At 35.4% G+C, this 139,943-nt stretch overlaps 17 protein-coding genes and 1 long non-coding RNA gene across 31 annotated transcripts in view; 10 read left to right on the top strand and 8 right to left on the bottom strand.

Annotated features, from left to right (window-relative positions):
• Positions 1-8,220, bottom strand: part of LOC147560393 (homeobox-leucine zipper protein PROTODERMAL FACTOR 2-like) — an 8,463-nt gene extending 243 nt beyond the window's left edge. Inside the window, exons 1-11 of the mRNA XM_086658007.1 lie at positions 7,954-8,220; positions 7,727-7,839; positions 3,625-3,813; positions 3,128-3,538; positions 2,926-3,024; positions 2,189-2,389; positions 1,923-2,094; positions 1,434-1,705; positions 971-1,066; positions 467-851; positions 1-67 (exon numbers count right to left, since the gene is read on the bottom strand). The exon at positions 1-67 is cut by the window's left edge and continues 243 nt beyond it. Of these exons, the coding sequence (XP_086514133.1) occupies positions 489-851; positions 971-1,066; positions 1,434-1,705; positions 1,923-2,094; positions 2,189-2,389; positions 2,926-3,024; positions 3,128-3,538; positions 3,625-3,813; positions 7,727-7,789 (1,866 nt within the window). The 5' untranslated portion in view covers positions 7,790-7,839; positions 7,954-8,220 and the 3' untranslated portion in view covers positions 1-67; positions 467-488. The remainder of the gene's footprint in view (positions 68-466; positions 852-970; positions 1,067-1,433; positions 1,706-1,922; positions 2,095-2,188; positions 2,390-2,925; positions 3,025-3,127; positions 3,539-3,624; positions 3,814-7,726; positions 7,840-7,953) is intronic.
• A 6,025-nt stretch (positions 8,221-14,245) lies between these two features.
• Positions 14,246-15,749, bottom strand: LOC147560392 (uncharacterized). Its single transcript, XR_015233702.1, has 2 exons — positions 15,516-15,749; positions 14,246-14,753 (listed from the first exon to the last, which is right to left on the bottom strand). It is a non-coding gene; the product is annotated as an uncharacterized LOC147560392 (long non-coding RNA).
• Positions 15,750-16,513: 764 nt separating this feature from the next.
• On the top strand, positions 16,514-18,961 carry LOC147560391 (protein MEI2-like 2). Its single transcript, XM_086657996.1, has 4 exons — positions 16,514-16,576; positions 17,582-17,933; positions 18,320-18,478; positions 18,576-18,961. The coding sequence occupies exons 2-4, from the start codon at positions 17,667-17,669 to the stop codon at positions 18,651-18,653; spliced, it is 504 nt and encodes a 167-aa protein (XP_086514122.1). The 5' UTR covers positions 16,514-16,576; positions 17,582-17,666; the 3' UTR covers positions 18,654-18,961.
• A 15,519-nt stretch (positions 18,962-34,480) lies between these two features.
• LOC147560390 (uncharacterized) lies at positions 34,481-35,867 on the top strand. 2 transcript variants are annotated; one of them, XM_086657995.1, is made up of 3 exons: positions 34,481-34,966; positions 35,100-35,180; positions 35,453-35,867. In XM_086657995.1, exons 1-3 carry the CDS (start codon positions 34,595-34,597, stop codon positions 35,612-35,614), a joined length of 615 nt encoding a protein of 204 aa, XP_086514121.1. In that variant the 5' UTR covers positions 34,481-34,594; the 3' UTR covers positions 35,615-35,867. The 2 variants fall into 2 exon arrangements, with proteins under 2 accessions (XP_086514121.1, XP_086514120.1); XM_086657994.1 differs by having other exon boundaries at positions 35,450-35,867.
• Positions 35,868-42,951: 7,084 nt separating this feature from the next.
• LOC147560389 (protein disulfide isomerase-like 5-4) lies at positions 42,952-48,909 on the top strand. Of its 2 annotated transcripts, none has more exons than XM_086662570.1 (15): positions 42,952-43,327; positions 44,384-44,474; positions 44,715-44,809; positions 45,134-45,191; positions 45,446-45,633; positions 45,801-45,858; positions 46,378-46,418; positions 46,527-46,601; positions 46,886-46,942; positions 47,119-47,185; positions 47,326-47,463; positions 47,798-48,022; positions 48,161-48,319; positions 48,446-48,523; positions 48,609-48,909. In XM_086662570.1, exons 1-15 carry the CDS (start codon positions 43,287-43,289, stop codon positions 48,684-48,686), a joined length of 1,449 nt encoding a protein of 482 aa, XP_086518696.1. In that variant the 5' UTR covers positions 42,952-43,286; the 3' UTR covers positions 48,687-48,909. The 2 variants fall into 2 exon arrangements, with proteins under 2 accessions (XP_086518696.1, XP_086518697.1); XM_086662571.1 differs by having other exon boundaries at positions 43,059-43,966; positions 44,023-44,474.
• A 245-nt stretch (positions 48,910-49,154) lies between these two features.
• Positions 49,155-50,700, bottom strand: LOC147560388 (early nodulin-like protein 9). The gene is made up of 2 exons (XM_086662572.1): positions 50,402-50,700; positions 49,155-49,822 (listed from the first exon to the last, which is right to left on the bottom strand). The coding sequence occupies exons 1-2, from the start codon at positions 50,604-50,606 to the stop codon at positions 49,332-49,334; spliced, it is 696 nt and encodes a 231-aa protein (XP_086518698.1). The 5' UTR covers positions 50,607-50,700; the 3' UTR covers positions 49,155-49,331.
• A 2,454-nt stretch (positions 50,701-53,154) lies between these two features.
• On the top strand, positions 53,155-58,194 carry LOC147560387 (rab GTPase-activating protein 22-like). Of its 2 annotated transcripts, XM_086662567.1 has the most exons (11): positions 53,155-53,763; positions 54,290-54,385; positions 54,578-54,681; positions 55,139-55,428; positions 55,722-55,844; positions 55,985-56,073; positions 56,299-56,404; positions 56,531-56,628; positions 56,977-57,231; positions 57,380-57,463; positions 57,844-58,194. In XM_086662567.1, the coding sequence occupies exons 1-11, from the start codon at positions 53,671-53,673 to the stop codon at positions 57,862-57,864; spliced, it is 1,359 nt and encodes a 452-aa protein (XP_086518693.1). In that variant the 5' UTR covers positions 53,155-53,670; the 3' UTR covers positions 57,865-58,194. The 2 variants fall into 2 exon arrangements, with proteins under 2 accessions (XP_086518693.1, XP_086518694.1); XM_086662568.1 differs by lacking the exon at positions 57,844-58,194 and having other exon boundaries at positions 53,183-53,763; positions 57,380-57,475.
• A 940-nt stretch (positions 58,195-59,134) lies between these two features.
• Positions 59,135-60,579, top strand: LOC147560386 (putative dolichyl-diphosphooligosaccharide--protein glycosyltransferase subunit 3B). The gene has a single exon (XM_086662569.1). It carries the CDS (start codon positions 59,305-59,307, stop codon positions 60,340-60,342), a length of 1,038 nt encoding a protein of 345 aa, XP_086518695.1. The 5' UTR covers positions 59,135-59,304; the 3' UTR covers positions 60,343-60,579.
• Positions 60,580-64,145: 3,566 nt separating this feature from the next.
• On the bottom strand, positions 64,146-66,047 carry LOC147560385 (thiamine thiazole synthase 2, chloroplastic-like). Its single transcript, XM_086662566.1, has 3 exons — positions 65,180-66,047; positions 64,644-64,948; positions 64,146-64,508 (listed from the first exon to the last, which is right to left on the bottom strand). The coding sequence occupies exons 1-3, from the start codon at positions 65,781-65,783 to the stop codon at positions 64,341-64,343; spliced, it is 1,077 nt and encodes a 358-aa protein (XP_086518692.1). The 5' UTR covers positions 65,784-66,047; the 3' UTR covers positions 64,146-64,340.
• A 22,784-nt stretch (positions 66,048-88,831) lies between these two features.
• Positions 88,832-89,566, top strand: LOC147560384 (polyubiquitin-like). Its single transcript, XM_086659262.1, has one exon. It carries the CDS (start codon positions 88,832-88,834, stop codon positions 89,564-89,566), a length of 735 nt encoding a protein of 244 aa, XP_086515388.1.
• Positions 89,567-91,310: 1,744 nt separating this feature from the next.
• Positions 91,311-92,045, top strand: LOC147560383 (uncharacterized). Its single transcript, XM_086659261.1, has one exon. It carries the CDS (start codon positions 91,311-91,313, stop codon positions 92,043-92,045), a length of 735 nt encoding a protein of 244 aa, XP_086515387.1.
• A 356-nt stretch (positions 92,046-92,401) lies between these two features.
• On the bottom strand, positions 92,402-93,685 carry LOC147560382 (ubiquitin domain-containing protein 7SL RNA2-like). Its single transcript, XM_086662565.1, has one exon. It carries the CDS (start codon positions 93,491-93,493, stop codon positions 92,615-92,617), a length of 879 nt encoding a protein of 292 aa, XP_086518691.1. The 5' UTR covers positions 93,494-93,685; the 3' UTR covers positions 92,402-92,614.
• Positions 93,686-94,843: 1,158 nt separating this feature from the next.
• LOC147560381 (Ubiquitin-like superfamily protein) lies at positions 94,844-95,602 on the bottom strand. Its single transcript, XM_086659260.1, has one exon. The coding sequence runs from the start codon at positions 95,600-95,602 to the stop codon at positions 94,844-94,846; it is 759 nt and encodes a 252-aa protein (XP_086515386.1).
• A 333-nt stretch (positions 95,603-95,935) lies between these two features.
• LOC147560380 (uncharacterized) lies at positions 95,936-100,482 on the top strand. 3 transcript variants are annotated; one of them, XR_015234801.1, is made up of 7 exons: positions 95,943-96,668; positions 96,751-96,848; positions 96,921-97,018; positions 97,724-97,823; positions 99,190-99,372; positions 100,172-100,344; positions 100,391-100,482. XR_015234801.1 is itself a non-coding variant. In XM_086662563.1 (6 exons), exons 2-6 carry the CDS (start codon positions 96,792-96,794, stop codon positions 100,292-100,294), a joined length of 561 nt encoding a protein of 186 aa, XP_086518689.1. In that variant the 5' UTR covers positions 95,936-96,668; positions 96,751-96,791; the 3' UTR covers positions 100,295-100,482. The 3 variants fall into 3 exon arrangements, 2 of the variants coding, with proteins under 2 accessions (XP_086518689.1, XP_086518690.1); XM_086662563.1 differs by having other exon boundaries at positions 95,936-96,668; positions 100,172-100,482; XM_086662564.1 differs by having other exon boundaries at positions 95,938-96,668; positions 96,754-96,848; positions 100,172-100,482.
• A 6,229-nt stretch (positions 100,483-106,711) lies between these two features.
• On the top strand, positions 106,712-122,521 carry LOC147560379 (gibberellin 2-beta-dioxygenase 8-like). The gene is made up of 4 exons (XM_086662562.1): positions 106,712-108,821; positions 111,203-111,685; positions 120,992-121,325; positions 121,953-122,521. Exons 2-4 carry the CDS (start codon positions 111,216-111,218, stop codon positions 122,190-122,192), a joined length of 1,044 nt encoding a protein of 347 aa, XP_086518688.1. The 5' UTR covers positions 106,712-108,821; positions 111,203-111,215; the 3' UTR covers positions 122,193-122,521.
• A 5,494-nt stretch (positions 122,522-128,015) lies between these two features.
• Positions 128,016-133,285, top strand: LOC147560377 (pyruvate, phosphate dikinase regulatory protein 2-like). Of its 6 annotated transcripts, none has more exons than XM_086662555.1 (5): positions 128,016-128,588; positions 129,092-129,731; positions 130,012-130,119; positions 131,887-131,928; positions 132,914-133,285. In XM_086662555.1, the coding sequence occupies exons 1-3, from the start codon at positions 128,082-128,084 to the stop codon at positions 130,113-130,115; spliced, it is 1,251 nt and encodes a 416-aa protein (XP_086518681.1). In that variant the 5' UTR covers positions 128,016-128,081; the 3' UTR covers positions 130,116-130,119; positions 131,887-131,928; positions 132,914-133,285. The 6 variants fall into 6 exon arrangements, with proteins under 6 accessions (XP_086518681.1, XP_086518678.1, XP_086518679.1 ...); XM_086662552.1 differs by having other exon boundaries at positions 131,884-131,928; XM_086662553.1 differs by having other exon boundaries at positions 131,884-131,928; positions 132,694-133,285.
• On the bottom strand, positions 132,204-133,121 carry LOC147560378 (uncharacterized). The gene has a single exon (XM_086662561.1). It carries the CDS (start codon positions 133,076-133,078, stop codon positions 132,491-132,493), a length of 588 nt encoding a protein of 195 aa, XP_086518687.1. The 5' UTR covers positions 133,079-133,121; the 3' UTR covers positions 132,204-132,490.
• A 134-nt stretch (positions 133,286-133,419) lies between the features above and the next one.
• On the bottom strand, positions 133,420-136,874 carry LOC147560376 (uncharacterized). Of its 4 annotated transcripts, none has more exons than XM_086662559.1 (6): positions 136,562-136,839; positions 136,124-136,238; positions 135,978-136,027; positions 135,639-135,768; positions 134,758-135,025; positions 133,420-133,914 (listed from the first exon to the last, which is right to left on the bottom strand). In XM_086662559.1, the coding sequence occupies exons 2-6, from the start codon at positions 136,167-136,169 to the stop codon at positions 133,824-133,826; spliced, it is 585 nt and encodes a 194-aa protein (XP_086518685.1). In that variant the 5' UTR covers positions 136,170-136,238; positions 136,562-136,839; the 3' UTR covers positions 133,420-133,823. The 4 variants fall into 4 exon arrangements, with proteins under 4 accessions (XP_086518685.1, XP_086518686.1, XP_086518683.1 ...); XM_086662560.1 differs by lacking the exon at positions 136,562-136,839 and adding an exon at positions 136,334-136,455; XM_086662557.1 differs by having other exon boundaries at positions 135,978-136,238; positions 136,562-136,874.
• Positions 136,875-139,943: the final 3,069 nt, after the last annotated feature.

The following is a 139,943-nucleotide window of genomic DNA, read 5'->3' as shown; positions in this document are numbered from 1 at the left end:
TCTCTTTCGTTCCTTCTTCTTTAGTATTATTTTGACTCATCTGCTTTATTTTTCTCTGTGTTTCTTACTGCCAATAGAAACAAGAATACTCATTCAGTAAATCTCATTTTAAGCCTTAAGCACCTTTGGAAACCCTAAAACCAAGTTACGAAAACAATAGGGCAACTTTAAAATATTAGAGATTTTTTTTAATGACATATTTTGCGGTTGTCCAAAAAACTATGGCGTGGGAGGTGTTTATTTCTCGTTTTCTGAATTTGACGTGTTTGAATCTGAATCAAGTAGATCCAGAACCAACCCGAATCAGCCATTCAGACTTGTCCAGACAAAAGCAACATTCAAAAATCTGACTCGAATCAATTCAGACTTTAAGTCAGATTTCAGTTAGAGAAAAAGGAAACACTACAGCTTCCTAGAACATACCATAATAAGTACGAAAGATAAATTCTTAGAATTGCAGACTCACCTACTGGTTAGAATTTCCGCTCTCATGCATTGTTGCAAGCAACTGCAACTTTGATCCTTTCGAGTGTGCTAGAAATTAGGGTATTGATAGTTGCTACTGATTTAAAAGGGAATTCTTCTGCATCAATTGAATCAACTAAGACCTGCAAAGCAAAAGTGAGGATAGAGCTGCCACCCTGACCACCCTCAACAATTCCCCCTCTATGAGTTGGATTTCCATGGGGAAGTATAACAAAACCTGAAGGCACGATAGATGCATGATCGCCTTTCAGAATTGTAGTTTTGTCACTAAGATCGATAGGAGCATAAATTACGAACGATCCTGTCGCACTGGTACCACTTTCTTGCAGTATCAACACGTCACTATGGGTGGAATTTTCACCATGCTATATGACATTATAAATTAGTCAATATTATGCCTAGTTAGTACGTGGTATTTTTGTTCTGATATCGTTCTGTAAAAATTGGATAATTGATGTATAAACGAAGTAAAGATTAAACTTACGCAAGCACGCAGTAAAGAGACACAGTTTCCTGGATCTCGGCCGTTAGCAATATGTGTTAGTTCTTGGACAGCACCTCCACTTAAAATTGTATCCCACTATGACAAAAACACAAAAGTGTATTCATTAGATTTTGTGAGAATAGTCCCACATGGAAGATTGGGTATCTAGCAACCAGCAATATAATGTCTAGGTCCTCTTCACTTATTGCCAATTGGTTTTGAGTTGGATGACCACAAACTTAACAAATGCCCAAGATATAAATCAGAGGAAATATTCTCATATATATCTCCAAGATATGAATACACTAGAATTAGATTATTTCTATATTTACATTATTTATTTCCATCCATTGTATTTCTCTTCCAGTATAAATAAATATGGAGGTATATAGTTTTCCTCACCCAAAACCTAAATCTTTCAGTATATATTTTAACAAAAACAACTTCTTTATACTAATCTTACCTGTGTTCGAGAATTGTCATCTCTAAGGAAATCAAAGACCCTCTTTGGTGGAACTAGAAGGCAAATGGAAATGACTGCCTTAACCACAGTACGGATTGGCCTTCCTTGGTCTTTGACGTTCTTAAAGATCATTACTCTCAGATTCTGAGTGTCAGGCCCTTTTAATGTAGTCCAGGTATTGGTAGCTGAAGCGCTAACACCAGAGAAAAAACTCATCACCATTTGATCTGAGAGCTTCAACAATCCCTTTCTCTCTTCTAAACTAGCTATCGCTGCACATACAGTGAGAAATGGTATATGTTATATAGTCATTTCAAGTTATTCAGACAATGAACTCTTTACATAAACGGGCATGATATGTCTACAAAAAGTTTCGATTTAATTAAAATAAAGAGGATGAAAGTTTGACTACGATCTAGACCGTTCTCAGTTTGAAAGGGAATCAGCAAGTAACAAATTAAAATTTTTCGCACACAGAAAAAAATCTACCTGCATCTTGGAAGGAAAAGCTACTAGCCATAACACTGGCAAGGCGTTCGCTTTGTCGATCAAGAGTAGCAATCCAATGCTTGGCACCGAAGGCAAGAGTAGAGTTAACCAGTGGTTGATATAAATAGTGACAAGTAGTGTCAGCTACTTCTACATGTTCTACCCAAATCACCTGAATTGTTCATACAAAAATTCATCATTTGAGAAATTAACTATTATTTTGAGGGGAAATATAATAAGGGTTAAATAGACTTAAAAAGGTTCACCTTTGAGGACCCATTTGGCATTTCTTTAATCACACAACCAGATGGCCTTTTAAGACATTTCAAGGTCGAGCTTGGATGTAAATGGTCCAAGGTCACATCCACCACAGCCCAAGTTCCATCAAGATGCTTTCTGCTGTACCTAAGGAACATACTCTCTCTTGTTGGAACTAGTGGTGAAGGGACTTGGAATTCAGCTGTTATCTAAAAAATTATTAAAAGAAAAATAGAGTCAGTTGGTTGTTGCCAGCAAATCTTTTTTTCTCTCTGTGATATTCCAAGTCCATGGGTAGTTGGTTGTTGCCAGCAAATCTTTTTTTCTCTCTGTGATATTCCAAGTCCATGGGTACCGGATTTTGTTTCTAGTGAGTGCTCCACGAGCCCACCAAAAAACCTCGTCAGTTACTAAGTTTGAAGGAACACCTACAGTCCAGGTTTCAGACTTTCTCCTGACTAATGTGGGACTATCACACAAACACTCTCTCTCCCACGTCGCTTAGGGGAGCATCCATAGCTTAGACTATAGGCTAGATGCCATTACCTTAGGATGTTGAGGCCTTTTAGGTTAGGTGATGAGATCCCACACTAGGATCAAAACACGTCTCCCTTGGGACGGGGTCTTGGTTTGTGAAAAACGGGGACGTTAATATTGACAGTACGTCGTGGACTGGGTCGCGACACAAACACTCGCACTTTGTCTCTCTATGTTTGTTTCATTTGACTGTAACTAGTTTAAATACCATTTGCATTGCTCCATTCAAGTTTTCATCACCAGTTGACTGGACTTCCTCAGTCGTGGCATCTGAAACTATATCAGAAAATACACTACGCCACTTATCCTGTCAATCAAACATACAAATTTGTTAATGAATATATAAAGCTCTAAAAGTAAAATATATGGACAAGGAAAATAAATGAATGCCATTGAAAAGTTTACGATACCACATCTGTAAGAATCTCGATTAGGTTAACACTGCTCATGTTAATATCAACACTACATCGAGAAGCTTCGGTTTTGAACCCAAATGGTTTTGCTCCAATTCCCCTTGAGAATGTTCTCGTGTACTCATCCACATTTAGAATCTCATAAGAGCCATTACCGCTTAGAACCCACAATGGCTCTCCCGAATGAACCATATACATCAGCTCTTCCATTGATGCATCCCCTAGCTCAACGATTTTTTCTATGTCAGTCAACACACTTAAGGATCTAGGGAGATTAGACCCACCATAAATCTCGCCTGCAGGGCTTGTTTGAACAACTTCATCCCCTTGGTCAAGGCCGCCCGGAGCAATGGGAGAAGGAACTGGGTTGAGCACCGTGGATTGTCCAACTCCTACATGTTTTGCGAGCTGCAACCAAAAATAAAAGGATCAAATTTAGTTAGAATAAACATCAACTAAACATCTTAAAGAGACCTCTTGTTCATGTGCTATACCTCTTCTCTTAGTCGAGCAATTTCGACCCTCAATTTGTAATCTTCAAATAAGACTTCTTTGTTAGAAGTTTGGCATAAACAATTGAGAAGCAACGCATTGTTGAGTGCTTCTTCCAAACTCGTAATCTCGCTACGCAGCGTTTCATTCTCGAATCTCCAATGTGAGATCTCTGAACGCTCATTATGGCCCTGACAAAAAAAAAGTTGGTTAGAAGCAAGTGCAGGTTTTAAAACTACTAAGATGTAATAGTCCCACATTGCTCGCAAGAGTGTCCAGAGACTGGGCTATATGTGTAAGCTCGAGCTTAGTAAGTACCGAGGCCTTTTGGGTAGGCTTGTGATGCCTTCGCCAAGGGCAAAACCCCGTACCTGTGTGAGGTGGTTAAAGCGGGGACAATATCGATAACTGCTAAGGCTTGGGGCGTTACAAAGTGGTATCAGAGCCGAGGACGACTCTTCGCTGAGGGTGGGGATTGTAATAGTCCCACATTGCTCACAAGAGTGTCCAGAGACTGGGGTATATGTGTAAGCTCAAGCTTAGTAAGTACCAAGGCCTTTTGGGTAGGCTTGTGGTGCCTTCGCCAAGGACAAAACCCCGTACCTGTGTGAGGTGGTTAAAGCGGGGACAATATCGGCAACTGCTAAGGCTTGGGGCGTTACAACAAAGTGGTATCCGAGCAAGGTTAAAAAAAATTGAGTGAGAAAAAAAATTGAGAAGAAAAAAATTTGTGAGAAAAAGTTGTGTGAGAGATGGCAAGTAGTAGTAACAATATGGTTACACTAATTCCTCGTTTCAATGGAGAGGATTATAATTATTGGAGCAAAAATTTAAAAGTGTTGCTTAAATCGATGGATTTATGGAGTTTTGTTGAGGAAGGTTTCACCATTCCTGAAAATGAAGCGGCTCTAACGATGGTCCAAAAAACCGTGTTGAATGAAAACAAGAAAAAAGATAACAAAGCATTGTTTCATATTTATCAAGCAATTGAGAAGTCAGTCTATGAAAGAATTGCTAAAGCTGAAACTTCAAAGCAAGCATGGGAGATTATTCAAATTGCATACAAAGGTGAGGAAAAGGTAAAAAAGGTACGTCTCGAAGGATTGAGATCGGAATTTGAAAAATTGGAAATGAAGGAAAATGAAAATGTTTCTGATTATTTTACAAGAGTAAACTATGTTGTTAATCAAATGGCATCTAATGGAGAAATTTTGGAAAATGAAAGAATTGTTGAAAAAATTCATCGTAGTTTACCACAAAAATTTGATTTTGTAGTGGTGGCTATTGAAGAATCAAGAGACCTCTCTTCACTTTCTTTAGAAGATTTACAAGGAACTCTAAAAGCACATGAGTTTAGAATTAACCAAAGAAATCCTAGTCTTCCCGATCAAGCTCTAAAAACCCAAATTACAAATATGGGAGACCGTGGTTCTTACCGCGGTCGTGGTAAAAAATTTCGAGGAAGAGGTTTTCGTGGTAGAGGAAGAAGTAATTTTTACTCAAACAACTTTGATACTAAAGAGGTTACTGAAAATCAGTACTATAATGGAGATAGAGGTCGTGGTTATTAAAGAGGAAGAGGTAGAGGATATTTTGAATGTTATAATTGTCATACTGCTAAAGAATGTCGGTATAAACAAGATAACTATGATGAATCTAGTTTTATGCATGAAAATAATAATGATGCAAATGAAAAAGATCCAAATGAAACTTTGTTACTTGCATGTTATCATGATACTGATGTAACTGATAATGTTTGGTATTTAGACAGTGGAGCTAGCAAGCATATGACAGGTAATCGAAATTTGTTCTCAAAATTAATTGAGTCAGACAGTGGACAGGTGAAAATTGGAGATGCTAGAACCTATAAAATAAGAGGTATTGGTGAAATTTCTTTTCAGACAAAATCTGGCAATATTGAAAAAATGTCAGAAGTTTATTATGTACCTGGCTTGAAAAATAATTTGCTTAGTATTGGTCATTTGTTAAGGAAAGGATATGATATTCATTTTCATGACAATACTTGTTTGTTATCAAGAAAAGATCAACTTGTTGCAAAAATTAGAGTAACACCAAATAATATGTTTCCTCTTGAACTCCAAATTGCTAACAAGTCTTGTTTTTCAGTTGTTCATAACAATGGAATTTGTAAGTTGTGGCATGATAGGTATGGACACCTGAACTATGGAAGTTTGAAATTGCTAAAAGTGAAGCATATGGTTGACGGGTTGCCTTCCATTTATGAAACAAAAGAAGTTTGTGAAGAATGCCAACTCGGTAAGCAACATAGAGAACCATTTTCGAAAAAAAATACTTGGAGAGCAAAGAGGCCATTGGAATAGGTACATTCAGATTTATGTGGTCTATTTCCTGAGTCCAATGGAGGTAACAAATATTTTATCACTTTTGTCGATGAATTTTCAAGAAAAGTTTGGGTGTATTTGATGAAAGAAAAATCTGAATCATTTCAAGCTTTTAAAGAATTTAAAGCGAGGGTAGAAAAATTTTCTGGTTTACAACTTACAATTTTAAGAACTGATAGGGGACGTGAGTATCTTCCTATTGAAACATATTGCAAAGAATTTGGTATAAGGCATGAGTTGACTGTACGATACACACCACAACAAAATGGTGTGAGTGAAAGGAAAAATCGTACAATCGTTGAAATGGTAAGATATATGCTTAAGAAAAAACATTTGCAACAAGATTTATGGTCTGAAGCAGTTTCTTGTGCAGTTTATTTGATTAATAGGTCTCCTACTAAAAGCTTGAGAAATTGCACACCTCATGAAGCATGGTATGGGGTTAAGCCGAATGTGGGTCATTTGAGAACTTTTGGTTGTGTTGCTTATGCACACATTCCAGATGCACTAAGAAAAAAATTGGATGATAAATCAGAAAAATGTATTTTTGTAGGCTATAGTGAGAGGAGCAAAGCCTATAAATTGTACAATCCAGAAACAAATAAAATAGTGATTAGTCGAGATGTTCGATTTGATGAAAGTGGTACTTTTGAATCAAAAAGTGAGGGTCCTAATTGGTCTATAATTGAAGATGAGAATGGTAGTGAAATCCCTTCATCTTCTAATATTCAATCAAATGATTATTCGTCTCAAAGTAAACCACCAAAGAAGACAAGGAGCTTGAGGGAAATTTATGACTCAACTAACCCTATTGATCCAGATAATGCTATATTTTTTTGCTTTCTTTGCAGGTGAAGATCCAATTTCCTATGATGAAGCATCTAAAGAAGAAAAGTGGCAAATAGCCACGGACAAAGAAATAAAATCAATTGAAAAAAATGAAACATGGGAGCTTACTGATTTGCCTCCAAACAAGAATTTAATTGGTGCAAAACGGATCTATAAGACAAAGATGAATCTGGATGGCTCTATCCACAAATACAAGGCTAGGCTTGTAGCAAAAGGTTATAAACAAAAAAAAGGAGGAGATTGTACCAAGGAAGTATGGCATGACAAATTATCAATTGACAGATGTATTCGCAAAACCTATAAGTGGAGAAGCTTTCAAGAGAAAGGTTGCAAGTATGGGTGTTGGAAAAAAATTTGGTTTAGGGGAGGCACTGTTGGAAATTAAACCAAATTGAATAGGTATCAATTACTATTGGTTGAAGATAATGGTTGGAAGATGAATCAAAAAAGGTTTCATATATTATTATTATGCACTAAATTATAATATTTAAGTATTAGTATTATGGTAGTAGTAGTTACTTAGGTTATGGTATTTAGAAAGTCGAAAGTCTTTTGCATTTACTTAGAAGCAATTTAGAATTAACTTGGGCATTTATAAATACCCAAGCTTGTAATTTGTTTTAAGCAAGAAGTGAGAAAGAAAGTTAATAGAGTAAAGAGTTTTAGCCATCTCCTTCTTTTTCTTTTGTCTAAGTTTATTTCCAACATCTTTGTTGTTGGACTTTAAACCTCTTTCATTATCGGTTTGAAATAGGTGGTTATCGTGCTTACATCTTCTATGAGGTGTTGGTGTAAGGGGTCGGGTGGGTGGTACATGTCAAATTAGAGTCTTAGCTGTGGGGGAAATTCCATGTTTCAATTCTCAAAACAAAAAAAATCATGTTTCTTTTACCTTCATCTGGGTAGGCTTGTTTTGGAACCAAAATTTGTCCCAACACCTTCCTTTGCTTGTCATCTGGAATTATAAGATTCTCCTTGTGTTAATTTGATTCTCTCTCTAGACACCTGTGAGCAGACCAAATAGAATAATTACAAGTTATGAAAAAACAGAGATGACCAATACAATCAACAACAAAAGAACAATGCAAGTGGGTAGAGAGAGAAAACAGAGTTGACTACCAAACTTTTCTTCAGAAGATAACGCCCATAAGATCTTGGAGGAGTCCAAGTTTCAATCTTTCAGATTATCTTCAACTTGGTTGAAGAGAGAGAGAGAGAGAAAGAGTGGGGGTTGGAGAAGATGAGACAGAGGGGAGTGATAGTTGTCTGCTTAGAGCAAGAGAAGTGTAAGTGCCAAGAGGTGGAAGTAGAGAGATATATATATAGGAGAGAGAGAAGCTCCTAGAGTGGTTCTAATGGGGTTATTCTAAGAATGGACATTCGCCTGATTAATTTTTATCTACTTTTAACAAGTAAAAGTATGAAATCGAGCTCAGTGAGTGTCCCGAGTCATGAACGATTTAAGTTAAAATTAGAAGTATTGATATCTTTTGTCCCGATTCAAACGATTTAAGTTTAAATTAGAAAAATTGATTTATTATTATATTCGTTAATTAATGTTCTTTTGATTTCCTACATGATATCTTTTCGCCATATAAAATGAATGTTATCTAACATGAGACTATTGGATTAATGTTAAAACGTTAATTTTTTTTCTTATTGTAGCCTGATCATGAGAATCGACACAATCAATAAGAAAAGTCGATCTTTGACTTATTAAAAAGAATAAAATTATTTATGACTGAATCTTTTTCATCCAAGTAACTGATTAAATGCTTTTCCATCCACATAACTACCTCTTTTAGTTCATCGATGTCATTGTAATGTTTTTCCATCCAAGTGACTGATTGCAAACTGAATCTTTTGGTCTTGTGCAGTGTTACAGATTCAAAATATTGTTCAACTTGAAAAATCCATCCTTCCATATCTGATCCGTCAAACCGTGTAAAATATAATCTTTCATCTTTAAAACGATCACCTCTTTGAGATACAATCTCTCTATTTTCGACCAATCTATTAATATTCTCAATCGATCAATATTGTTCAGCTTGGTATGTAACAGGTAGACCCAAAATAAAAAATTTATTGGGTTTAAGGTCAAGCTTAATATAAAATAGGTAAAAAGTCTATTATTTGAATCTTTTTTTTCTCATGCAAATACACAAGAGAGCAAAAATCAAAGGCCCAAAATTCGGGTGAAAACACCAAACCAAGCCCGACCCGGAATAATAACTCAAAAAAACCCCAAAAGATGAAAATACCAAGCTCAGTGAGTGTCCCGAGTCAAGAACAATTTAAGTTAAAATTAGAAGTATTGATATCTTTTGTCCCGATTCAAACGATTTAAGTTGAAATTAGAAATATTGATTTATTCTTATATTCGTTGATTAATGTTCTTTTGATTTCCTACATGATATCTTTTCGCATATAAAATGAATGTTATCTAACATGAGACTATTGGATTAATGTTAAAACGTTAATTTTTTTTCTTATTGTAGCCTGATCATGAGAATCGACACAATCAATAAGAAAAGTCGATCTTTGACTTATTAAAAAGAATAAAATTATTTATGACTGAATCTTTTTCATCCAAGTAACTGATTAAATGCTTTTCCATCCACATAACTACCTCTTTTAGCTCATCGATACCATTGTAATGTTTTTCCATCCAAGTAACTGATTGCAAACTAAATCTTTTAGTCTTGTGCAGTGTTACAGATTCAATATATTGTTCAACTTGAAAAACCCATCCTTCCACTTCTGATTCGTCAAACCGTGTAAAATATAATCTTTCACCTTTAAAACGATCACCATTTTGAGATACAATCTCTCTATTTTCGACTAATCGATCAATATTCTCAATCAATAATGATTGATTTACCGTCATCTCAATCATCTTCTCCGCCAATTCACCTAATTGCTTCTCCATTCTTTCTTTTTTTTCTTTTCGAGTTTGTATCATAAACGAAGTTCTCTAACGAAGATAAAAGTAATGCGAAAGTGAATAATAAGAGCGTTTGCTCTGGATACCAATTGATAAGAACCTTAAAGTCCTTCTTTAGGCCAGCCAAAGATAAACATAGTACTAATAGAAAACTTTATTAAATAACTTCAAGATTAATATATCCTAACTAATATGAACTCAGCCATATATATATATAGGCTACAACTAGACAATTTAGACTCCAACTAGGACTCCTAATTAGACTTCAATTAGGACTCAGTATTTAGAAATGTAGAAATAGAGAAACTCATAAATCATTTAGAAACTCTAAAATATAGAAACTCCTAATATTAAATAACTATAGAATATCTTCCAAAATATAGAAACCCTGAATTTTAAATATAGAGAATATTTTTCTTTATCACATGATTAGCTCTCAATCAATGAAGAGTAACCTAGAGAACTATACGACTTCAGTTAGTAACTTCCCGTAACAACTTATATATACTAGCATTTTCTTAAGAAAATATCTTATTTTTAGGTTGGCAAGTCAATCTTCTAATAGAAAATATTTTATATCTCATCTTCAAAACATATTTTGTGGAAAGATATGTAGACTTCGGGCCTTAATGGAAGTCTAAGGAGAATAAGATAACGATGAAGAAGGTGAGAACAACAATTAATTTAATTGGGAGAGAAAAATAAAAATTAAATAAGGATGTTCTTCAAAGAATGGACTTTACAAAAACGATCATCTAGGTATCTCTCTAAACATAGAGGATCAGGCAGAAGAGAAAGGGTATGTGACCGGTAGACCCAAAATAAAAAATTTATTGGGTTTAAGGTCAAGCTTAATATAAAATAGGTAAAAAGTCTATTATTTGAATCTTTTTTTTTTCTCATGCAAATACACAAGAGAGCAAAAATCTAAGGCCCAAAATTCGGGTGAAAATACCAAACCAAGCCCGACCCGGAATAATAACTCAAAAAACCCCCCAAAAGATGAAAAATACCATGTTACGCACCCCCCCCCCCCCCCCCCCTTACATAAATGACATCCACTTATATCCCTCAAACAAATCCCCATCACTTTTTTCCCCTCTTTTCACAAAAAACGAGACAAGGCAACCACCCACCCATCAAATCATAAAAAGCCGACCCAGTTATTAACGCAAAAATAAGACTTTCTCTCTCTTATTGTTCACAAAAAGCTGACCCGGTTATTAAAGAAAAAACCATAGAAAATCAGACTTTTTCTGCCTTGATGAAAATTTGTTTGCATATTTTGAATTGCTCTTAATTGGGTTTTATATGTTGTGAATATTTTTCAAAATGTTTAGACTAACCTGGATGGATGCATTTTTGTGAATGGTATTAGTTCTTGTACAGATGTTGTCAACATATTTAAATATGTTTTAGTATTTCATGGTTACTCTTAATGTTGATAAATTTTTATGGATGCATTTAGTGTTTTCCTTTCCCTCTTATATCCCAAAGCACTTTCCCGACGATTTTCAATTTCTCTCTTTTTGCGGGAGAAACAAGATAAACTCAATCATTCAATCAATCATTAACCAGCGGACATTTAAAACCAAGTTTTTTATTTTCTTTCTCTTCATTTGTCTGAAAAGAAATGGTTGAACATAAAGTTATTTGTTGGGAACATTTTACAAAATATTCGGAGAAAATTTTACAAAGTTGGATGAGCATCTTGTAAAATGTTTTAATATAGTTGTTAGGTGTCTTAATTTTGTAAATAACTTTAATTCTGAGAAAATTTTGACAACACTTTTAAACATAAAGTTATTTGTTGGGAACATTTTTATCTTTTACATTTTTTAGGATTTTAAATGAATTTATGACTGCACTTATACCTATGTTGGTGACAACAGTAGTAGTTACATGAACATTTCGTAAAATGTTTTAGTATAGATGTTAGATGTCTTGATTTTGTAAATAATTTGGTACTGAGAAAATTTTTCGTAACACATTTAAACATAGAGTTATTTGTTGGAAATATTTAACAAAATGTTTTACTTTTATATTTTTAGATGTCTGCACTTATACCTATGTTAGGGGAAAAAGTAGTAGTTAGATAAACATGTTTTAAATATTTTAGTATAGAAGTTAAGTGTCTTGATTTTATAAATAACTTTAGTTCTGATAAATTTTTCACAACACTTTTAACATAAAGATATTTGTTGGAAACATTTTACAAAATATTTATTTTTTCATCTTGTACATTTTTAGATTTGAATAGAGTTTCAAATGAAGTTATGTGTACACTATGTTGGAGGCAAAAGTAGTAGTTAGATAAGTATTTTGTAAAATGTTTTAGTATAAAACTTATTTCCAGACCGAGAATAACAATAGCCAATTTGATTTTGCTTCGAACAAACTGAGATAGTTGCAAACTAAGTAGTTAGCTAAGCATTTTACAAAATGTTATAAACATTCTGATGTGAGACATGGACAAAGTTGAGAATGTTTACGAAGTACATGATAATGTGTGAAAAAACTTTTGAAATGTACTAACATAACTATTTGTGTCTTAATGAAGGTTCCTACTGCTGCAACCAAATCGAAAGAAAATATGGATGAGAGGGGGATAGTGGCTGCTGAGGGAGTAAAAAATGTGGATCAGAAGGAAATTGTCTTGAAATGGAGTCTAGTTTCATGAACATTAAGTCGAATGTTTGTGCTAAATTATATTTGTAATTGGGAACAGGTTACAAAATGTCGATATTTTATCTTTGTTCATTTTTAGATCTTGCTAGAGTTTCAAATGAAGGTTTGTCTGCACTTATACCTCTGATAGTGGCAAAAGTAATAGTTAGATAAAAATTTTGTAAAATGCTTTAGTATAAAATTAGGTTTCTTGATTTTGTAAATAACTTTAGTTCTGATAATATTTTTGCAACGCTTTTAGCATAACTTTACATTCAACCTCTGTAAACATTGTATTTACAACAAAAATCTCGCTCTAAAAAACCAAAACATTTTGAGTTTTGTTCACAAAAAAAAAATTTATTGAGGAAGGTTTATGAATTGTTAGGACGTCTTTTGGATACCCTAATTTTTGGTATTCTAGTTATTGTTTATTTTCATTTTTTCCTTAAATTAGTTATTTTATTGAGAGAGAGAGAAAGAAATTTCAATTTCTTTTTTTAACCCTTACAATATATTTTGTTTCCTTTTTCACGATTTTTTAAAATATGAATTTTAAGAAGGACTATAATTTAAATTTTGGAAATCACTTCTAGACAATATCTATTATATAAAACGCAAAGTTTTTTGCTGACTGGGACAAACCAAAAGACAAATCCAGTCGTGGTTTGTGATTTTTCTTTCATCCCAATGGTTTGATCTATTACCTACCCCAGAAAAAAACAATTTATTCACCCACTAAATGCAAGGAAGTAAAGAAACCCAATGAATCTGGACCGTCCGACCCATGTTGTTTAATGCTCCTAATCTGCTCAGTCGGTCTCGCTCCTAACGTTACCAAATACTAGGGTATATCCCGTGCCCTAGGGCACGGACACTTGTATCAATCAAATGTTACGAAATTTATTGTTAATTATATTTTATTGAGAGAGAGGGAGATTTTTATTAGTTATTATTATTTTTGTTTATTTTCTCTTAAATTAGTTATTATTTTATGGGTCGGTGGGTATATAGACCAAAATAATGTTCAAAAAAGGTTTATGATCCAATCTTCTCAAAATATGGATATTTAGTCCTTTTACATTATGGACATAAAAACCCTCACTTTCTAAACACATTGATGTCTATGTCCCACGCTCAAATTTGACGTGGAGATTTATTAGCAAAAATTGTGGAGATTTATTAGCAAAAAATATGGAGATTTATTAGGAAAAAAAATGGATAGAAACAAATCATAATTTCTCTCTCCTCTAAACAGATTTGGAAAATAAATTTTCTCTTTCCTATTATCCGAATCAATCAGAAACAAAAATCCTAACCAAAACGAAACGTCATCACCACGGATATTTCCAAATCAATTTTCTCTCTCTTCTTTACAGATTTAGAAACCAAATCAATTTTCTCTTTCCTATTATCCGAATCAATCAGAAACAAAAATCCTAACCAAAACTACTGTAAAGTATGTATAATTTCTTCACAAGTTTTTTTTGCATGGTTATTTTTCATCATAAAGAAGATTGTTTCAACGTTATGGTGAGATTTTGGGTTGATTTTTATGGTTTTTTCTGTTGTGACATAGTTGTTCAAAGCTTCGTCATAAATTAATTTTTAGAGATCTGTTTGATAAATTATGTCAATTTCTGTCTGGTATAACTTAAACTACCGTAAAGTATGTATAATTTATTCACAAGTATCCGTTATTTACCACAGGATTTGGTAATTTTTGATAAATAACCAATGATAACAGCAAAATTTAAAAGTTTTTAATTGATCAAACCTTGTAATTTCTGATAGTGGTCATTTATATGAAGGAATTTATATTGTATACTGATATACAATAAGTATGTTTTACAATGGGATTTAATGATGTACAACAAATTCTGATATACTAATGATAAAGTATAATTTTAAACGTTATATACCTAAACTGTAAATACGATATTATGTATAATTTACAATAAATTATGCAAACTTTATGAAAAATAATGAGACATTTATCACAAATAATGAAATCATGTTTCCTTTCCATGTCTTTCAATATGAACATGGAATCGCATTTCAATGGTGCCCATCCATGCACTATCCATTTGCAATCTTCAACAGGACACACAGCAGTAACACGCTTAGAATCATTCTTTATGAATTTGAAATCATGCCCGGTGTTGATGCTATATTGCCTAAGAGCATATCGAAAAGCTTTTGCACCCCCAGGAAATAACTGTCCTAGTTCTGTAAATATCTTATCCCAACCATCTGATTTCAGTTTGATTTTCTTATTTTGATTTGATGATTCTGCCTGGAACTCCATCTGTGATAACAAAGTGAGATAGATTAATTCAAATAAATTATATATACAAGTATATTATTTGCAGTAAATTATATGAACATTTGAATAAATTACATGTACTTTACAAAAAAGTACACAGGATTTACATATGTAAATCAAAGATGTTATAATAATGAAACGAGAACTGTTTTGATATTAAATCATACATAATGTTCCATAAATTACGTATGATTTACACAAAATAATATAATGTTAATGTTATTCGTGAAAAATTTGCAGAACCAGAACATATATCATGTTCTCAATTTGATATACATCGCAGGGAAAAGTTTATATAATTTACGTTACATTATGGTAATTTATTCTAAAGTATATATAATGTTAATTCTGTTACGAGTAACCGTGTGACAGAATCACGTTTCATCAATCTGTACGGAAAAAAATCAGATCTGGAGAAAATTTGAATATCATTCTTTGCATAAACTCCAAATCTATTGATAACTGATATGACGATTGATTGAAAACAATAAGTAAACTCGATTTGTAAGATTTAGAAATGAAGTATTAATCTCATGAAGATCGTGATCATTAATACAAACTTTAGAGAGAGAAAGACAATAATAACTTTCTTGATCTGAAACAAATCATCAAATAAGAAAATTGTTTACCTGATTAACAATTAAGATGATGATTTTGAATAGCTCTAATGATAATGAAACAAGTTAATGGAAGATTTTCAATCGAAACATAATCAGAAAACATAAAATTTGGTTTGAGTTTTACCTGAACTTAGAAACTCAGTTTTCTGTTTTAATGGAGGATAGTTTCAGAAGATGAAGATGTAGAGAGAGAGAGAAAGATAGGACGAGAAGGTTTCGGTTACAAAGTTTTTTGTTTTAATGGAGGATAGTTTCAGAAGATGAAGATGTAGAGAGAGAGAGAGAGAAAGATAGGAAGAGAAGGTTTCGGTTACAAATTTAAGGAAGATAAAGATTTCTTTCTTCCTTTAGAGTCGGTAATTGGAGAGAGAAACGGGGAGATAAAATAGGAAAGCGAATATTGGTTGATTTGAGCTTAAATTAGATTTTATATATATGGAAGGTTAGTTTAGGTATTATAAATTATTTGGTATTCTAGGGATTTGTGTTTTCTCTCTAGATGACACCAAATGGACTAGATATCCATTTGTATTATTTTTTTGGTTTTGAAACCCTTTATAGGATTAGAGAGGACTAAAAGTCCTATTAGGGCCCGTTTTTTGGATTATAAGCCCAAAAATTCTTATTTTATTGAGAAAGAGATTTAAATTTCTTTTTTTAACCCTTGAAATTTATTTTGTTTCTTTTTTTGTTAAATTAGAATTTTTATTTCTAAGAAAGAAACGATTATTGTTTTTTAAATAGGTAACTTTATTTCTACGAAGGATTATATTTTAAATTTGAGAAGGGCCTCTAGACAATATGCATAATTAAAAAAGGATGTTTGTCCCAGTCATCGTTTTCCCTTCTGTTTTATATAATAGATTATCATAACTCCAAATCATCTGCACGATTGAGCATTTCTCTTCCTCTACTATTTCCTCTGCGGTTATCATCAAATCATCTGTAAGATTGAGCATTTCTCTTCCTCCATTATTTCCTCTGCCGTTAGACCGTTACATTCTTCTCCTTCACAATCTTGCTCCATCTTATTCTTCAATCTCACATCGAGCCCTCCACTACTCCATCATCAATGAAGGAGTTATGGTTAACTCACCTTAAATGACAGGAAGTGGAAACGGCTATTTCTGAGAGAAAAAAAACACATAAAGATGGTCACAAGAAGACTGGTGAGACAATTTCAAGGTAAAACAGTTTCATTTTCATTGAATCTTCTCTGATAACCTTCATGACTAAATTAGATTTTTTTTTTGTAGTCCAGAAATTTTATATAGTGTGACCTCCAGCTGTTTGATGAAAGTCCTAAATCAGTCTAGAAGTAGAATCTTCCAGGTACTGAAACTATTTTACCTTTTGTTTGACTCTAAATATAATGTATTAATGTGGTGTTTATTTTAAGGAATGAATTTTTTGTTATTGAATTATCAATAGTTTATTAATATAAATGTTGGTTAGCAGAGATGATTGCAGTAGTAAAGGGCAGGAAGTGAAACTATCTACCTCTGTGGGAGTAAGTTCAAGGCATAATCACTCTAAGAGGTACTAGAAAACTGATTTAGTTATCCTTAAAATTTTGCTTATTGTCTTGAGTTTTATAATTTGTGCTACTTACAGTGAACTGATAAGAATTTGTTAAGAAAATCCTGAAGTGGTTGTATGAAATCATGGGTAATCTTCATGGGTAATCTTCATCTTGTGTTTTGTTTAACACTATGTTATTATCCTGGAATGAGTCTTGATAGAAATGAGAAAATAACATCATAATGATAGATTAAGAATTTAGGTGTTAAGTGTCTGGAATTGATAATCTAGAGAAAATAGTTTAGAAGTTGAAATGGGATAATTTAGTTGAAGATCAAGGATCTGATAGTGCGAGAGATCGTTTTCCCTCATTAAAAAGTTGATTAGAGAATCAATTTTTTAGTGTGAACATTAAAAGAATTATGCTCAGGAACTGGGTGTTGAGTTGCAAGAAACCAAACAGAGTTTAGAGGAACTGCCGGCAAAAGTTAAATTACTCTATGATTCACTTCGTAATAGTCTGCCTCATAGATATCTAAAATTGAAACCATGGTATGTATGTTTATTATTATGTGTTGTTTATGGTTTTTGAATCTAAGTCTTGGGTTGCAGTTCATTAATACATTTTTCGCCCTTGCAGTTCCTGACTGATGACTTTCGTCCACACAGAATCGGGAATCTGCTCCCTGATGGTGAAGAAGATCAGTTAGCTGGGGTATTGGATGATTTTGACCTAAGTAATTTGCCTACTCAAATGGAGGATTTGGAAGAAGCTGATTTTTTTGGTAGTGGTGGGGGTATGGAATTGGACTTTGATCCTCTGTATAGCTTGAGCATGGGTATATCAGAGGTAGGCATATCTAATGGTGTTGGTGGAAATGGGAGCTACCAGTATTCCTTTCCGAATGGCGTGGGAGCAGTTGTCGGGGAACATCCACTCGGGGAGCATCGTTCTAGAACATTATTTATGCGTAATATTAATAGTAATGTTGAGGACTCAGAATTGAGATCTCTCTTTGAGGTAATTTATATTGTCGATATCTATAACTCAGTGTGTCTTAGAGTATCTTTTACACATCATAAATGGGACTTAGCTTGGTAAACTGAAGTTTTCCAGATATTCACATTCCCAAGTATGAATTGGTGATACTTATTTAAGTGATATCATGAATTTCGCAAAATAAGGTTTGAGTATTTGCAGTTTAGACATTAGGAGAAATATTAACATTTAATTATGCTTACTGAATTCATGTATGGACTAATTACGAAAATAATTTTGTATATTTGCTCTCACCAAAGCATCGCAGTAGTCTTGGACTATGAATCGTGGAATACCAAGCCGACCCCGAATGTGGGAGTTCTATCAATTTCTTGATATTTTTTTATTGTTTTGCTTGTCTTGTGTAGCAATATGGTGACATCAGGACTCTTTACACTGCTTGCAAGCAATGGAGATTTGTGATTATATCTTACTATGATACTCGTGTTGCTCGGACAGCTATGCGTGCGTTAGAAAATAAGCCCCTAAGGCGGAGAAAACTTGACATTCATTTTTCAATTCCAAAAGTTTAGAAACAATCTTTACCTCTTCTTGGTTCATATTTTTTTGCCTTTTGCTAATTCAGCAGTCACTGATCAATGTCTTGTGTTGTGTCTCTACCAGGATATCCCATCAGATAAGGATGTTATTACAATAAAGATCATCAATGTCGCTAATATTGATCACTTGTGCTTTATGTAGGATCCGGTTTGATGGAACTCGACCTCTCCTTCTGCTCCTTATGTGCCTCGTGCCAGGACCACACTAAAAGGATCAAGTGACCATCTTGCTCTAAATATTGATGAGAAATCTGATTGTCTCATCAAGCACCCGGACAACAATGATGATAAGGTGGTTGTTTAGGGTATTCTTTAATTTGATATGTGCTTTACACTACTTTAGTCTCAGATGGAAACTATAGGATTTGGATTATGTCTTCACCTACATGTTGCATATGACCACTTTGTCCGTGCCCTATGGGCACGGGTTATACCTAGTCCTTTATTAAAAGAGGATATTTGTCCCAGTCGGCGTTTTTCCTTTATGTTTTGTTATATAGATTATACACCTATTGTATGATTTTCAGTATATGAAAAAACGAGAAATTGGATCAAGACCCAATCTCAAAGTTGTTTTGTCCAAATAACCTTAATAACTCATAAACTAATGAAATGACCTTCTTTAAATATTTCTACCAAAAATTTCCTTAACATAAAGAGATAATCTAGACATTCTAGACTCCGAAAATTTCAACACAAAATTGCTTATACTTCTTCCTTCTTCTCCATCCGAAAACTCACGATCTTCTTCCTTTCTTCTTATTGTATCCCTTCAAAAATCATAACCACAACATGAACTAAAGTCTATTACATTCGGTTGTGATTCTGTCTCAAAACTTTATGTTAATTAAGGAAGAAGTCATACAACTAGTTGTAACCTACTATGGAGTTTTACTTAGTACTAATGTAACAGTTTTGAAAACAATACTAAAAACAACTAGTTGGTGTATTGACTATATTACAGTATGCTACAACCACATTACGATAATTTAAAGTGAAACTCAATCATATAGAGTTACAACTCGACATAGTCCAAACAGAGTCTATACATAATCCAAACATTCTATACACAGTCCGTGCAGAGTCTATACAAAGTTCATACAGAGTCTATATAGACCTGCTGTCATTGTAACTTTCGCCAAAAAATTAGACATGAAATATTACTTATAAATTAACAATTTCATATGATCTTTCATTCTCAAAGGAGTACTACCACACCTAGAACTCAATGGCCGCTTTATAAGATTGTACTTTGAGTATGTAGAAGAAAATCTTACTATCAAGAATTTAGAGTTTGAAAAGAACCAACTTTACAAAGAATTGAGGATTATAAACAAAAACCTGAAGGGCAATACTTGAAGGGCATTGTAAGACTTCAACAAACAACACACAAGACTAAGGTGGATTACAACAATCACGATAAATAAACAACACATAAGATTCATAAACAAGTCTCACAAATAATATTTATATTTAAAAAATTAGAGTTTTTGTTCATCAAGTTAAGGTTATTTGACCCAATTTCCCTGAAAAAACATAAGCTACTGCACTAAGATGTCTACAATTCAAGATCTTGCATTGATCCTGCACCACATTCAGACTCATAACTAAGTATTTGCACACTAAAAATTGGTAGGGGAGTCAGACAAGTCACTGTCACAGATAACACTTGTAAGAGAGTCCAAAACAAAATGACGACAAGATATTTTTCAGATCGGAACGCAAGTACATAAGTATATGTTAATCTTGGACAAGCATAGAATAGCATACTTAGCTCTCCATCAGTGATTAACTTTAATCAACAGATAGTTACCTAGAGAACTCTAGGACTTTAACTAGTAACTTCCCATAACATCATTAGTCGATATATACTACGTAGTATTTTCTCGATAAAGTATCATACTTTTAGGTTGGTAAGTCTCTCTCCTGCAAAAAAACATCTTCTTACTCATTTTCAAAGCATATTTTATGGAAAGATAAACGGATTCGGGCCTTAATGGAAGTCTATGGAAAAAAGATGACGATGAAGAAGGAGATGAAAACGATAAGTTAATTGGGAGAGAAAAATAAAAATATAAACTAAATAACGGTATTTTCAAAGATATGGAAAACATTGGACGGTAATAGCTGAGGACTTTACGAAAACGATCATCTGAATACTTCTCTAAAGATGGAGGATCGGGCTGAAGAAAAAGGGTCGGTGAGCGTTACCAAAATAACTTAATCTTGCATGGGGAGCTTAAAGTGAAATATTTAACAGAGAGAACTATATATATCTAAAAATCACACTCGGTAACTTTATGTATCTTATTATCTAGTTCCATTTCATGAAGGAGACTGAAAGCTATGAGTTTTCTTGAAGTTTCTCTTGAATTAAACTTCTCAAAATCAATAGTTGTTATTCAATTATTACATCATCTCTTTATATAAGAACAGATTAGAAGAGAGTTAGTTATAGAGAGAGAAAGAGTGAAACAGTATTAACTAACAACTAATTAGAATATTAGTTTAATAAGGTAGATGCTAAACGCACCCTCATCTAGTACTTCTGTTCTCTAACTCTTGGGGCGCCTTTCTCTAAGTGATCAAGTGCCGATATCAACTGTTGGTAGTTAAGGTAGTTAACTTCATCTTCCATCTATCACCTTCTTCTTGGTTCAGCTCATTACCTCTTACATCCCCCCTCAAACTAATGTTTCAGAGGTGGAAGAAGCATTAGTTTGCTTCTTATAAAATCGAATTGAGAGAAGAGAAGACCTTTTGTAAAGATATCAGCAAGATTATGCTCAGAAGACACAAAGCAAATCCTCAAAGTGGAGCTTAGAACCAAATCTCGAATGAAGTGATAATCTATCTCTATATGTTTGGTCCTGGCATGGAAAACTGGATTTGAAGCAAGAAACCGGGCACCCATATTATCAAAGGACAGTGGAAATGGAGTATGAACTGAGACACCCAAATCTTCAAGCAAATATGAAAGCCACAGTAATTCAGAGGTAGCCAAAGATAGGGCACGATACTCAGCTTCAGTAGAGCTCCTAGAGACAGTAGCTTGCTTCTTAGACGACCAAGAGACCAATGTGGAACCCAAAAAGACACAATAGCCACTTGTTGACCTTCGAGTATCCGGACATCCTCCCCAATCTGAGTCTGAGAAGGCAGTCAAATTAGAACAATCTCCTGGTTGAATAGTGATGCCTGCTCCAAGTGTCCCTTTGAGATACCTTAGGACCTTCTTTAGAAGAATAAGATGGGATGTCCTTGGCTCTTGCATAAATTGAGATAAGTAATTGACACTAAAAGTCAAATCAGGTCGAGTCATAGTAGCATATTGGAGACCACCCACCATACTCCTATAGAAGACAGCATTCGTAATTAGCTCACCATCATGTTTAGAAAGTCTTTTACCCACAGGAACTGGCACAAGACTAGGTTTAGAATCAGATAAGCCTGCTTTCTCCAGTAATTCACAAATATATTTGGTCTGAGAAAGTACTAGAGAAGATGATACTCGATTCACTTCAATACCCAAAAAATAGTGTAGATCACCAAGTCTCTTCATAGCAAATTCTGCAGCTAAGTCAGTAAAGAGTTGATCTAGGAGAGAAAGTGATGTACCAGTGAGGATAATATCATCCACATAGAGAAGAAGTACCATCATATGATTATCTTGTTGAAAAATGAACATAGAAGTGTCTGAAGCACTTTTGAGAAATCCCCAATTTTGAAGATATGTGGCAATTCGATTGAACCAAGCTCTTGGAGCCTGCTTAAGGCCATAAAGAGCTTTGTGTAAGTGACACACAAAGTCAGGATGCTGAGAATCAGCAAATCCTTGAGGCTGCTTCATAAAGACTGTCTCAGTCAATAGCCCATGAAGGAAGGCATTTGAGACATCCAGCTGATGAATAGGCCAGTGTTGAGCAACTGCTAGAGCAAGAACAACTCTTACTGATTGAATCTTAACCACTGGACTAAAAGTTTCTAAATAATCAATGCCTTCTTGTTGGTTGAAACCTTGTGCTACTAACCTTGCCTTATATCTCTGTAAGGAGCCATCTGAATTGTATTTAACTCTAAAAACCCACTTGCAACCTAGGACATTCATATCAGATGTCTTAGGAACTAAAGACCATGTTTTGTTTTTCAATAGAGCATTAAACTCTTCCTGCATTGCTTGTTGCCACTGCTTGCTTTTACTAGCCTCTTTATAACTTGTAGGCTCTATAATGGAGGGTACTGAAGTATGTGATATAAATGAGAGAGCATGAGGGATAGAGAAGTGAGCAACATGATCAGGGATAGTTTTAGGTTTGACAATACCACTCTTAAGTCTAGTTTTCATGGGATGTGTGTTTACATCAGAAGGAGAAGGAGTGTCAATGGAAATAGAAGGCTCCTCAGTTCTAGGTTCCTCAAAATGTAAAGTACTAGAGGAAGTTGATGGTACAGCAGAACTTTCTAAGGTAGAGTGTATAGGAGATGGATAAGTCTGATCATCTAGATAATAGGTTGTATGATATGATGGAGTTGTAATGTCCAAATTTGGTGGTAATGGTGGTAGAGAAAGGACTTCATAAGTTGGATTAAGGTCTTGTGATCCAGATGTGCTCATTTGATTCAATGACTTATTTGAGGCAAAAGGAAAACTAAACTCATCAAATATGACATGTCTGGACACATACTCTTTTTGAGACTCAATGTGATGTAGATTGTTGCGGAAGCGTAAAAGTAATGGAATCCACCATTGTTAATAAACTAAACTAACGAAATAAAACTGATAAAATAACGATAAACAATAAACTTGATTAATAATAAACTTGGTTGATAATATTCTCTGATCTGGTTAACAAAGACAGACTAGACTTCTCTTATATAGAGATTGTACTTTCCTAAGTAGACTCAAATAAGGAAATAAGATAACTACTAATAATACTTTCCTTGATTGCTAAGACTCATAATTATGGAAACCCTAAATACTTAATTATAGAAACTACGCTAATGTAGCTTCTTGACCGTGAGGCCCACTATCACCATGGCCGTGAGGCCCAATAGGAAGATGGTCTCCATCATACTCCCCCGCTGCGGAACAACTTGCCCCCAAGTTGGTGTTGTCATAAAGCGGATCGTCCAAGTAATGAGGATATATATCAGCGATGTTGAAGGTAACTTCGGCGACGAGTTTGAAGGCAATCCTTAGTTCCCACTTTTCACGAAAATTGCCGAAAATCCGAAGAAGAAAAATATTGACAATATCACCAATTATAATGTGAAACATATTGCCAAGATACTCGCAAAAGCAATACCAACGTAGATACGTCTAGTAAATTGCGACATCGCCCGTCGTCTTTTAGTTTGACGAAAGAGGTCACATATACAACCTGTCTTGTTCTTGGAAAAACAATGGATGGCCATGAAGATTGGTTTGTATGATTCTTTGAAGTTGAAAGCCATGAAGAAATCAATGGAGGAGAAAGTATTTTATGATTCGACACAACTAATTCTTCTCCCGGGATTATATACGGAGCAAATAATTTGTGTGAGCTTGTGTTATTCATCTCATTGAACTTTTCTTTCTCCGTCATTGAAAAACTAGTATTTATTTTATCAAGAAAATCTCCTTCAACAGTGCCGACCATGGTAGTCGAAGGAATTTCGGATAATTCACTTTGTTCTTCTTTTTCCTCGGTCATTGAAAAATTTTTGTTCTTTTTGTCAAAAACTTCTTTTTCACTACTATCGAACACGGTGACCGAAGTAACATTGGAGAACTGTCTACTTGATTCAATATTTGTCTCCACATATGAAAAATATTCATCTAAAGGAAGAAAAACATACCTGAAGATGCTTTTCAATGTAGTCCAATCGTCTACGAATTTTTTCCCTTGATTAATGAGTCCCCATTGCATTGCATTGAATTGTTCATAGATTCTTTCGGACATATGTTGTTCGATGAGAAAAACCTTATCTTCATCGTGGATATCTTGGTTTATGAACCAATCTTCCATATGTTGAATCCAAAAATTTATATGATATTGACCGTCGAATAGAGGAATTTTAGAAACGGTATTAATTGTTTCTGGATATTTTCGATCAACATAAAATTGTTTAGAATCTCGAAAGGGATCCCAATCTAAACGTGGAAATATTTTCCAACACTCAAGGAGAGATGTATCCATGAAAAAAATTTCATCTTTTGTTCCCAGATTTTTAAAGCTCTGAATACCAGCTGATGTAGATTGTTGCGGAAGCGTAAAAGTAATGGAATCCACCATTGTTAATAAACTAAACTAACGAAATAAAACTGATAAAATAACGATAAACAATAAACTTGATTAATAATAAACTTGGTTGATAATATTCTCTGATCTGGTTAACAAAGACAAACTAGACTTCTCTTATATAGAGATTGTACTTTCCTAAGTAGACTCAAATAAGGAAATAAGATAACTACTAATAATACTTTCCTTGATTGCTAAGACTCATAATTATGGAAACCCTAAATACTTAATTATAGAAACTACGCTAATGTAGCTTCTTGACCGTGAGGCCCACTATCACCATGGCCGTGAGGCCCAATAGGAAGATGGTCTCCATCACAATGTCCAAACACTTATAACCCTTATGAGAAGGGCTATACCCAAGGAAAACACATTTAGAGGATTTTGGGCTCAGCTTATCATCCTTTATATTTCCCAAATAGGGATAGCAAAGAGACCCAAATACCTTAATCATACCAAAATCAGGAATTCTATGAAAAAGAATTTCATATGGAGTTTTATAGGCAAGAATCTTACTTGGTGTTCTGTTAATAATGTAGGTAGCTGCAGCATAAGCATAGAACCAAAACTCCTTTGGCATAGAAGCCTGAAACAATAATGTATTACCCACTGAAGTTATTTGCCTATTTTTTCTCTCAGCTCGACCATTCTGTTCTGGTGTATAAGGACAAGAGCTTTGAAACCCAATTCCATGTTTTGCCAAGTGAGATTGAAACTCTCCTTTGCTCAATTCAGGAGCACCATCACTTTGAAACCTCTTAATAGGTAAAGAAAATAATTTCTCATTATGTGTCTGAAAGTGTTGAAAGCACTTTAAGCTGTCAGACCTTAGCTTCATAGGATACACCCAAAAGAACCTGTTGTAATCATCAAGAAAGAGGATATAATATCGAATTCCAGACTTAGTAGTGACAGGTGCTGGACCCCAAATGTCACAGTGTACTAGCTCAAGAGGAGCAGTGGCTGAACTTTCTGATGTAGGAAAGGGTAATCTCTGGCTCTTTCCCATTTGACATGATGAGCAAACACTTTTAAAATTCTTACAAGTGATTTTGATCAAATTATCTTTCTCTAAACATGAAATGACTTCTTGAGAAGCATGTCCCAGCCTATTATGCCATATCTCAGCAGTTGCCTTGGCTATGCAAGCCATTTCTCCTTCTTCCTTAGGTGCTGTACTAGGGTCCAATTGAAAATCTATGCTATATAGATTGTTTATCATGGGTCCCTCTGCTAGAGTGTCTTTTGATCAAAGATCTCTTATAAGGAAACCCCATGGAAGGAATTCCACACTACAAAAGTTTTCTTTTGTAAATTTGGAAATTGATAACAGGTTCTTCTTAATAGAAGGGACATGGAGTACCTTTTTAAGCTGAAAGGTGTTTGGTCCAGTGACCAAAGTTGTCTCACCTGTATTTGCAATATTCAGACACTTACCATCTCCAATCATGACTCCACTTGAACCTTCATAAGGAGTCCTTGATTTTAGGTTTTCCTTTGTATGTGTCATATGGCTAGTAGCTCCTGTGTCTGCTATCCATCTTTTATCTTTCATGTCTTCAGCTAAATGGGCATGTTCATGAGTGATTTCCTCATCATCAAGTGCTAGACCAAAATGAGTCTGTTCCTCATCATTCTCTTGTGAATCCATTTCCTCCTCCTCTTCTTCTTCTTCTTCAATTTCTTGAAGATGTAAATTTGCAAAGTTCCTTGTTGAAGACCTTGAAGATTCTGAGGAGAAGTCTTTGAACCTCATCCTACATTGTCTAGCAGTATGTCCCCACTTATAACATATGCCACAAGGCACAGTGGAGAAGTCAAAAAATGTGTTTGGGTTTCTTGATTGAACAGTGGGTTGTCTCTGATTTGGTCTGAATTGAGACTTTGGGATATACTCTGAGTTTTGATTTTGGTTTGAAAACCTCATTGATGATGGTCTAGGAGTATTCTTGTTTTGAAATTTCTTGACAAAAAACATTTCACTTGAATCATCTGTTGAATCTTGTTCCTTTAACCATTGTTCATGGTGGGTTAACCTACTTCTAAGTTCTCCAAAACTTAGCAACCCATCTCTATTCTGTACTGTTATTACAAATTGGGAATATTCCTTCCCTAATCCTTGAAGAACAATCCTTGTTAGCTCAGGTTCAGATACTTTGTCATTCACAGCTACAAGAGAATCAGCAAGATTCTTGATTTTACTCAAGTACTCAGATATAGAAGATGATCCTTTCTTAATATTTTGAAGCTTATTTCTTAATGATGACTTCTGTGCTTCAAATTCTTGAAGGAAAACCATTTCTAAATAGCACCAAATCTCTCTAGATGTTTTTAAACCTAAAATATCCGAAGCTATAGAGTGTGTAATCGTTGCTTTTATGCAAGATTTCACAAAACTATCAGTTTTCCGCCATTGAAGATAAGCTGGGTTAGCTATATCTCTTCCTTCCTCTATAATTAGCTGAGGGGGTTCACTATAGGTGCCATCAATGTAGCACACTAGGTCATTTCCTATCAAGGCATTCTCGACTTGATCTTTCCACACAAGGAAATTTGATCCATCTAATCTAGCAGATATGAGATTTGTGAGATTTGGATTGTAATTTACCTGAACTTGATTGGTGTTCATCTTTCGATTGGTGAAGTTTAGTTGTGTTGATGAAGACTGTTATCTCTGATTCCTTGATGACAGAAGATCAGCTTCTTCTTTAGTTCTTGATTTCAATTTCTTCTTTGAAAATCGATTTCTAGGGTTTGGCTCTGATACCATGAAAGCTATGAGTTTTCTTGAAGTTTCTCTTGAATTAAACTTCTCAAAATCAATAGTTGTTATTCAATTATTACATCATCTCTTTATATAAGAAGAGATTAGAAGAGAGTTAGTTATAGAGAGAGAAAGAGTGAAACAGTATTAACTAACAACTAATTAGAATATTAGTTTAATAAGGTAGATGCTAAACGCACCCTCATCTAGTACTTCTGTTCTCTAACTCTTGGGGCGCCTTTCTCTAAGTGATCAAGTGCCGATATCAACTGTTGGTAGTTAAGGTAGTTAACTTCATCTTCCATCTATCACCTTCTTCTTGGTTCAGCTCATTACCTCTTACAGAGACCTTTGTCGGACTGTGGAAAAGACTAAAGGTTAAATTTAATACAATCTTTTTGGTTCGATCTACAAAATTCGTAATAAGATTCACTTCTACGCGATTATAAGATTTCATTGACATAAGAACTAATGCTATTACTAAAACTATGGCCGGTCAACAAAGTGATGGTCATTTTCATGGCTTGGAGACAAATTGTATGGCGTGTTCTTTTCGTTGTTGCTGAGATCATTTATACTAATAAAAATCATATAGGCCGATTGGCATGGATTATTACATCATATACAAGTGACTCAGGGGAACCCAACTAGTATAAGTTGTGCTTAGCACGTCTTTTTTGATTGTTTATTTTAAACTCTAAACCCTAATTAAATCTATCTCTCTATAATATACTTTATCTTATAAGTTCATGGATTCCCCTTTTTCGGTTTGTTCGTTGATGTTTCAGTAAATCGATAAGTCTCGAGCTTTGACTCAATATGTACCTATTCATGGTCTTGAGTATTCAACTTCTAAACTGTCATATTCAGAGGAGAATTTGTCTGAGTTCTCTTTTGACGGATTCTTAGGAAGAGAATTATTTTGGACATGAGATTTTAGTAGAGTGGTAATCCAAGGGTTATCTTATAAAATCCATATGTCAATTATTAAAGTATAAAATATCTAATCTAATAATAGAATTTGGCCTCATATAATTTATTAAGTGTTCTAAATAATGTTTAGTCGATCATCTTATGAGGACCTTCACCAAAGAACAATAAAATAAAAAAGAAATTAGTGTACGTCTCCCCCACCTCCTAGCTATCTCCGTTCACCACCACTATCTCTATTTCCCTTTACTCTTCTCTCTATTTCTTAATTTCTACTAGTGGATCTCTCTTCCACTATCATTTTTTTCTAATAACTATACAATTTCACTCTAGATATGAGACAAAATGTGATGTTCTTCTTAAGAGGATATGGATAAACACATTTCTCTAATGAGTACTGAGGTCTTTTGAAACTGTGAGACCCAAGTGTATTAAGGTAAATAATATAAGAAAACTAACATCCAAGAATATTGGTCTGCCTATAACAATCTGTTATTTATTTGTCACCCACAATTTAGCCCTAGATATTTGCGGGAGAGACAGATTTTTGTTTTGTTAATGGATGTTGGATTTGGGAAATCAATGCAACCAATCAGTAGGATGATGGTATTCAACGACCCCCAAAAAAATACAAAAGCTTAACTACGATTTGACGTCGTAACCGAAACATAAACAATAGTCAACACTATACGACAAAACTCTTTCGGTTTATCTCGTGAAATTACGCGCCAAGTTATGTTGATTCAGTGTAGTCGTTTGTTGTATAAGATACATAGCACTCAACGCATAAACCACTAAATGTTAAGGAGAACCACAGAATAGATTTTCTGAAGTCAATACATTTTGACTCCGTACAGTTATAGGCTCCCTTCTCGGACTGGCCTAGTTTGGAGATATCATATCATAGGTTTATTCAAGCTCTCTAACCTTAGGTCGAAAGAAAGCCCAGAAATTCCTTGAAAATTCTAACCCGAAGGTATCATACTTGTCAGTCTGAAAACATCATATCCTAGGTCGAAAGCAAGCACTCGTCAAACTCTAAAGCCACAAGTATTGAATCTTCATAAGCAAGGTAATATATTCAAGCTCTCTAACCTTAGGTCGAAAGAAAGCCCAGAAATTCCTTGAAAATTCTAACCCGAAGGTATCATACTTGTCAGTCTGAAAACATCATATCCTAGGTCGAAAGCAAGCACTCGTCAAACTCTAAAGCCACAAGTATTGAATCTTCATAAGCAAGGTAATATATTCGTAAGCAAGCAAATGGATCGAACCCTTTTGATGTTGTTCGGTGTATAGGAAGAAGAGTTGGGTTTTTCATATGTTATAGGATCCGACGATTCAGATTTGTTATTGATTTGCTCAATCCAAAATTTATTTAATTTAAGTATAAATAAAGCAAGCATAAGTAGACTAGATGGGTTTTAGGCTTCTTAGGATGGCCTTTAAGGGTAGATGTATATGGCTTTTAGAACTCATAACAGCCCGTTATAGTAATTATTCGATTCAAAAAATTTGATGTGTCTATGTATTATCTTTTCGTGGTGTATCAATGTCGTGTAATGATGACTCTCATAGCCATTTTCTGATAAAGAAAAAACAGACATTCCATCTTTATTGATGATCATCAAAGATGTTAAGCTCTTGTCAGGATCGGCCCAAACATTTGGGTTAAGCCTGTCAATGAATATCCGAATATTCGACATCCGATCCGCATCCGTATTCGAATTTCAAAAAAATATCTGAAATTTCGGATTCGGATACGGATACGGATTCGGATATTCCTTGTCGGATATCGGATACGGATAAACTCATATTTGATCCGATAAATATCCGTATCCGATAAGTAATATAAAAAATTTAAATTTATTCATAATAATATATAAAATATATGGTTGAGATTTATTGTTTAGATCTAATGGTTAAAAATTTAAAGAACAACTTTGAAATTTTGTTAAAGTTTCGGATATCGGATATTATCCGATATCCGTTAATATTATCGGATTCGGATATTCATTTTTAATATCCGTTGGATAATTATCGGATTCGGATATTCGGATAGCTTATCGGATACGGATTGCCTATATCCCATCCGATAAGCTACCGTTTACAGGCCTAACTTGGGTGGCCACAAGCGGAATTAAAATTTGAGATCCTATATATGATAGGTTAGAAAAAGTGAAAAGATTCCTCATAAAAGATTAGGAGATTTTATAGGACCCCTCATTTTTGTTAAAAGGACCCTTCAATGATTATTTTACCAAGTGAAATGGTTCATGGGAAGTCTTTTAACAAAATTGGGATGACCCTATAAAACTTCCTAAAAGATTTTGTCCCGTTAACCTCTTGTATGATATCCATACCCTTACCCACTAACTTACAAGTTAAAACATGTTATAAATCTGCTTAAACTGTAATTATTATTCTGAATGATACATAATTCCAAACGTTGAACCTTTAATCACATTGGGCCTTAAGTGTATGTTTAGGTGACTTTGGGCCCGTGCCGACCCTGACTCTTTGTAGGTTTGGGTGTCTATTTTTAGTGTAATCATAAGATTTGGGTTTTGATGAACGATGGGGCCATGGTGGAACATCCACATATTCAGATGATCGTATTTGGTGTCTGCTCTTTCTTCACTTTCTACTTGGGAGAGAGTTGCCCGTTGTGGAAGACAGAAAATAGAGAAAATGGGAAAACAACATACTATGTGTTATCGTTTCTTCCTTTCTTCGTGTTTCAAGTTTTATAAATAGTTATATTCATAAATAAAGTGAATCATTTTCTTTAAAAAAGAGTCTGACAAACAGGATTAAATCGGACTATTTGGAATATGTTCCCATTCAATTAGGCCCTGTTCATCATAACTCATGGTTTAGCCTCAAAGGTCAAAACCACCCTTTTCTTTAATTAAATGGTTTGTTCTGTTTCCACGGCGGCTTTCTTATTCTCTCAAGAGACTAGAAATATCAATTTCTCGTCTTTTCTTCCTCTCTCTAAAAGGTGGCTCGTACAGGGAAACCCTATTTGTATAAAGGGAGTTTCTTGGCGTATAGAGACATCATCCCTTATTTTACCATACACCATACTTAGGCTATTTTATGAAGTTTTATTTGAGAAATTATTTGCATATAAATCCTCCACTTCATCTTAAATACTTTCTCTCTCCTTTCTATGCTAGAGCAGGGTTGGGAATCGGACGTGTACGTTCAGGTTCCGACACTTATTTTCTCGGGCGGGCAATCATATGAGTGCACACTAACGCAGGCGTGCATAATCTAGTCGGGCTAATCACGAAAGGTTGACGCAAACTACCCGCCAATAAACACTAGTTTCTTCGGGATTTGCGGGTCGCGGCATGAACAAATCTAAATTCTCACACAAATCTTAGCACCAATGGAAATTTGATTTTCCGTTCTCCCTAAACTAATACTCTCATATTAACCCACAATGAACCAATACTCTTGTATTAAAAGACAATGATTAGACTAATCAACACCAGATCAGACTAATCAACACAAAACCATATCAAAATTTTATAACCTAGGGTTGAGAACGAAGGTATAAGTCTTTATAAGTCTTTATAACTAAGGTTAAAATGAATAACCTATTACAATTAGAAAAAAAGGTTGAAGAACACCCAAATCTTTGTAACCAAATCATAACTTTTAGAATAAACAAGATTAAACTTTATAAATAAGATCAAATCTCTCACATTAAATCTAACGTTAACTGTAACATATAGTTTTAAGAGAAATATATACTCCGTCCATCCCAATTTAGAGTTTTGTATTCTTTTTTCGTCTTTCCCAAATTAAAAGACTTATTCTTCTTTTATCATATTAAATTCTTGGTTTTCCAATTATACCCGTGTTTTACAATATATAATGTATTTATTACTTAATTTAAATAATTCTTATTTTGGAAACCTATTTAAAGAGAGATAAGAATAATTTGTATTTAAGGGCTATTTCTCAAATGGGCCCCTACTTTATGATCAGCATTCCGCATAGCTCCATACTTTATCAAAAATACTCAGATGGTCCCCTTTTTTCTGTTACCGTCACATGTCCGTTAAATATTTTTCTCTCTCTCCTCATCTCATCACATGTCTCTGCCACGTCATCTATCTCGCTACCTCATCATCTTCTCCGATAAAGTCGCCGGCCGGTCAAAATATTCGGCCACCGGCTGGCAACCTTCATACTTAAATTTTTTTTTCTCTCTCTCTGCATTAGGGTTTAGGGAAACCCAAACCCTAGATCTGTTGAACCTTCAATCCCGTGAAGCTTCAACAAATCTAGTTTGGATTATCCGCAAACCAGATCTAGGGTTTGGAGAAACCCAACCCCTAGTGGAAATAGAGAAGGGAGGAGAGAAATTTGTTTTTTTTAAGTATGAAGGTCGTCGTTCGGTGGCCGGAGATTTTGACCGGTCGGCGACCTTATCGGAGAAGATGATGAGGTGGTGAGAGACATGACGTGGCAGAGAGAGGTGATGAGATGGAGGAGAGAAAAAAGTTAACGGACATGTGACGGTAACAGAAAAAAGGGGTCATCTGGGTATTTTTGATAAAGTAGGTGGTCACGCAGGAAATTAGTCATAAAGTAGGGGGTCATTTGAGAAATAACCCTTATGGAAACTAATCTTATATTTGGTGCTACTAATTCTTTGAATTTCAAGAAACATGTTAAAAATTAATATGGGTAAAAATTGAAAAAAAAATACATTTTCAAAATGAGACTTTTAATTTGGGACGAAGGGAGTAATAAAGATCCAATCTTCAGTTGGACTGACAGAGGAAGAAAATGAGTGCATAATAAATAAAATCACGTCGGTTGAAGAGATATGTTGGTGAAGATTAGAGATCCATTGGTTAACAAAGAAGAGAAAGAGATGTATAGGAGTCGATTGTTGAGTTTAGAGAGAAAGAGGAGTATTGTTGAATGAAATGAAGTGGAACCCTAATTTTTCTTCTTTTATCTTAGATGGTTTTAATTGTCGGGTTTTAAACGAGCTCGCAACATACGGGTCTACCGGGTCGGTGAAGGAGCCTACCTGTCCTCCACCTATGAATGTCTGGTCTCACGGGTCGGACTTACCAGATCCGGTATCAAGCACCCATAAACGACATGTGGTGCGGGCTTGAACATGTGGGTTGCAGGTTCTCAGACCGTTTTTCTAACCTTGTGCTAGAGTTGTAAAGGAATCTTCTAGTCATCAACAACTCTTTACATGAAACAATTTGTCTGAAAAAATGGTTTCTTCTTCGTATGAGAAAATGAAGATGAAAGAAGTATATGAAAAAGAAAATGGTAATGGTGGAGAAGATGGAGTTGATGGGCGTGGAAAAGAAAATAAAAAAGATTAATTACAACTTGATCCATATGTGTGAGCGAATAGAAAATTTGTCTCTTTTATTTGTCTAAAATTTCAATTTCGTCCTCTGCAGGCAACTGCTCATCCAGCTGTCAGAGTGACCTTCATCTAGAAAAAAAAAACATTTTTGTCTCTTTTTCGTCTTTCTCTTCTACCATCTCCACAACCACCATCATCTCTACCGCAATGTACTATTATTTTTCTCTCCTATACGTAGCTCCAATATAACCTTCTTTTTGAAGTTTCAATTGATTGAAACCTCGGCCAGATCATAAGTTTGGAATCAAATTGGTACTTTCCGTAAATACGACAATCGAATTTTTATGATGGATAACAATGCCAACTAACACAAATAAAATTTAGGGGTGGTGGTGAAGATGTCAGTACAACCAAAAATAAAAAGGTTGAAGATGTCCTTGGTAAAGGGACATCAAAAGCAACAAAGCTAAAAAGAATTTGGATGCCCATTTACACCAAGTGGGATTCCCTATACATGAGACCCTAGAAAAAAAGATTTCTTCCTTAATGCCTTTGTTGCAACGGTTGAGTTTAACTTCTCAACTTCACCTGGCCCCCACACCAGATTCTTCAATTTCTCTCTCCCTTCCCTCTCTCTCTCTTTCTCACTTGTTTCTCTCCTCTGTTTATTTATATCAGACCCTTTTCTTCAACCCTATCTGCTCCCCAAACTACTTCTCTTCTTTAATTTCTACAATTCTTGAGTTTTAATGGAAGGTGGTTCAATTAATTCATGTATAAACCAGACTGATCATGAAGATGATGATATTCAAGAAGAACAAGAAGAAGAAGAAGAAAGTGGGTGGACTTACTATATTGATGATGATGTTTTATTCCCACAAAACAGAGAAAATATAAATCCTTCATCTTCAACTACTAATTTCTCTGATTATGAACATACCCCTTCTTTAATTTCTGATGCTGCTTCAATTTCTCCATGGAAATTGTTTGAATCTAATAATAAAGGTGAGCAAGGATTGATTCCTCAGAATGTTTCAAAATTACTAAATAATAAGAAGAAAACTATCAGAGAAGAAGGTCCTCTAGATGATACTGCTAGCTCTCCTGCTAATAGTCCCAAGGTTAGATATACTTTTAATCAATTTATTTATGAAACCCATATCTTATATTATGTTCTTGATTATAAGTAAATAAAAAAAAATTGTCAACAAAAAAAAAAGTAAATAACTTTTTCATGGTGATGGTGAATTACAGGTTAGTAGTATGAAGCAGTATCATCATATAATGAAACCTAAAAAGAATGATGATTCTAATACTGAGTACAGTTCTTCGCAGGTAAATTGAATAATTCTATTGATACAAAAAATATTAACAGTTCTTTTAATGGCGAAAACCATAAATTGACTAATCCTAATGATACAAAAAAAATTCAATAGTTTTGTAAGGAGAAAAGTCATGTCAACAAAAAAAAGAGTGTTATTGTACGGTTGTTGTAATTTTGTTGTTATGTCTCTACTGTCTTTGTACTTGCTCTCTTTCTATGACCTCTTTCCATATGTGTTCCTAACAAAGTTCATATCTTTTATTTGTATATATTTTTGTAGAAGAAAGGGAGTTTGGTGGTTGATAATCAGTATTTTTCACAACTACAAACAAATAATGAGACAAGTCAAATGGGTTTTATAGGGAGAGAAAATAATGAATGTTCAGACCTAAAGAAGAAGGGGCTTTGCTTGGTTCCTATGTCCACTTATGTCAACTATATTTGATAAGTTCTTCATTATTCTTGATCATCATCACCATTACCTAATACTTATTAGTTTTCTCTCTCTCTATATATAGTTTTGTATAAATCAAGATAAATCTTTGTATTTCTTTCAATCATCATGTACATGGGAGTTGGAACCTATGATGAATATTTGTAAAAACTAATTATGTGATATATAGTTTTTTTTAGATGTGTGATATTTAGATAAAAAATATCAAACCCTATCTTTTAGCAAATTTAGTATATTTGTTTTATAAGATAATCACTTTAGAGTTAGTTAAGGTGTCACACATTTAGTAACCGCCTAAATGAAAAAAAAGACAAATATAGAGAATAAAAAAATAAATAATAGTCGAGTAAATTAGTCAAAGCTGAATAGGCTACAAATATTATAAACTTAATAAAATGTAACGGAGTAATAATTTATTTTTAGTTCGTCTTTATAGCTAGGTAAACACGCTAATTGTTTATCCAAATGATCTTCTTAGTTGGTAAAACAAAATTATTAGAAAATTAGCTACTAAGATGAAACATCTCATCTATACATACTATCTCTATGGAGCTCAAATATATATAAGAATGTTCCAGCATAACATAAAAGAAAAACCTTATGTTAATCATTAAAAAAGAGGAATATAATCAAAAAGAGTAAATTAGAAGAAAAAAATAAGTGGGTTGGTGAAATCATCACTCTTAATTTATTGTTTCCACCATAAATAGAGAGTAATCATCATTGATTTAGTAATTATATGACCAAGTTCAGAGGAAAAGTTCTATGGTCTTAATATCAAAATTATGGACTTAGGAAAGCTTAACTACTAAGAGCATCTCCAATGCAACACTCAACAAAAACTCAATTAATCCAATGTGTCAAGTATGAGTTGAGTTTCTCTCTCCTAAGTTGCACTATTGAGATGCTCAATTCAAAATTCATCTCCAATGCAACACTTAAAAAAAACTCAACATTTACTTTAGATTTGCTTTTGGTTCTTATTTTAATATATAACATGTTGATGTTAACCAATTGAGATACAACAATAAATGTTGAGATACTCAAAAGAAAACTCAATTGTTGAGTTTTCTTTTGAGTATCTCAACATTTATTGTTGCCACATCATATTAAGATTCTAGTTGAGTGTTGCATTGGAGAGTGTTTTTTGTCAAAAACTCAAATAGTCCTATGTGTCAAATTGAGTTTTGTAACTTGAGTGTTGCATTGGAGATGCTCTAAATTGAAAATATTTTTCAATCTTTAAATTCTTAATTTATCTAAAGAAATCTAGATGGGGCTTATACTATCAAACTAGCTCTTTTCCGAATCATTTGCCTACATCAACAACTACCAATACACATGTCAACAACAAATTGGTGGTTAGAAAATGTCAGCATTACACTTCCTTGGTAAATTTAATCAAAAGAAAGAAAAAGAGAAGAAAAAAAGTTCTTGAATGATGAAAACAAAAGGTAGTTTTTCTTTTGTTGTTGAAAACAAAAGGTAGTTAATCTCTTTCAAAAAGTAAATAGGAAAAAAATAGTTAGCTTGTTGCTATTTTGATTTGATGGAGGTCAATTTCTTGATGAATGAAATAATTAAAGTAGTTAATCAGTAATTAACACGTAATTAATTGTGACAAACAAACTTTATTTCGCACGAGCCTTTTGTCTGCCTTGGACCCAATTAATAAACCAACCATGTCCCTACAAATCAATCGATAATGACATAATAATGAAAGGAGAGACGAATGACAAGAAGAAATCAATGAGAAATATAGGAGACTAACATCAACAAGAATTGAGAGTGATTAGTGAAAATAATGACGGGTTAGTCATCCCCTTCGACCCTTCTACTTGGTCATGGGACAACCAACCCCTAACTGCAGGGGTGACGCCCCGGCACCACCACATGGGCCGAGCACCATTGTTTGTATGTACAAATAGTGTTGGAATTGGTAATAGTCATGAACTTTCTAAGATTGGAGTGGTTCAAATTCATATTGGGCATGACTTAATTATCTGGAAATGTTTAGCATGTGAACTAGACAATATTTGAATTATATCATTAAACAAGTAAATTGTACTTTAATGAATTTTGAAAAGGATAGTGTACATAATTTACTCATACCACCTATCGTACGCGTGATTTACGCTCGATTGACCGACCAATTCAATAAAACCAATGAATAATTGGAAAGAATGGAAAGACCAGCATGAAACATTCATCCCTCTAAATTTCAAGTGTGATTTTGGATAATCCAAGTAATGTTAAAAAGAATAAATAATTAATCACAATTTGATTCATAGTCTTAACTATAAAATCAGTAAATTTGATAATTTGATTTCAGATCATTTAGATTTTCAATAAAAGTAAGATCTATCATTAATTTATGTTTTTTTGTAGAGTTTAAGGGCACCAGCAATGAATTGTTTTAGGTGTACAGAAAATAAGGGGAATTCTATATACACTCAAGGTAGGGTTGTAGATGACAATTTAAGTTCTTAGGTGTCGTTTGCCAACCAAAAGTAGAAGTACTTTTGCTTGTAGTAGAAGTTCTTTGCTTTAAAAAAGTAAAAAAGTTTCAAAAGTATATTTGGCAAAAATGTTACTTATAAGTGAAAAAGTCAAAAAGTTAGTTTGGTAACTCAATTTACTTTTGATAATTTTATTTTTCTTTCTCATAGAAATACTTGATTTTAGTTGAATTTATTTATGATTTCCACGATTACTCTCGTATACGATGTAGTGGTGATATTGGTGGTAGTGGTGGTGTCATGAAGGTATGCTTATGGGGTGTGGTGGTGGTTGAGGTTTGATGGTGGTAGTAGAGGTGGTGTAGGTATGAGGGTGGCGGCGGTGGTGGTTGTGGTGGAGGTATGATGGTGGTGGAAGTATGGTGGTGGTGGAAGTACGATGGTGGTGGAAATACGTGGTGGATAAGGTATAATGGTGGCGGCGGTGGTGCTTGTGGGGGAGGTATGGATGGTGGTGGAGGTGTGATGGTGGCGACGGTGGTGGAAGTACGGTGGTGGTGATGGTGGAAATACGGTGGTGGTTGGGATACAGTGGTGGTGGATAAGGTACGTGAGTGATAGTGACGGAGTTCTGGTGGTGGTGGTGGTATGGTGATGGTGGTAAAGGTGCTGGATAAGTTATGTAGGTGGTAATGATGGAGGCATGATGGTGGTAGTGAAGGTACCGTGTTGGTGGTGAAAGTACGGTGGTGGCGGTGAAGGTACGGTGGTGGTGGTGAAGGTACCGTGTTGTTGGTGAAAGTATGGTGGTGGCGGTGAAAGTACTGTGGTGGTGGTGGAAATACGAGGTGGTTGTTATCGAGGTGTGGTGGTGTATGGTGGTGGTGGTACGAAGGTGGTGGTTAAGGTGTGGCGGTGGTAGTTGAGGTAGGGTGGAGGGGGAGGTGCAATGCTTGTTGTGGTGGTGGTGGTGGGGGTAGAATGGTATGGTAGAAGTTTAGTTGTGGTAGTGGAGCGGACATACACACAAAAAAAAATTGTCAAGTAAAATTCATGCATGTCTCAAAAAAAGTTACTTTACTTTGAAGTCAAAAGCTAAAAATTTTAACTTTAAAAGAAAGTCAAGTTTTAACTTAAATGAAGTCGGTAATTTTTTCCTACCAAACTAACTTTTTCACTTTTCTACTTAAATAAGCAAAAAAGTAACTTATTTTAGTGTTGCCAAACGACACCTTAATGTCAAACTATAGTCGGGGTCTTTTTTATAAAAATACACTGAGAGGATAAGTTAGGCAGTGGTAAGGTTTTTGGAATGTAAATTTTTCATCTTTTCCATTAGATGTTATCCAAAAGTAGTGTTTCAATTGTGCGGGGACCCTTGTGGTGGGGGATCTTGTGCGGACACACACCCACACTCCCCATCACACCACACGGGTCTGACTCAACGTTCTTACCTGCCATCGTGAAGGAATTGATCAATGAGAACAACCATGAGTATAAGTTGTAAAAGAAGAAACTATATAATGTATAATTTCCAAAAGATATGAAAACATCTCCACCAAATTTGGGCAGAGAGAATCACTACAGTCTATAGGCACCCATATTAATACATCTCACCAAATTTCCTTGTAGAGAGGGCATCAATAGAATTTCCCTTTGCTTGGAATGCCAGACATGTCACATGTGAGGTGGAAAATCAACCACCCAAATCCACATGTGTTCTATCTTTCAATGAGGGGTGAAATCCATTCGAATTTGACTTTTTTTTTGACTTTTTTTTTTCATATAACCATAATTCCTTTCATAACAAGGATATCAATTCAGGACATTACATGGCTGAGAGATTAACTCCTCTCTTCAAACAACATAAGAGTTACAAAAGTGAAATACAAAACTTCCAATGTAAAGTACCTTATGAAGAGAAAGAAGTTGCAAGACATAAACTAAAAAAAAGGACGCTAAAGGTCATAAAATAAGAAGATCCTCAAGATCACGAATGAAAAGAACCTATAGATCACCAAATATAAACGAACTAAAACATAAGAAGAAAGTATAAACCAAACAGAGAAGTGGAAATCGTGTGAGTAGAGATTGATGATGGAATAAGATGTTGTTGTTCTCTTGAATTAATTGATGGTGTTATTCCTCTCTTGAGTCTCTTGAGCGAAGATAAACTTGTCTTTCTTTTCACATTCATTTAAAAATCAAATCGAACTTGTTGTATGATTTCCCTCTTTCTTTCCTTTCTGTAATACATCTTCGATTTGATGAAATTGAAGAAGAAACCCATGAAGAACGAAGAACCATCATCTTACCATTTGCCTCTTTTCCCCTTCCTCTAAAAGACGAAAAAAGATGAAGAAAAAACAAAAGAAAAACTATATTAATTAATACTAAAAAAGGGAACTCTCCTTTACTAGTGAAGGAAATTCTGGCCCTTCCGTCGAAAAACGATAGTACCGAGTGAACCTCTCTGGAAAACGGTATTAATATTTCATATTTAAACTCGTACTTATTATAATGGTCAAATTTTTTTATGTGCGCACGAGACCACCTAGTTAGAGACCGCTCTTTCAATCCAATTTTTCGGTTTAAACTCAATTTAAATTTTATTTAACTAAATATTAACCACCAAAATTTTATTTTGAGGCTAATATTGCGCGCACGAGATCAACATAATATAATCTAACAAGGACAACAATTTGTACTAATATTTCATTCACTCGATTGTGTATCGAAACAACAATGAGAACAAGAGCAATGTATTTCAACAAATAAAAAAAAGTAATGTCTAACTTAATAGATTACTCGAAAATAAAGAACAATAATATATTAATTATATATTCATTACTTCTTGATAGATAATTCCATTATAAGATATATTACTTAATTATCCATTAATATTTTATAATTAATTGTATGGATAATATATAGCTTTTAATGCGGGCCGATTAGGATTCACGGGTTTGTCAGAAAAATGACCGAACCGGACCTAAAGACCAATTCAATGGAAAAAAGACTGACCATTGTAAAACGGGTTTTTTTGGTTTGGTTCTATTTGCTTTTCACTAGTATTGCGATTTCTGCAGTCTTTAGTTTCACCCCTACTTCTAATCTTCATCAATTAGGTTGATTCAGGCTCGTGCCAGGTTCTTAACAAATTTTACTGTCCAAAACCCGACCTGTACCTAGTAACCTGCCAGGCATGACAGGCTACTGGAGTTTCTTTGGGTATAATATCCACGAAAGTTCCGGCGAAGGCGATCTCCGCAGTCTTTAGTTTCACCCCTACTTCTAATCTTCTTTCTCTTTTCTTTTCTCTATCTCTCTCATTATCTCACGAAAGTTCCGACGAAGGGGATCTCCCTTCGCTGGAAACTCGTCTGGTCTTCCAGATCCAGATGAGACGCCTTCGTTTGGGTCTGGAAGAACTGTAACAAAGAAGGGTTCCGGCGAAGGAAAAATCCCTTAGCCAGAACTATAACAAAGAAAGAAAGAAAAGAAAAGAAGGGAGAGGGAAAGAAGATAGAAAGAGAAAAAGAGAGAGAGGCAGATAGAGGAGAGATGAGAAGGGAGAGAGAGAGAGAGAGAGAGAGAGAGAGAGAGAGAGAGTGAGAGAAAAGAGAAGAGAGAAAGAAACATTCTGGCCGGCGCCTTTATTACGGCGACTTGAGGGGGAGTGTTTGGTTTGAGTTTTTTTTGGTTTTCCACCGTATTCCCCGAAAACTTTGTTACTTCCCCCAAAATTTCCTAAGAACATCTCTAATGTGACGCTCAATCTTAAAACCTTTGAGTCTCACATAAGATCTTTAGAGGTTAGGTCTTAAAAGTTCTCTCCAATGCAAAACTCAAATTGGATACCTGAGATGATGTGGAGGTAGTTAAATAGAGATATCTCCTCTTGAGATATCTCTATTTGTTCAAATCATCAATTTTCGAATTTGAACCAACAAAAATCAAGTCTTCATATATTTTCACAAAACTGAATATTTTTTTTACAAAAGTAATCATGTCAGATAAGTAAATAAAATAATTTAGAGTTTGCACCTGAGACACAGAAAAATTGAGGAATTCTAATTTCGCCTCTTAAGAATGAGAATCTCTATTAGAGTTTGACATATAAGATGGATGTAATTTTTTTTTGAGATTTGTATTGGAGATGCTCTCTAAATGTCACTATTCAGAGCAACTCCAACCAAAAACTCAAGAAAAAACTTTAATACAATTAGTTGAGATTCTCCGGAGATATCTAAAATATTGAGTTTCTTATTTAGACATCTTAGAATAAAATGATGTTAATCATCTTAACACCCAAAATGAACTCTGTATTGGAGATAGTTTTTTGTGAACGTCTCCAATGCAAAACTAAAAAAACAAACACAAATTTTCCTGTGTCTAAGTCTCAATTGAGATTTTCTTATCCTCAATTTCAGAAGTCATCTCGAATGCAACACTCTAAAAACTTCATTTAAGTGTCATTTCTTATAATAGGTAGTTTTGTATTTAATATTGAGGGGAGAATTGAGACTCTAAAAAGAAATCTCAAGTATTGAGTATCTTCTTTTAACAAAAAAAAAAAAGTATTGAGTATCTTCTTAAGACATTTCAATATCAAGTGCCGCAAATCATCTTAAAACCCAAAGTTTTCCAAGTTGAGTTTTGTATTGGTGATATTTTTTTTGACAATGACTACGAAAATCAATACAATGACATTGATACATCAACGAAATGTGATAAACACGATAACCGCCAAATTTTAACTCTAACAAAAACGGGTCTAAAATTTAACTAAAGAACGACCTAAAATCAACTGAAATTACAGGCTTATAGACCAACTAAATAACTTTCTTTATACTTTTAATAACCTAAGTTCAATAAATACAATTGATTTACCTCTTCTATAAATCGAACCTCGAGAGTTGCAGAGTTTATGTCAGCACTATCGACAACGTGGACAACAGGAGTTGACGATTCGTGATATTGTCAGTTGAAAAATTTCTTCGATTTTAGGACCGGAAGTAACGGAAAAAACGAGTCGGGACTCGGGACCAACCCGCTCCTTCCCCCATTCATTTTCAGTTCTTACCAGATCCTCAAAATCCCAATATACATTAACTCACCAGAAATCTCTCTCTCTCTTTAAAAGATCTTCTCTGCCCTAATTTTGTGGTTCAACTTGTTTCTATCACTCTACCACTGTAAAAATGTTATCCTCTGGGAAGATCAAATCGGTCGATTTTTACAGGTCAGATCTCTCTTTCTCTCTCTCTATCTTCCTAAATGATCTGTTTTTTTTCTTAGATCTGTTTTTCTCGTTAAATTTGTTAGTTTTGTCGTTAATTCTTTGTTATATGTGAATTCATTTGTGTAATTTTATAGATCTGGTATCTCAGTTATAGTAAGGGTTTGATTTTCTAACTTTAGTAATGTGATTTTTGATGTGGACTGGTAATTTCTTGACTAAGAGAGGATGAATTCTTTGTTCAATTTGAACTACTTTTTGAATGAATTAGTAGTTTCCCTCTCTCTATTTTACATTGATCCAAAGCTGTGTACAAGTTTTTCCTTTACCCATTTGACTTCACATTGTAAATTGACCCAAAAGATGAAAAGGAATAATTAGTTTGTGTATAGGGTGAATTAAGTAGGGTTTAATCTATTGGCTAATCAGTACTCACAACCTAAACATCTTGGACAAGCTATGGATTTTGTATGGATTATTGAAAACATTATGGGAACTGAGTTGTCGAAACGAGATGAAAGTCGGACATAGTGATCTGGAAGTCCCCATTGGAAGGTCCCTTGCTCTATGGATGAAAAAAAGTCGTTTGTCACCTCAATGTAGACATCCTGGGGTTGAAGAAGGTCCCAACTATCAAGGTTCGTTGTTCGCTCTGATTTAAGTGGTTCGTGAGTTGGGTTTAAAACATCGTGAGATAGTTTGGTTCCTATCTATTTTGGTGTTATTGTGTTGAAGGGAGAATTGCGAGGAGCCAACGATAGTATGAGAGGGCTGGGTTGGGCAGGTCATAATGGGACTCTATAACACCACATTTTCTCTCATCCCCGGGAGCGGATCAACTTTAATACCCACTCCTTTCATTTTTATTTCAGTAGGTATCAGTTAGCAGACACCTGGTCATGATCAAACATTATTTCGAGGCAGATTTGGTCCAAATGAACTCTTTTTGTTTTCCTCGCTATTGTGTAATTTGATTAGCTATGCTTCTTACTTGTTATGTGTATTTAGTTAAATATTAAATAGTATCTTACCCTTTTCTTTTTTCTTGTCTACCTGCAGGAAAATTCCTAGAGATTTAACCGAGGCGTCATTATCAGGTGCAGGATTATCCATTATAGCTGCCTTGGCCATGACATTTTTATTCGGAATGGTAAGCTTTCTTTTGTCCTTCGACACCCATTGAACAAAAAGTTACTTATTTGTTGAGAAAATGATTTTTAGTGTTGGAGAAGATCTGGTTAGGTGATTCACACTTCTTCTCCATTACACTGTGATGGCTATCACACGATATAAAGTGTTTTTGTTACTTGTTTCAAGACAAGTTGGCAATTTTTAAATGCTGCTCATGATTGTTCTCACAATTATATAAATAACAATTTTCATTTTCCAGGAACTGAATGATTATTTGACAATAAACACGACTACATCAGTTGTTGTTGATAATAGTTCAGATGGAGAATTTTTGCGAATTCAGTTAAATATCAGGTACTGTCGTTGTGAATCACTGCTGATGGTATTTTTTGCACTAGTTTCTCCATATTGGAATGACCTTTCCACCTTTAGTTTTTTTTTGTTAAGATGACCTTTCCACCTTTAGTTAGTATGTTGTTTTGAGATTTTACCCTTTACTAGTTGGATAATTCTATTTTAAAATTGTACCGTTGAGAATAACTTTCACTTAATCCAGCTTACTTAGAATTTTTTGGTACATACGTTCTTTCTGTGGCTTTTTTCTGCCTTTATCCTAGCATGGACTTTATTTCTCGTACTATTATTGGTATCTCACCTTCTTGTGATCTCTTGTTTTAGTTTTCCAGCACTCTCATGTGAATTTGCATCACTTGACGTGAGTGACGTGTTAGGCACAGTAAGTCTTCTTTTTCTCCTTCAGCCCATTCATTATTGTTTCTGAAAATTGCAATTCTGGTCAGTTTATATCACAGGTTTTGGTGAAACATATTGAATACCTGACGCGTTTGTAAAGATATTTGATATTTTTCTGTTCTAATTAGTAGATAAATTTATTAAAACTAAAACCTCAGTTTCTTTGTGTTGCATTTAGACTCGGTAATTTCTATTTTATATGAATCAAAACCTGAACCTTTGTCCTCATGTTCGCAGAACAGGTTGAATATAACAAAAACAATCCGTAAGTTCTCAATAGATCCAAACTTAAATCCAACCGGTTCTGAGTATCATCCAGGACCGATTCCAAAGGTTACAAAGCATGGAGATGAAGAAGCTGAGGGAGAATACGGTGAAGGCTCAGTTAAACTGAAAACTGAAAGTTTTGATAGATATACACATCAGTGAGTTCTTGGAAACTGTTTGTTCGCCCCTTTCACCTTACTATCTGATGACATTAGTTTTTGCATATTCTTAATAATCGTGATGGTAGGTTTTTATCTTTTAATTTTCTATATGATTCACTCATATTTCTCTTCTATTCACAACTTTTTTTTTCCTGTTTCTACAGATATCCAGTTTTGGTTGTTAATTTTTATGCTCCTTGGTGCTACTGGAGTAATCGCTTGGTAAGTCGTCCTAAATCATATTTTCCATCGTTCTAAGTTTTTTGTTAAAATTATTCCGATGATAATACTAGTACCTAGAAGAGGAATATTTCTCCTATAAGCAAGACCACTCACCTTTTCTGTATTTGCTTAATGATGAGTTCCGGATTAATATTTTACTTTCTCCTTGCATCATAATGAATAGTTAACGTTAAGTTGCTCGTTTAGTATTATCACTTCGCATGCATATTTCAAAATTCTTGCAGTATCTGTGAATATGTCCGATATGCTGTTTTTCTTTTAATTCCAGAAAATTAATGACACAAAATTGATCTTCTATAGTTCATCACTTCATTGATATGGGGCCACTCCAGAAGAAGAACAATAACTTCATTGTAGCTTTTGGAAGAATAGGATTTTCCAGTGACTGTACTTTATTATATAACTTGCATTGGATATAACAGTTGCAATTTGTTATTTCTTCACTTGTACAAGTTTTTGGATTTTTATTACGACCTCACTTTTGGATGTTTAACTCAGAAACCCTCGTGGGAGAAAACAGCTCAGATCATAAAAGAGAGGTCTGTTCAATTACACATTTTATTATCATTTCTTATATCAATTTTTCTTTTTTTTTTTAAGTTGTTGGAGTTATTTACTTAACGTATATTGTGACTATATTTTTTCAGATATGATCCTGACATGGATGGACGCATTCTCTTGGCCAGAGTTGATTGTACTGAAGAAGGCGATTTGTGCAGGAGGTATGCTCTAAATTGTGTCTCTTTTCCTAAAAAGGGTTACTTGTATTGAATAAGAACACCTAAGTCAGGTTCTCTTCGTAACTTGATTAAATCATGAATGACCCTAATTTTGTATTTCCAACTTTCCTTTGCTTTTTTTTGTTCATTCAGTGTATAACTCTTCCTACTCCATTCATTCTCTTTAGTATAAACATAATATCGTCTTGCATACATTGCTTTTGGTGTGTTAGACTGTCTATAGCCTTCTATAATATATTTAACATGAACTCTTGATTGATGTACAGAAATCATATCCAGGGATATCCTTCTATTCGTATTTTCCGCAAAGGAAGTGACCTTAGGTAAAATGGCTATCTTCATATCTTAAAATTTATTTCATCTTTTCTCTCCCTCTCTCTCTCTCCACTGAACCCTCCACACTGCTATACGTGTTTCTCTTTTATAGTTTCATTAAATTCTTGACAATATTTGGTGTCTTATGGGATTATGTCCTTCCATACATTTCTATCCTTTTCAGGGATGAACACGGACACCATGATCATGAATCCTACTACGGAGAGCGAGATACAGAGAGCCTAGTCCAGGTACGCATACTCTTTTAAGTTATAAGATACTCAGTAGTCTATTTGATGTTTTCCATGTTCATGTACATTTAAATGCCATGTCAAATAAGGAGCTTGCTAAATTTTGGCTATTTCTAAGAAAGACTCTTTTGCTATTGCAGGCCATGGAAGCTCTGGCTCTACCTGTACAGTTGGAGGGCCGTAGACTAGCCTTGGGAGACAAATCTGATAATAACACAAAGAGGCCTGCTCCGTCCACTGGAGGGTGCAGAATCGAAGGTTTCGTACGGGTAAAGAAGGTAAATTGTCTACCTTTCAGGTCCATATTTCTAAAGCAGCAATCTATGCCCTTTTGTGTACTAGTTGAAAAACCATTTTTAGTTTGGTTACTTCACGTTCGTCATTATTATTTGCCTCTATGTTCTAGTTGGTGCAATATATCTGATTCTGTCTCGTCTGAGTTTGAATGATCTGAATCTAAGTTGCTCGAGTCTGGCTGGTTTTAGTCTGGATCACATAGTTATTTTAGATAATTGACTTTTAATTCGAACTTAAATCTCGAGTCGGACTTCAGATCTGAAAATGAGAAAGAAAACAAACAACATTTAAACTCTATAACTTTGTACTTTGCAGGTCCCAGGTAATATCATGGTATCAGCTCGTTCAGGTTCTCACTCCTTCGATCCTTCTCAAATGAACATGTCACATGTCATCTACCATCTCTCGTTTGGCAAGATAATTACTCCAAGAGTGTTGGCTGAACTTAAACGATTGACGCCTTATCTTGGTCGAAACAATGACAGATTAAATGGTCAACGATATATTAGTAATCATGGAGAAGGAAATACCAATGTTACTGTAAGTTCTGTAACATATGAGAATTTCCTTTAGCATCATAATCTGCGTTTTCTCTCTTTACACTCACATGTCTGAATTGGGACAAAATTTGTCATTTAGAACACTACTAGATCTATTTTTATCTTCGTAAATTTGCAGATTGAACATTACCTTCAAGTGGTAAAAACAGAGGTCATATCCAGAACTTCCCGGGAGCATAAATTAGTCGAGGAGTACGAGTACACGGCCCACAGTAGTCTAGCTCAGAGTCATTATGTTCCTGTTGCTAAATTCCATTTCGAGCTATCTCCCATGCAGGTTAGATACTTGAGCAATAACAACTGAAATATATATATATATATATATATATATATATATATATATATATTTATTTGACTTATATTTCCTTCTTTCGACTTGACTTATATTTCCTTCTTTAATCAGGTTTTAGTAGTAGAAACATCGAAGTCATTCTCGCACTTCATTACAAACGTCTGTGCTATTATTGGGGGTGTTTTCACGGTTCGTCATAATCCATATCTTCTTTTCTAACTTTTCATTTTTAATAAATTCTGCAACTCTGAACACTATTCCTTTAATTTTTCAGGTTGCTGGGATATTGGATTCAATATTGCACAACACAATGAGATTCGTGAAGAAAGTTGAGCTAGGCAAAAATTTTTGATATAAAATTATAGATGACAAGCTGCAATAAAACTCTAATTGTTATTCTGATTCGACTTTAGAAATGATTCTGCATTTTCTCGTAACGCCCTCATCCGCAAATGTTCCTTGAGAGATGAACTATCATTTTTTTTCTTTTGTTACGAGATAGACCATTGAAACACAAGAATGTAACCTTAAGATATTCTTAGTTGATAATATAGAAGAATGACTTTATAGTTTAACATGCAGAGTCTCTTCGATTCAACCGTTGAAAGGGGTTTTCTTCCCCGTCAAATTCTGAGGAAATTCTTATATTTGAAAACCTGTAAGAAGATCGAAAATCCTGAAATTAAAAAACTCTCCAAACTCAACAGTTTCTATGCTATTAGAAGTAGGTGGTGTTATTTACTCATTATCTGAATCATTCTCTGAATCTAAATCGTCTGACTCAAACAAACAAACACTAACCTACTACAATATTCAATAATATGAAATTTCAAATTTTATAAGATTTTGAACAATTACAGTCAAATGCAACAAATCAAGTCAAATCAACCAAATCAAACCCCCATCTCTTAGACCCATTTCAATCCACACATTGAAGAAGAAGAAATATGAAGAGCAAAAAAAAAAATGACCTAAGTTATCAATCTCATAAACCTTGTTATAGGTCTAATAGAAGAGAGAAACCAAGACAAGCTCCTACTGAAGCAACTAAACTTGCCATTTTTATCGTAGACGACGAAGAAGATGAAGAAGGAGCCTGTTGTCCAAAAGGAGCTGAAGAAGGGATAGTATTACTTGGTGAGGCTGAAGGTGATTGTTCACCAGCTGGAGCTGGAACAATTTCGATTGAACCGGAAGGTTGGGGAGCTAAAGAACCAATATCAGGAGAAGGTGAAGGAGAAGAAGGGATTGTTTGGTTTGGATTTGATGAGTGATTGCTTCGATCTGACATCACTACAATAACTAGTTTCTCATTCTTGATGCAGTTTTCTTTAATCCCACTAATGAAGTAATATGTGCCCGAATTGGTAAAGGTAAACGAGCTGTTCCCGTCGCTGTAAGTTGCAAGTGGTGTTGCAGTGTTGCAGTTCGTATAGTCGTCCTGGTTTACGTGCATTACCAAGTCGTTATCGGGGTCGTAAACAAACACTACAATGAAAAAAAACAAAGAAACATAAAATCAGTATGCAACTTTGTTGAGAATCAATAAAACTATATCCACTCCCACCTTGACCCTCTATTTGATGACTCCCTATGTTTTATTTCTTTAATCCCACTACAATGATAAATAGAAGGGCGCCTCTAAAGGTGCCTCATCCTTTTGCTCTTAGCTCATTCCTCTCTTGGCACTCCTCGTGGGCCTCGGACAGGGCCTAATCCATGTTGTTCAAGCCCAACACAGAGTAGGCGCACTCCGAGTGCCCTAGGACCGCCCCCTTCTGTCGGGCGCGAAGATAGAAAGACGCCCAAGAGCATAATGAAGGGGTGCCTATAGACACACTCGGAAACGGTCATATGGTTATGTCAAATATGGGGCTAGAGTAGAAGCAGCATAATTGGAAGATGGGAAGTTTTATAAGGCCTCCCCAATTTTGTTAAAAGGCCTCCCCATGAACCATTTTACTTGGTAAATTATCATTGAGGAGGGAGGGCCTTTGTTTGCCCTGTAAAATCTCCCTTGGTAGATAGTAGCATGCAAGTTAATGACATTTGTGTTATAAAACTTACATAAAGAGTCACCAATTTGAAACCTATTCATCTCTGCCCATTGATTATAGGTAAATGCATTTGGTGAAGGTATAGTCCATCCCTTTGAGCCTCCAACCTTAAACTCCATTGCACTAACAATTGATGTTCTTTCCATCAACAACAATGCAACACTTAAGAATACCAAACCTTGCATTAATCCATTCTTGTTGTGATTTAACCTCATTGTGGGAAGAGAGAGAGAGAGAGAGAGAGAGAGAGAGAGTAGAGGAAAATGAAACTTGGGTTGTGTTTGTAGGAATTTTGAGATGAAGTTTATAAACTACAAGAGTGAGGCAAGCTTTTGCTTCTTTTCATTGTTCTTCTTTCCTTAACTTCTAGTCTAAAGCATATAGGCAGTGACTAGTTGTTTCAAAGTTCCCTTTTTTCCATTACCTTTTTGTTTAGTACCTTATTTATGGAGTAGTTTATATTTGAAGCTATTCTTTACTTCATCATTCTAAGGAAGAAAGAATTTGTTTTTTATGTTTTTAGATTAGATTAGTTAACTAAAACCCATAATGGTTGTCAAGCTCCAAATATAATCATTACAAACTTTAAAAATAAAAAAGGCGAATCCTCAATTTCTGATTCCAACGGCCATCTTTTAGAGTCTTCGTAATATAAAAACTCTTTGTGTAGGTCTAAATGATTTTTTTCACAGAATAAATTTTGCATAACGTACATGAATTAACACAAATTTGTACGAAGTTCTCACAGTATATTTCGCACTTGTACAGGGTCTGGAGCCCGAAATAGTTCTCGATGTCTTGATTTGTGACGAAGACCAACAGAAAAATTGGACCTTATTCTTAATTTGTTATTGTGAATAACCCAAACCCATTTTGAGAGACAAGCTGTACTAGCCAGTAGATAGCTTTAGGAACAAGTTTTGAGTAGAAGTGTTCTTGAAGAAATGATGCCTGTTGATATAAAATCTAGATACACAAATTTCTAATTGAGTACTATCTGGAATAAATTAATCAAAGAGACAGTAGCATGCAGGGAAAGTTGGGTGCATATGTGTTTGCTTGAGAAAATAGGTTTAATATAGGAAAATATTTCTTCTTTTGTAATTAGCAAAAATTGCCTAGATAATTCAAAAATCATATGGTGATTGGCAATTCATTTCAAAATATGTCAAATACTGCTTGGCCAGTTAGTCGTGCATCTACTTGAAACGCATGGTGGTCATGAGTTCAATTCAAGATGGTTGTGAAAACCATCTTTATTATTTTTTTGACTTTTAAAGGTCCAAAATGTCTATAACGATGGCAGTTATTAGGCTTATTCAATTTGTGTATTTGTTCACGGAGTATTCATGCAATATTGGATGCAATGACTCTTGGGTTCCTGGTAAAAAAAATCATATCAAAATTAAATCATTTTTTGTCCAACGCCACTTGGTGTAGTGGTTAGACACTTGGACACGTACTGATCAGCATACCAGATGTTCTATATTCGATTTCTATTGAAGTCGAAATTCATTATTTATTGAAGATGTAGGAATAAATGAGTTCTCATGCCCCATATGATGGCCCAAGATGTCTTTGAGATGATAGAATTGAGTTTGTTCAATTTACGATTTAATATGATCATGATGCATCCATGGCATATTGCCATGCAATGATGTAATGACATCTTGGGTCAATATTAATAAAAGCAACAACTTCTTTATATCTTTATTTGAGAAGACATACTATAACTATCACGATGTCTCACATCGGTCGCGAGAGTGTCCTAATAATGGTCTATAGGCGAACGCTCAAGCTTTAAAAGTGTTGGGGCCTTTCGGGTGGGTTCGTGAAGCCTTCATCAAGAACAAAATCCCGTAAAAATGGGGGCAAATCACAAGCGATATCAGAGCTGAGGATGGCTATTCGCTGAGGGTGGGGGATTGTGGCAGTCACCCCTGCTCGCTAGAGTGTCTAAAGTGTAGAGCTGATGTAGAGGAATTGGCCGAGAAATACATGGATGAAATAGAAGCGGCTAAATTCAAAGGTGACAGACTAAAACGGCCAAAACCGAAGCTACGGGTGTCGGAATTGGACGAAATTTTGAGGGATGGTGCGAAATAGCGTTCCGGTCATTCGTTGTAGCTTCGCCACAACGGACCCACTTTGAGGGGCAAATTCCATCGTTTAGGGCCTCAAAACGAACTTTTACTAGTTTTTTTTTCTATTTTTGGGATTGTTATCAGTTTAGGATTACTACTATTCTAGTATTTTATTTTATTAGGAGTTGCTATTGGAGTTTGACCAAGATTAGGAAACCCTAGGTCTATATAAAGAGGGCTTAGAAGTTGTTTCAGTCATTCATTCAATCAATAAAATTCAGTATTTTAGTATTCTTGTTATCAATTTCGGTTCTATAGTCTTTAGACGAAGATCTAAGACTCTTTTATTAGTTTTCCGCTGCGTCAAGAGCCTTCGCTGAGAACAAAATTCCATACCTGTGAGCTTGGGCCTGAAGTGTCTAAGCGTAGACAATACCGTTAACTGCTAAGCTTCTGGAGGCCGCAATTGCAGAAAAGTTTTATAACAGAAAGAAACTGTAATCACTAGTAAAAAAAAATAGAAATAACAAGAGAAGGGATTGGTTTTGAAAACATTTTAGGGTTAGGGTTTAGGATTAAAATTAGACAATATTATTGGTCAACAAAATGAGAAATCTAGAGAAGAATAAGGTCAAAGTGAAAACAAGTAAAAAAACTAAATTAAGATAATTTATCTTATATGGTTCGCGCGCAAAATTCTCCCACTCACTCACAAAATAACGACCCCAAAGAAAACGAAGAAGAAATCTTAAAAGACAGAAATAAACTTCAAATTTGAAGAAGAAGATGAAGTTAGAGAGAGAAAGGGTCTGTTTAATCTCAAACCCATTTTCATTATCATCTTTATTATTGAATGAAATGGAAGATCAAGAACAAAACCCACTTCATGATTCCTGATTTACCCACCACCCAAAAAACCCCCATTTTCACTCACCACCATTAGCACTTACCCTTTCTCTCTCTAAACCTTGTTTTTGATTAATTTTTGAGTCAATTCATCTTTATCTCACCAGCAGCCGATCTGGGTCCCCTTGGATTTTGCTCAAAAACGTAATTTTAATCATATAATTTTTATCTTCTTGGGGTACAGATCGAGCTTGCTGGTTGGGATTTTCACAATAAAATTAGGGGTTTGATTTTGTAACTTATTATTTGTTTGTTTGGAGACATTGTTGATTTGTAAGTGGTGGTCGGAATGTGGAGGGATCCAGGAGCTCCTACTGATTCTTTTTATGAAGTTAGACCTGAATGCATTGATGATGTTCCCAAAACTAGGTTTAAAATCAAGGTATTCTATTGATAATCTATGTGAATATTTCGTGTTTCGAAATAAATTTTTCATTTTTTAGGGGGTTTATAGTGTTATTATTGTGATTAGGGAAATTTTCCAAATGAATTCGAAATAATATAATAGGTTATATGAACCAATATTATACCCAACGTGTGACCCGAAAAAGCCATAATTGTGGGTCGGCATATTTTTGTTATATTCTCGTAGTCTCATAAGGGGGCGTTGTCAATGTAAAGGGGGTAGTTCCGTTTTTCGGTTTTCTGGAGAGTGCGCCGAGTGCTTACATATGAACGTGCCATTGTTCGTTGTGAAGAAGTTTTATGACCAAACTTTACATAAATCATTTGTGTTGCCGTGTGATGGCTAATTTTGGTTGTTTCTATTCTGGTTTATTGTTCTAATAGAGGTGTGTCAAAATATTACTATCTGGGAATTGGAAACTCTGTTTCATTACTTTAATTTTTTAAACTGAATTTGTAACGATTCTTTGTATTTTGTCCCCATTATCGATTTATTTATATAGGCGGGGAAAACTCTGAGTGAAAGGAGATGGCAGGCTGCATTTAGTCCAGAAGGTTATCTAGATATAGCCAGGACACTTAGCCGAATCCAACGAGGGGTAAGTCTATTACATTTTCTTTCTAAAATGACAAGACATTTCGAATTAGACGAAGTTATTTTGCTAGATGAATGAAATAAAACCTGTATTGGTTTGAGTTTTCGATTAGGACTAAAATGGTGGGAGTTCGTGGTTAGTCTTGATAGTTTATTTATACAATTATATAATGGTCGTGAAATTTGTAATGGATAGGGTATTCATCCATCAATTAGAGGAGAAGTTTGGGAATACCTACTTGGTTGCTATCATCCTAAGAGCACTTATGAAGATCGCCAAGAGATACGAGAACGTCGAAGGTAATTGCTTTCCTCAATTTATTTCAAGCTATACCTATGATACGGTATGTGCTTGTCACAAGGGTTTGGAAGAGCGAAAGAGTTTGATACGGGATAATAAAAAAATACCCATGATAGTAACTTTTGAATTGCAAATAATAGGAATTGAGACTCGACATTTTTGTGAGTTTGGTCTCATATACAATCCTATTCTTTGAGACAATTGCTTTATGTTCTTGGCCACTAAAGCCACTTGAGTTCAATACGGCATTTTCCCTCAATTTGGTTAACCTGCAAATATTTGGGAAGGTGAATAGTCCTCAATGACTGGCTTTTTTGCATGAACTTTTTGAAGTAGCATTTATCGATTACCTATCGGATGTCCATAAAGTTACTAGTTGATATTGCATTTCCTTTTTATCCTAAGTCAAGAAATCCCGGACATACTGATATTGAAAATTTGACATTGAGACTTCAGGGTGCAATATGCAACGTGGAAAGAGATTTGCCGGCAGATGGATCCTCATGTTGGAAGTGGCAAGATCATAACAGCACCCTTGATCACTGAAGATGGTCAGCCTATTCAAGATCCTTTGGTTCTTTTAGAAGCAAGTACAAGTAAAGTACCAGACGAGGACGACCGTGTTGACACTAGCTACGAGTCAGTTGAAAACACACCAACTTATGAATCAGATGTAAACAGCTCCCCAAATGATAATCTCTTAGATAAGAAAGAAATACAGTGGAAGTTAACACTTCATCAAATAGGTAAGCATTCTTTTACTTGTGCAGATTTAAGCCATGATGAATAACTTTTAACTTTCTAAGCTATGTAGTTGGACTCGGGGATCTGCTCGAGCTCTTAGAGAGTCCTAGCATATCCATGGCCGAACCCCCGAGTCAAGGGTTCAGCGAGTAACTCGGGGAGACTTGCCCACCCCGAGTCTGATCCAGCTGACTCGCTGAGTTGATTGGGGGTTATACTTGTATGAGGTCTTATGTTGATTCTGAGTTGTATTTAAGTTAGAGCATATGTTGATTGTGGATTATACGTATGCTAGGTCTCGATGTTCTAAGAACCGACAGAACATTAGCATTTTATGAGAAAAAGGAGAACTTGTCGAAGCTTTGGGATATTCTAGCAGTTTATGCCTGGATAGATACTGATGTGGGCTACTGCCAAGGTGAGTAACTAAAATAAGTTTTATGTTTTTTGCCATGAAATTCAATGAGTTTTTGGCGCCTCTCTTATTCGAACTTAGTGTTTGTTTTCTTGTTTATACTTTGTGATAAGGTCCTCAAGTTTATGATATTTTCTAATCAGGAATGAGTGATCTTTGCTCTCCTATGATAATCCTTCTTGATGATGAAGCAGATGCTTTTTGGTGCTTTGAGCGCTTAATGCGTAGACTGGTAATCTTTTGTTATCCGAAATCCTCTCTTTTTGCCCACATCTAACATTCATTTAACTATCGATCTATCTAAAAGAAAAATCAAATACAAGAAATTATGCATAGTTGTTTGTATGAGTAACCGAAGACCTATTTTCACTTCACTAGCTTCTGTTTATCGTTTTTCTTTTTCCGAACTATATTTCATGTGTCTTATTATTTGTGTTGTTATTTGAAAATTTTAAAGCGAGGAAATTTCAGATGCACAGAGAGCTCTGTCGGGGTGGAGACACAACTTAATAATTTGGCATCAGTTACTCAAGTTATTGATCCAAAGCTTCATCAACATTTGGGTATTTTTTTTCTATTTACATATCTTAAAATTTATTACTTCTAGTTCTTTTTCTTTCTTTTTTAAAATTGCCTAATTCTTTTTGTACAATTAGAAAGCAAACATATCTTATGTGCTTGAATCACAGATGCACTAGGTGGAGGTGATTATCTCTTCGCCTTCCGTATGCTTATGGTTTTGTTCCGTCGAGAGTTCTCATTTGGCGATTCATTGTACCTTTGGGAGGTAAGAGAGATAACTTCAATGTTGTAATATCCGATGTCAGTTCGGGGAGAGTTCTAAGTCTAGGCTACAGGTGCGAGCTTAAGCTTAGTAGTGTCGAGGCCTTTTGGGTGGGTTCTTTGAGCATGCACCGAACCCCTTTAACTGTTGAACTTGGGTCTGGGTGGAAAACAATATCATTAATTGCTAAGGCTTAGGTTGTTACAAATGTTGACTTTCTAAAGAAAATTAGGTAGACCGAAAAAACCCACAGAAGAACGAAAAAAACAAGAAAAAAAAATCCTAACTTGTTGTTTTTGCCCATCTTCATATTATCTGATATTCTGATACCATGTTTTGAACCTTGTACAGATGATGTGGGCTTTGGAGTACGATCCAGATATATTCTATATGTACGAAGATCCTGAGTTAGTCGGTGAAAAAGAGGAGGTGAAAGGAAAATCAAAGTCACGCCAATTAGGGAAGTTTGAAAGAGAGAATTTAAAGAGTGGAGCAAAGACTTCCGAAGCTCCGCTTCCTATTTCAGTTTTTCTTGTTGCTAGCGTCTTGAAAACAAAGAGTTCGACACTAATGACTGAAGCACGTGGTCTAGACGATGTTGTAAAGGTACATATACTGCACAAATTACTTCGCAAATTTGTGTATAATATCTTTAGTGATCTCGAATATATATATGAGAACCAAAATGAAATTCTGAGTTTAAGACGATATAATACCTCTTCTATATTAACTTGTGATTTTTCTTGTCTCTTAGATATTGAATGACATAACTGGGAATTTAGATGCAAAAAAGGCGTGTACTGGGGCAATGAAGCTTCATAAGAAGTATCTCAAAAAGGTAATCAATTGACCTATTATCGTGTTATGGTTCGTTCATAAAGTTCATCATATTTGCTTCATTTGTAGCACTAAACTTTTCGATATAATTTCTTGGATTCGAGTGACGAATCTGTGAGTTTATCCACTTGTGAGTTTGTTATTCATGATGTACTCTTGCTAAAGAGCTTGTTTCTCTAAGTAGTGCTTTTTTTTTTTTTTTTTTTTAAGTCAGAGTGCTCTTAGTTTCTCTGAGTTAGATTTCAGATTGTGTTAGTTTTTGTCCGACTCGTGATGTCTTAGTTGTCTGAATGGTTGAGTTTGGTTCAATTTGATTCAGACGAGTCAGACTTAGACGAGAATAAAAACCCCTCTCTGTCTAAACTGTCCATTCTACTGCAGGCCAAGAATAAAGAACTTTGAATCAGAGGAGACAATCTGAAGATATGAAGTAGAACCTTCCACCTACTCAATGGAATATCGGGAAGTTTCAACGCTAAACAAAATGAATTGGAATCAGTATAAATACTCATTTAGTACAAAATCAACTTAAGTGGATCCAAAAAGGCGAAAAAGAATGAGCTTGAAGTCATTGTGTGTATTTACGAGTTTCATGTTGTAAGTTTTATTGTCGAAAAGATTTATATTTTTTATACCATTTGTATTGGTTTATGTAATGAATGTTGAAATACAGAAAGCTTGATTCTTCCAAGTTTCTTCAGCTTCAATAAAATCTTGTTTTTTGTTTTTTTTTATCTACTGGATTTGTTACCGAATAATTATTCAATTCATTCACTACTTCGATTCGTTTTTGGCGGGATTTTGTGTGTTTCTTCATGGTAACACTATTATTTTTGGTCGAGAACCGAAGATGGATCAGGTTCATTTCTCCAAAACCCTAAACCCCGATCGAAGAAAGATGAGACTGTTTAGTTAAAGTTAGGGCTTAGGGTTTGGTAGAACGGTCGGGGAGTACTTCATTTGATCCATGAATTTTAAATTTCGGTTGTTTTCTATTTTCATTGACCACAATACTCATAACTAACTTAACTGTTGCCAAAACTATACTAATAGCAACATTTTCAAACCGCCACCTTTTTATTTGAAAAGCATCGCTGAAAGGCATTTAATTTTTTTTTTTTTTAGGATGAGATGTTCTATAGGCGCCTCTTGTAACCAAATCCCAAGGGGGTTGAATGATCATATGTCTGCTTCCAAAAGAAGGAAAACTCATATTCCTCGGCTCCTCGCCATCTTCATCTCCTATACCACCATCACCATATCTCATCTCCGGATCTCCCTGTCTACTCTTTTCATCACCTTCATTCCTCTCTGGCAGCTCTCGATCAAGGGTTTCGCCTAAATTCTTGTTGAGGACTCTAAAACTCTCCATGAAAGTTCATGCAAAGCCACAAAGGTCAAAGAGAGAATAAATAGAGGAAAGGGACACTGTTTATTCTTTGTCTACTAGTAATGTTTGTAGGCTTTAGCAAATGTGGGCTTGGTAAAAATCTTGTATGCCCATAACAATTTAATTCAAGAAAATGATTTGGAGTTCTTGCACGGTGGAACCATGCGGTACCAGACACGAGATAGATCCTCCACAGAACAAGGCTTTTTTCGATTAGAACTTACCTAGATTCACATGAGGCCCCCTTTAAGATGGGCTTGATCTAACTATGAAATCAAAGTGGGTTAGAAACAAGCCTTAAAATGGAAACGGGCCGATTGTAGGCCCATCTCAACAAGTCGTCTCCCCCAAAACGACTCTCAATTTCTCTCTCTACTTCCTCTCGTCTTCTCTTCTTCTTCTTCTCTCTCTTCGACTCCCCAACCAGACTCTCTCCCAAACCCCCCAAAAAAATGATGAACAAAGGAAAACCCTCTCTCCATCTTCTACTCATCTTCATCCTCTTCTCATCATTCAACATTTCCCTCGTTTCTTCTGATTCAGATTCAGACCGAGTCGCTGAACTTCTAGACTTACAATCCAGATCCAAATCAGGTGTTATCCATCTCAATGATCAAACCCTAACTCGTTTCGTAACTTCTGCTAAACAGAGATCTTACTCTGTCCTTATCTTCTTTGATGCTGTTCAGTTTCATGATAAACAAGAACTTCATCTTAAAGAACTCAAATCTGAATTCGATCTCGTTTCATCTGCCTTCATTAACAACAATAAAGAAACCCTAGATCAATCAAAACTCTTCTTTTTTCATATTGAGTTTAAAGAATCTCAAAATAGTTTCTCTCTCTTTGAAGTTAATACCCTTCCTCATATTCGTCTTGTTACTCCTCAAATCAAAAATTTCAGAGATTCTGATAAAATGGATCAAAATGATTTCTCTAGAATGGCTGAATCAATGGCTGAATTTGTTGAATCAAAGACAAAACTAACTGTTGGAACAATTGAACGTCCACCCATGATTTCAAAGAAACAAATAGGGTTTCTAATTGTGGCTTTACTGATTTCATCCCCATTTCTTATCAAGAGAATTCTTGCTGGAAATACCCTTCTTCATGAACCAGTATTATGGGCAATTTTATCAGTTTTTGTTTATTTCTTTAGTGTTTCAGGGGCAATGTTCAATATAATTAGGAAAATGCCAATGTTTTTGACTGATCGAAACGATCCTTCGAAGCTTGTTTTCTTTTATCAAGGTTCAGGAATGCAACTTGGAGCTGAAGGATTTACAGTTGGATTTCTATACACAATGGTGGGTTTGTTATTGGCATTTGCTACCCATTTGCTTGTTAGGGTTAGAAGCAAGAATTTACAGAGGGGATTCATGGTTTTTGCTCTAATTGTTTCATTTTGGGCTGTTAAGAAAGTTGTTTACTTGGATAATTGGAAGACTGGATATGGGATTCATGGATACTGGCCTTCAAGTTGGAATTGAGATTCAACAAGTATTGGTTTTTATCTTCTTTTGAGGTAATAATCTCGTCTTAGTACTACTTTTAACATGTTTTCGATTAAGAAAGTTATGAACTTTGGATTCTAAGTATTCGACTATAGAAACGAAACATCTTATGTTGTAGGTTAATTTGTTTTTAGTTCGAATTTGTATGATCAGAGAAATTTAGTACGATTAAGACATGATCTGAATGAGATTAATATTTGAATGTTATTAAAAGTCTCTAAGAATCTAGATTGTTATCCAATTTTAACTTAGTTTGTCTGTGGAGGCTCTGATACCACTTGTGAGGCACCAAGCCTTGGCAGTTAACGACATTGTCCCCACTTTTGGCGGCCGATGCCCACAGGTACGGGGTTTTGTTCTCGACGAAGGCTCCACGAGCCCACCCAAAAGTCGTCACTTGCTAAGCTTGAGTATGCACCTATAGCCTAGGCTCTGGACACTCTCGCGGCATGTGGGACAAACAATGCTCCACCCTCAGCGAATTGTTCTCAACCTGTTGTTACATTTCAATTCGGCCAACTTCTTTGTCAATGAATGTTCCTAAACTAGCTAATCAACCAATAGTTTGTAAGTACAATCTTAAATGCCCTAGATAACATTGAGATAGAACATCCAGTGAATGAACTATAAAACGTTCTCATACAGTTTCCCTTTATAGTTGGGACTTGGAAGACCCTTGCGGAAAGACTTCCTTTGTTTTCTTGTGTTCGGCAAGATGGCTCGAGGTGTGAGAATCCTCTTTTCTTGTTCTGATCTCTATTTTGAATGGTTTCTACTAATGTTATTCTTTATGTATCCTATTGTAGTTTCAAAAAGAAACTTGTTTTTTGAACTCTTAGAGAAGTAACTTTTGAGTTTTCTGAGTCCTTGTTCACATTTTTTATCACGACATGGACAAATCGCCTCTAAAAGGGTCGCTAGTGAGGTAATCTACTCTTTTGATCTCACTAACGTCTTGAACAGTAGTAGTAGATCAATGTTCAGTCTGTCTCCGACATCGGCATATTTGATATGGTCAAGGAGTGGCCTGTGGCCATAAGAGAATGGTGTTTGTACTTGGTCTGCAACTAGTAGGTGCCTAACTTTCACGTTTCATTATAAACTGAATTTACCTCAATTGAAGTTTCTCTAACAAATAGTAAGCCTTTGTTAGAGGTAGTCGATAGTCATATCCCTATATGCGTCAATGATAGCCTGTACCCATTGTCTATACTTCTAGCAGTAAGTATTTGTTTTGATTTCAAATTGCTTAGTTTGATTTGGTTGATGACTCGACTAAAACTTGAAATGCTGACTATCAGACAGAAGGTCGGCATATGGTTCACCGCTCACTTCAAGAAACAATTTCAGCAATTGCTTCTTGTGGTCTGCTACATGCATTGTCGTTATTACTTTACATAATGTCACTGCTGCATTATACTTCAATGCTTGGTGTTAGTTATTGAACATATCTGTTGAAGCTAGCATTGCGCCCCATTGTACCTCGGACCAGTTTTCTAATATAAGGTGTTCTTTTGTTCAGTTGCATCTCTCAAATTGGACTTTGAGATCGGAGTTAGATTTAAGAATGTTTATTGTCGTGTGCCAGACACAAACTGATTTTGGATCATTTCAAGTCAATCCATTGTCTAAAATAACCAAAAAATAATAATTATATTGTCCTTCGCCATTACAAATCACATCCAACTATTAATAGGGATGAATCAATTGAAACAACAATAAGGTGAATAAGATTAAACAACAATGGAGAGGAAAGACAAACACAGAAAAAACATATATTTTCAATTGATAAGACACCTTAAAACTTATCTCTAGGGTTGAAATTAAATCTCCCAAATTTATCTTCAAAGTTGAGATTATACATCCCAAATTTATTTTTAATAGTTAAGATTACAACCCTTTCAACAAAAAAAAGAATACAACCCCAGAATTTATTACTGACAGTTAAGATTATAAAACTACTGGTTGTGCCTAACACGAGTTATACACGTTTATTCAAATAAGAGGAAAAAAATTCAGAATGAATGTTTGAGTTCTTTGTAGTCTAAAGATTGTACCACTCTTAACCAAGAGGTTTTGGGTTCTAATTTTGCAGACTGTAATTTGTCCACAATGAATATAATTCATATGTATCAAATAAGGCACAGTAGTTCCAGTGTCATGGTTTGTCTAGGATTCTATATAATGTTATCTTCAAGTTTGCAACAAAAAAATAAAAATATATATCCTTCTAATGATGTAATAAATTCTAAGGGAAGAGTAAAAATTACTTTTACTTTTTTTTTTTGTTTTTTTTTGTTGAGCGAAAACTTACTTTTACTTACAATAACAAAAGGAATCAAATAAACAATATCATGAATTTGTATCCTCCCTATTTGTTTTTCACTTTTATTGTCTGATAAATCATGTTGATGCAACAAAATATCCTAACTTTATAAAGTTATTGACTTATATGGATGGACATAAGTGAATTGGAATTAAACAATAAGGATTATGTTTAGCCCACTTGACACTCATTTAAGGTCTTATCAATCTCAATTGAAATAAAGTTGATCTTTAGGTACTTTTGAGTGCACAAAAATACACACAAATTTACACCATCTAATGGGCCGAAGCAATGTGGTCCCAATAATAAAAACATACTATCTCGCTCGAAAAATATAGTCGATCGAATACTGATGTGGTCGGTTGTTCATTGAGCGAGTCGTATATAGAAAGAAATGACCTGACCAATGAGACTCAACCGGATCGGCATTGGGTTGTTGATGCTTCTGTCTTTCCTGCCAAATAGCTTTACCCCCTAATAATACTGGTCCAACCCCTTTCATTATTTTCTTGCAACTTGTACTAAAAAGTGTTCTCAAGTAAATAGAGATTATCTTTCAACTGAAAAAAAAAAGTAAATAGGTGATTGTGGCATATTCTTTATAAAGAGGAATAATGGGTAATACTATTGATGATGTTAGAATAGGTCCTCCACTTCTTTTTCATTATTTCGGGTCACTCATCTTGTCCTTATTGTTTTTTAGTATCAGAAGATGCGCATTTATTCGAAAGTTGATACGAACGATAGAAAAAGTTATAAAGCTGAAGCAGAAGTGATGTGAAAATGATTACACCAACATTATTGTGATATTATTTGTCTTTAACAGAAGGGATCATATATGTTCATGATCTCCATCTCTAGTGTTCGTCCAGATCAACATTTTTAATAGCCTTTTGTTCACGGAACTTGTAGTTTTAATAACCTACACTTCTAATGACGTATTTTGAAGAAAAAGTTACTTACGACTTGGATCTTACAACCATTTTTCCCATTTCCCCGTCTTCCCTTTTCTTCGAGACATCAGCCTTTGGACTGCCACCGACATAGTAGGGAAAATGGTGAAGAAGATGAAAGAGAGAGAGAGAGCTAGAGAGAGATAACGGCGAGGGTGGATATGTGTTGATGATGATGATTGTAATAGCGAAGATGAAGATAGAGGTTATTTTTTAGAAGAAAAGTCATGACCACTAAACCCACTAAAGGATGTTCACAATCTTTTGTGGGCCTTGGGGTGATACTAAGGAACCGCCCGAATATCTCGACTGACATCAGACTGAAATAGTCTACTAATCGTTAAGATTTTCATAATGTTTTATTCTCTACTATATAAGGGAAACATGAAGTATATCGGCCATTGATAAACCATTTTGGCTGAGAGCCCGAGATAGTTTGGTTGAGAACTCCCCTAAAAATTTCATGAACGACCGTGCTTGCCAAAAAAAAAAAAACAGGATAATAGCAGTACAACACCATTTGCATACTTTTTTAACATTCCAAGAGCAACAAAAAAGATGTCGAAAACCCAAACTGAAACATCACTTAAAACACTCACAAGCAAACCTTCCTTACTATTAATACTTATTCATGAACCATCAGATGATTTCATCTTCATCTTGTTCATCTACTTCTTAATCTAGATTTTCATCCTCTAAGCATCAACAATGTCAGATGCTTCAGCAGCAGCAAGGATAAGTTCTGGGTGAATATTTTCCAATTCCTTGTAGTTTCCATCAATCACATTTGGTTGACCTAATGCCTTCAATGCTAAATGTGCTGCCTTTTGTCCTGATATCATCATTGCCCCAAATGTTGGTCCCTTCAAAAAAAAAAACCCCAATTTCACAAACATCAAATCTCAATTACCCACATAATTTTAACATCAAATTTCAAATACCCACATGAAAAAAAATCAAAATTTGAATAGATTATAAGATAAGGTTTTTTTTTTTACCATTCTAGGAGCACCATCAATTTCTGCAACTTCCATGCCAGTAACAATCATACCAGGAACAATTTCTCTGGTTAGCCTAACAATGGCATCTTCAGCTGTGTTCATGTCAAGAGCTTTCATTCCAGGAACACTGTCAATTAATCCAATACTTTTCAATCTTTTGACTCCAGTGGCACCAAAAGGTCCATCATGTCCACAAGAACTAACAACAATTTTTGATTCCATAACATTTGGATCCATACAAGATTGTGTGTCATGGTTCATTGAAACCAAAGCCCAATTTGTAACAACACCAGCAACTTTACCTGTAAACAAGGTAAACAAAAAAATGTTAACTATATAATATTAAATGATACTCCATGCAGACAGTAGTAGGAATCCTATGTGCCTTGTCGTGATTTAAAATTTTGTAAATCAGAATAATCAGAAGTATGGATGAGGACATGCCACATAAGATTTATGTCAAAAGTCTGTTTAGGTTTTTTACAACACTCTTTTTCTACGTGGGACTATTTTTTATTGCTTTGATAGAGTACCTTCTTTGACGATCAAATCTTCGGCAGCTACAGCGTTGAAAAGCTTGACATTAGGTCTTGCCAAAAGCTTACTCATGATAGTTGAAGTAAATAAAGCTGCATGCTTTATAACAACATAGTGATCTTGTTCATCATATTCGATTTCCAATTCATCTAAGAACTTATGAGCTGGTTTTCGAACAACCATGGCGGAAAAAAGTTGACCACCAAGCCAAGCACCACCACCAGGACTAACAGATTGTTCGATGAGCGCAACACGAACATTAGGGTTCTTACTGATTTCATAAGCACATGAAAGTCCAGCTGAACCAGCACCAACAACAATAACATCAGTATCAGCATAAGTAATCATATCCATCATATAACGACGAGTCATTTCACGAGAAACGATTGATTCTTTAATGGGGTTAAATTTGAATGATTGAAGATCATATGGAGGTGGGTTGGATGCAGAAATTGAGATGGTGGTGGCTTTGTTGGTTGATCGGATTGGTTGAATTGATGATCTTGAAGATGGGATGGAAATTCCATGGAAAGATGATTCTTTTTCAAGGAATGGTGATTTGGGTTTTGATGAGAGAAGAGATGTTGTCATGGCTGCCATGGTTGGAATTCTAGAGAGTGATTGTGAGAATTTCTAGGGTTTTGGGTAGTGAGTGAGATGGAAATGGAGAAGGAGGTTGGTACTTATAAAGGAAGGAAGCAAAAATGAGGTGGTTGTGAGAGAGAGAAATATCTGTGAGTAGATGTTGATAAGAAATGAACGGTTAAATCGGGCCGTGTGTTTTGTTAGATCAGGTCTTCAGGACCATTAGGATTGTCTGATCAGGTATTGGCTGGTTATCTCCCTTAAAAAGACATGTACATTATATTTTAGATTTGGTTTCTATATTTTATAATATTTTAGATTTAGTTTCTATATTTTATAATATTTTGCTCTCATCAAAAAAAAAAATTTAGTATAATATTTTGGATTTGGTTTCTTCATAGCTCTAAAATACCAAATGGTTATAATTAGTCTTTTTTTTTAATATTACAATGGTTATAGTTTGTTTTATTTCCCATTTCGGTTTTTTTTAATGGTGAACTTGACATTTAATTGGTTATTTTAAATATATTTTATTTTGAAAAAGAAACTGTCATTTCATTAATGATGGATTGGAATCCAAACATCTTACATGCTTTGATACATCATGTGAATAGAAAATCAAATTACAACATGGCGATTGAGAGAGCACTTTACTGTCATACATACAGATACTTGGATCTTTAAAGGTCATAACAAAATCCTAGAATATTATATCGGACCCTTAAAGGCTATTACAAGATATGATCTTCCACATTGACTATATGTAACTTATTTAAGTACTAGGCATAACCCCCGCACTACGTGCGGGGGCAATGCCCCTTATGAAATTCAAATATTGGGGAAATGAAATTGAGATACGTAGAACTGGTTACAATTTTTATTTATCTAACACATTGTATGTAACTATGGATACAATACATTATATCATAAATGAGTTGAGAACTATTCGTTTTTGTGTTCCAACAATAAAAATATCATCTTGTCGAAACAAAGTTGTATATGTGATGTACATGATAAAACAAATACAAATTAGACAGTAAAGTAAGAATATCTATAGTTTATAATGAAATTCGAATCTCAAACGTAAACTCCAACCTCCGTATGCTTGAGAAATCCCCTAAATTTGTTTTTCTTCGATATATTTGAAACTACAAAGTTGAAAAAAGTAAATAATAAGAATAAAATACAAACATTTGCTTTACATTCACCTGTAGACATAATAAAATTGTGTTATAAGTTATGATCAGTCACAGTATTCTCCTTAGTTGTCTTCACACAAACAATTACTTGCAAGGAAAGTAAATAATTGTTAGGAGGTGCAGAAGGGTGGAAGAATGGAGAAGAAATTTAGCAGACTATACTTCAATGAAGAGGAAGGGCATACGTAACATGTTGTTAAGCAGCAATTAGTACAACCATGGGCGTTCCGAATTTGGAAAGATTACACGTTGCAGACTTAGGTACAACTTGAAACTCAAACACCACAATATTAACTTAAAGATATGCATCAATCTGCCATTAGCACGCCATAAATCGCCGAGGATGAGAGGCACACTTTCAAGTTATAGCAGCCATCCTGAAATTGTTCAACAAAGCTCATGATGATAGGTTTTAGAGTGAGAAACAATAAATCTGCGGAGATTTGTGCCACCAATAGACATGTACAGGTATTTTCAAGCAAACTTGTCAACATCACCTCGTTCACAATAAGAACTAAAGACAGAAAAACCATTGAAAATAATTGGATTCACATTGCGTAATCCTGTTTACTTGGCCAACACCATCCTCACAAACTCCTCATAGTTTACTTGGCCATCCCCATCCACATATATTTCTCTGATCATCTCGCCCACTTCTTCATCAGTCAATTTCTCCCAGATTTGTCATCACATGCCTTAGCTGCTCCATGTTGGTATAAAAAACAAATACAATTTATTATGATAGGATATCTTCCAATGGTCGGAAAATATTTTGATAACTTAGTGTCTTCTGTAATACATATTATAAATTTTGATGTAAGAGCTCTTTGCTCGATTGGTGCACTCTTTACACCATTGTCAATATATTATAGACCTTTAAGAAAAAAAATGCAAAACCACAATGTACACAAAGTATGAAGAACCCAATTTTGTATTGTTTTTGTAATAATAAAATGAACAAATAACGATCATACAAATATATAAATGAATCAATAGGGCCTATCTCTGCAGCTGAAATGACACCATTACGATCCTTGTCAAAAACCTTGAAAGCTTCCTTGAGTTCTTCTTCGGAATCAGTATCCTTCAAGAGTAGAAATAGAAATTTTAACCATGTCAACATAATTATTCTGAAATTTTTAAATTTAATTGAAGAAAGAAAACGTGTATTACTTCTTCCAAACATTCATGATCTTAAATTTCAAATACACAAATAAATCAAGTGAAACAAATATAACAAAACATTAAGATATAATATTTTCACGAAGAAAGAAAAAGAGGCGAAATTTAATGGGTAACAACTATACCTATATGGGTTTAGAATCACTATTATGGTGTTCCGTGACAAAATGTTATAGATGAAATTTTCTTTTGGATTTGAATGAAAGAAACACCATTCGGACGCTAACCGATTAATATGTAGGGTTTGTAAAGACTTTGCGACCTTAAAAGTGGAGTCAAACTCCATATGGTTGAGATATTAGTTGGAAATATATTTTCTCCAATAATCAAAATTCAAAACTACAGAATTGGTAAATTAAATAATAATAATGAAATACATATCTATCCCTAGAAAAAGTTACATAAAATAAACTTTCAAGTGGATTTTGGAAGAAATCTATTCTAGCGACATGTAGACTGTAATGAGAACAAACAATCCAAGTGACGTTTCCATATCTAATGTTCTAGAAGAAGGTATTTAAAAAAATCCATTACCAATTATAAAAGGCATGGAGTAGTTAACTTAGCGTTAAAGTGACCTGTAGATATAAAGAAATTGCGTTATAAGTTGTAGATTGCCCACAACACTCTGTTTAGTTGTGGTTCGTAACGTGAATAATTAGAGTATCAAGAAGGATAAATGTCAATGATTGTCAGATGATGCATAATTGTGGGAAAAGACGAAGAAATTTAGTAGACTACACTTTAACGGATTAGAAGGTTATATGTAGCATCCCAATAAGGCGTAGCACCGGACGTGACCAGTTTCGAAAGATAGACATTACAGTTGATCATGTGTTATGTCTTGACGGAAACAATAAAAAATTTAAATTACAGTAATAGAGACCAAAGTACTTAAATATACTAAAGATTCTATGTCTTGTGTAATAAAATACCTAATGACTTGTGTAGTTGAATAGTACTTTTGTTGTCCTATTGAGTTTGAAACGAAAACGCTTTAGTTATGTTCTTTACTTATGGTGATTGTAAACATCCATACAAATGCGTATGAAATTAAATTTAAGCGACAACCCAAAGAGACCAATGTGGCTATAAGACGACCTTGTTAACTATAGCTGAACTAAAATTAGGAGTTGCATTGATGGATTTATTGAGTAATTTGAAACTTAAACATAACAAGACTAAACTAAATATATGGAAAACTAAATATATGGATAAAAGAACCCTTTGCTGCACCAAATGTTTCAACTTGATTTTATGGCACCATGATAACCTACATTAAATTTAAGCGACAACTCAATCAGACCAATGTAGCTATAAGACGACCTTCTTAACTGTAACTGAACAAAAATAAGGAGTTGCATTGACGGAATTGTTGAATAATTTTAAACTTAAACATAACAAGACTAAACTAAATATATGGATAAAAGAACATTCACGATGTTCGTGGTAACCTACAATTTTTTTAAAATGAAAACAATTAAAGAGGTAAAAAAAATAATATAACAGATAAGTAAAGTTAGTGTGTCGTACAGAAAATTAATGATTCAACCTTTGTGTGAAGCCAAGCGACTACAATAAGAACATTCACGATGTTCGTTAGTACGTTCCGATCAGGAGGAAGATATACATATCTAAAATGGGAAGGATGTTAATGAGGACTGAGGAGAACATGAAACTAACTTTTATGACAAACCAAATAATTTATTTCACTATTAGATGACTGGATCAAGAAATGAGGATGTCTTCACAATTTTACAATGAAAACTCATTACCAAAGAAAGGAGAAGGAAGTAACATACTCAAGATGAGGAAGAAATGTGTATTCCACGACAATCTTGTAGCTATAGGTTCACTAACAGGAAGAGACCCCATATTGACTCCCCTACTTTGGTTTCCAGTAAAGCCGACATCTTTGGTCAACTATGCAGGTAGACAACTCGAGTCCTTCACAACTTGTGCTTCATTTTGTTGATCCTTATTATCTGTTGATATTGGCTTAGTTGCTGAATAAAATTTGACTAATTTGCTTAATGTCAGGTTGGTACGTAATTTAGGGGGAATACTTCTTTCCCTACTAAGTTACCAAAGAAATGGAAAACTAAAGAGAAATTTCTTCTCTTTTCCTAACCGTAAAAGTTAATCAAACAAAAATTAAAGGTAATAAGAGCAAAACATATATGTACTTGTTTAGTTGTCTTTTGCTTCATAAGTCAAGTTTTCATCTTTGAAATCCACAAATGCAATGTTCCTTAGCCTCAACATAACAATAAAGACCGGTCAAGCGGATGAATATTGAATGCAAAGTCCCACCTAAATAACCCAACCAGTAAATATATAATTTGCAGGCATGTATGGAAGGTTACCAATTTATAGTTCATGGATCTTATAGGAACAAAGGTAGGATTTCATTTTTTTATTTATTTTTCATGCTCCTCTTTGCATTAATATGCTGGCGGTTTACTACAATAATCAGGACATCGGTATTCAGAATGACCACCAATATCAATTAGAAGCAAAATCGAACATCCAAGTGAAAAATTAATATATTTGAACATGATTTACTCAAAACGGCTTACAAGAACAATCTAATTGATAAACAAAAATTTATAGACTAATTCGAACTATGAGGTTGTTATGGGAGGAGAGCGATACCTTCCTCCAGAGCAAAGACAGACAAAGGAAGCACCGTAGTGATCAGAAAAGAGTCGAGAGAGTTTCTCGTGATCAGGAGATACCGAAAAAAAGGGTCCCTCCTAATAGTGAATCTTCTTCTTGTCCTCATGTCTACATTAGTGTTGTCTGCATCTGATGATGAAATTAATTCATTTGCTACCGCTGCAATGGAAGAAATACATCCAGGAGAGAAATCAATAATAAGCAGTTGATTAAAGTTAACAAAAGAAAGTCATACCAAATGAGAACGTGAAGAGATTGTTGTCCATTGCCATATATTATCCGAAATGAAATTTGATTGAAAACGTCGAAATTTTGTTCAAGTAGTTGTCCTGTTACACCATCAATGACTTCACATAAGAATAAATAATCTCGTAAGCAATTGATATAACTGGAACATAAGAAATTTAGGCAACAACAATCTGCGAGTATCAAACCTACAACCTCTTTTAGTTAGAATCGGTTGCACGCCCATTAGAGTACAACCCATTTGCTATATAAAGAAGCTTTGAATCGGTAACAATCAATTTTCCAATGTAGATTTGAGAGGATGAAGGATAAACTGTGTAAATTATAGCCAAGATACAGTTATAGAATAGTTCTATATTCAAACAAAGTTGTTCCATGGAGGAATTTGACCAGGTAGGTAGTTTGCACCTTATTGGAAATGTTGATTACGGTACATATCAAATAAAACACGGAACACTGTAGGAGCAAAGGTAACCAGGAAGCAAAATTTATGAAAATAAAATTCAATTGGTTGAGTCATTTCCCCAAACAAGTTGTGTCATAAATAAAAAGAACTATGGACAAGTGGAGGATGAAAGTATTCACTCAATCTCGTCCAATACTCGGTACTTCTAAAAATGCAAAAAAAAAAACAATAATAATTTCAGCGTGGCAAGTAGATAAAGATGTCATAAAATCTAAGACAGTGAGAGAGTGAGAGAGTGAGAGGAAGGTGAGATATTGCGGAGAATTTAAGTATGAAATAATTACAAAAAAATTGAGAGTGGGGGATGAAGAGGTAAGGAAGGAGGATTAGATGAAAGGGATAAATGGGAAAGTGAAAAAAATAGAGGATTTGAGAGACAGGGATGGACATTGACAGAGAGGAATGAGAGATATGACAAAGAATTTGAGAGTGCATATTCAATGAAGCGCTTGCACGAGAGGGGAGGGATTTTGGTGTTTGAGATTCACTGGGCGCGGTTAGGAGTTGATAAGGCGAGGAAGACAAACAGGGAAGAATAGTTGTCTGTGTGGCTACCCAAGTTTTTGTTGTTGAGAGAGAAAAATGAATTTCTGAGAGGAAGAAGGAAAATGTCATGTTTGGTATGGGAATGAGGTAATTGAAGGGACAACGAAGAGGTAATTGAAGGGACAATCAAGTGTAGATGGACAACAACAAAATGAATGGATTGTTTTGAATGAATAGTGTTTGTCCTAGTCACATGTATGTGTGGTCACCAAGTTACCCGGAGGAGCTTTCATTTTGTCCTAGAACTGGGTAGAGTTAATTCAACTGAACAGAGAGAAGTTCAAAAGATGAATCGACCCATAGGAGAGGAACATACCGTGAAAGATGGGCGAAAGCTTTTGGTTATTAATGTGCGATTCAATTAAAAGGTCTGGACTAAACGATAAATAAATCATATCAAATTTGACATCTGTTTGAACCATGAAAGAGGAAAGTTGCCTTTTTTTTTAGGAAAGGAAAGTTGTCCTTTTAAAATGTCTATGTGGCTATCAAATTATGTCTTAAGCATGACCCCCCGTCCTACTGGCGGGGTAATGCCCTTTAAACAACGCGAAAAAGTAGACATGATATTCGATTATTTTTTTTATTAGTATCCTGATACCCTCAAAAGATAGGTGTAGTTGTCTAGAGGTATAAGATTTGTCGTTAGTTATTTAAAAGTTTTGAAATTACAAAACTTTTTTGATTTTGATGTTTAAATCTATTTACAATGGTTTATTTTCGGGGTAAGAGTTTTTTGAGGAGAGAGAAGCTCCCGGCTGACGTCAGCCCTTTCTCTCCTTTCCACTCCAGCCGATGATCTGATCCAGCCTCAAGAACCCTAATTTGCTCCTCTGCCGTAAGTCTAGTCTCCGTGAGAATCACTCAAGATCTCCCTTGGAACTCACCATACTTTTAGCTGGTCAAAGAATAATCTATTAGCAGTCGGTTTGATTATCTTCCCCACCAATCATCGCCGGCGCTACTCCCTCCTTCTTCATTAATGCTTGCATGCAAGGGGAGTTGATTTGAAGACGGTATCACGCTCGTTGGTGGAGTATCAACTCGAGGTCATTCAAGGCAGGTGAAGCATTAATCGCGAGTTATCATCACCCCACGCCACAGCCCAATACCCAAGGTTAGTAACTCCATTACCTCTTCGACTTCTAGTATTTACTGCTTCTTCTTCTCTCTTTAGCCGGTTTCTTTTCTTTTTTGTCGTTTCGGTTCTCGGTGGAGTCTCTGCGTCTTCTCTATCTTCTCTTCTTCCCTTAGTCTTTCTATCTCTCGAGATGTCACTCGTCCTGTCCGACGAGTAAGACGAGACAGGTGGTTGGTGCCGGCCAATCCATGAACATGCATGGTGATCATGCCTTCTTTTGGATTCTTCTCTTCAAGCTCCTATTTAAACCCTCCCCATCCTTCCCAACTCTCCTCAATCACGAACCCTCATACCCACGGTCATCTACCTTCTTCTATCAACAGTACCTCCCTCACACTCTCATCTCCATCCAAATGGCCACTCACTTCGCCATCTCCCCTAGGGGTCATTTATCCCTTAGATACCAAAAACCCTCCATTAACCACGACCTTCAAGAAACTCAGGAGGGGTGGGTAGCTCGATGGTGCTGCCCTGAAAGCATTTCCCTAGCCCAAATCAGGCGGTTGCTCTTCCCCCTCTCGGTTTTCTTCCGAGACTGCTTCTATTCGCCATTGGAGGGGCCAATCAATTCTTTCCTGATCAAACCGAAGAGTCAGTTCGTTCTCAATACTCTCAATGCTGGCCGACCGTGGATCATTCGAGGTCGTTTACTAGTGCTTAAACAAGTAGTCCTCCCTCTCGAGGAGGAGGTGGACGACCTCTTCTATGAACCCATGTGGTGCACTCTCTACAAACTCCCACTGGCAATCCAGAATAAGGAGGACTTGGATGTGATTTTTGAGCGTATGGGCAAAATCATCGAAATTAAACCCAGGAGTTTAGGATTCATCAACAATAAGGTCATCAAAGTTCATTTCCTATACGATGTGAGAACCCCATTGTTGGCAGTCATCAACTTCCTGTTTGCCGACAGGGAGTGTTCAATCAATATTAGCTATCAAAAATTTCCAGGAGCGATTTGCCAAACCTGTAGAATCATTGAACACCCCATCGGTCCCTGCCCTGAACTAGCTCCGGTCCCTCACTCCGATGAAGATGATGACTCAAGCTACGAACCCATGGAGGACGACGAAGTGGAACCACAGAATTTCGAGGAAGAAGAACCAATCTTAAGGGCACCCCCACCATCCCCTGTTCGAGGCACTCACTTGATCAGTTTGAGAATCACTGCTAGGGGCAAAAGAGTTAGACCAGGCCCATCCCATCTATCCATCAGCTCATCCGATGAATCCACCCAATCCCCCAGGCTTCGGGCCCGGTTGGTAGAAGATGCAGAATCCCGTAGCCTCCTTGAGGAATCCAACCAGCTTTACCAATCCCTTGATCTAACCATGGCTAATGAGGAGGACGGCACCTCGATACCACCTGTCTAGTTTCCTTCCGGTTGTTGCTTTTCGGTTTTTTTCGTTAGTTGTTTTGTCGGTTGTTTTCTTGTTCGTTTTAGTCAGTTTTTCGTTGCCTGGTGCACCTGCAAGAGTCGGTTAGACCACGTAGGTGGTAGTGTGGTGGCTCTGTCCCCACCTTTTGCTTCTCTTGCCCCGTGCACCAGGTTTGGCGGGTCCCCTGTTTGGGGTTTGTTCGGCGAGGGCGCCTTTAGTCTGTTTGAGGGCCCTCTCTTTTGTTTGCTGGGCTTTGGCCCGTTGCTTAGTCGTTTCTTTCTGTTTTTTAGTTTGTGGTGCCTTTTTTTGTTGTTCCTCTTATTTGGGCTGGGGCGTATAGTATGGCTTCCGCAAGCCTGTCGTTTGGCCAAGCCCCGGTTATAACCACCGAGACCATCCCGAACCCGAGCCCACTGGGCATTCTGGCCTGGAACGTCCGGGGGTGTGGTAGCTTTCTCAACAGGAAGCACCTCTGGACGCTACTAAAAGAACACAATCCAGATGTTATTTTCCTCTCAGAAACCAAATGCATGAACATGAACATCGACAAATTGCTCAACCTTCACAAAACCTACAAAAAGGTTACAGTGGATCCGATTAACAAAGCAGGCGGTCTTGCTCTATTTTGGAAATCAGATATTGATCTTACTGTGCTACAGACTAATCAACACATGATCCACGTCTCTATAAACCTGAACAACCAACATGAACACTTGAGGCTCACTGGTTTCTATGGAAGCCCTTATAACAAAGACAAACTTCAACCCTGGGAAGCCATTCGAAACATCTCTGAGGAGCACCAATCGCCTTGGTTAGTAATAGGGGATCTGAACACCATCATGCACCCATCCGATAAAAGCGGCCCCCCCAAACCCATCTCCTTCATGGCCAAAAAGATTGTCTCACTCATCCAAGAAATGGGCCTTCATGACTTAGGGTTCAATGGTCCTAAATACACATGGTCCAATCGACAATTCCACGGAACCCTGATTCAAGAGCGCCTTGACAGAGCGCTCGCAAATTTGGATTGGCTCTCCACCTACCCGTCCTCACGCATAACGCACCTCCCGGGGGTGGGTTCTGATCACCTTCCCATTTTCCTTTCCACCCACTCCCCCCCCACCCACCTAAATGTCAAACCCTTCAAATTTCTCAGAACCTGGATGTCCCATCCAGATTGCCAAAACTTCATCTCGGATAACTGGCTCCCAGCCCACCTGGTTATCCAACAAAAGCTCAATCATCTAGCCATTAAACTGTCTCAATGGAATAAGAATGTATTCGGACACATTGACCAGAAAATCAAACAACTGACTATACTCCTACAATCCTCCACCTCTTCTGAGCATATCCTTCAACTCACAGTCCAGCTGGAGGAGGCCTATAATTTCCAAGAAAGCATTTGGAAAGAAAAATCGAGAGTAGCTCACATCCAGCTAGGAGACAGAAACACAAAATTTTTTCACGCCAAAGCAATCACTCGAAACCGGAAAAACCACATATCCTCCATCCTTCGAGAAGACAACTCCTGGTGCTCGGATATTCCGGAAATTTCCAAGCTCTTTTCAACGACAATTCAAAACATATCCACCACCGCATCACCCCCAGCTAACGGCTGTATCCAATCTCTTTTCTCCTCACAAATCTCCGCCTTGCAGAATACGTTCCTCATTCAGGTCCCTAAAGAGGAGGAAATCAGAGCATCCATTTTCTCATTAAAGCCCGCAGCTGCCCCAGGTCCGGATGGGTTCCCCCCTTTCTTCTACCAATCAAACTGGGATACCGTCAAATCTGACGTCATCCAGATGATCAACACCTTTTTCCTCACAGCCACTCTCCCTCCCACAACCAATCATACTCATATTTGCCTCATCCCAAAAACCAAAGCCCCCCAATCCACTGCGGACTACAGACCCATCAGTCTACTAAATACAACATACAAAACAATTACCAAAATCCTGGCCAACCGACTAAAATCCACTCTTCCAGATATCATCTCACCATTTCAAGCTGCTTATGTCCCGGGTCGTCAAATAACGGACAACATCATCATTAGTCAGGAAATTATCCACTCGTTCAAAAATAAACGAGGTTCGAAAGGTTTCTTTGGACTAAAATTGGACATGTCTAAAGCCTTTGACCGGGTTGAATGGCACTATCTGGAGGACATAATGATTAATCTAGGATATGACACAATGTGGATTCGAATGATTCATGCGTGCATCTCTTCCTCCACGATGGCTGTTTTGATCAATGGCAGACCAGGGCCAGCTTTCAATGTGACAAGAGGTCTCAGGCAAGGCGACCCTCTCTCGCCCTTCCTGTTCGCTTTAGCCATGGAAGGTCTGAGTCGTCTGCTTGACTCCCCGGATTCACCACACAAATTTCTTGGTTTCTCCACCCCGAGATCCACATTTACCATCAACCACTTACTATTTGCTGATGACTGCATCATCTTTGGTCGAAACACTCTAGACAACATCACCAATCTTATTACCATCCTCTCAGTCTTTGGTTCGGAGTCAGGTCAAATCATAAACTACAACAAATCCACCATTTTCTTCTCCAAAAACACCCATCCAAAATTCAAACGTATTATCACCAAATCCCTCAAAGTCCACCAAGCATCCAATTTAGACAAGTACCTGGGCACAAAACTCTTCATAGGGGCAAAGAAACAGCAAACGTTTGAGCCGTTGTTGGCTCAAATACAGAATAAACTCTCGAAGTGGCAAACCAACCTCCTTTCTCAAGCAGGCCGCACAGTAGTCATCTCGACTATTACCGCGGCGGTTCCCCGATATCAGATGCAATGCTTTGCCATCCCCAAAGGCATCAGCAAGCGCATAGAGACCATCCAAAGGTCATTCTGGTGGGGAAAAGCAAAAACCATCCACACTATCAACTGGAACGCAATCTGTAACCCTCGCAAATGTGGAGGTCTAGGGCTCAGAATCCCAGCTCTAGACAATGAAGCGTTCTTATGCAAACTGGGATGGCGCCTCCTTAAAACCCCTCATGCGCCATGGGCTCAACTCCTCAAAGCCAAATACTTCCCAAGATCGGCACAACCACTACCACCAAAACAGCATCATTCCTGGGTCTGGAAATCATTAGCAGCACCCATCAGTAAACTATCGTCTCTTATCTTCTGGGACATCAATCAAGGTACCAACATAAATATCTGGAGGGATTTCTGGATACCGAATCATGAGCCGCCTCTGCAAAACCCTAATAATTGCCCGCTGAGCACGGTGGACCAATTAATTGATAACAATAATTGGAACAGGAATCTCCTTCAGAGATACTTTGATGACGAGACATGCAATGCCATCCTTAGCATCAACCTCCACCCAAATGCGGACGATGTACAGGTATGGACTCTGACAGAATCTGGTCAATTCACAATAAAATCAATGTACAGACACTTGAGAACGGGTACAAGCACTCCAGAGACAAAGAAATGGGCCTTTATCTGGAACATCAAGACGATCCCCAGAATCAAACTGTTCCTATGGAAATGCTGCACCAACAGTCTCCCCGTTAAAGACAAAATAGGATCTTTCATTGGCAACGAGTTTGGCTGCACCTTCTGCAACGACAGGGAAACCGCAACTCATGTACTGATCCGATGCAACCTAGCCAGGGCTATCTGGTTCCACTATAACATTAAAATTGACGAAATATTCTCGGTCACGGAGTGGATCATGAGTTGGTCCACGCTAGATAATGACACGATGGAGAAATTCGCCAAAATCATGTGGTTCATCTGGAAAGCTAGATGTGAATCATGCTTCGGGAGGAAACCAACCAAACCAATGCAACTCATTCACCAGATTCAAAGCTATGCCACAAACTTACCTATGCAGCAAACGCCGATAAGCAACGCCGTCAAGCCCCAATGGCTGCCACCTCCATCCCCTTTTCTCAAAATTAACGTTGACGCCTCTTTCAAGACCTTCTTGGTTCCGGCAGGCATTAGCAACATCATCCATGACGCAAAGGGCGAGTTCATAATGGCCAGAGCAGACAGTATCAGGGGACAGACAGCTGAAGAGTGTGAAAGTATGGCAATCCTGACTGCAGTCACATGGGCGGAGGATCTTGGCCTGACTCACATTATTATAGAAAGCGACAACAAAAACCTGATTACAAGTATACAGGAAGGCAGTAACACCATCTCCTGGCAGTCCAAGTACAACATAGATCAAATTAGGGCCCGCAGGAACCTCTTCGAGCATATTCAATTCCAGTTTAGTCCAAGGGACACAAATGTCCTAGCAGACACGCTAGCGAAATGGAGTAGGAAGCACAAACTCAGTAGGCTGTGGCACTTCTCGGACACCATGAGGGCAGATCTGACTTTGTAATGCTTTGGACCGTTTATTCTCAACAAAAAAAAACTGCCCCCATATTATAGGTTTAAGTCCAATTTAATACAATCAATCTAGACCCATTTAAAAAAAAAAAAAATCAAACTCCAACTTAGGTGTAGTAGACATATGTTTAAGTTTTTTTAAAGTATGTCTTACAAAAGACATGAAAATTAGAATTGTACGATTCTAGCCACATAATATTCAGCAAACAAAAATTCGCTATGACATAGAAGACATCTCCATCAATTCATAAAGGGGTGCTATTATAAAAATTGTAACTTCACTTTCCCTCTTTTCTTGTTTGTTGGATTATCAAACCAACTCCATATCACAACAATTCAAAGTGAGAACAAGAAAATATTAACAAAATTAAATTGTGAGATAAATTGATAAATACGTAACATGTTCTACCTTGTTATTAGAAACGGAACCAAAAATTTTGTTTGGAGTACAAACACGAAAAAATTTGTCAAAGTATAAATTCTAGTATGAAATATAATTTTCATATATATTTTTCATTTTGATTTAAGAGGAAATGACTCAATATTAAAAGCAGAATACAAGAGTGAACATGAAGGTACGAGTAGATACGAAAATGAGTCTCCACCAAGGCAATAAACCTAATCTTTCAATTATATAATCAGTAAAAGGAAGAAGGCAACTGTTGCACCAATCAGTTATACCCGCTTACTTCTTTTTTTTGTTGAGATTATATCCGCTTACTTGATTATCAATCTTGTATGAGCGTACCAGTATATGATACCACAAAATCAGTTATTGCTCTTACTGTTCATTTAGATATTTCATCATCCTAATAGAAAAAAAATCCAATAAGAATACTAAAGAACAAATACCCATCATCATTATTGATAGTTTGAAACTTTTCATCACTGAATGAAACATATGAGCATAACATTAATAAAATACTTGATCTGTATCAATTCTCCTTCCATGAATATATCAATTGTTGCTTCGACGTATGGGGAAATGGTTCTTTCTTATATATGGGAAAAATATTTTGGTTCATGAAAATGCTACGGAATTAGTAATTAGAATTGACTAATACTAAATTGATATTTTATGGACATAACATTTAACATAATTGTTCATCTTCCTAAATTTTTCTTTGAGAGGCTTAATAGGTTCAAGAAGCTACAATTAATTTAATAATCAACTATTAATCACTACTGAGATTTGTTCATCTTCCTAAATCGTTCTTTGAGAAGTTTAATAACTTCTGGAACATCAACTAATTTATTAGTTAGCTATTAAAATTTATTAAGATATATTTTGAATAAAATCAATACAATTGTTGATCTTCCTCAATGGCTCTTTGGGAAGCTTAATAGGTTCATGAATTTGAAACTAATTTAGTAATTAACTACTAATTATTAATGAGTGAAAGACTGATCTAAAGGTTAAGATTATAGATGAAAGAGAAGGGAGGACTATGATTTGTCATAATCTTTGTCCTAGTCAGCAAATCATATGTTTTGGTATGCCTAGTCACATTGTCCTAGTCACCATCTAAGAGCATTCATTTTGTCCTAGTCACAAGTATCTGTTTTGTATAATAGATTGAAAATCACTTTGTATTAGGCCCAATAAGTAGACAGATTTGCACCTTCATGTGAGAACATACATCAGAAAAATCTAAAAGATCTAACATCTGCCATAAAATGTAATAAATTTTGTATACTTTTCCAGTGTTAAAGTTGAAATTTCCTCGCTAATCACACTGATATATCTAAAAAGACGTTATGTCTTAACTCGTGTCTGGACCAACTGTAAAATAATCTTATTGAATTTGATATATTGGTTGTAATATCTATTAAGAGATTTAACACTATTGATACATGTTTTTCGGTATTTTTATGAAATTCCAATATTCATTATTAGAAGATATTGGGTATTTTAATTGTTTAGTTCTTGTATCAAGCATGGACTTTGGATGAGTATTTTCATTTTTAGTTTTATTTCATAAGTATATCTGATTGGGGTAGAAGACAATGTACTAGATGCTCTTCTCTGATGTGATCTGTCCTTACTAAGTATGGACCCAATAAAAACAAATTGGAACAAAATATCTTAAACACCATTATGTCTCTTCCCTTTCAAAGAACAAATTTGCACCTTATTTGATTTTGGAGAATTTACTTTCACTAAATTAAAAGATTACTACATAAATTCTTTTCCGTTCAAAAGGCCACTTCATAGATCATAGATGTTCACTTTTGAGAAGTCAGACGGTTACTACCTGACAGCTGTAGATAATAACTAATTGGTTTGATGTGCCAACAACTATTCAGCCAGTTGGTTGTCTATCTACTCTAGAAATTCAGGATGTATAGATTTTATTCGAAGTGGAAGTGAAATCCAACATTTGTTAACTTGTGTTAAAGGATGTAAATAAAGTAAAGGTAGGAACGGATTTCATGTTCTTAGGATGACAGTCTTTATATGGTCTTTAGAAGCTTGTATCCATATCATATTCAATGTAATGACTCATGAAATTCATATACAATAATAAATATTGTTTGGATGTAGTGGTGTGACTGAGAAAAATGGATTGGGGCTTTCAATATGTAAAACCATTTTCTATATGTAAATTAGTAACAAAAAATTTCTCTTTGGATCACATAATTTTTTTTTTTTTTTTTGTGATATATATTTTAGATAAATGTGAATGAATTCATAAAGCACTCAGGAATGGATGCTTGTAAAATGTTTGGGTCAATATTCATTGAACATAATCAAACTAATAAACTGTCTGCTTATAGTATAAAAGTCATGTGCTTTTGACAACACCTGTAAAATTAAGACAAAGATAGATCTTCTGAATGTTTGCTCTAGAATATGATCAAGAGAGATCTTCTATTAAATGTTTGTTCTACATTAATGAAACAGGATTGTATTTTTTTGTTAAAAAGACAACCCATCTTTTTAACTAGCTAGGCTCCAAGTAAGTTATAAAAATAGGCTTGAAGGACATTTTTAAAAGCACCAACTTTTTAAGAGTCAAAAATACCCTTCATTCAATTAGAAATACCTAGTAATAATCTAACTAATAAGTCAGGAACTTGAGTTTTTCTCATGAACGAACCGAGTTGAATTGTCGACGTCGATTAGAATTTCTGGGGTTTGAATCGATTTTGCTATAAGATAGGTTGATGTTTTTAGGTTTTGGTGATTTAATATATTTGTTTGTTGTTTGAAGAGCCTTTTAAGGGGTTTGATTTAGTTTTTGGTTCTAAATTCTAGAGAGAGAAAGTTTTATATACTTTCAATGGAAGGAGAATTTGATAGTGTTTCAAGGTATAATCTAACTTCTTCATTGCTTTATTTTCATTGAATTATGAATGATGGATGACAATTTGTTAGTTTTGATGTTTATGTTCAAACTTATTTGTTGGATTTATATGGAAGTTGTGAAAGTATAGTTGATGCAAGCAATGTGTTTGATAAAATGCTTGAAAGAGATATTGTTGCTTGGAATGTAACGTTAGTTGGTTATACAAGACTTAGGTTGGTTGAAATAGCTATAAAGTTGTTAGATGAAATGCCTGTGAGAAATATTTTTTCTTGGACAATCATGATTGGTATTTATGTTCAAATTGAGAATTTCATGAAAGCTTTGGAAATTTTTCGAAGAAATGTAAAATGATGGTGCTAAAGCTTATAAAATGACTATTGTGAACTCGTATGGGTTTTAGCTAGTTTTTCGATACAACATTCTATTAGACAATATATAATAATTTGTAACAAATTTCATGTTAAATCAATTCAAAAACTAATTTGCAAACCATTTGCATGGCATTGCAAGGTGTTTGCAAGGTGTTTGCAAGGCTCTGCAAGGTATTTGCAAAGCTTTGCAAGGCTCTGCAAGGTGTTCGCAAGGTTGTGGAAGGTATTTGCAAAAGTCATGTAAAGTGTTCGCAAGGCTCTGCAAAGTTTTTGCAAGGCTCTGCAAGGTGTTCGCAAGGCTCTGCAATTTGTTTGCAAGGCTATCCAAGGTGTTTGCAAAAACCATGCAAGGTGTTTGCAAGGCTCTGTAAGGTGTTTGCAAGGCAGTGCAAAGTGTTTGCAAGGCAGTGCAAGGTGTTTGCAAGGTATTTTCTTAGACTAGGGTTAGGTTGGTCTTTTTACTGAAATTGAAAATTACATAATTGCCATCGGGGAGGTGAAGCCTAAAAAACTTTAATGAATCCTTTTTAACCAAAGTCATAATTTCTTAGGAAGTTTTGGCCAAATTTCCGGAAACAGGAAGGAGAGATCTTTTGGATCTTTGTTCTAGTTTTCCTAAATCAACCTACCAATACCCGGCAGAACCCCTTTAAAAGTAAAAATCAATCACCAGTCCAAACACATTTATGCTATTCCTCTCCTTTGTTCTAACAATTATTGCTTTTTCATAAACTTCATCATTATCAGTTTCAATTACCATCAACTACCTTGTATCATTTTTTATAAAGATTAGGGTATTGTACACCGTTCTCGTGATCAATCTTCAGCAAGACCTAACTCAAAGTACACACCTAATGACTCTTTGGTATTGGCCTGAAGAAGTCAGATTATGAAACCTCGTTGATCTCTTACTGTCGGTAAACGATAACTTCCTGGTTACGACCATTGCTTAAGAAAGAGTTTGTTGTTTCAATTGTGTGATCCTCTTCACGGTCGATGGTTTTAAACCAGGAAATGGTTGTTTAATGATAGTAAGAAATCAACTAGGTTTTGGAATCTGATTCCTTCATGACAATACCATAGAGCAATCAGGTGCGTTCTTTCAGTTAGGTCTCCTTCAAGATTAATGACGAGAATGCTGCATAATGCCCTAATTTTCTGTGAAATTATGAGAAATCGTTGAAAGTAATTACAAATGATAATATGAAGAAGATTAAGAATCAACCGTTGCTAGAAGTAAGGAGATGAGTAGGAATAGTGTTGGAATTTATGATTGAGTTCGAGTCTTGAAGAGGTTATGCGTGAGATTGGTAGCTGGATTTAGAAAAGACAGAGCAAAAATTCATAAAATCTATTGTTGAATGTCTTGAATATAGGTCGATATATAACCCAGTTTGTGATGCGCTAACCCTCTTTCAGGGCTGATTTCAGAAGTAAGACTAATCTCAGAAGCAATGTTGGCTTAGGATCATGGCTGATTTGCAAGGGGGAGTTTCTATTAAGGCGGTTATTTTTGTAAGAGGTATCTATGTATATTTCGGAATTAGAAAGGGATAGGCAGTGAGGTCGTGGTATTAGAGTTTTCAGTGGGCTATGTAAACTGAAATGCTAGAGATCTTATTATTCTAACAAATCCTTTTGTAGCTTGTTCTTTTTTTATCATATATAGCAGAAATCATCACGCTGTTATTATCCATTGAGTAGGTTTCACCAACCAAACTAAGTAAATTCTTATATTCTGTGTGATTGTTTACTTTCTCTATTACTTTTCTTGGTTACTTGTTCTTCATCATAACATTTATCTATTATCGACAACGAAGTAATATATAGTAAAGTATATTATTTTGATACATTTAGTTCGTGAAACGAAATTTACATGAAAATAATTTTTGAACTCCAAAGAGGGAACTTAGTTAAAAAAAGATTTCTTGAATGAGACCATGGATAAAATAACAAATGAGCTTGTGGCCATTTTCTTTTATGCATAAATGACATAATGTCAGTTTTTCAAACGCTTTTATTTTTCCGATAGAGATAGATCCTATATTTTTTTGAATTGTTAAGCGTGTGCCTCGAACCCTTGACCTCTAAGGTGGAAAATTATACCTCTTACCACTCCAACCAAGGGTTGTTGCCAGATAGATCTTATATTAGGTCTTCAACTCTTACCGTTTATTCAGATGGAAAAGAAAAAGTAAAAAAAGAAAAAATATATTTTAAGATCTGATTTTACTAGCGAGATAGATTAATTGGTAAAATCTACATTATACAAGTAATTTCTAATTATGCATATACCATTAAATTCAGATTTCAGACTACTCATATCTATTAGAAAAACAAACACAACCATAAACTTTATCTAACTAATTGAAAACCAAACATTTCTAAGTTCTCAATTTCTTTGTTTTCTAAGCATATAAAAGAGAAAGGTAATCTCCAATTTCCCCTGTTCTCAAAATTTTCATAATTCCCACTAATCAAACCCCCAATCTGATTTCTCTCATTCACTTGATGAATATCTTGAAGTCCAGTACTTTTCAATTTCTTCAGCAGTTCTTCCAGGGATTCTTCCAGCAATTAGTGACCACCTAATCATAAAAATCAAACCCTAAATTAAGATTACAATTAAAAGAAAAACAGAGGATAGGAGAAGAGAGAAAGAAGGAAAATAATGGCAACCCATAATTAATCATCTCACCTTTCTCCAACTAAATTATACATCAATACCACAAGTGTTTCTTCATCTTCTGAAAAGTTTAACCTAGATTCCTCACTACTTTCTTCTGAAAGCAAAAAAAAAATGGGTTAAAGATCAAGAAAAACAGAGTAAAGAGATTTCAGAACAAATATAACATCAAATTAGTGACAACCTAGACATAAATTCATATTTGTAACTCAAAAAAGGCACTAATTTAAAATGGGTACCTTGAGAATCAATAGAATTTTCAATGGAACTTTGATCAGAGTCAGCCATTGTTGGTACTGAGAAGAATATGAAGAAGGATTTTGAGGTGAAGAAAAATCAAGAGGGTAGTATTAATAGGAGGGAGAAGAAAGAAAAAGATAAAAGACTGAGGGTTAGAAAGAGAAAGAAGACTGACGGTTGCAGATAGGAATACCAAAGAAAATGTCTAACTTTCAAGTTTGATTGGTTGTTGTGAAGTTGAAAGTTAGTTGGTTTATTTTATATTCTTTTATTTCATGATTTTTGTTTAGAATTAAGAGGTTTGGGTGGGCTCTACTCCCTTTGTCTAACACTATGATGCATTCGAACAATCGTACTGATAAATCGTACCTAATTAGCGGTTATTGATATTGTCTTTATTTTTAATGTAAAATACAACTCTTAAAATCAATAGGCATAAAGTTTCACAGCTAACTTTGAGTTCACATTTCTTGCTCAAGTTCCAGACACTTCAGAAAACGATGTGGCATGTAGGATATCAGATAAATAATATCACTTTGAATCGTTTTTGAAGAGTTTTTCAGTTTGGATCCAATAACTTCACGGTTGTGAAAAGTGTGTCGTATGACTATTACTCAGATAACGTAGATCTCTAGCGGTGATGGTTCTTAAACAAAAAAAAAAAGGAATGTCAATCCTTGATCCCTCAACATAAAAGTTTGTCTTTTTTTTTTTTTTTTTTTTTTGTTGAAGAACATAAAAGTTTGTCTTGATTATTACAAAATTTCACAAACTCGTATGTTGATCAACCAAAACTGTTGTTTTCCAAGCTTGTTTGTCCCCACCAGTCCATTATTTATCATAAGAGCACTAAATTGGTGTTTGGTGAAAGGATATTAATTGGTAAAAACCAAAACTTTCATTAAAGATTTAGATTTGTTATGTTATGATGGCCGGGGAGCAAGGCCGGCCTCGAGAGCAAACAAGCAAAGTCTCGTTTCGGACCCCAGGGTCAAAGGGTCACACAAGAAGAAAAAATAGAAAAGACGAAGGAATTTTGGCATTGATCATTTGTTTAAATAATTTACAAAAATTAACATGTAGTCTACTTTAGCTTAATTGGTAAAAAGCATGTCAAAGGAGCCAAATAACCCAAGTTCGATCTTCTAGCATAAGCATTTTTTCCTTCTTAAGCTATCCATTTTTTAATTACTTGACAATTCTACCACCACCACAATTATAAACTTCCACTATCACCACCACGATTACTAAATCTCTATCGTTGTATCTCCACTACAACCACCATCACCACCACCATTACTTAACTTCAAGACCACTACCACCACCATTACTAAACCTCAACACCATAACCACCACCATTACCAAACCTTCACCACCACAACTACCATCAAGCTGAGACCACACCGTTTCGTACCAAAAAAAAAAACTGAAATTTCTTTGGACTCTTTTTTTAAAGATCATTTTTTTTAAAAAAAAATTCGGTTAAAAAAAGGAAACTGAACAAGCTACTGATTGGCCGAATTTCGAACTTGCTAAACCACTTGATCGAGAGATCGACTAAGAACGTATGAAGTCATTCCCGAACTCGAACCGATTTTCGAGTAACTTAATCAAATCGTTCGATTCAGACTGCTAGTTATGAATACAAATTTCATCTTTAAATCTCACAATATGTGCAAGAAAAAATATTGAAAATTCTAATATACAAAATTTTCTTGTGAAACGCGTGTAGGCCACTTTTTCATAACTCGCTTCGGATCTCTAAAGTCTCCAGAACGGCCCTGCCGAGGAGAACTATTGATTTGTTCTTTATGTTTCGGACAAATAGCTCTCTCAACTCTCCTTCAAAGCTTATCAAGCTTGTCACAATATTAATCTTGTGAAGGGGCTGATTATTTAATGCTTAACTCTATCATAATGGATGTAACTCAAACTTTTTTTTAAAAAAAAAGACTTTACAAAAACAAAATTTAGATACAAAACTTATAAACTGATATAGAATAAAGGGAGGGTAAATACAAGCCATTGGTCAAGCTATTCAGCAAGTGATACAGCGTCTAGCGTAGGGGGTGAGACTCGGGTTGGGCTCTGTGGGACAGTCTGTACCTCTGATCCAGTCGGATCCTGAGATGTTTAATAGTGCTCATAATCCATGTAAGAGCAAACCCAACTTTTGGGGTGGGCCTTCCAGCCTCAATTGGGGACTGGGGCAGCATTCAAGTTATTTTTTTATTCTTATGAGAGTATAGGTGGCCGAAACAATTATTTTTTTTTGTTAAAAATCTAAAATTTGTAAAATTTGAAATTCAAAATTTTTATTTTAGAGTTAATAATTTCATAGTTGAAATTAGAATCCCACATACGTATATAGCAAATATATTTGGGTTGGGAGCCTGGTGATAGAATCGAAAAATTCAAGAGTTCCCAAAATTGAAAACCCAACCCCGTCACATTAAGTTTGCTCTAAGGCTAGACCATACTCCGAGTGAGCGCCAATTTGGCTGGACTCTAGGCATGGACAAAGGCACATGAGGTGCCCCACAAGCCCTTGTGAATATACAAACGTATATATGTGTGCATAAAACCTATATATATTCGTGAGCAATCCATATTTTATCATTTTATTCTATTTAATTAATGTAAGTAATTTACATTTTTCACTTTAGTGGGAATACTTTTAGTGGGAATACTTAGTAAAAGTAATTTTAACAACAAAGAAGAGTTAAATAGAACATTAATATTTCTATACAAATAATTTCCTTACTATATTATATTCACACCAAATGACGCAAGTAATCTAGAAAACTAATAGTTTCAAACGGTTTACTGTTTCAGTAGAAGATCAAAAGCCTTTATTCAGACCAAAAAAAATTGTCACTTGATAAAGTTGTAAAAAGAACAAATGACTTTTATGTTGAGTCGTGCCCCCAATAAAAATTTTGTTCTATGGCCATGCTAATCTATGGCCATGCTAAATGGGAGGGTAGAGTTGATGTCTCTCTCTCTTTTTCATAGGCATAAACCCTGACAATGTACAGCTTGAGAAAACTGATACTCACAAATAATGTGCAGTTGTTGTACCTTAAGGTAAAACAGAAATTGTATGCCAAGGCACAAGGTAGTCATCCAAGTTATATGCTAGCTAGACCAATCCCTCTCTCTTATATACTTGTATGTTGAGCCAATACTCTCTTGGACACAACTTTTCTTATACAAACTACCTCTTCCTTTCCCTAACAATGGCCTCTAGTTCTGATGATGATTCCATGGTGGAAGTGACTGTGAAAGTCATGAGCTCTGGTGAAAATTACACATTTAACCACAACTTAACAACCCTTGAATCTCTTAAACAACAAATTACCAAGCGTCTCGATATTCCAATTTGGGAGCAAATCTTAGTCCATCAAGGAAGACTAACTCTAGACAACGCTAAAGAGTTGAAAGAACTAGAAGATGACACAAATCCTGGTTCTATTGAAATGCAATTATATGCTAAGAAGAACAATGAATCTATTGATGTTATTGTTGTGACTAAAGATGAAGGTAACTTCAACTTTACACTTCAAAGTCAATATCTTGTTTCAACTCTGAAAAAAAGAATCGACGAGAAGAAAGGTGTTTCCCCACCTCGACAAAGCTTAACTATAATGGGAGTTGAAATGCTCGACGAAAATAGTCTCGAAGACTACATAATCTCCGATCCTATTCGAGTTTATTTAACAGAGTTTCTTCCATATATCACAGATATGGCTATTACAGTTAGATTATTTTGTCCAGTTACAGGTATGAGTGAAACCATGCAAATTGATTCGGATGAAACCGTTTTTACTCTCCACGGTATGGTTCGTCGTGCTGGTTTAGCTATGGGTCAAGACTTCCACCTTATGTGGAGTGGTTTTCCACTTATAGGTTCTTTAACTCTTGATCAAATTCATGTCTCAGATAATGCTGTTATATATGTGGTGTTGGATTAAGTACTAAGTGTGAGCTATTTGATAGTTTAGTAATGGTGGTTATAGTTTCGTAGTAATTTGAGTCTGTCTTCCTTTCTAAAATAGGGTTTGAATTAGTGTTTTCTTACGAGTCTTTAGGTGTGTTATGGGTCTATGTCTAAAAGTATTTCTATAATCCTCGAAATCTAATCCAATGCCCACATGTAATGTTTTAGAATTAGGGTTAATAACATAATGGTCTTCTCATAAGTGCAATTTGTATACTCTTTTGGAGCTTCCATTAACAAAAACGTAACGGCAACTTAGGATTCAGGACTTACAGAAAACGGAGGAACATCAAATTATGAAAATAGAAAAAGTAGTAAAAGAAATGATCAATTATATCAATCAAAGTCACAATATATTTTGGGCATTCCCAGCCAATGACTTGGCCTCTTTCAACGGTAAGCATAACCCCTAAAACCCGAACTTCTAAAACCCTAAACTCATTAATAAGTGTCGTGACGAAATCAAGTAAACCAAGAAAAGAACAAGAAAGTAAATAATCTAAACAATCAACAAAAAAACAGAAGATTTACGTGTTACGGTTGGTGAGACCAACTCCACGACGAACAACGGCACGATGATTTCCACTATGATAAGAAACAAGTTACATATGGGATTCATGAGAATGAATAAGTATCTACAGGGTTTTAGTTTATATAGCAGCTAAAACCTCTCAACCTCGGACCGACTCACAGCCTCACAACCTCTCCTTCTACTTCCCAAAATTGTGCCCTAGAAAGTGAGTTATCGGATTAGATATCGACCCCATATTCGAGACACTTTCAGCAATAAGTTCGAATGGGTTTCAAGAACAAGAAATGGGAAAAAAAAACAGAAAACTCCAAATCTAATCAAGAGCCCTAGTAACACTTCCCTTAAAGACTCAATAGTATCAAGCTATCCTGCAAGTGATACAGTGTGCCAGCGGGGTAATTAGTGTAGGGGTGAGACTCGGGTCGGGCCCTGTGGCTGTGGGACAGTTTATACATGATCAGTTTTAGTACCCATGATCCATCTAAGGGCAGATCATAGTAGTCTGAGTTGGGCATAGCTAGAGCCAATCGGCTGGACTCTAGGCATGGACGAAGCCGCAAAGGCACATAGCACGCCCCACAAAGCCCTTGTAAATATAAATATATAGCTCTGTAAATTTCTAGTGTCTTGTTGTTTAATGAGAGAACATTTTTAGTTGTAACATTTGTGTTTTAAACGATTAAAATGGTTTTAGCAGAAGACTCAAAATCCTAATTCTGAATTTCGATCAAAGCATTAAAGATGTATAGACAACTTTTACATATGACATTTTGACGGAAGTTTAATATGTTAAGAAAATTTGTCACTCGATGAATTTGTAACAAGAAAAGACTATTATGTTTGTAGACTTATTTCGATTATTGTGTTCGTGCCCCCAATAAAATTTCTGTTGTAAGACCATGGAATATGAGAGGGTAGATAGAGAATTGATTCTCTCTCCCTCTCTCTTCTGTGTTTCAGAGGCATAAACCCTGACAATGTACCAGCTAGAGAAAACTGATTCTCACACGGAATGTGCAGTTGTTGTACCTTAAGGTAAAACAGAAATTGTATGCCAATGCCCAAGGTATTAGTCATCCAACTTATATGCTAGCTAGACCAATCATTCTCACTTATATACATATCTTGAGCCAATACTCTTCACCACAACTTTTCTCTTAGAAACTACCCCCTTTTTCCCCTAACAATGGCCTCCAGTGATGATGATGATGATTCCATGGTGGAAGTGAATGTGAGAATCATGAGCTCTGGTGAAAATCAAACATTTAACCACAACTTGACAACCCTTGAATCTCTTAAACAACAAATTACCGAGCGTCTAGAGATTCCATTTTTAGAGCAAATCCTAGTTCATCAAGGAAGACTAATTCTAGACAACACTAAAGAGTTGAAAGAACTAGAAGATGAAACGAATCCCGGTTCTATTGAAATGCAATTATATGCTAAGAAGAACAATGAAACCGTTTATGTTATTATTGTGACTAAATATGGAGAAGACTTCCACTTTCCAGTTCACAGTAAAGATCTTGTTTTAACTCTGAAAAGAACAATCGACGACATAAAAGGTGTTTCTCCACATCGACAAGTGTTAAGCATAATGGGAGTTGAAATGATGGACGAAAATATGCTCGAAGACTATATAATCTCTAATCCTATTCGAATTACTTTAACAGAGTTTCTTCCATATCCACAAGGGGCATATACAGTTAGATTATTTTGTCCAACTACGGATATGACCGAGACCGTGGTTATTGACCCAAATGAAACCATTTTTACTCTCCAAGGTATGGCTCGTCGTGCTGATTTAGCTGTTGGTCACGACTTTTATCTTACGTGGAATGATTTTCCACTAGCAGGTTCTTACACTCTTAGAGACTATCATATCCCAAATGATGCTGATATATATGTGGTGATTGAGTAAGTAGTAAGTGTGAGTTATTTGATAGTTTAATAATGGTGGTTATAGTTTCGTAGTAATTTGAGTCCTTGTTTTCTAAAATAGAGTTTAAATTAGTGTTTTCTTAGTAGTCTCATGGTATGTTAGTCAATGAGTTCTTGATGTGTTATGGGTTAAGTCTATAAGTATTTCTATAATCCTTAAAATCTAATCCATTGCCCACAAGTAATGTTTTAGAATTAGGGTTAATAACATGATAATCTTCTATAAGTGCAATTTGTATACTCTTTGCGAGCTTCGATTAAGAAAAACCGTACGAAAACTTATGATTAAGGGCTTAAGGAAATCTTAGGAACATCGAATTATGAAAATATAAAAAGTAGTAAAAGAAACCATCAATTATATCAATCAAAGTAACAATATACTTTTGGGCATTCCCATTCAATGACTTGTCCTCTTTCAACTTTCAACCCTAAGCATAACCCCTTAAAACCCTAACTTCTAAAACCCTAAACTCATTGATAAGTTGTTTGACTACTATATTCCAAGAACAAGAAATAAGAAAAAAAGAACAAGAAAAACTCCAAATCTAATCAAGAACCACCAGTAACACTTCCATTAAAGATCTCAACAATGTCACCTTGACGAACTTCATGCCAACGAAACGATCGATTTTCTTCCATAACATTTTGTTTATGAATAAAAAAATACCCTTCATTTGGAAGATTAAGTTGAGCATTTTTTTCTAATTCCTTTCTGATATCTCCAACATTAGCCATTGGATTCACTTGAACTTGTATAGTTTTTGATCCGTATTTGATGTTTACCATCACTCTCATTCTCTTATTACTACCACTTGAATTACTACTAACTCCACCTCCTCCAGATGATAATGAAGGAGATGGAGAAGAAGATGGAAATGATTTCAAAATCACATTCACTTCAGAGAGATTCAAAATCCCATACTCATTCAATGTTCGATTAAGTTCGATTAATTCAGTACCAGAGAAGACTAATATGAAATGGGTATTAGAAATACTAGTTTCAATTTCATTAATCTTTTCTTTCAATTTACTAATTGAATCATTAATATCCATTTCAATTGAGAATCTTGATTTTGATATGGGTACCTTGATAATAACTTGAATCTTTGTTGTTGATGAAGATGAAGATGATTCTTCATGAATCTTTGCTGGTTTAATTGTTGATTGATTTTGACCTTCAGAAGAAGAAGATGGTGGTGGTGGTGGTGGAGATTGAACTTGTAATCGAATAAGAGATCCATCAAGAATACCGTAAAATTCTGTATCTCGATCGTCGATCATAGTTTTTCCATTAAAGATTAATGTCTGTTTAGGTATTGGAATTTGATGGTACTTTTGAATTTTCTCTTTCATTTCAAGAACTGTATCAAAGAATCCAATTTCAATGGTGAAGTAACTTTTCTCTGAGATTTCAAAAATCACATCCATTTTCTTTTTATGATGATGATGATGGTTCAAGTCTCATTTTCTCATCACTCTAATTTATAAGAAAACGTTTCAGGGTTTTTCTTGGAGAGACAGTTGGATTTCTAAATCCCACTCAAAATTTCAGTTAATAGAATCAAATATTCTCCAAATCATTTAGTGGGTATTTGTTAATAACAATCTCTCTCTCTCTCTCTCTCTATAACTATAATAGGTAAGTGTGGATCAATTTTATGGGGATTCTGTTTTTGACTCCTACTACCCAGGAAAGATGATTAGATTGACAGTTTTATTTGGGAAGCCCAAATGAGGAAGTGGGGGTATAATTGGCAATTTGGATGACAATTTTAGGTAAATTTGTGTTTGTCCTATTCACCTTTTGATGTGCCCAATTTGCACTATTAGATAATAGTGATAATTGGATAGCCGAATAAGTTAGTGAATTTGGCATGAATCACTATCCAACTATTCATATATTCATAATGATCTTGTTTCATCAAGAGAGAGAGAAAATAATGTGAATTCAAATTATCCATTATTAGTCGCTCCACGAATCGTACACATTGATTGAAATCAATCACACACTAGCTTGTTCTGTCGAAGGTAACAGATACTCGATGTTCTATGGAAATAAAAATTTACTATTTATTTACCTGTTTTGAAAAGTATAAATAAAGTAAGATACAAATTATTGAACTTTCAAATGTCATACGTTATCTTTAAAGGTATTAATACAACCTTTGCGACCCAATATATTTTTGATGATAGCAGTTCTAGAACTTATCCGGTTCTTAATGTAACTATGTCATGTTATAACTCCCGGAGTCTACGTGAAAAAAATGTTACACATTGATTTGAATACAAGAAGTTGGTTAATTTATGACATAAGTTGTTGTTTCACTAATTCCTTATATGATTATGATGTCTATAACCTTATAATATCCTATTTTATCAGCCACAACTATTTTTTCTTGGGTTTTTCTAAGGGCACATTTTAAGACATAGTCTACAACAACATCTTCCCCGTCGTTGTTGCAGTTTCAACAATACCATTTTTTTTAGAAAAATCAATTGAAACTACTTTTTTTTTCAGTATTATTGATAACAATCGTAAACTCTTAAGCAACTATTTCTCAAACACTTAAAACACTATTTAAAATAGACTTACTTCTTACACTCTTTTTTTGCAATAGAATCTCTTGCTATATCTATAGTTGATCTAAACTTAAAAAAACATGTAATATTCATAAATATGACTAAAAAAACTAAGCTATATATCCTAAGTTTTCTATAAAATAGATGTCAAAATTTTCAATTCGTTAAAGAATTTTAAAAAATAAAGCAGAATAAACTTCAACATTCCCGAGTTACAGTCCCTTGAAAAACATATAAAGAATCACCATCTCCAACTCCGTGCCAACGAAGAGTACAATTATCTTGCATAATTCTTTGTTTATGAATGAAAAAATAATCATCTAAAGGAAGAATATTTCCATCTAACAAAAGTTTCCTCATTTCACTTACAGTATTAGATTCCATCATTTGCAAAGGAATACTCGCCGAATTAAGCAGATTTGAAGAAGTCTTAATCACTATACTCAATCTTCTAGTTGAAATCTGATCAGACCTTCGGTAACTTACATTTCTGTAAAAAACATGAATTTCAGAACCTTGACATATACCATACTCACACAAAGATCGATAATTTTCATCCATTTCGATACCAGAGAAACTAAGTACTAATTTTTTAATTGGAGAACCATCGATTATATGGATTTTTTCTTTTAAGCTTCCTACTGTTTCTCTTTTATCAACTTCCAAATTTATTTGTCTTTTCGATATCTTGAGAGTAATTTGAATTGTATTAACATCAAAATTCGTACCAATCTCTTCTGTTTTAATGGTTAGAGCAATTTTTGTTCCTTCAACGATAAGTGGGTAATCTTCCAAGTCAAGTCCATCGAGTAATTCAAATCCGTAAACTGTGAGTATTTGAGTAGAAACTTGAACACCAAAGAGTTGTTCTATTCTTTGTTTTATTTCGAGAATGGGTTCTTTGACACCAACCTCCATTAAAAATTCGCCTGTGCTTGCGACAACAATGACCTTCATTGTCCTTGTGCAAACCCTAAACTCCAAAACAAAGTGGATCAGCTCAATTAGTTAGCTGAGTGCCTGAGTTTGAATGGGAATAGGTGAATTTAAATGTAAGAATCATGTTAAAAGAATGAGTTAACATGCATATTTATGTGGTTAAATGATCATGTAAAATTTATTCATTTTTATACCGAACTTAACTGTTTTATTCCCAAACACGAAACATTCGTTTCATACACAACCTTCTAACATTTTCTTTAGCTTGTAATGCTCATTACGATCTATCATTTTCTAGAGTAATACGGTAAAATGTATTCTAATTATATACGGAAATTGTATAGTTAGCTCATACACAATATCGTTTTCCTACTTGTCCTCGGACTGTCGGCCCGCCCAGCCCTAAATAGGCCCTCGATGAGATCTTGTGTCTAATCTGTTTGGCCTTTACATGATTGTGTTGTTTAACATGGGCTCTTATGAAGGCCTGAGGTTGGTGGGCTGGCTCTTAGACATGGAAGGTCTTGGATCAAGCCAAGTCGATGGAAGGATTATGTCAGGTTAATAACGTATTGCCCGACGTGATCCATCCGTAATGTGTACGAGGTTAGCTCATCTTTGGCCTGACTCCGGCCTACCAAGGCAAGTCAGTCGTTCTGGGTCGGTCCCCATGTCAGTCACATATCGCTCAAGGGTATTAGGAGCATGAGTTTTAGGTGAACCCTCAAGCTTAGTAAGTGTTGAGGTCTTTCAAGTGGACTCATGGAGCTTTCACAAAGAACAAAACTCCGTACATGTACGCTTTAGCCTGAGGCGTCTAAAGGAAAAAATATCGATCACGGCTAACGCCTGGGACGTCACAAATGCCCGGCCAGATTTACGCCACTACATCAAAAAAAAAAATTTATAGTAACAGGGTTAAGCATTTTATAACCCGCCAACCCTGTCGATCCTAGGTCAACCCTGACTCTTGCTTCCACAAAGGACTTCTCCCCTTTCTTCTGCTTCATCTTTCTCCCAATTTCTCTCTTTGATCGACAATCAGAAAACCCATTGTTTCATCACTTAATCCTTTCAATTGAAGGTAATATTGACTAATTCACCACAATAATCTATCAAAATCTTTTGAAATTGTGAAATTTAATGATTTATTTGGTTGATTGTAGAAGAAGGTGAGAAGGTAGTAAAAAAAAGATCATAAATTTCAATGCCTCCTCTTGTTCCAAGATCTGGGGATGCAGTTTTTGCAAATGTTGAACGTGTGGTAAGAAAACCCTAATTTTCAGTCTTACTTTGAGCTCATTATCTGAACTGAAATTGGAAATTTTGAGTGTAGAATGCGGAGTTGTTTACTCTAACATATGGGGCGATGGTACGACAATTGCTTACAGATCTTGAAGAAGTTGAGGAAGTCAATAAACAGCTCGATCAGATGTGACTACTCTTTGTTCTTATCCAATTTCAATTCTGTTCTGGAATTTATTTTTGGTTTATAGTTTTTATTGGTTTCAATCTATGGTGTAAAATTTGGGTTTGGTTTGAGAATCTGCTTCTGATTTTAATGGGAGGGTTGTTACCTAAACTCATTTCCTGTGATCTCGAGTCAGATTTGAAATCTGACTCGATGACTGAATTGGTTTAAGACAGATTTCATATGGTTCATTTTTTTAATCGGGATGTCTGACTCGTCTGGATGGTTGATTTTTGTTGATTTTGGGTCTATTTTGTTTCGACGAGTCAGATCAAGACATTGAGAAAAAAAAAATAAACATCACCTTAGTAGATTTCCTTTATCAGTGGCTTACTATCTCAAATCGACAGGAACTATTATCTTTATTGAACGAGACCGTACTCACTTGTCGATCCATTAGGCATTAGGGTCTGTTGGCCTGCTCATTCTGGTGCTTTTCATGTGTTTGGTGTATTTTCTACCATCACTTTATCGTCAATTTGCTGATTTTGCATAGATTTTTTTGCTCCATATTTTCTCATCCAGACCATTTGAAAAGTGTGTTGCTCTTTATAGGATATTGTTAGTCAACAAGTGGTAGTTCCCTAGTTGTCAATTTGATTATCATTCAGATGGATTTAATATCTTTTGGTTGAGCACTTAAGTTTGGAATTTTATGTTCTATGCAGGGGTTATAATATCGGAATTCGACTAATTGATGAGTTTTTAGCAAAGTCTAATGTCTCCAGATGTGTTGACTTCAGGGAGTCTGCTGATGTAATTGCAAAGGTAGGCCTTGCCTCTTTAATATTTTTTAACATTAAAGCTTCTAAGTTGTCCGTATATTTCTATCACGTCCTTAACATTTTGGCTGCTGATTTTATGAGCAAACCGTCAAGTGAACTGCATGATTGCTTTTCTTGTTCGCACGAATGGTGTAGGAGAGGCATATGTGTTTTGGCATGATTTTCGCTTGAACATGAGTTCAAGATTTAACTTGAAGGTAAACAAACTCAGTTAGGAGCCGCCATATGTATAATAAAGTGCTCAGCATCCGCTCAGGACCTTTTACTAGTGGTGCAGGGGACAACCCTGGTTATATTTAGGGACGCGAGGGCGTGATGCATATTTAGACTTGTCTATAGAAAGGGTACCTTATGTGGTAAAAACAACCATGGGAAAACCAAGTGAGATCTACTAAGTCCTAAGTGAGAGTGCCTTAAGACAAACCAGTACTCTCTTTGTCCTAGATGGTCTACAAGTCTTGTTGAGTGAGTTATTATAGCAACCTTATTTGCCCGTGGATGCAAGATTTCCGAACGAAGTAAATTGCTTTATCTTGTGGTGAGTTTGCCTTCATTTCAGATGTCCAAAGATATCTTTGTTAAGTAAATTCCTCAATACCAACTAGATTTGTTGCTCCAAGAATAACAATCCGTGCCTATACCATAACAAATAATGGCTATTGTTCAGCATATTGGAGTTCAAGAGTTCTCATGCAGTATAGACCCAAATAGTTCGAACTACTCTTTCTATGAGGAATTCATTTGCTCTTCGGTAGAACCCCTTCATCGATGATGGCTTATCCATTTATAAGTGACATTAGAAATAAAGTTCTTAAGTTTCGCGCTATAGATGTTCAGTCAATAGATTTATTCCCCCATATAAGATAAAACCAAATATAAATTAACAGACCCTTTATTAAGATCGAGTTTTAATAGAGTTTTGCATAGGAGATGACCTTAAACAGTAAATGTGAAGAGTGTGTTTAGATTATTAAGTTGTGGGCAGTCGTAATTATGGAAGTGATTTAGTCGGTACTTGTTTTCTTTGTTTATACACAATATGATCTGTAGAAAACAGTAGCGTCGAATGAATGTTGAAATTGTGTCTTTGCTAATCCTTACTGATTTATCTATTCCTATGTGCTTTGGCTGATCCCTGCCCCTTCTCCATTTCCATTTCCTTCTAATTCCTTCTGCATTCCTCTAGTTTGCTCCACAAGTTACTATTGGTGTGCTGCCTCAACTTGTTTGTTTGTTATAACTCGTACATTTATTGATCTAAATAGATTGTTATATGTCTGGGAATCTTAATAAGAGTTAGACTTTGTTTGACCAACTTAATCTTCAATTTTGGGGGTCCTTCCATGCAGGTTGGTTTTAAGATGTTCTTAGGGGTTACAGCAACTGTAACCAATTGGGATGCCGAGGGAACAAGTTGCAGTCTTGTATTGGACGAGAATCCCCTTGTAGACTTTGTTGAGCTTCCTGATACATGCCAAGGTCTTTATTATTGCAACGTTCTTAGCGGGGTTATCAGAGGAGCACTAGAGATGGTTAGTGAAACAACCTCTCTCTTGTTCTATTTTTCCTTTTATTTTCTTCTTCACGTTTTTATTGAATAAGAGTGCATGTTCGTTTTATGTGACATCATATGGATCTCTTTCCTTATAAGGGATATATCAATTTAACTTCCAACTCGCTGATCGAGCATCTTGTTTTGTCTGTGACGTTTGGTTCTGTTCAGCGATTTCAACAATCTTAAGAGCCTGTTTGGTTAGATACACTCAAAGTGCTTTCAAAACTCAAAAAGTAAAAAAAGAAAAAAAAAACTAGAATTCCTCTAGTCTCGTGCTATAGTTGGTTCTTCCTGTGATTCTAGAGTATCTAAAGAAAACTACATTCCCTAAACATGTATTTCTTGTCTCTTAAAGATATTAGAAATCTTGGTATTAAAGCTAGAAACAGTTTGGAATGCAATTCAGAATGTAGATTACTCAAGCTGTAAGTTAAGTTCTTAAATCTTTTCAGCGATTTTATATTGATTTGAGACGACATAGACGACAATTGTCTCGGTGGCTTTTATTGGATACTCAAAAGTCTCAAATTATTGGCTATTATTGGATGCACTCACGATCTCACACAATGGACCCATTGAGGCGAGAGCGAGTATCCGAGAAGTACATACATGAATTCGTTACAACTAACTACTGTCCGTCTCTCACACGACAATTTTTTTTTATCTTAAATAGTCAGTTTTAGATCATAAATTATGAATGAATTACTCTTATGATCTGTTTCATGTGAATTCTAGCACGACCTGTCATTTGATCGAACTAAATCTTGTGAGTTCAGGTATCAATGAAGACTGAAGTGACATGGGTTCGAGATATGTTACGTGGAGATGATGCATATGAGTTACGTGTGAAACTTCTGAAGCAGGTCCCCGAAGAGTACCCGTACAAAGATGATGAGTAACTTCTCCGTATAGATTGGTAAATCCTTCTAAGATGTAGTTTCCCATTTTTGTTTTCTTTATATTCAAATCTTACAACTTGAGCTATTCGATCTTAGAGGCATCTATACCAACTAGTTATCATGACTCTGTTCGATATTTTGGATCCACTTGTTTCACAAAAAATATCTACGCTTACAACTTCAGAAAATGCCAATTCTTCCTTATTACATATATCATTGAAGAGATATCTGGCCCTTTGTATGATGAATAGCCATAGACTAGAGATGATGGAGTTTTTAGGTGCATTTTATTGTTGGAATTTTCCTTCCATTAGACCATGTGATTCGAATGGAATCTTGTCGATACATTTACTCTCAATCATTACAAAAATCAAAACTTCCAACGATCCTAACCACCGAGGCAGCCACCGGCCAAACATCACATATATGATCATTTACGGTTATGTAGCAAAAGGTAGAAAATGACACTACAAACCTTGTTGCCATTCTATTTTTGTCTTCATTTTATTTCATGTTGATTATCTCTGTTTGAATTGTCACTTTTGCCGTAGTGAGTTGTTTAATTTTAGTCCTCTCTCTCCCTCCCTCCCTCCCCCTCCGACGTTTGTCTACTCAGACGAGCAAAAGCACCTCTCATTGCCATGTTTTCTCTGAAAGGATCATTACCTCGTAATTGCTTGACATGTACATTTAGCATTATGTTGTATAACGTGGATACATCAAGAAGAGCGTTCAAGTACTCCAATAAAATATGAAATAATATGACTGCCTCCCGACGAACCCTAAAAATCAATGATAAGAGACCATAAAGTTCGTTTAAGAAGGGTTCGTTGATTTCAACAAAAAAAAAAAGGTCCTTTGTATATATAAAGCACATGAGACATGTATAGGGTAAACTACAACCCAAGACTCGAAACTTAAACCTCTCACAAGGAAATCGCAACTACTAAGCTACAAACCAATGTAGATGTGATTTTCCTAATACTAAAATTGACTCTTGTCCTAGAGACTTGCTTTGGAACAAAGTCCCTTTCTTCCCAAAACCTTTGTATCATAAAATGTATAAATGGGAAAAAGATCTTTAGCCTGATAGTAATATGTTTTTTTTAAACGATAGAGAGACATAAACATTACAGTGTATCTTTATGTCGGGAGATAGTGATGTTAACGATCAATCCTAAGTATAATCATCCATCAAATATTAAAACTCACAACTTTAGATATTAAATGTGTTGTCCCTTTTTCATTTATAATACGTATGGTTGCCATATATGCTACGGTTACGGATTGCTAAACTAATATTGCTTTTTTTTATGTCACTTGAAGCTTTTTATGATATTTTCCTTTTGATATTTATTGTGTTCGAGAGGTCTATTATATGTCTCAACTAATCCATAGAATTAATTATATTCAACGTCTCTATTGTGATTCAAAATTTTGTTATCGAGTTGCAGTTCAATAATGATACAAGTACTCTTTTGGTGACCCTTTTAGTGACTCCCTCCTAATAAACAAGGGGTATTTTATCGAAGGAAAAAATCAAAATACTCATTGTCTTATTCACCACGAAAACAAAAAAATCATGCATGGAATCATCAAAGAGGTACTTTTATCATTTTGTGCCACCATTGAACTCTTGTCTCCATATAAAAGTTCTCTAGTTTTTTTTTTTTTTTTTTTGTTGAGAGTTCTCTAGTTTATACTACAAGATTAGGACTCTCCACATAAAAATTGTATGTGTCACCACAAAACTAAACAGCCATTCACAAGTTGCACGAATTTGTTCTCCATATGCTTTGTGCTTTTTGTATGAGCTCTAATTTTTGAAAGTCTTGTGAAAGAAAATAACTTTTAGTTGGTATTAGTTGGGAAGGCGCAGAATTTCAATCATATTACGGACAGTATTTGTGTTTGAAATTTCACATCGTATCATAATCACGAAACAATATCATAATGTGAATTAGGGACTTTTTACACATACTTTAAAGAAATGTCAACTTCATAGTTTTAAATTTTCGAGTACTTTTGGAATTGAAGATGATCTCCTCTTCTTGAATATATGAATTAACCTTACAAACATTAATGTGCAATAATTATGAAAATGCAAGTATTAAATTGGTGTGGGGAAATGAGGATATTAAGTACTAATAAACATCAATCAATCATAAGTAGTTAATCACCTATCATCCTATCAATCTCAAAAAGTACCACTTTAGATAAGGAATGTGTTGTTCCCCTTTCATTTGGTATATTGTATGGTGAGTACAATTGCTACGAGGCATATTCATTACTAAAGTTGTATTTGGTTTTGGAACTATTTCGTGTCTACTTGAAATAATTCACTATTTCACTTGCATTTTTTTTTTTGAAAAATAATCCATAGTTGGATCCTTAATTAAAAAGAACAAATACTATTTTCGCTTTTAGTTAAGTATCACGCTCATTACTCTTCTATTTTCATTAGTATGATACTTTGTTTTTTTCGATCACACTATTCAATCCAGTAACTAATTTTACTCAGAAGTACCCAACTTCATAATTATACCATGTTACTTGCATAAAACTGTACAAAAAGAAAGGTTGGGCTAAATGTTTGGGAACTCTCAAGTAGAAATTAATATTTGTGAACTTATATAATGCATGTTAGAAACAAAAAAAAAAGTAAATTCTAAGAGAGGATAAGGGAGGATTTAGACCTTTAGCCTCATGACATGATCTATATTATTGGCCACTTATAACTTTAATCATGTTCAAATTTTGTTTCGAATAGAATTATTGTTTTAAAGCGGTACAGTATATAAAAACTCAACACGAGACATTCGATTACACTTGGGCTCGAAGCAACCGTTGTAGTTGTTTGAGCTCCCTGACAAAAAGACAACAAAAAAGAAGATAGTCTCTCTTCTTTTTTTCGTTAGTATGGTTCAGTTTGTTTACTCATTTTTTTGCCACTATAAGTTCTAAGGTTGAGCATCTTGTTGGGGTCATTTTGGATATCTATTACCCAAAAATTAGTTCAAAATGTGAGATTTTCTACGTTAAAAAAAATAAAAAAATGTAGATAATAGTATTTTTTTTTTCCCTGGTACTTTTATAAGCACCGGGTCAACTTGATGTAAGTGGGCGGCTCAAATAACACTAGGTCCAACAACTATTTTTGCTATAAGTACCGGACCAATGTGTAAGCACCCGACCAATTTGATTTAACCCCAACCCAATAAGTAAGACGGGGTAGACACGTGTGTGTATATATACATATGGGGTGCAATTGGTTGATGGGGTTGGTTTTGAGACATGAGAAGGGGGCCCACAAGGGGAAAGAGTGTGGATGGTCGGCATCAAATTGATCATAGTCTGGACTTAGCACGTGATTTTGACAGAAGAAGAAGAGTCCCCATCTTTCTTTTACACATGGCAATCATCATTGGGTCCCATCCAACGGCCTAAACTAAACTTGTTTCATTCGATTTCCAATTGTTTGGAAGAGTAAGTTCATCTAATGGTTTTAATAAACTACATATCTTCTAGGGTATTAATGAAGAGAAAATAAAACTCAAACCTACTTACTTGTCTTACTCCATCATTAGTATTACTTAAGGGCATTCCAATGGAACACTCTATAACAAAAATTCTAAAAGTCTTTATTGTTAGGCGCCAATGAAGATTCTCTTTCCTAAATAGTAATGTAGAGACATTCCAAATTTTCTTTGTCTCCAATAAGGATCTCTAAAATACCTACACTTAATACACATGTCATTTTTATACTCAATAGGGAAAAATAGTTTAGAGTGACACTTAGAGAGTCTCAAGAGACACACTCCAAAATGCAGCCACTTCGTAATAGAGTGTCTAACAAAGTGTGCCACTGGAGAAGTCTTTTCGACAAAAACTCTAAAAACTCTAAAAATTCATATGTAGCACTCTAAGTGTTAGAGTTCGAGTATCCCATTATTGGAGATGCTCTAAGAGCATCTATAATGGAACGCTCTAAGAAAAACTCTGAAATTCTAGTTGTCAAGTATTACATAGAGTGTTCGTTAGAGTGGTCCAAATCTCTAACTCGGAAGTTGGTGTGAGGATGCAACTTGACATTCTAGCTCTAGACATAATGCTATATAACTAAGAAACCATGGTTGGAAGCAACCACTTACGAGAGTCAATCGAGGAATTAAAGGATGATGAAGCTTTAGTTATATACTCAAGGAGAGCCATAAGGAGATTAATCTCAGAGTTTTTAATTGGATGAGAAAAGTGAATATTCCATGAATCATCGACAAATGACATCACTCAAATTATCCTCTATAGATGCAAATTTCTATAAAGTTGGAAATCTCGACAAGGAAGACCATTTGCATGCTCGTCCAACCATCCAACCAAAAGTTGATTTGTCTGCCTCTGTTGATCTCTAGTTTGGTTTCCAAACACAAATAGGGGTAAGGGAAGGTATGTTTCTCTAAAGATTAGCTTGTTTGGTTGTTATTTTGTCACTTGGAAATCATGGAGCACCACGTCTTATCAATGATCATGCTCCAAAAGCTATGATGCTCTTGTCCGAACCTCCGCACTCATTTAACAAAGTGTATTGTTGAAGATAAAATATTCTTTCGTAGTGACTTGTTTTAAAGTAGTGAAACTTTGAAATCTCAGAGGCGGTCAATGTTGCTAGCCGCCCAGAAGAAGTGTTTGCATAACTCTGTATGGAACCTTCATTTTTTACATGTAGTAAACTTAAAACAAGAAATATTTTTTTTTGGAAAGTGATTGTGTTAGTCATTACAATGGCATTGGTACATCAATAAGATGTGATAAACACGATAACCTAAATTTCAACGGCCTAAAGCCAACTGGACTACGAACAAACTCAACTAAACTACTTTATTTATATTGTTAATAATCCAAGTTCAATAAAACATAGATCCCACCTCCTTTGAGAATTTGATCGGGAACCTCTATTGCTGATGTCAAAAAATGGCTTTCCGTTAGATCACCATGAAATCGGGAGTTGATGCATGACAGCCTCCGTTATGTTTGATAATTCTGTTATGTTGGGTGTTGCTCAGTTCAGAGCTCCTGAATCCTGCTCTGCTTTCTGCTCTGTCTCCTGCTCTGCCTCCTGCTCTGTCTCCTTCTCGCTGATCCTCGTTCCTTGCTTCCTGCTCCTGTTCCCGTTCGCCTGTTCTCAAGGGGGAAAAACCTGCAAAGGGTTCGAAAATCGCTCTGACGCTCAAGCCTGTTAGGGTGCTCTTTGTAGTAAAAGAATGAATGTTGATTGATCTTTTTGGGGGCGAGTTATGGGAACTCTGAGTTTTTAGTGATCTTTTTGGGGTAAAGAGATCATGTCCTGGGAAGGACGACGTGGGGGGTCTTTTATAGGCGATGTTAGGCCGACTATGATTAGAGGCAGTTGCCGTCGGACCCAAAAGAAAAGTTTCCTCTCTTGAGTATCTAGGGTTTCTCTTAGGGTCTATCTCCGATCTTTGATAAGTGGAAGTTTCTAAGTTCAAGGATCCTTCGTAGACATCTTGCCGGTGTGATTGATCCTAGAAGAGAAGTTTCCTCCTTTAGTTACGTGGAGTTCAAGCTGGCTTAAACACTTCGAGATGTGTAGCCGACTGAGATCTTTCTGGAAGATTCGGGATTAAGTCGGTAGGTCGCCTAGCGATGCTGCCTCCCCAGTTCTGGACGTAAGACATTGGCCGGATCTGTTTGGACCTTACTTCTCTGAAGACCCCAGTGCTGATCTGTCCATGCCAAGGGCGTTTTGCAGGGCTGGTTTCTTCTTGTCGACCTCTCAGTTAGGGGAATATTTGGCGGACCATCAAGGGCTCAGCGACCCTGCTACCTTAAGCCGGGTTGACCCAGTAGACTTCAGGTCTGATCTTGACTCTTCAGTCGTTAGTCAACGTCTGGACATTTTATGCATCATCATCTATGATTTTAACGTCTGGATATTTTATGCATCATCATCTATTATTTTGAAATTTATATCAACATTGTCGACCACTTGGACAACCAAGCGTTGAGAAAACAAAAAATTTATTGATGCTTACACAACAAGAGTAAATTACTACAAAATTGATAGGGGTCCCTTGGCATACTCCATAGCTGAGGTGGCTAATAAGACCAGAAGTATTGGATCTTTTTACAGTCTTGTAGAGATGTGAAAAGACCAAAATAATCCTTGTCCAATTAAGGGTAGTTCACCTTGGAGTGTATTAGGGAGTCCCCCTATCAGAGTTGAAATTATTATGCCAGGAAGGTGCCGACATGGACAATATTTTTCACATAGTTCACTGTTAGGCCCAAGTAGTTTGATCGGCAACATGTGCTTTGTTTCTTCTTCTCTCTATTTCTCTCTCTCTCTCTCTTGTTTATTAGAGAGAGAAACGGAGGAGACTTGGAGAAATGAGAGCCAACCCTAATCTCACTCCCTCTTTATCTATCCTAAAGTTCTTGTTTCTCTCTCTAAAATAAACAAATATGGAGGTGAACCCACGTACTATACACGCATCTTCATTACTAAATGGGAAGGGATGGATCAGAACAAAAATGGGAATCAAATGTTAGATCATTTGATGAGACGCGTGTTCTTCTATGGAACCAGAGATTCTCTCTTTCTCTCTCTCTTTCAGTCTAATTGGGTCATTCATTTTCATTGTTTTTTTCCTTTTTCCATCTATCAATTATGAATTTTGTACTTGTAATGTTGTTGTCAATGCAAAATGGAACCCTAACTAGCAAAATCTAGTCTTTTTTTTTAGGTTATAAATATCTATCAACTTCACTACTACCCTTTTCATCATCATCATCGTCATTACTTGATTTTCTCATTTATAATTCTCTTCTTCTTCCCATTCAGATGATCATGTAAGTTTACCCAAGTACCTTCCTCATCTACTAATTTCTTCTTAGGGTTGGTCTGTCTACTCTCTTTACTAGCTAGGGGTTTCTCATCTCTACTTTATATGGGATTAAATTTGCACATTTAGGTCAAAACCCCACTCTTCTTTTTTTCAGACTGTTCTAGCTATAAATCAGAAGAAACTAACCCCCCCATCTCTCTCTCTCCCTAGATATCACTAATGTTTTCAGCCGACAAAATGTCGAATTGGACTGTGGGTATCAGTTAATGCTAATATATATATATATATTCATATCCACTTAGAATTATATATAATACTATATATTTCTAGGATGTCTGTTTTAGGAAAAATAGATTCTTTAATGAATGAATGAATGTCATATACTAAAGAACTTTCTAGGCAACTTAGTTTTCTTTTGACCAACATGGGTAATAATATTATTCAAAAATAATGTGTGAGAGAGAGAATTGAATTTGGCAATTAATTTGCTTATATTTTAATTGAATTTATATTGATGATAAGCAAAAATAGCTTGATGTTTTTAGTCCACCTTGTCATATATCCAAATATTTGCTAGTGATACTCCCTATCATTAATAACTTGTGATAACTATATAGGTGGTGAAGGAGCTAGACAGAGAAGAAAGTACACATGAATGCACGTGTATGAGAAATAGGTAAAGATTGGTAGCTTACAATATTCAAATTGTGGAAGCCTAAGACGAAAATAGGTATGTGGTTTCTACCCTTTTCATTATTGAATTGGAATATTGTATAATTAGCCTTTATGGGGTTCATATAGAACAATTTAGTAGAAGGATTTGAGGAGATGATTTCTCGTGATTACTGAACGAGATGTCAATCGATCAAGATGGTAATGTGTTCTATTTGCCGGATAGGACAGATGATGAAGATCATTAATTCCGATCGTTTTAGAACCGTAATGCTTAGTTAGAAATCTAACTGCGACTTGCGATCGTTTTAGAGTGACTCCCAACTAACGACGACCAAGTCCTATAGTGGGTTACAGAAAAGAGTATCGACTCGATCAAAAGATTTGACTTGAGGGAATGAGATGAAAAGACATGGAGTAGATCCGACTAGAAGGATCCAAGAGGCTCGGCTGGGAGCCAAGCCCATATGTCTCAGGCTATGCCCTAGGACGACCACAATGTGTCGACCTAAGAGCATGGCCGCCCCTATCCTATTGGGAATGGAACCCCTGGCCGGAAAAGATTGAGGAATCCCATATGAAATATAATTTTCGTATGGGAATCCGATCAGAAAGGGTTTTTGGGTTTTTATATTCTACTCGTTTTAGGAATTCTATTTCGAATAGGACTCTGACTTCAGAACTCTCTATATCATGACCTCATTATAACATAAATAAAGGCGATAAAACCTAATAAGTTTTCTATCTTTGACTACGTCAAGCAGAAGATACAAAAGGAGAATAATTTCCAAATTACCTATTTAGTTTAAAAGAGGAGTTTTTCAACTTCGTCGCTAAAGAAAGATCAGAAGAGTCATGGATCCAGTTCTAGCTAACTTAAAAAACGAAAGATCAAGTCGGTTGCTCGGATGTCTCAAGTAGAGGAGTTGCAAAAGTGTAGCTCTTGATGTTTGGGAAAAGGCAATCTATTAGTCAGAGGGAAGTGAATTAAGGTAATTGTCTGACCTACTAGTTCATTATTAATGTTAGCACGAGTTGCAGACAACCTAATGTTAGGTAGAAGATACCTAAAATTCTGCTTAAAACATTAAGTGACACCAAAATCCTACATTAACTACTTGGACTTTAGTGAATTTTTAAAATTTCTAAGTTCTTCATTTCGTAGTTAGCAATAAGCACAATTACTTGTTGATAGAGTGAGAAGTTACAGACTGACTAATTTTCAGTACCAACATTTAGAGCCTATTGCATCAAATGACATTGTTAGAAGATTTATATCCTAGACCATTCTAACTTATCGTAGAGCCTAGACCATCTTCCTAAAACAGCCAAATCTTTTAAATTCTTGCTTATACACAAGTCAGTTAAGTTCTTGCTCATACACGAATCATTTAACACTTCGTCCTCAAATAACCTTTGTTTATTTTCTTTCCATCTTGAAATTTGAATATTGTTGAGTCATTTCCAAAAAAAAATCGATTATAATTAGACATCATGTTTTGTTTTCAAGTTTCATTCAGATGATTAGAATTTAGAGGTGTTAGAGCCAAATAATTTGAGGATGATTCACACAATAATTTATTTATTTTTTCAGAAAGAAACATATTTCATTAACAATCTGAATGAATACATTTTATCAGTTGTGATGGGATATTTTTCATTAGCCACTGCCCCAACCCTGTTCAGAGATAAAGCTAGGGCATTCATAGTGTGTGTAGTTCTATTACAATTTCGGGTGCTATATCCGATGTTAAAGACAACCAATTCATTGTTAGCTTTCCAACCATCAAGACAAAAGAAAACCCGCCTAACAACCTCCCTCGAGTATTACTCCTCCATATATTATACTCCTCCATGTTGGAAACCTTTACTTTGGGCATGGTGGACTTTAGATATTTTCAACTCTTCCATTTTGGGAAACTCAAACCACCCACCGAAAGCTGCCGACCTTTCCTTCCTTCCCAACTATATACTCTAATAAATAATTGGTCCCTTCCATGAGGAAAAGTCCATTATGATTATTATGTTGGGATGGGTAGTTGACAATACCTAGAGAGTTTTTCTAAATATTGTTTTTAAGGCAGATATACTCTTTCTACTTCCAACCAAAGGGGCACCGGTTCAACAAAAAAAAAAAAACCAAAGGGGCACCGGAAAAGAGAGCCTTAAACAAAAAAAGAAGAGAGCCTTAAAGAATGACAATTCTCTTTTTACTTTATAGAGATGTGAGTGTTTGTGTCTACCTCACTAGTATATCATATTCCTTGTTTAACAAGGTTTCTTTTGATGCAACAAAAAAAAAGGTTTCTTTCCTGTGATGTAGAATGCCAAACTTGAAGTGTCTGTTATAGTTGTCGAGATTTACTAATTTTCTAGAAGACTCAAGGGCCGAAAAAAAAAGTATGTGATTTGTTCAGATTGACTGTCTGGCTTAATCAAACTAATATACATTACGATCTATTTGAAATTTTACGATCTAAGACTGATGGATCAAGATCTAAGAAGCGCGACAAGGGGTGGACATTGGTTTGGTAACTGGCCTTTTGAGTCTATCCATAGTCCGATCCAAAGGGTTCGGTTATTGTAAATCTCAATACAAACCAATCCGTTCATGGTTTGGTCCGGTTAATTAACCAAATTATGTATAAACGATTTGGTTCGGTTGGAGAACCGAACCAAAAGTTAAAATTTTACCTGGAAGAAAATTTCGAGTTTCAACTTTAAAACTTCCTACAATTATACCTACAACCTACTGAAAATTAGTATTGTCTCACAAACCATTAATCTACGTGTATGTAATTAATCCGATATAGTTTATCAACGTTCGAGAAAGATAAAAAGACGAGAAACGATATGTCCAATCATATATATAAACAAATGATTTATTTGATTATTCGTCAAGTAAATTCATGGATCAAACCAAACTCCTCGTCTTGACCTTTTAGTATCTAAACCAGTCCGAATAACCAGTAGATCGGTCTTCATGCAAACTACCCTAATCTATTTAGATCGAATTGGTTTGATCGGTTCAGATATTAAATGCACACCCGAACGGTGATCCTTTACCACTTCTTTTTTCAATATCCAATGAAAGCTTCTCGAGAAACAAGGGGTGCACAAAATAACTCTATTGACCAATTAAAAATACATGATGTCCAATATAGATGAAAATCTTGGATTTGACGTGGCACCCATTAATGTTTGACTTTATTAGTAGAAACAAAAGTAAAACCTTTCTTTATTCCTAGGGGTTTCACTTGGTAGTATATATTCTCACTCAAAACCTAGTTTTGTTTCATTACTTTCATAACCTCTCTCTCTCTAACTCAACACTGTTTCATACATTTTTCTTCTTCTTGTTGTTATATTTCAGCTAGCTAGCCAGCATGGAAATGAATCCTCCAAAGTCATATCAAGCCCTTCTAGAAAACTTTATAAAGAAAGATTTTCATCAAATTGTTGTACTTGAAGAAGAAAAAGAAGACAAAATGATGATGAAAATGAAACCCAAAGATGAACAACTTCCTTTAATTGATCTAAGCCAATTGAGTCATGGTAATGTTTTTGAGAAAGAAAAATGTAAGAGAGATTTAATTCAAGCTTCAAAAGAATGGGGTTTTTTCCAAGTCATAAATCATGGAATTTCTAATGAAATATTATCAAAAATGGTTAATGAACAAGTGAAGTTATTTCGAAAACCATTTGATGATAAGAAAGGAAACGAAAAGCTATCGAAAAGTTATCGGTGGGGGACGCCATCTCCTATGAGTCTGTTCTCTTGGTCTGAGGCCTTTCATATTCCTTTGGCTGAACTTTCTAGGTCAACTCATGGAGATTTCACCAACAACAATCTCAGGTATGTAATTAAATGATTGAAAATTAATTTCGTATACACCCTTTTTCTTGGTAATATATTATTCGTGTCTTGCACCCAAGGCCCAGAGGGTAGAAACCAACTTTTTTTTTGTTGAAAGTAGAAACCAACTTACTAACGCTGCTGGATATCTCCCCTCTATTAGATACAATTAAATGATCAATACTTTATTTCACGTACACTTTAGTTGTGTTGGGAAGTAATCTAGATCAATTTGTACACATACTATAAAATGTTTGTTGCAAAACAACAAATTCTAGTAATTATGAGAAACATTTTTACAGAATGTTAGAAATATACGTATAACTAGAACGATTGACCTCCCTCTAAAAATTCAATTCACTGAAATGATATGTTAGCTTTTTATTTTTTGTAATAAAGTTTGAGATTCTAATTTTGTCAAGTCCTCTCAATATACTACTTCGAACTAACTCTTACCGAAAAATTATATTAAAATTTTAGAAAAAAAAATCATGTTTAGGTTAATTATGACAAAACTCATTTAACTAAGCATACAATATTTAGTTTTACCAAAAAGTGAATGAGCAAAACTTCAAAGAACTTAATTTAGAAAGAAAAGGAAACCCTTGCACTAAAACAATAATACTACTACTAATGTTTGATAAACCGACCTATGTAAGTTACCTAAAAATACTAAATGTTTTTTTGTTGAAAAGAAAAATAATAAATGTTTGATAAGCCGACCTATGTAAAATATATTCTATGTTGAGTGTTGACTCAAGACCCATAATTTTTTTTTTTTTGGTTGAAGACCCCATATTGTTTGCCTTACCACCAATGATTAACCAGGAAAACCTAAAATGAAAAGACATTACTAGGGCACCCACACCACACTTGATTGAGGAATAACTTTTACTATTTGTTTAACTGTAATGTGTATGTACTGTACCCAAATAGTTAATAGTCGGCACATTTATTTCTCTCATACAATATTCTTGATTTTCTCTCTCTTTATATATAGAATACTATAGTATATAACTTATCAATAATTAACCCATTCTTGCACTTTACACCAATATGATTTGTTTTTTGCAACTAACACCAATTTGATTTTTGTTTTTTTGCAACTAACACCAATATGATTTTGGTGTTTTTCCCTTTCATCAAAAAAAAAAACACCAATATGATTTTGGTGTTTTTCCCTTTCATCAAAAAAAAAAAACACCAATATGATTTTGGTGTTTTGTTATTACTCGTGGCGAAGATTATCACATTGATCTTTCTCTTAAACATAACAATAAATAGTCACAGAACATGAGAGAATAGTTTGCATGAGCTGCGAGTGACTAATTAAATATTTATCATTGATTGAATGGTATCTGGAGTGCTGGACCAACAAAATGATGTAATATAAGTACATTTCTCGAAAGAATTTCTTTACCACATAAAATGTCAATAGTACAGTCTAACTGACGGGTTTTGAGTGCAATATATATTTGTAACGTACACTTTGATAGTCTTGATTTAGGACATTGTATTTACTACTAGTTTTAAAAATATCCGAGTCGACCATTCATTACATTGGTTGAAACTAAGAATACAACATTGTGACACCATGTGAAGGTTGAATGAACACATACACCGTTACAAGTTACAATTTTGATTTTCGAAGCCCACAAAGGAAACTTTTAAAGATCATCCATAACTTCTATATATTACTTCACACGTAAATTACATATGATAATCGGAGAGAGTAAACTATAGTTTTCAAATATCGTATAGCATGTTTTAGAAGGGAAACAAACTGAGTGACCTATGAGTACGTATAATTAGTGATTAATTTGGAGACAAATGCTTGAAATCTTAACAAGATGGTATGTCCTGTCAGTCTCTCGGTTGAATCCCAGCCAAGTGAAGTGACCGGTCTAGATTTAGAGAGAGACACTTTCTCTCTCTAAATCTAATCTGACCACGTCACTCAGTCAGGATTCAGTCGGTAGACGATCCACGCATACCATCAATTTTGAAATCTTAATACTCCACGTTAATTTCTTATCCCATTCATAATTACTTGAGAAAGAAGGTTTCTTGCTTGACGACAAGTAGAGTAGTTACTTGAGAAAGAAGATTTTAGTAGAAAATAGGTAAACAAAGGGAGGAGTGACAGTGTAGCAGAACTTCTGTACGAATGCATTAAATTTTCCTTTTGTCAGCAACCTCCTGATAATAACATACCAAAATAAACACAGCTGGATCGATAGTCCTTTCATCTCTGCCGTCCGTATTTCCCTTGTCTTTATCTTCTACACCTCACGTGACTAATATTTATAACCGTTAGATCTGGTCAATAATTTGACTAAGAACCCAGATTTGGGCACGTGTCTAGGAGGGTTATTTCCACTCCTTTTCTATTTGCTTAAAAAGGAAAGTTTTTGTTTTTGGGTGATTTGAGGAAAATACAAAGATATTTCCATTTTTTGGGGAGACAAGTCTTTTTTTCTTGGACAGGTAGATCCTATGTATCTATCTAGGCAAGCTTCTCTCTCTACAGTCACATCCTTAGACATGTTTTGTTAGGTTTGGTGAATCTATTGTCTAGCTAAGATATTATTATATGTGTCCTTTCAACAAGAAAAAGAAAGAAAAATCTTTCAAAAAAATAAAATAAAAATAAAAAATCTTTCAACAAAAAACCATGTAGGTTATCAAAAAAAAAAAAAAAAAAAACAATTTAACTCAAAAATAATTGGCAATGAGTAAAGATAACTTATACATTATATTTCTGGTTTTTAGAATATCCATTTTCAATGTGAGACTACTTTCACACGTCCCCTCACGTGTGACATTCTTTGAGTCGCACACGAAGTATTTTTTTCGGGTGACGTGGAGTATGTGAGGGTTTTGAACTATCACATGTGCCTAATTCCGATACCATGTTAAGTTTGTGGTCATCCAACTCAAAATCTATTGACAATGAGTAGAGATGGCCTAGACATTGTAGTTCCAAGGGGTTGAAATCGCAGTCAAGAAGTCAAAGGGGTCTAGCCGTTGACCTAAAGATCTCTGGGCACATTGGGGTGGTGTCGGCCAAAGGGACTCGGACGGTCAAGTCAATAAACTTATACGAAAAATAACAAATACTTGAGTGATGCATCTGGCATATTACCGTCGAGAGGGTTGGTCGGATTTTGACGCGACTCGTAAAGTGATCGGAGCTCGATCTCTATCGTTTAGTTTAACTTTTAGAATTACCAAGAGTAACTAGAATGTCTACTTAGTTGTATGTTTGCGTTGTTCCGGGAGAGAGGTTATGGCTTACTTACAAGAGATTATAACTTGTATATCACTTCTACGTGAGTACGTATGAAGAGAAAGATAGTTGTCGTTTTTTGGTATGCAAAGTAGAACATCCCTTGAGTATGTAGCAAAAAGAGATGATGGAATGCCAGTCGTTAAAGGTATGTATGAGAGAAAAAAAGGAAACCTCTTCCTTTGGTGAATGGCCGACCTATATGTATGAGGGTAATGAACAATCATCATGTATGTATGAGGGTAATGAGCAATCGTCATGTATGTTGTACATGATGTGTGAGAGATAGTATGAAAGTCGTCCTAAAGCAGACATGCTCTAGTACAATCGTTCCTTGACAGGGAAAGGCGATCCCCTTTATCAGAGAGAAAGATACATACTTCGCTTTATGATAGATATGAGAGAGATAGTAGCAATTTCGGAGTTATACATTTTGTATTTTACTTCTAACGACTAAATCAGAAGACTTATTGGTTGAGTTAGAATTGTTGTTGAAAATAAAAGAAAATCTTTTACCACGATATTAAAAAGACCTCTATTGATACACCAAGAATACTTATACAATGTATTGGGGTAACTGGTTTGTATAATTTTTTTTTATTAAAGAATATAACTATGGATGGGTATTTTTTTGGTGATCAATGAGATTGACACGAATTTCTAGGCAAGTCCACAAGTTCCCAAAGACGTGGGAATTGGCCCACCTTAGAGGACTAGGTTTGAATGTTTGATACTAACCTAACCATCACCTGTTTTGTATTAACAAAATTTTTGTGGATCGAAATTGTGAATCTTTTGTGAGGGTCCCTATAGGAGCATTATTTTTCTGCTTTTACCCTCTTGTTAGTTCGTTTTCAAATGTTGGTACTTGGTCCCATTAATTCATCATTTAAATTCTCGTTTGTTTTTGCACCAAAATATTGAAATTATGAAACTGTTAGAGCAATAGTATGTAATGTAGGGGTTAATTAGTTATGTTCTGTAAGGGTTAGTTGGCTAGTGTTCCCACTTGTAAGGACCTAACTGTAATTCCTGTCTCACTCTACTAGTATAAATGGAATGGCTGCCCTATTTGGGGTATGCTTGAATTCACTCACTATCATGGTATCAGAGCCGCCTCTCTGATTCTCTTGGGTCTTGTGACTTTCATCTTCTTCCTCATCTTCATCTTCTTCTTCTTCTTCGTCTGCTATTCTTTTCTTTTTTTTTCTTTCAATGGCTGACTCTACTTTTCAAATATCCTCTCCCGATGGTACCTCCTCCTTCTCCACCTCTGTTTCATCTCTTCCAACACTCACTAACATTGCCAATCTTGTTTCCATTAGATTGGATAATACCAACTACTTACTCTGGAAGAGTCAGCTCTTACCTATTTTACACTCTCAAGACCTTTATAAGTTTGTTAATGGCTCTCACCCTTCACCACCTGAGTTTCTATCAACCAGCTCATCTTCTTCCTCTGCTCCTGTTCCTAATCCTGATTTTGCATACTGGTACAGGGTTGATCAGATGCTCCTCTCTTGGCTTAATGCCACTCTTACAGAGCCAATACTCACTCAAGTTCTTGGATTGACATCCTCGAAAGCAGTCTGGGATTCATTAGAAAAGAGTTTCTCCTCTTTCAACTCGGCTAGACTTATGAATCTTAAGCTTCAATTACAAACTTCCAAAAAGGGATCTCTCACCATCTCTGAGTTTCTCCTTCGTCTCAAAGGAATCACTGATTCATTAGCAGCTATTGGCCACCCTGTCTCAGATGATGAGTTGGTTCTCATAGTCCTATCTGGTCTTGGATCTGAATATGAGGGATTTGTCACCTCCATCACTACTCGGCTTATCCCTCCCACCTTCTCTGAACTTCACTCTCAACTTCTCACCCATGAATTTCGTCTTCAACTTCTTCATTCATCAAACCCACAACCCACTGCTCTCTACTCTCAACACCCTTCACCACCTGTATCGACCAACCCCTCTTACCCAACTCGTGGTCGTGGTCGAGGCTATGCTTCTCGAGGTCGTGGTCGTGGGTCCTTCTCTGGAAGAGGTAACTTCAGACAACAATCTCCCTCTGTTCTTGGCAAACCACCATTAACTTGCCAGTATTGTGGAAAGATTGGTCACTCAGCACGTCAATGCTTCCATCTCACTCGACAAAATGACCTCTCTACATCATTTGCTGCCTTGGGAATTGATTCTCTTCCACCAGATCCAAATTGGTATGTGGATTCAGGTGCAACCTCACACATAGCATCTGATAATGCTTCTTTAAGCTCTCGGTCTGATATTCATCCTCCTGATCAGGTTATAGTGGGTAATGGCTCCTCTGCTTCTGTCTCGGGTGTTGGTAACTATTCCCTAACTCCCTCTTTTACTCTTCGAAATGTTCTTATTGTTCCCTCCTTTAAGAAAAATCTAATCTCCATTTCTCATCTTCTTAAAGACTTCAATTGTCAAGTTGTTTTTAATCGTGGTGGTTTCTATGTTCAGGATCTTCAATCCATGAAGATACTCCTCGAAGGCACGATTAGAGATGGGCTGTTTCGTGTCTCAACCACCATCAATCCTTCTTCATCCTTCTCTCTTTTTGCTCAATCAATGTCCACTGGTACTCGAGCAACACCAGATGTGTGGCACATTCGTCTTGCTCATCTTCATCAAAGAAATTTAAATTCCCTAATTTCAAAAGATGTTTTACCATTATTTACATCTAAAAAGAACAATTCTATATGTATTGGGTGTATTTCAGGCAAACATCATCAATTATCTTTTAAGAATGTTCAACATACATCTGTTTATCCTAATGAGATTATACATAGTGATGTTTGGGGACCATCACCTGTTCTTTCTAAATCTGGTTTTCGTTATTTCTTGCTCTTAATTGATGATTATACAAGATTCACATGGATTTATTTCATGAAAAACAAATCAGAGGTTCCTTTTCATTTCAAAAACTTCAAAGTGTTTGTGGAAAAACAATTTTCAAACCCTATAAAAATTTTGCAATCAGATGGAGGAGGTGAGTATATTAGCCATGAGTTTTCAAATTTCCTAATCACAAATGGAATCCATCATAGAAGATCTTGCCCTCACACACCCCAACAGAATGGGGTTGCTGAAAGGAAGATTCGCCATATTGTAGAGACATCTCTGTGTCTCCTTCATCACTCTTCTGTTCCAAAAATCTACTGGCCAGAGGCTTTTAAAACAGCCGTATACACCATTAATAGACTTCCCTCTCATGTTCTAAAGAACAAATCTCCATTTGAAATTCTGTTTAATTCGAATCCTGATTACACATTGTTTCGGATTTTCGGCTGTCGTTGCTTCCCTCTCCTTACTCCATATCGATCTTCCAAACTTGATGTCAAGACCACACCATGTGTGTTCCTCGGCTACAGCTCTCAACATAAAGGTTACTTGTGTCTTGATGTCACCTCTTCACGAATGTATGTCTCTCGCAATGTTATCTTTGATGAGACTCTGTTTCCATTCTCATCTTCTTCACCTGGTTCGTCTTCTTCTCCAAACAGCCAATCTTCTCCTCTAATATTACATCGGACGGTCCCTGATCTTCCTTTGTCTTCTAATCTTAACCGTTCGTTATTATCCAATCCAGGCACTCGGTCTCCACCCACTCCGCGAATTCCACCTGGATTTGAGAATATTCGTCCCACTCGTCGTCCTCTCTCCACTAACACTGTCCAACGGTCGTCTGACTTGTCAGTGGTCCCACCCCTAACGGCTGCGTCTCCTTCTGGTCTCCACGTCCACCCACCGACCACTACTGACGTGGTCCCAAATCAGGACGTGTCCACCGCTGCTGCTCCTAGTCAGAGTGGTGTTCCCCACGCTACCTTTCCTCTTTCTCCTTCTTCTTCCACAGAAAATCAGCCCTTACTTACCCAAAACCCTAATTCTGTTTTGAATCAAATCGAGCCTCCTTCCTCTCAAAACCCTAAACCAACCTCAATTTCTTCCCATCCAATGATCACGAGGAGTCGAGATGGAACCAGAAAACCCAAAATCCTTCTTACTACTAATTCTTCTTCAAGTTTTCTGTTGCAGGAACCTCATACATTTGCTCAAGCCTCGAAGGTTCAACAATGGGTATCGGCTATGGAGGATGAAATCAATGCGTTGCAAAAGAATAATACGTGGACTTTGATCCCTCGTAATCCCAATATGAATTTAGTTGACTCGAAATGGATTTATAAGATAAAACAGAGGCCAGATGGCTCTGTTCTTCGCTACAAGGCTCGCCTGGTAGCTCGTGGATATTCACAACAAGCTGGGATCGATTACGACGAAACCTTCAGCCCAGTGGTTCGTCCTGAAACAATACGAACGGTTCTCTCTCTAGCAGTAACTGGTAATTGGGAAATTAGGCAATTGGACGTCAAAAATGCTTTTCTCAATGGGGATCTCGATGAAGCTGTGTACATGTCTCAACCAAAGGGGTTTCTCAATCCTGAATTTCCTACACATGTCTGCAAATTGAACAAGGCTCTCTATGGTTTAAAGCAAGCCCCTAGGGCTTGGCACAAGAAGTTCAGTGATTGTCTTCTCAAATTGAATTTTACACAGTCGATCTCTGACTCTTCAATGTTCTATCTTCGACGATCAAATTCGATTATCATTCTTCTTCTCTATGTCGATGACATTTTGGTTACAGGGTCTTCATCCACTGATCTCATTCAACTAATTAAACACCTCAAATTATCATTTGAAATGACAGACATGGGTGTTTTGAGTTACTTTTTAGGGATGGAAGCTTCAAGGGATCACAGACACCTAAAGTTAACACAGAAGAAATACATTAATGATCTTCTTCATCGGTTTGGACTCAATTCTTCGAAACCAATATCAACACCTGTAATTACAGGGACCAAACTATCGAAATCAGCAGGTGTTCCACTTGAAGATCCTCAAATTTTTCGAAGTCTGGTTGGAGCCCTACAATACTTGACATTAACTCGTCCGGACATCACTTACTCCGTCAATCAAGTCTCCAAGTTTATGCATAAGCCTTCTTCTACTCATCTAATAGCTGCAAAGAGAATCTTACGTTATCTAAAAGGGACAATTGATATTGGTCTCTGTTTTCAAAAAGCTTCAAGTCATCATCTTCTTGGCTATTCCGACGCCGATTGGGCAGGATCACCGGATGATCGTCGATCCACCACTGGTTCATGTGTTTATCTTGGACCTAATCTCATCATTTGGGCATCAAAGACACAACAAACAGTGGCGAGATCATCCACAGAAGCCGAGTTTCGGGCAGTGTCTCATACTTCAGTCGAGATTAAATGGCTCCAAAATTTACTTCGTGAGTTAGGAATCAAGGTTACTTCAACCCCAGTCATTTACTGCGACAACATCAGCACCACTTACTTGTCTGTTAATCCAGTTCTTCACTCCAAGACGAAGCACTCTGCCATTGATTTTCATTTCGTGCGTGAGCAGGTTAAGGATGGCAGCCTCAAGGTCCATTATCTTCCTGGTGACTCCCAAGTAGCTGACATTTTCACTAAAGGCCTCTCCTCAACAAGATTTGCAGAGCTTCGATCCAAGCTTTCACTCATTAATGGCGTTCAGCTTGAGGGGGGGTGTTAGAGCAATAGTATGTAATGTAGGGGTTAATTAGTTATGTTCTGTAAGGGTTAGTTGGCTAGTGTTCCCACTTGTAAGGACCTAACTGTAATTCCTGTCTCACTCTACTAGTATAAATGGAATGGCTGCCCTATTTGGGGTATGCTTGAATTCACTCACTATCAGAAACAACATTTATATTTAAATCTTTTTTTCTTTTATTTATTCATTAAAAAAATGTTTCAAACCATCATATATGTATCCGACATATTACGAAAATCGTTTATTTAATTTTATCATCTACATATTTTAGTTATACTAAGTTTGTAAATGAGTGACTAATTTGATATATGATTAGATTTTTTTACGTTTTATCTGTTTTGTTCCGTTAATTTTTTTTTTCTAACTTATGGCATTGACAAATACAGGTCGACGATGGAGGAATTTACAAAAACAGTTTCAGATTTAGCTCAAAAAATAGCAAAGATATTAGAAGAAAATGTAGGTAATAATGGTGGATATAGTGGTTACTTTGAGGAGAATTGCTTGGAAGAGACATGTTATGTCAGATTAAATAGATATCCACCATGTCCAGTCTCATCTGATAAGGTGTTTGGATTGATGCCTCATACTGATAGCGATTTTCTCACCATTTTATACCAAGATCAAGTTGGAGGTTTACAACTTGTCAAAGATGGGAGATGGATTACTGTTCTTCCTAATCCACAAGCTCTCATTATCAACATTGGTGACTTGTTTCAGGTGAGTTATTATTAGCACGATTCTACATCGTTTGGTCACTAATTATATCTGAAGTAGATAAGTCTTGGACAACCATATTTCTATAAAAGCGTGAGTCAGTGTTTCGTTCGTATAACTTTGGCTGCCGAGTGACTCAATCCTGTAGCTATTAGGGAAGTATATTGTCTCGTGTCTCTTTTTTTTTTTTGTTGAAAGATTGTGTCGTGTCTCTTGGTATTTAAAGTAGATAAGTCATGGAGAATCATTTTCTTGCAGATTTCCACACAAAGGTGGCATAGCCTTAACAATTAGGAACTCTATAGGCAACCCAAACTTGGTCGTGATCGCCTTTCATCGGGCGGCATGGCACCCAAATGAGGTGGACACCCACTTCACTAGGATAGAAGCAAATTGACAAATCAGAGATAGTGGACTTTAAAGTCAAGGGCACTAGGAGGGGCCTATTACCAATGGGGTGCCTATAGTCACCACCATACAGGCCCACCCTTTATAACTTGATAAAAACTTGCTAAATCAAATGGAAGTTGGCCTAAGTAATTTGATGGTGAGGCTGAAAAGGTTGCACAGCAACCATTTCCCCCCTAACAATTTGGATTACTAATGGATACAAGACCACTTTTTTTGCAGGCATGGAGTAATGGGCTTTATAGGAGTGTCGAACATCGGGTGATGACAAACAAGAAGGTCGAGAGATTTTCGGTGGCGTATTTCTTGTGTCCTTCCTATAACACCATAATTCAGAGTCGAGGAAATTACCCATTATACAAAAAGTTCAGCTTTGGTGAATTTAGACAGCAAGTCCAGGAAGATGTACGGAAGTTTGGCTATAAAGTTGGACTCTCTCGGTTTCTTCTCTCAACCACATAACCTAATCACAAATTCACAACGAAAACACGCGAAATACATGTTTTCACAGGTGAAAATATGTTTTCATAGTTGGATCCCAACAAAAGACCCGTGGGGGAAAGCGAGTGCCACATTCGTCCTCTCTAGGGAGGTATCGACTTCAATTTCTACGACATTGTGTTTATACAACACGTGGTAGAAAGCTTGTGTCACAATCTTTTTTGGCAATGAATCTGTGTTAATTATGTTCATTTTAGATAAAAGATATAGTTTTTGTTTTCTGATTCAGTGTCAATGTTCTTAGTTTATCTTATGAGCAAATGTAAATGTCAAAGAAATTTTGTTATAGATTCAACCAGGGCCGTGCCTGAGAATTTAGGGGCCCAGTGCCAAATTCGAATCTGGGCCTTTTAAGGAGACAAAAAAATTACAAACAAAATATGAACAATGTATAGTTTCTTTGTTATAGGTGTGTTTTTTTTGTACAAGATATAGTTTAGAACCTAAAAGCGAATTTTTATGTAGTACGTCTTGTATCACGATTTTGTACATATATACTTACATATTTTCGAAGTTTTTACAATTTTTAGATATCTATTTCTAAACACACTTCAAAAATCCCCCTAAATAATAATATGTTAAAATAAAGTGTAAGAGAGTAAAAAGAAAGAATTAATTAGCAATTGTACCATTGACATGTTAAGTGTAATAGCAAAATAAGATGCGGGGAGCTAGTTTTGAACCCTCGTGACCTTGGTGGAATTAAAAAACCCAAACCATCTCAGCTAAGGGACTGTAATGTTATGAAATGTATCCTAACTTTTATATACGTTAACTTTTGGAAATTATCAAGAATGGACCCTTATAGGTGGGGGGCCCTGTGCGAGCGCCCTGCCCGCACAGGCCCAAACACGGCCCTGGATTCAACGGAGCATTTTTTTTTACTTGGACTTTTCGATCTCCATAGCCCGTGTGTGTACATGTTATATATATACAGAGAGAGCTTTGGGTGACCCTAAACAATTTTTTTTGGTGGTCAATACGCGGACAACCGTTTTTCATATATGGACAACTATCTTATATGGACAACGAAAAAAAATTAAATTTTTATATTGACATCAGTTTATAAGGGGACAACTCTCTATTATTTTCACTCAAGTCCTCTTAGAATCAGATGTATTATTTGATGACCTCCCTCTTTCTCCATAAACTCTAGGTTAGTTAGTCTTCATCTCTTCTATTACTTGTTCTTCATCATCACTCAAATTTCTAGAGAGAGAAATTTCTTGGAGAAGAATTGGTGGTTATGGCATCACACAAAGGTAAGGGAGTTGTTGTAGAATCTTCTCAAAGACGAAGGTTAGACCCCTAAAACTCTAAAACCAACCATGAAGAAGAAGATGGTACTGATGGGAGAGAAAATTAGAGAAGATGTGGAAGACGAAAATGGATCTGTTGATTCCGACTCTGAAAACGATGGTGAAGAGGAAGATGAATATGGTAATTGGGGTTGTGCAAATATATGGCATAACAGAACATCACTTGCGACGAAAATCTAGCATAATCAGAAAACTTGCCAGATTTTCGTCGCAACTTAGCTTCTGTTATGCAATATTTTCGTCGGTTTTCTGCGAAAATATGGCATAACAGAAGTTAAGTTGCTACGAAAATCTGGAAAATTGTCCGATTTTGCTAGATTTTCGTCGCAAGTTATGTTCTGTTTTACCTCATCAATGTCATTAATACCTATTATAGAAACGTCCGGAAAAACTTCTTCAGGTGTTGATTGAGGGATTTTGTCTTCTTCATCCATCTAGGGTTTGATAAAAAAAATGGTAGAAACTACAGTTTACTTTTAGTAGAAGTGAAGAAAGAAGAATAAGACTAAGAAGAAGGAAGAAGATGAAGAAGAAGATAGTTTAGGTTTTGAATCTTTGACTATTATTTTTGTTAGTAGTCCACAAGTTACTAATCATTAGTATTTAAGACTTTATGAAGTTGTCCCCTTATTAAATCAAAGTCAACTAAGTCAAGCATAGTTGACTCGCATCGGACCCGAAAATAGTTGTCCATATAACAAAAACGGTTGTCCGCGTATTGGCTACATTTTTTTTTTTTTAATTTTTGAGTCTATAGACCAAAAATAGGGTCCTAATAGGAGATTTAATCCTCTATAATCCTAAAAAGGATTTAAAAACCAAATTAATCATCATAAAAGAGATCTAGTCCATTTGTATTCATCTCGAGAGAAATATCAAATCTCTATAATATTTAATCCTTATTAATACCTATTATAACCTTTCCATATATTTTGTAACCGTTTTTGCCAAAATAATCATGTATATATCATTTCCTTAATTGTCTCCATCTTTCTCTCTCCAATCAGAATTATAATGAAAGAAATATTAACAAATCTAATATGTAACCGTAATATAGTATATCTCATTTTCAAGAACATTAACCTAGTTGTTTAACCACTATTAACATCAGAACTCTACATTCATCTCCATTAAACTTATCGAAGATCAATTCTTGAAGGTAATTATTTTTGCTAAAATCATAATGAGAACATTCATTTGTAAGATTTCGTTTTTGTTTTCATGTATTTGATATTACTGTTTTGTATTTAGATTCATTTTTAAGATCTAATAATTAATTTTTTAAACTGTATCAAATTGTTATGTATTATTTCTGAAAAAACGATTCAATTGTAGATCTTTCTCATAATATATATTTCCATCTTTGATAGATCTGAAATGGAAGTCTAAACTTCTCTCTCTCTCTCTAAAATTTTAATATCAATAATGAAATCTTTGATCTTTATATCATATTTAATGTTTTATTGAATCTAGGTATGTTCTATATCTTCCAATTTTCGTGGTATGTATCTTAAGATTTTCGTTTAATCATTACTGAAGTTTTTTTCAGATCAGATTCATCTTCACTGACGGACTCAGATTTGCGGTATATTCAGATTCATTGTTTTCTCTGGATATAAAGTACATGTACTTTACGATAACTTTGCGTATTTTATAATACAATTTCTACAATAAATGGAAAAGTTTGTCCTCTGTTTATTCTGACCTTTATTATAAAGTATGTGTACTTTATGATACATTACCGTACTTTATAGTACATTTTTTTTAAACAAGGTATTGTAAACTTTTTAAATTCATAAAGTACTGAAATTATATCTAAATAATCCATACATTTCGTTGTTACATATGATAAATTTCCAGTACTTTAATATAGATGTCAATCTTTTTTCAAACTTTATATTAATTGTAATTAATTTAATATACTTTACCATAATATGTCAGTACTTTATATTACATTTATTTCAATTTTTTTATGTTTTTTTGATCAAAATGGTTTATTTTGATATCACAGATAGATTTCCAAGCAGAATCATCAAATCAAATAAAAAAAACAAAGCCATACAATCAAACAGCTTGCTGAAAGGAGTGTTGCTTATTTCTTCTTTCATCTCTTCTGTCATATAACTACGCAAGCTATTAATCAGGGTTATGGGTTTACTCAGAGAATATCTGAATAATAGAGATGTCTTCACTGTTGCTATTACTTTCTGCTCTCCTACCAAATTAACAATTTGTTGCTGATTATCTTTCTTCTTACCTTTAACTGTTTTTGAACTCCCTCCAAACTGAACAACATAAAAAAAATACATCAAGTTACAATTTAATGACTTTACCATAAAGTATATATACTTTATCAGCCATTATAATGTTCCATTCTAAAAATTGTAACATACATTATTATCTTTAAATACTTTATGGTACACGACATCCACTGTATATACATTTTTATTAAAATGTACAAACATCTTACCTCAGTTAATGTTGTTTCTTTTGTCTTTGATTTTTTTTTGGTTTGATTTTCTTCAACAACAACCTTCCTTTTCGAAGGACTCTTTCTAACATTCGAGATTTCCTTAGATAAAGATGTCGTAGTTTTAGACTTTGGTGCCATTTTTTTACTGTTAACCTGCACAAAAGGGACATTGCAATTTACTTCATATCAACTCAATCGAAACAAAAAAATATAAAACCATAAACCCCAAAGTATTACTTACTTCGAATAAAGTATGCGTTTTTTATTAATCAAATACTCCAATGTATCATACAAATGATAGATTTTAAGGGAAACGATTTTGTTCTGTACCCATTATAAGCATTCCCAAGTCTAATGAAAAATTATAAATACCTAAATCACAATATTTGTGTTTTTATATATTAGGTAAAGTACGAGAAATTTATGTGTAAGATCTGTTTCAATATCATACACAAGAACAAAACAATCAATAAAATAGGTTTATTATTACATAAATCCATAAACAAAATCAATATTTAAAAAAAAAAAACGAAAGAACTCCATAATCATTGAATCCCTTAAATCATGGAATCCCGTAACGGTCGAGTAGAGAGAGAAACGAAGTGAATCTGTAAATTGATTTTCTTTCCCGAACGTTGCTGCATTGAATCCCTTAAATCACTCCCAATCATTTCACAAATTCTCCATTTAGCTCTCACGTATTAAATATGTTGTTTTTTCTACAAAGGACATGTAGGGTATAACTATTTTAAAGTATGGATACTTCGGTCGTTTTATCAAAAGGACTAAATATCTAGGATTTGAGAAGATTGGATTATATTTTTGTTTCAAATATTTTTTTGGTCTATATACCCATGGACTCTTTTTTTTTTGGATTTTTGAGTCAACAGTCCAAAATCTGGGGGGTAAACCCAAAAAAAATCCACTCTTGCCCAAAAATTAGTTGCAGGTCCAAATGTCAGTTTTTTTTAATTCCCCTCTTGCCCTTGGACGGGACATGCTGACGTTTTCTTGAAAAAAAAAATGTCTGGTAAATAAAATAATTTACCAGTACACGAAAAATTCAAAGTTTTGAAATTTTCAAAAATTTTTTGAAATTTTGAAATTTTCAAACGAAATTTCAAATTCCCGCCCAGCAAACCATCTCTTCTCGGTAAATAAAATAATTTCCTGTACACAAAAAATTCCAATTTTCAAATTTTTTTGAAATTTTCAAACGAAATTTTTTTTCCGAAATTTTCAAACGAAATTTCAAATTCCCGGCCAAAATTTCAAATTTTTTTGAAAAAAATTCCCGGGCAAGTTTTGAAATTTTTTTGAAAATTTTAAATTCCCGCCCAGCAAAAGTGTCTAGTACAGAAAAAAATTTCCAGTAAATAAAAAAATTTCCCAGTCACAAATTTTTTTTTTCGAAGTTTTGAAATTTTCAAACGAAATTTCAAATTCCCGCCCAAATTTTCAAATTTTTTTACGAAATTTCAAATTCCCGCCCAGCAAAAATGTCTAGTACAGAAAAAAATTTTCAGTAAATAAAATAATTTACCAAAAAAAATTGCGTTTCCCGGGAATTTTTCAGTGGCTGTTCCGTAATTTTCTGAACAGTACACATTCTGATGGACGGGTTGTCAGATTATTTTTCAGAAAAAAAATTGTTTCCCGAGAATTTTCGATGGCAATTTTGTAATTTTCGATGGCATGAACGGTAAATACTTTATTTTCTAAGGGCCCTTTACGTAATTTTGACCCCCCAAACTGACACATTGGACCTCCTTTACATTTTTAGGCAATTTTGGGTGGGATTTTCATTTTGGCCCCTTTTTTGGACCAATGACCCAACCCCTCTTTTTTTTTTTTTTTTTTAGGAAAAGAAGCCATTAGCAAACTGGTCACGAAGAAGAACCAAATTACCAACTATAATGACGTAGACAATCTTGTCTTCACACGTGGACATAGAGATAAATGAACACGTGCAACGTCAGAAAGAGATAGGCCTGATTCTTCCGGGAACTATAAAATTACTCAGAAGAAAACTGTCAACGGAGAGAGAGAAAGAAAGAAATGGCTGCCTCTTCTTCATCTTCTTCATCCAGTTTAAGTACCTTCCCTCCAAAACTTCCCTCTTCAACTACAAATTACCCAAATTCTTCAAACCCTAATAACAATCCATCAAAATTTAACCCCCAAATCACCAATAGTGATTTTAATTCTGACCCGCCATTACCCTCCTCACCATCTCTTAAGCTCAAATCCAGCGTCCAATTGAATCGGTGGTCTAGAACTCGTGCTTTGCGATCTAATCGCAGATTCAAAAACCCGGATCAACCCACCACCGTCACCACCGCCGGCATGAATTCCCTAATTGACCAAAAAACGGATCATAATAACAAGAGTAATTCGGACAACAGTGAAGATGAAAGAGAAAGAAAGACAGAGGAAAAGTCAATTTACATGGTATCTGATGGAACTGGTTGGACTGCTGAGCATTACGTTGGTGCTGCTCTAGGTCAATTCGAGCATTGTTTGCGTGATCGTGGATGCTCTCTTAATACCCACATCTTTTCAGGGGTAAAAAATCTCACTTTTCTTGTTTCCAATTAATTCAAAAAAAAGATAGCTATTACATTTCAGAATGTTTGTTTTTGTCTGGTGGGTAATGTCTTATATTTATGGGACTTGTAATGTCTAACTCGTCTGAATAACTGATTCAAGCTAATTATGGGCCCAATTGGATCTAATTCTGAGTCCGATTCAGACCAGACGGGTCCGATTCAGACCAGACGGGTCCGATTCAGACCAGGCGAGTCCGATTCAGACCAGACGTGTCCGATTCAGACCAGACGTGTCCGATTCAGACCAGACGAGTCCGATTCAGACCAGACGAGTCCGATTCAGACCAGACGAGTCCGATTCAGACCAGACGAGTCCGATTCAGACCAGACGAGTCCGATTCAAACAATGAAGAAAAAACAAACACCACCCACTTGCTCTGTTTGGATTGAGGACCAAAATTGGTGTTGATAATTGAGATTATTATTGAAATGGAGTTTCCCCTAATAATACGAATTTAGATTGGTGATACGGAACGATTACTGGAAATCATAAAACAAGCTGCGAAAGAGGGTGCGATGCTTGTTTATACTCTAGCTGACCCTACTATGGCAGACTCGGCTAAACAAGCTTGTGAAATGTGGGGTGTTCCATCGACCGATATACTTAGCCCAATAACAGAGGCTATCTCGGCCCATCTCGGTGTTTCACCCTCTGGCATTCCTCGAGGAGCTCCCGGTCGACATGTTACCCTAAGTGAAGATTACTTCCGTCGAATTGAAGCTATTGAGTTCACTATTAAGCAAGATGACGGAGCTCTACCTCAAAACTTGCATAAGGCTGACATTATTCTTGCTGGAGTATCTCGGACGGGGAAGACCCCATTGTCGATATATTTATCGCAAAAGGGATATAAAGTAGCAAACGTTCCAATCGTGATGGGTGTAGAGTTGCCGAAGACATTGTTTGAGGTAGACGTTCGGAAGATCTTTGGTTTGACAATTAACCCTATAGTCTTGCAAGCAATAAGAACAACAAGAGCTAAGACTCTAGGTTTAGGTGATGGAATGAAGACCAACTATTCTGAGATGGATTATGTTAGATCAGAGTTGGATCATGCTTGTCGGATTTTTGCAGAAAATCCTTCTTGGCCAGTTATTGGTAAGTAATATATGATTAGATATTTTAATTTAGTTTCAATCGACATCTTTATGTACTATTTATCATCAAAATCGATATTACAGAGTAGTTGGGATCAACCAATCCACCTGAGTAATTCATGGATTGGATTGGGTTCGGGTAGCCCGATCATTCCAAGTCTGAGCCCCTGATTTATTAGTGACTACTCAAACGAGTTACTCGGCTCGGACAGCCTCGGGCCAATTCCGAGCCGATCTGCCCCGACTGCTTAGTGACTGTATCTTTGTTCTTTTTTTCTTAGATATGACAGGAAAAGCCATTGAAGAAACTGCAGCAGTTCTATTGAGGCTTTTTCATGAACAGAAGCAAAACTGCTCAGTGCCGCGAATCTCAAAACGTTACTAAAAAAGTAAGTTTGTACTTCGTTACATTAGGTTTTTGCACCGTCAGTTTGCGGATTTTGCTATTTGTTAGTTTTGTATATCGATAAACATTTTGAGGAAATAAGATTAGGTCATAAAATCTATTTCTCTGCTACAATACAAGGGTAAGTTCCATAGCTTTTCTGTTCAAACTCACAAAATCACAAGACAAGATAGCTAAGAATCAAAGGAAAACTCGAAGCATAAAAGATTTGAACATTTAATGAATAGTACGCCATTTAAAATCAAACCTTAAAGTGCATACATAATAAGCATAGTACTAAAAGAGAAGAGATAAACAAATAGTGTCGGTTCTTTCTTCTAAGTCAGATCTGAAATCTGACTCTTCTGAATGGCTGATCTTGCGATTCAAATTGAGACAAGGAAAAAAGAAACAATACCTAAAGGTAATAAAAGAGATAGTCTAACATATAAAGAGAAAGAGAAAGTAGTATTAGAATAATTTGAATCACCAATCGGATGGAATCGTTGGATCAAGCTGTTTGTAGAGTTGAAGATAGATCTCATAAAGTACTCGATCTTTAGCACCTGATCGATGCTTCGAATTATGTTCACAAAAATACTTCAACTGATCAAGCGTACAACAACCAAGCATCTGACCTAAGAGTAAAAACAACCAATTAATGAACTTCTCATCAGAAGGTATTACTGGTTTCATCAGACCACATTTTGGTCCTTCACAATTTGTGCAGATTGTATATTCAGGATGCATCCATCTCTTTGGTGCTCTTTTATATAAATATTGTCTGTTATTACGAATAAAAAAATCGATTTCTCTGAACGTAGTCTCTAGATCAAACTCTAAAGTTCTCCGATATTCACATTTCTTGCATTGAACTTCTCCCGTTATCGTTCTTATATTTCTCGATAAAAGAGACATAAGACTATCGACTTTAGCATGACGATTACTTGCCCACGGATACGGAGGTTCTATAACTTCGTCTATCGTTGTGTTTCTATTACGAATTCGAGATCTACTAGGTGGTGGTTCTATAACTTCGTCTATTGTGTTTCTATTACGAATTGGAGATCTACTAGGTGGTGGTGGTGGTGGTGGTGGTGATGGTGGTGATAGGTTTAGGTCTAATTGTGGATTTGGAGAAGGAGAAGACATTATTCAAGTAGAACCGGAAGATTGTCAAAGTGAATGGGTTTCTTGTCTATTTCTTCTTTATCTAAAATTGATTTATAGGTTGAAAAATCAAGTTCGGATTATTTCAAATTCTGGGAAGGCAGATTTTTTAGGGTTTTAGTTAAGATTTTCCTCCAACTAATTTTCAAAATTTGAAATTTGTATGCTATGTTACTTTTAAGGTTAGTTATAGTTAGTGTTATATTGGTCGTTTTTCCCATAAACTAGATCTATTTTCCGATACAAAAGTAACAAATTATCTACTGTTTTCTAATTGACTTATTTGACATGTAGGATGACATAAATCATATGTGGCTTGTCAAGGAGCCACATAATATTTCTGTCCAAGAATTTGTGCCTAGCTTTTCTTGCGGCCTAACGTTTTTAATACATATATGTAAGAATTAGTGATACCTCAACCGAGTTACTCGGCTGAGACGGACGGCTTCCGGTCAATTCAGAGCCGATCTGCCCCCGACTGCTTAGTGACCACATCGCTGTTTTGTTTCTTAAATATGACGCCCGACTGTTTAGCGACCATATTGCTGTCTTGTTTCTTAGATATGACGCAATTCTAATGAGGTGTTTTCATGAACAGTAGCAAAACTGCTTAATGCCTCGCATCTCAAAACGATACTAAAAAGTAAGTTTCTATTTCGTTACGTTAAATTTTGCACCGTTGGTTTTAGCATTTTGCAATAGATTGTTTCTTAGTTTTCTTGATATCCATAAACATTTTGAGGAAATAAAAGGGTAAGCTCCATACAAATTCATTTATATGCATTCAAGTTAGGATTAAAAGGCTAGATTAGGTCATGGATTTGTATATGTGCTATAATAAAAGGGTAAGCTCCATAAAACTGTTTTTGTTAATAACTTGAGAAGATAAAATAGCTAAAAATAAAAAACACAAAAGAACAAACAAAGACACATAACTTAATTGAACATTTAACCAATAGTACACCATTCGAAATAAATAAGGAGAGTACTAAAAGAGAAGAGATAAAATAATGCTTAATCTTAATCTATGTACCAACGATGGTCTCGAGTCGGACTTTAGAATATTTGTTCTTGTTTGACTAGTTGAGTGACTTATTTGGGCTGATCTTGTATCCATATTGAGTAAGACACAACCTTACCTAAAACCAAGAAAAGGGATATCTAAATAGATAGAGAGAAAGAAATTAAAACTAGGAAAATGTGAATCACCGATCGAATGGACCGGTGGGATCAAGCTGTTTGCAAAGACGAAGATAGGTTTCATAAAGTAGTCGATCTTTAGCCCCTGTCCGATGCATCGAATTATGCTTACAAAAATACTTCAACTGGTTAATAGTACAAGAACCAAGCATCTGACCTAAGAGTAAAAACAACCAATTAATCGACTTTTTATCGGATGGTAGTACAGGTTTCATCAACCCACCTGGTCGTTCACAATTTGTGCAAATAGTAAATTGAGGACGCATCCATATCTCTGGTGCTCTTTCGCATAAATCTTCTTTGTTAATGCAAATAAAAGAACCGATTTCTCTGAACTTACTCTCTAGATCAAATTCTAACATTCTTCGATACTCACATTTCTGACATTGAACTTGTCCTGTTATCGTTCTTATATTTCTCGACAAAAGAGACTGAAGACTTTCAACTTTAGCACGATGATTACTTGCCCATGGATATGGAGGTTGTATAAATCCATTTATTGCTCCAGTACGAATTCGAGATCTTCTGGGTGGTGGTGGTGGCTGTGGTGCTGGGGGCGCAAGGTTTAGGTCTAAATGTATTGGAGGAGCCATTATTGAAATAGAACAGGAAAGATTGTCTAAGTAAATGAGTTTTGTTCTTGTCTATTTCTTCTTTCTCTTAATTGATTTATAGGTTGAGAAATCAAGTTTGATTAATTCAAATTTTGTGAGGGGAGATATTTTAGGCTTTAAGTTAAGATTTTAATCTGACTGATCTTGAATTTTGAAATTTTTATGGAATTTGTATTACTTGTTAGGCTCTTCGATTGACTAATTTTGGTGACAGTTATACTGACCCTTTTTTTCAGCTAATTTTATTCTTTTTTACATTATCATGCTATTTAAAAAACGTTTTTGTTTACTGTTATATTGCTCGTTTTTTCCCTTATATATTTTCCCATAAAACTAGATGTATTTTCCGGTTCAAAATAACAAATTATCTACTGTTTTGTATTTAAATACAATAGAAGAAAAACTGACTTTAGACAATAGACATCCCCATTCTCAAAAAAGAAACTCATATATGCAAAGATTACACCCAAAAAACGAAAATAAAGTAAACAATAGAGTGAAGAAAAAAAAAAGTGGGTGGGTTGGTTAACTTTTTCGATGCGAAACCAGATGGTGAGCCATGTCGACGACATTTCGAAAGAAACCCTAGTTCGAGTAATGAGTATTACTACTTAGCTTCTAAATATTCAACATGGATCATGAAGGATGAACAAAGTGAGTATTATCAAATTTGGAAATTCACTTTCACTAGTTGTTGTTTGGACTTGATTGGGAAAACTTTGAGTCATGAATAATCCATAGAAGCCCCACCATTATTATTGACCTTCCCAATTGAAAGTGTAAAGTATATCAATATTATTGTCCCCATGCTTGACCTACATATATCAAACCAAAACAATCTTAGTTACTTGGTATGTTTCCACATGTTTTAGCAACCCTAGGATTAATAATCCCAGAGTTATGTTTACTACAATATGAAACATTGTAATCAAGGCAAATTTAACTCATGATGTACTCAAAAGAACAAAGTGTGAGCTACCTTTTCTTAGAAAGGGTTAGCGATCTTTTCTTCGTTGAGTGACATAAATAATCTAAGTGTACGAATAAATATTTTCTTCTTTTGTTTTGTGCAAGTTAAGTATAATAGTCACATCCTCTTTAACAAAAAAAAAAGTATAATAGTCACTTCCTATTATATTTACATAATTACGCTAACTGAAAAGCCCGTTTATTAGTACACTCAGAACACTCGTAACTTTTCTTATAGATTTTGACATTGTTTTTCTCGTTTTCTCACTTTTTTTCCAAATGGCTTGACAGTTGGAGTGTAAGACTGTCGAGCCGTGATAAGACCTATTTACAGATGGGTGAGAATAATCTTAACGGGTCCTATAAACATAACAACGGTGATAGAGCAAAAGAAATCCGAGGCAGGTTCGGATGAGAATTCCAAATCAACAAAAGGATTCACTTTACTTACGACACAAATCAAGAGGACATTGACATATCAACTCACAATGGTTGATTTGGAAGTCACTCTCCAATTTGATTACGATTTCTTTTGCTATAACATAATTGTTTGTCATTGTCCACCTAATCTACGACCGACTAACTAAAATCCAAATCAACCTAGTGAGATGAGTAATTGGGATTGCAACCTAATAAAGGTCAAAACTCTAAATATAGAAACCACAAAATGAATTAGTTATTATACTTACAAGGTGGCAAAGATGAAAAGAATGCGTCTAGGGTCCATAAACCAATTAGTTGTTGATGAGGAGGATCGTTGCCTTGTTGAATATGACCTCTTCCACCTACTAGTAGGATTACTTTCGGCTCCATTGATCGTGACCGTTGGTTGCCCTTTCTTCTTGTTGTTATTGTTGATATTCTCATTAATGGGTCCCATACCATTACCACCAACCACCATTACTAGAGGAAGTTGATGAATATTCTTTAATGTATTTTCTACCATCAAAGTTCCTCCTGCAAAATAATTCATTTGTTTCTTTCAGATTTATGTTTACTTGCACCTATTATAAACTATATTTGAAATTTTGAGGGCCATCGTGAAAATAAGATTATAAAAAATGAAATAAAGAAGATCCTTAAAATAAAAAGTTCGATGTGTGCTGACCAAACAGAAAAATAGTTTATATAACGATCTTACATCATTGTATCTGCCCACTTCTTTTTTATATGTGGAAATATTCTAGATATAGCTAAAATTGTTTATTATAATTTTTTTCAATTTTAGTACAAAGAGAGCTAAGATAAATTACAAAAATGTATACATGGGGCATGGTGCTTCTTTTTGCCTTTTTAGTCTCTCAAATGTCATGTTTGGTCTTAAAACAACTAATTAGTGTAAGAAATTGGATTAACTCCCTGTAGGAGAATTCTTGTCTTAAACCAAATTCCAAATTCACCACGATTAAGGATTTAGAGGGCAGGGCGTGCAACTAACCGAGCAAGCAGTTGTTAAGTCATTCATATTGCTGAAGTGTATTAAATAGAAATTACTTGTCGATTCTCGATCGCAGAAAAGTCCAAAATGCCCTTAAAAGAACAAGCAACAAAAAGGTCATGGTTAGGGTACCTTTAGGTGAGAACTCATCTCCAACACCATCCCCATCACCACCCCCACCACCACCATGAGTAGAGTCCTTTTGATGGGTAGGCTTCCCACGCTGCTGTGATGAAACTTTTCTAGAAACACTTCTCTGAAACTAAAAGTAGAAACCCCAAAATCAAACATTAATCAAAATCAAATAAAGTAAAACCAAACCTCAAATCAACATCAAAATTCCACCCACACTTGAACTCAATTCCCCATTTTTGTAAAGATTTGAATTCAAGTGATCAAAGATTGGTTATTTGACTGATTTCTAATCTTGAAGATCATCAAAACAAATAAAAAAAAATGAAGATATCTTACATTATTTCTTGAATTTGTAGTTGTATTTGTAGAAGAAGAAGCATCTCTCTCTGTACCAGTTTGGATGGTGGTATAAGATGATGACAAAGTTTCTATATCAATAATAACAAAACTATCAGAATTTCCATTGATTTTATTGGGACTACCTCCTTCGTCTTGATCAGAACAGTTCACAATTTTCTGGGTATCCATTTTTGGAATCAACCCAAGTTCAGTAGAAGATCAGAAAACCCACAGATGTTAAATTTTCTAGAATTTTACCTGCAAAAAACCCAAACAAGATAAGTTGATGAGAGAGAGAGAGAATGATCTGAATTGGGGAATTTAAACAACAAAAGCAATAAATATGAACAAACCCAAATCTCAATAGAACAGTATTTAATGTTTTAATTGATTGATAAGAAAATCCCCACAACTTCTTTACCAACTTTTCTTTTGTTTTGGGTTGTCATCTCTACTTTTAGAGAGAGAGAGAGAGTTGTAGCTAGAGAGAGAGAGAGTTGAGCTATGGGTACATGAAAGAAACTAAAAAGTCAGAAGAAAACAAAAGATTTCTTGTTTGGATGCTTTCAAATTAAACTCACCTTATTGTAGTAGTTGAAATCAAGTTTTCAAGTCTTCAAAACTTTGAAACATATCTAGAAACTAGATTAAGATTGGAATTAATTGATTAGAACTTTAGGGAAGATAAAGAAGTGATTTAACACCATAAGAAGAAGTGGGTATATTAAAATCATCAAGAATGAAGAACCCAACAACAACAACATGAGAGAGAAAGAAAACAGAGAGAGAGAGGAAGAGAAGAAACCCTGGCAAAAATTAGTAAATCAAATTTCTTTAGGTTGGTTGAGCTGTTTATGTCAGATGAAGAAATGAAAACATTATTCTTCTTAACACAATTGGTGGGGTAGTTGTTGATCTAACAATAACTTGAGTACTAAACTAAAGTATGGAACTAGTAAGGGTTTCTAAATTACCCCCTCACCCTAGTTGGTAATTGAGTTTACACCCTCAAACTAACATATTTCGTTGACATTCTCGTGAACAAAATACTCCTCTATTCAATTACAAAAATGCACTTCATTTGACCAACGCCATCTTTAGGTTCCACCCTTCTTAGCCATCTTCTCTAATCCTCGCCACAAATAGTTTCGCCTTAGCGAAATCCCAACGATGGGCCTCAATCTTTGAGTCCACCTCGCACAAAAATTCAGAAACACAACTCACCTCAATCATCTCTATTGTTTTTAGGGAGAAAGAAGCAGGAACAAAGGTATTTTGGTCTTAAAGTTGACCTCAAAATTGCAATGCCAACGATAAGTTCAATTTACCAAATATTAATAAAGTAAACTCAATTATCAAGTAGTGTCAAGGGGTAAGGCCGATAAACCCAATTAGTAATTAGAATGTCTGCCATTATGTCTGAAGAAAATGCGACCGTTAACTTGATTAACATTAAGTTATCGAGCTTCAAATAACTTCCTTCAAACACAGTGTCCATGGGAACCTAAGCGGAAGGTTGAAGAAGGTAGTCCCAAATAGTAGTCATTTGAGGGGCAAACCCAATTGCAAATTAGTGTGAGAGGGCTTCCGTCAAAAACTCAAGTTGGTAAATTAGAAGTCAAATATCTGGCCGTTAGATGTTAAGAAAATGCAAGTTGTGACCGTTGACCTTGATTCACATGAAGTTATTGAGATTCCAGTTTCTCGTGTATCGAGGATGAGGGGGAACGTACGGTGAGAGATTATATTCTCTGAATGAAGAATGTGATTGGTAGAGACAGGTGTAGGAAAATTGATATATCCGCTTTACATTAGGGGTGGGAATCGGTCCGGACGGGCGGGAAACGGACACTAACTCAACCGGTCCGGGCGGAACGGACACGAGTCCTAAGTGTCCACTCGGACATCCGGACAAAACGGGCGGACATTTCGGATTTTTCTCCAACAAAGTGCCCGTCCATGACCGTTTTGATAGTCGGACAAACCGGGTATCGGTCGGGCGGACACCGGTCACTAATGAACAAAGAAAGAAACTTTTATTCGAAATTTAAAATGTTTAGTCGCTAAATACAACTTTCTAAAACTCCCACTTTACAATTCTAAAAAGTAAATGAATTCAAAATCGCAAGATAAGTATTGAGATTTCTCATGGATTATGATCGGTTTCTATGCTTCTTCTCATGGATTACGACCGGTTTATTGTGGATTCTCGGGTTATTGATGAGATACTGAGATTTTGGAGGAAATAGAGACTAGAGAAGTAGAACGACGAAGACAAAATTAAGAAAAGTGATTTCTAGGGTTATTTATTTTTACTCTTGAAATCTAATGGTTGTAGCTAACTCTACAAATCTAAGGGCTTAAAATCAATCATATAGGCGGGCGGGTATAACGAGTAGGATAAACGGACGGGTGTGGACGGGTTCGGTCGGGCAGACAATATAAGCGGGTGGACTCGGTCGGACCACCGGGTAAAGACCTATGCCCGCGTCCGTCCGCTTAAGATCTTTCGGTCGGGCGGGTACGGACCGATTCGGGCATCGGACGGTCACGGACCCTTCGGACTCGGACGGTCGTGGGTGGGTTCCGGGTTACCGGGCCAAAATCCCACCCCTACTTTACATGCATTGGCTCTTTATCTGCAACTCTTTTTCTTTGGCGTTGAACACTAAAACCAAATGACAAAATGTTAGTATTTCATGTGAATACTTAAGACATGCTTCATGTGAACACTTTAGGACGTGTTTGGGGTACCAAAGAATGCCAATACAACATTTGGTAATGTAATTGTTAGTAATTGGAATACCATATTTTCATGTCTTATTTGGTCAAGAATAAGAGTTTTTTTTTTAAATCCATCGAGAATAAGAGTTGCGGGTTTGATTTTGATGGTATATTAATAGATTTATGATTTGGCGAGAAAAGGAATTTCAAACATATCCACCGATATCTTTGAATTTTGTTTCCCTATCTCAGAGAGCTTTTTTTGTCGAGTAACGTTATTCAGAAAGTTATTTGTAGTATCTGCATCGCATTTCTCATAGACATGGTATTTAGAGTTTCTCAAAGAGAAACACCACACTTGAAACAACACGACATGACTTCAGTCATTTGTAAGTAAAATGATGAATCATGTTATGCCAGAATTCATTTACATAACTAGAAATGAAATGCAAACTATACGAATCTCATACACAAATTGTAATACATGAAAAACATTCATAATTTGTTTTTTTATGAGAAATCTAGAAACCAACTATATAATTAATCTATTAAAAAAATATCACTATTTTATCTAACTAAAAACGAGTTTTAAAATTATTATATCCTAGCTATAAGTCAACGAAGCCGATTAATGACTTTCTCTATTTGGACAATTTTGTTCCTGTAACGTAGTTCCAAGGGCATATGCATTGAAATTTTCTACATAATTTGTATTTATCTATCTAGATGAAGGAATGTCTATAAAAATGTGAGAAAATGGACCATACCCTCTTGAACGATTAGGGCACGGCATGCAAAAACTTGAGACTTTCAAAATCTGAGGAAATATTTGAGAGGATTCTTTCACTATTCTATAATCTAGCTTTTGCTTTAAGGAGAAGGCAACAATATCCTTTTAGTCCAAGGCTGAAATTTGTTATCCCCCACTACCATTTCCTAATCCAATAGGAAGGAGTAGTGGGGCTGATGAGGTGAGTGAAAAAGTTTGAGAGAGAGAGAAAGAGGGAGAGTGAAATGAGTTGTCTCATCCTTCAATTCCCCCATTATTCCTTTGTAGAACAAAAAGGGAAACTTAAAATGGTAGGAATAAGCTTGAAAGAAACAACTACAACTTGAAATCCCCCAGCTAAAAGCAAAAGTAGGATGAGGAGATGTGTTGCAATTGTTAAATTTGTGCACATTCTATTCAAAATTAATTTGCGAAAGAGTGCAATTTCAATGTTTTTATGGCCAGTAGAG

Source organism: Eschscholzia californica, unplaced genomic scaffold (genome assembly GCF_041429995.1).
Source record: "Eschscholzia californica isolate CP2 unplaced genomic scaffold, dmEscCali1.0.p SCAF_2, whole genome shotgun sequence".
Taxonomy (NCBI): domain Eukaryota; kingdom Viridiplantae; phylum Streptophyta; class Magnoliopsida; order Ranunculales; family Papaveraceae; genus Eschscholzia; species Eschscholzia californica.
This window is presented reverse-complemented; position numbering and strand designations above follow the sequence as displayed.

What these genes read in the sequence shown, in the direction of transcription:
- LOC147560378 (XM_086662561.1), bottom strand. Translation starts at nt 133,078, where the DNA reads ATGGCTCCTCCAATACATTTAGACCTAAACCTTGCGCCCCCAGCACCA.
- LOC147560386 (XM_086662569.1), top strand. Translation starts at nt 59,305, where the DNA reads ATGATGAACAAAGGAAAACCCTCTCTCCATCTTCTACTCATCTTCATC.
- LOC147560387 (XM_086662567.1), top strand. Translation starts at nt 53,671, where the DNA reads ATGTGGAGGGATCCAGGAGCTCCTACTGATTCTTTTTATGAAGTTAGA. An exon ending in AAACTAGGTTTAAAATCAAG is followed by an intron (nt 53,764 to 54,289) that starts GTATTCTATTGA and finishes TTATTTATATAG; the next exon opens with GCGGGGAAAACTCTGAGTGA. An exon ending in ATTCATTGTACCTTTGGGAG is followed by an intron (nt 56,629 to 56,976) that starts GTAAGAGAGATA and finishes AACCTTGTACAG; the next exon opens with ATGATGTGGGCTTTGGAGTA.
- LOC147560376 (XM_086662557.1), bottom strand. Translation starts at nt 136,169, where the DNA reads ATGGATACCCAGAAAATTGTGAACTGTTCTGATCAAGACGAAGGAGGT. An exon ending in AGATGAGTTCTCACCTAAAG is followed by an intron (nt 135,026 to 135,638) that starts GTACCCTAACCA and finishes ATTATTTTGCAG; the next exon opens with GAGGAACTTTGATGGTAGAA. An exon ending in CTTTTCATCTTTGCCACCTT is followed by an intron (nt 133,915 to 134,757) that starts GTAAGTATAATA and finishes TGATATATGTAG; the next exon opens with GTCAAGCATGGGGACAATAA.
- LOC147560390 (XM_086657994.1), top strand. Translation starts at nt 34,595, where the DNA reads ATGGAAGGTGGTTCAATTAATTCATGTATAAACCAGACTGATCATGAA. An exon ending in CTCCTGCTAATAGTCCCAAG is followed by an intron (nt 34,967 to 35,099) that starts GTTAGATATACT and finishes GGTGAATTACAG; the next exon opens with GTTAGTAGTATGAAGCAGTA. An exon ending in CTGAGTACAGTTCTTCGCAG is followed by an intron (nt 35,181 to 35,449) that starts GTAAATTGAATA and finishes ATATTTTTGTAG; the next exon opens with AAGAAAGGGAGTTTGGTGGT.
- LOC147560391 (XM_086657996.1), top strand. Translation starts at nt 17,667, where the DNA reads ATGGAGGATTTGGAAGAAGCTGATTTTTTTGGTAGTGGTGGGGGTATG. An exon ending in AATTGAGATCTCTCTTTGAG is followed by an intron (nt 17,934 to 18,319) that starts GTAATTTATATT and finishes TGTCTTGTGTAG; the next exon opens with CAATATGGTGACATCAGGAC. An exon ending in TTCATTTTTCAATTCCAAAA is followed by an intron (nt 18,479 to 18,575) that starts GTTTAGAAACAA and finishes TGTCTCTACCAG; the next exon opens with GATATCCCATCAGATAAGGA.
- LOC147560379 (XM_086662562.1), top strand. Translation starts at nt 111,216, where the DNA reads ATGGAAATGAATCCTCCAAAGTCATATCAAGCCCTTCTAGAAAACTTT. An exon ending in TTCACCAACAACAATCTCAG is followed by an intron (nt 111,686 to 120,991) that starts GTATGTAATTAA and finishes TGACAAATACAG; the next exon opens with GTCGACGATGGAGGAATTTA. An exon ending in ACATTGGTGACTTGTTTCAG is followed by an intron (nt 121,326 to 121,952) that starts GTGAGTTATTAT and finishes CTTTTTTTGCAG; the next exon opens with GCATGGAGTAATGGGCTTTA.
- LOC147560383 (XM_086659261.1), top strand. Translation starts at nt 91,311, where the DNA reads ATGGCCTCCAGTGATGATGATGATGATTCCATGGTGGAAGTGAATGTG.
- LOC147560380 (XM_086662563.1), top strand. Translation starts at nt 96,792, where the DNA reads ATGCCTCCTCTTGTTCCAAGATCTGGGGATGCAGTTTTTGCAAATGTT. An exon ending in AATAAACAGCTCGATCAGAT is followed by an intron (nt 97,019 to 97,723) that starts GTGACTACTCTT and finishes TGTTCTATGCAG; the next exon opens with GGGTTATAATATCGGAATTC. An exon ending in CTGCTGATGTAATTGCAAAG is followed by an intron (nt 97,824 to 99,189) that starts GTAGGCCTTGCC and finishes CCTTCCATGCAG; the next exon opens with GTTGGTTTTAAGATGTTCTT.
- LOC147560389 (XM_086662570.1), top strand. Translation starts at nt 43,287, where the DNA reads ATGTTATCCTCTGGGAAGATCAAATCGGTCGATTTTTACAG. An exon ending in AAATCGGTCGATTTTTACAG is followed by an intron (nt 43,328 to 44,383) that starts GTCAGATCTCTC and finishes GTCTACCTGCAG; the next exon opens with GAAAATTCCTAGAGATTTAA. An exon ending in ATACAGAGAGCCTAGTCCAG is followed by an intron (nt 47,186 to 47,325) that starts GTACGCATACTC and finishes TTGCTATTGCAG; the next exon opens with GCCATGGAAGCTCTGGCTCT.
- LOC147560384 (XM_086659262.1), top strand. Translation starts at nt 88,832, where the DNA reads ATGGCCTCTAGTTCTGATGATGATTCCATGGTGGAAGTGACTGTGAAA.
- LOC147560382 (XM_086662565.1), bottom strand. Translation starts at nt 93,493, where the DNA reads ATGGATGTGATTTTTGAAATCTCAGAGAAAAGTTACTTCACCATTGAA.
- LOC147560381 (XM_086659260.1), bottom strand. Translation starts at nt 95,602, where the DNA reads ATGAAGGTCATTGTTGTCGCAAGCACAGGCGAATTTTTAATGGAGGTT.
- LOC147560377 (XM_086662556.1), top strand. Translation starts at nt 128,082, where the DNA reads ATGGCTGCCTCTTCTTCATCTTCTTCATCCAGTTTAAGTACCTTCCCT. An exon ending in ATACCCACATCTTTTCAGGG is followed by an intron (nt 128,589 to 129,091) that starts GTAAAAAATCTC and finishes ATACGAATTTAG; the next exon opens with ATTGGTGATACGGAACGATT. An exon ending in TCCTTCTTGGCCAGTTATTG is followed by an intron (nt 129,732 to 130,011) that starts GTAAGTAATATA and finishes TTTTTTTCTTAG; the next exon opens with ATATGACAGGAAAAGCCATT.
- LOC147560388 (XM_086662572.1), bottom strand. Translation starts at nt 50,606, where the DNA reads ATGAGGTTAAATCACAACAAGAATGGATTAATGCAAGGTTTGGTATTC. An exon ending in TCAAATTGGTGACTCTTTAT is followed by an intron (nt 49,823 to 50,401) that starts GTAAGTTTTATA and finishes TTTTCATTGTAG; the next exon opens with TGTTTGTTTACGACCCCGAT.
- LOC147560385 (XM_086662566.1), bottom strand. Translation starts at nt 65,783, where the DNA reads ATGGCAGCCATGACAACATCTCTTCTCTCATCAAAACCCAAATCACCA. An exon ending in AGATTTGATCGTCAAAGAAG is followed by an intron (nt 64,949 to 65,179) that starts GTACTCTATCAA and finishes CCTTGTTTACAG; the next exon opens with GTAAAGTTGCTGGTGTTGTT. An exon ending in TTGATGGTGCTCCTAGAATG is followed by an intron (nt 64,509 to 64,643) that starts GTAAAAAAAAAA and finishes TTTTTTTTGAAG; the next exon opens with GGACCAACATTTGGGGCAAT.